Source organism: Rhineura floridana, chromosome 8 (assembly GCF_030035675.1).
Source record: "Rhineura floridana isolate rRhiFlo1 chromosome 8, rRhiFlo1.hap2, whole genome shotgun sequence".
Lineage (NCBI taxonomy): Eukaryota > Metazoa > Chordata > Lepidosauria > Squamata > Rhineuridae > Rhineura > Rhineura floridana.
In genome coordinates, this window is record NC_084487.1 from 80252892 (window position 1) to 80376923 (window position 124032).

General features: G+C 40.8%; 1 protein-coding gene across 1 annotated transcript; it reads left to right on the forward strand.

Annotated features, from left to right (window-relative positions):
• The first annotated feature begins 15477 nt into the window (after window positions 1-15477).
• Window positions 15478-99066, forward strand: SLC38A1 (solute carrier family 38 member 1). The gene is made up of 16 exons (XM_061639883.1): window positions 15478-16253; window positions 37705-37899; window positions 51388-51463; window positions 52512-52627; window positions 64420-64493; window positions 65766-65858; window positions 66952-67033; window positions 72236-72318; window positions 73897-73955; window positions 74053-74181; window positions 75485-75564; window positions 78130-78230; window positions 88936-89054; window positions 90473-90614; window positions 90710-90807; window positions 93023-99066. Exons 2-16 carry the CDS (start codon window positions 37781-37783, stop codon window positions 93098-93100), a joined length of 1449 nt encoding a protein of 482 aa, XP_061495867.1. The 5' UTR covers window positions 15478-16253; window positions 37705-37780; the 3' UTR covers window positions 93101-99066.
• Window positions 99067-124032: the final 24966 nt, after the last annotated feature.

Below are 124032 nucleotides of genomic sequence, written 5' to 3' on the forward strand. Positions count from 1 at the left end.
TAATGGATTATTGGTGGGATTCCGCTGAAAAGGCATTTTCTGCCTAAGGTGTGTTGCCACATAATTGTAAGGACCCCTGAGCACCATTGTTTCAATTATTCATTACTTAAATCTGTATTACTAAGGTCCTGATTCAGCAAGGTTCTCAAGTACATCTGTAAGTCTAACTACATGAATAGTTATATGAACTTCAAGCTAACCCATACACAAAAACATTTCAAAGAAAAATTAGGAGTTTATTAGAAACATCTACAAGTATATATGGTCATTTATTTTAGCAACCTAAAAGCTATCTTTTAAAAATCACTTTATTGATAAAATTTCCGCTTTTATCATTGTTACAGAAACACCCAGTTGAATGAAATATTATACACCTGAGGTGTGGGTATTAGCATTGCTATTTATACATCAGAGTTATGTGAGTAAGAACACTATTTTATCCTGCTCTTTACATGGCTGATTTCCATTTGTTATTTTAGAACATTCATAATTACAGCTTATTTTAATATATATATATATAACTCAGGGAAAATAAAATATCCAATAACTCACAATTTTAACATATTCTAAGAGTCATGTCTGTACCTGTTAAACCTTACATTCACCCTTTATGGAAGGCAATTCTGTTACTATTTGCTTGTCTCAGGCCCAAACTAGATATGATGAGGAGATCTGACTTGGGAACATGATGCAGGTGAAAGTGGGTCAGTCTCAGACCTTTTCATTTATGCCATTTTTTCAATGAACATTTTCCCACAACGTTGCTACTTGCCTATTAGAAAAGGCATATATTGCTTTGAACCAAAGAAGAATCCTGCCTTGTGGGATCCCTGTATTTGCAAATGTTTATAAAGAAAGTGGGGTTCTCTTATCATATCTAGTTTAGACCTTAGTACAAAAAAATTGTTCAATGCTATCCAAGATGATCTATCATCCCTTATCCTTGGTCAAAATGAGTGATAAAAGAGGTTCATAATTTGTACTAAATGAAACATTTCCATAGCCAGTATTACTTTTTATATACCATTGTTTGGTGTCTGGTAATAACAGCATTTTCCAATCCTGCCATATATTGTGTTCTTAGGTTGTGTATTGCTTTGTGATATATTATATGAAAGTGTGGTTTAAAAATATTTAAATAAAAATAAAGAGACCATTATCAAATAATGATGAATACACTTCTTAGCTGAGGGTGCTCATTGCTTGTCTGCCATAGGCTTGTGAAAGTTTTGGCTGGAGTTGATCTTACATTGTGCCTTATGATCTCCTAATGTTGTTTTGTGAGGTTTTGCAAAAGTTGCAGTACTATTGGACATGCCTAGCACATATGGATGCTTGTTCCTGTTTTGAGTGCTCCAATCTCTCCAATCTCCTTCTACCATCAGTTCTTCGTGGAACTATGTTATGATAGTTCCATACATGTCTACTTGGAAGTAAGGCCCCCTGAATTCAATGGGGCTTACTCTCAGGTTAGTCAGTATAGGATTGCAGCCTATAGAAGGATAACACCAGTATTGTCTTTGGTCCTCTTTTATTATTTTAGTCTGAAAACTGTTTTAAATATGTGCTTTTGTTAATATTTAAAATGTAATTCATAAAATAATGTTTATGTACTGTTATACTTTCCCCACTTTTTGAAGCAATGAGACTTTCCAGGGGTGTAGCACTTGCCCAGGTTCAGGAGGGACCACTGGAAACAAATAGCATTTTGGAATATTTGACTTTTACAAATAGACAAGCTGGTCTTAAGTACTCCCCAAAGATAGCCAAATCCACTGCCTAGTCACATCTCCAAAGAGAAGCACTGCTGATATTGTTAACTTACAGAGCCTCCAGAACTCATCATAGCTCACTCTGTGCATTTGCCCCAGTCAGACATTTGCCTGAATATTTGTACATTCAAAGTGGCAATGAGGCAAGGGCACACACATAACCCCCACCCCTAATGTCCCAAGGCATGTGGCCTCCTTTTCAGACCTGTACATGCTGGCACAAAGGTCCATAAACAGTTTCTAAGAAACAGAAATATGCGTAGAAACCCTGTCAAAACAACCCCATGGTGACATGTGACACCATTGTTAAAATATTTACCCTGGCTGCCCATCTGCTGTCAAGTGTGATTCAAAGTCCTCCTATTAATTTACAAAGTTCTGGACAACCTAGGTCTAGGGTACCTTAGGATCTGCCTGAACCCTTATATTCCAACTCAGTTAATAAGATTGTCTGTTGGAGCATTGCTGGTTGTTCCCTGAGTTTGTGTGCCTCATTTAACATTGATAAGAAATGCAGCCTTTAGTGTCATGAGTCCTGTGGGATGCTCTTCCAACAGAGATTCAGCAGGTGTCTTCTATATTAACCCTTAAATGTACGGTATGCTGAAAACCTCTCTATGCCACCAGGCCGTTTCAGACAATTTAGAAAAAAAACTAATAGTTAGCTGATTATATGTCATTGTAGTACTTTAGGGGGTTTTCTCGTGTGTATATATGTATAATTTGAAATTGAAAATCTTCCTCTTTACCCAGACATTTGATGGTTGAAGCGGGCTGTTCCTGGTAACCTGGAGATCACTGGATGAAAGAATGCATTTAATTGTAGTTGCATTTCTAGAATTGTTTTTAACTTAACTGAGTTTTTAGAATGTTTTAACTGTAATTGTGTTTTGGAACATTTTAAACAGTTTTTATAATACTTTTCTTTTTGTTCTTAAATTGTTTTCTTGATGAGCTTGCCGCCGTGGGCTCCTTCGGGAAGAAGGGTGGGATATAAATGCAAATAATAATAATAATAAAATAATATGAAAAATAATAAAATAACAATAACAACAACAACAATATGCTTTGATTTTTTTAATGAAATTGAGGTATACAAGTATTTTTTTTTTAAAGCCCATGTACCTGGGGATGTTGTGGGGGAGAGTTTGCTTGCTGTTCCTGCCCCATCTTCAGATGATGTTCAGATCATAGATGACGTTCAGGAAAGCATCATCTTCCTCCTCACAGATAGTTTGGCCTCTCCCTCTGGCTGGAAAGGGGGGATAAGGATGACTCAATCTTCTCTGACCTTCTCCTAGCCTTCTTGGTCCACCTACCTTTAATTTCCTTAACAAGAGATGTGCCTAGCAATCTTACCAAAGACTATTAAGGACGTATCCAGCACTACTTCTGTCTCCATTAACCCTCTCCTGTTCAAACCCCAGTCTTACAACATTACTCATGTTAGTTTGGAATATGGCAGCCTTATGAAATGTAATCAGAAAAACGGTTTGTTCGTACAGATTTTTATTTCTCCATATGAGTCAGATCTGAACCTTAGGAATAGCACAACTGGAGACAGCTCATAAAGAATTCCATTCTTGGCGGTCATTTTCTCATTTTAGAACTCTTATCAACAGACACCACTAGAAGCCATTTTATTGTTAACAAAGAGATTCTGAAAATAGCAGATGGTGTCTTCAGAGAAATGCCCAAATAATTTACAGCACAATCTGATGCATTTCTACTCCATAGTAAGTATCATTGAGTTCAACTGGACTTACTCTCAAGTAAGTGATCATATGATTGCAGTTTGGGATTTTATGATAGTCTTTTCTGACAATGAAATATTACATTACTTTTAAAAAAGGATGATCCTAGACATTACAAGCAGAAAATCAACATACCCACTATGAGGTCCATTTGTATCTCTCCCTTAAAAACAAATCACCATAAGCCTTTTTCATAATATATTGCAAATTTATAAAAATAACTCCACAAGTAAACCTTTCTCAAAATATTTTACTGTTCTGTACTCTATATTGTTTTATACTCTTTATCTGATTATACCGCATAAACCAGGTATTTAAAAATTTAGATGAAAAAGCAGAGGGTAAAATATAGAGATTATATACAATTTCATATTTTTTTAATTAGCATTTTCACTACCAAACACATTAGTTCTATTGCTTTAAGTTTTTCTTTCTTCCTGAGGAACAAGATAAGAGAAAGAATATGCATGGAAAATATTGGGAGAGTGTATATCTGAACATAAAACCACATTGTATGAATATGTGTGTTGGTGATAAACCAAAGATAATGATGATTTAAATTTGCATCCTGCCTCTACTCCCAGAAGGAACCCAGGGTAATGAACATACCCTAAAAACTTCTTTAAAACAACAAAACATCTTTAAAAATCTTTAAAAATAAATCTTTAAAATGTCTGTTCTTTTTAAAAAAAACACCCTAAAAACAATTCCAACAATTCTAATAGAGCTAGTACTGAACACATATATTTCTATTATTGATTGATTGATTGATTGAATTTATATCCTGCTGTTCCTGCCAGCAGGAGCCCAGGGTGGCAAACAAAACACTAAACGCACTCTAAAACATCTTAAAAACAGACTTTAAAATATATTAAAGCATATTTAAAAACATGAAAACAAAACATATTTACAAATATCTTAAAACAATTCCAACACAAATGTAGACTGGGATAAGATCTCTACTTAAAAGGCTTGTTGAAAGAGGAAGGTCTCCAGCAGCTGCCAAAAAGATATCAGAGATGGTGCCTGTCTAATATTTAAGGAGAGGGAATTCCAAAGCGTAGGTGCCACTACACTAAAGGTCCGTTTCCTATGTTGTGCGGAATGGACCTCCAGTTGAGATAGTATCTGCAGGAGGGCCTCACCTGCAGAGTGCAGTGATTGGCTAGGTAAGATGATGATATAAATATAGAAAAGGCAGTTGTGTGAGATTATGTTGAAATCTGAGCTGAAACAGAAAATAATATAACTATTTATTTATTTATTAGATTTATATCCCACCCTTTCTCCCAGTAGGAGCCCAAGTTTAGGAACTAAACTTGTTGAAACTTTAAGCCCCCCAAATTGCAAATATTTTTTTTAAAGGAACAACAAATATTTAACTCTAAGGCTGCTATTCTAACCCCACTAACCTGGCAGTAAGCCTCATTGAATTAAGCAGGATTTACTTTTGAGTAGGCATTGTTAGGTTTGTGCTGTAAATTGTACTATCTGGCTGTTTCCTCTTATAAAAGAGTTATAATACTACAGTTCTGAGCAACTGTACTAAATTTACCCCAATGACCTATACCACCACCAAGCATATGAGGTAATCACACTGTTGCTGAAAATGCTGGAATCAAATAACAATAAAAGCCAGTTCTCTCATAAATCATTAGTAATATACGAATGTAGTTGCTTCACTATGTGCAATGACTAACTATCACATGTGCCTCTTTTAATATCTATATACACTGTAAGCAGATCAAGGACTTATGATATATTTATATCAAGACTTTTCCAGATGATCTTTACTACAGCTGTTCTAAATCTCATCTTCAGAACTTGACATACAACTTTTCTGAAGGCAGAGCACAGGCAGAGATAATTGATAAAGGCTGTTTGACTGAACTCTTAGGATACTTCCCTTACCATTTTTATATCCTCATGGGTCAGTCAAAACAATGAAACTGCCTTGAAATGGTTAAAGTTAAGTATTCCACAAAATTGTTATTTCCACATTAGGTAGGCTGATCAAATCTTAAATTGTTTATCTCATGGACAAACAAAGGTAAACCTCAAAATTGTTTACCTCATAAATGGGCTAGCTAAAGTAAACAAACAGCTAACAGACAGCTAAAATCTCAAATTTATGAGATAATACATCATCATAAATTATACAGCCACAAGAGTAGCTGTATACTATAGCCACCATGGATTTTTCACATTCTGCAATGCTAAATCGAAAACAAGCTCCATGACCTTCTGATGCTTCCCATAAGTTAATTTTAAAACAAAACCTTAAGAAACGTATAGTCCTCAACTCAGAAACTCTTGGTTAACAGCCCTCTAAATTTTCATGCCAATACACACAACAGTCAGAGAGAACTCAGAGTTAAAAGTCTAAAAACAGAGAAAAAAACAGAGCCTTGTTGGACTTTTTTCTGTCAGTGTTCTCATAATTGGTTGAAATTAATTAAAAATTAGCCATGTTCACAGAGTACCTATAATCCTATTACTGACCTTGCCTTATACTCTGACCATCATCTTCTGCAGTAAAATGTCTGGCCGAGTTTTCATTAATTTAAGAAATTTAGCATTGGAGTCAATGATAAACCTGGGCATGCTCAGTAAGAACCAACTGTCAGTGTTCTAAAAGCCAGACTCACAGCTGCTTGGCTCGACTAATCAGGGGGCCACACCCACACCAGACCGTTATTTCACTTAGACAATCATGGCTTACCCCAAAGAATCTTGGGAAGTGTAGTTTGTGAAGGCTGCTGAGAGGAGACTCCTATTCCCCGACAGAGCTCCAGTGGCCAGAGAGGTTTAACAGTCAGCCACTCTGATTGAAGCTCTGTGAGGGGAACAGGGCATCTCCTAGCAACTCTCAGCACCCTTCACTAACTACACTTCCCACGATTCTTTGGGGGAAGCCATAACTGTCTAAAATGGAATAAAATTCTGGTGTGGATGTGGCCAGTGACAGCTTTGGATTAAATTTAGGAGGGAGACTATATGTGCCTGCTGTAGAATAAAAAGGTGGGGGAACCCTGAAAAACAATGATACTGTTCACAGTGTATTCCTTTTGGAAAGAAAAGGTGCTTCCCCTCTGCCCAGTGCCCACCCACCCAATCTCCTCCCTTCCCCCTCCCCTCCTCCCTGCCCCTCCCCCACATCAGTTTCACCTATCCTGAGCATGATTGCAAAGGAGTAAATCCCACTGAACTCAAAAAGCATGCAAATGATCAAACCTGCTCTCCCCTCGTCTTCCCTCTTATCCCCTTCCTCTTGTCCCTTCTTTCCCCTCCCCCATCCCCTTCCAATCCCCTCCTTCCCCCTCCCCTCCCCTCTCCTCTCCCTCTCCCATGTTTTACCTATCTTAATTGCATGGGAGTAAATCCCATTCAACTCAATAGCCATGTAAATGATCAGACCTGCCTTTCCCCTTCTTCCCCTCTCCTCTCCCTTCCTTCTCCGTTCTTCCTCCCCTCCCTTCCTCCTTCTTCCTCCTCACCTGCCCGCTCCAGTCCTCCCCCCCCCACAGTCAGTTTTACCTATCCTAAGCATGATTGCATGGGAGTAAATCCCACTGAACTCAATAAGCATGCAAAATGACCACTGCATTCTCAGCAAACTTACACAGCATCCCATTTCCCTCTTCCTCTTCCTGCCTGCTTCCATCCTCCTCCTCCCTTCCCCATGCCCTGTGGTCACTTTCACCTATCCTAAGCATGATTGCAGGGGGAGTAAATCCATTCTCAGCAAACTTGCACAGGATCCCATTTCTTATCTCCTGGATTAAAAAGTAGAGAAATTCGCTAATAGGCAAAAAAAAACCCTTAGGGTTTAAGAACATACCTATAGCCCAGATATTTCTATCAAACTTTAAAAAGCAGGGGAATTGGGCAGCTACAGTGAATGCACCAGGGGAGCAGGAGACCTTCTCTTGGAGATATTGTCTTATATATTGTCTCAATATCTGAGATTGTCTCAATATCTCAGAGAGGAGGTCAGGTCTCCTGCTCCCCTGGTGCATTCACTATAGCTGCCCAATTTGCCTGCTTTTTAAAGTTTGATAGAAATATCTGTTGGCTATAGGTACATTCTTAAACCACAAGGTTTTTTTTGCCTGTTAGTGAATTATCTTATAAATGGTGTGACATGATAACAGAGAATAGCACAGAGCAAGCCAAGCTGCATATAGGATAGAAATTTAATGACTGATGTTAGGAGTTCTGTTGTCCCTTCATAATCTGAAGTTAGCTAAATTCATACATATGCTTGGGAAGGGTTTAAACTAGCAGCCAAGAATATGCATCTACACTTGCAGAATGCAAGCTTAATTTACTAGTGGTAGGTGGATTGATTTTATATATAATGCACACAATGCAACCTTTAAAAATTATAAATATGAAATACGTTAAGAGGTAGCAAATAATGAAAGTTTATTACAAATGTCTTTCCATTTCAAAGGGCTGAGATTGAAAACAGCCACATGATGGTTATACACTTTCCTCACAGAGATTACCTCCATTGGGTTGGAGTTGAGGGTGAGACCTGTTATAACCAAGTCTATGTATATATCACACTGGCAGTACAGTCCTATAACATCTCAAAAATTAGCACCACTGACTTCATTACAGCCTAGGATTGCAGCAAAAGGCTTAACTGGAAACAAGTCCTGAAAAAAGTCCCACTTATCAGGAAATAAGTCCTACTGAATTCAGCAGGATGTTCTTCTGAGTAGACATGCACAAGATTACACCTTAAAATGTTTTACTTTCTTTTCTTCATGAATGAGTTCTTAAAAGACCCTTTTGGCTAAGCAGAGTAACTAAATAAACAGAATACTGTACAAGTGTTTGTGCTAAAAAAAAGCCTAAATTCTGTAACTGTAAGTATATATATGAAGCAAACTGAGCATACTTCCAAATAGCTGATTATTTGGGAAGTGGCAAGAAGTTATGCAGAACTATTGAGATTCTGCACATTAGCACTGGAACCCCTTCTCCTTTGCTCACCTACTTCTTCAAAATCTATTTACAACCTAACGGACAAGGAACATGTGAGATTGTGAGAACACCTTGCAATCATGGAAGGCACCCCACTTGGCCTGAGAGGTGACCTAACGGGTTTATCATGCTGTCTTCTATGAAGTTGGGCAACTGGTTCTTGTCTGCTCCAAGATGTCAGACATCTGCTGCTTCAGATCCTTTGAAGTGTGGATGCTGGGGATTGGACCTGGGGCTATCTGCGTGCAAGGTGTTTGCTTTACCAGTGAGCTGTGGCCTCCCCACAATGGCTGTTTGGAACTAGTGCCCCTCCTCATTTCCCTATAGCATCATGCACACTGGGCTTCCTTCACATTCTGCTATTTCTTTCAGAAAGCTGCATATATAAACAGTATTAGGAAGTGAAAATTCCTTCCCTTCAGCTTCTGCAGCAAGAGCGGTACCATTTTAAAAAGCCCGCCCCCCAATTTCTTTTGCCCAGGAACACAATTGGAAATTGAAGTATTGTGGGCACCCCAACATACCATGTTCACAGAAGAAAAACCAGCAATAACTCTGAGGAAGTGTAGCATAAGGCTATAACTCTTTGGCACCATGTCATGCACACTTAGAGCTTGCAAGGGGGAACTCTGGTGAGAGGAAACAGGGAATATTATCACAGTTTTTGCAATATTCCCTTTGCTCCTCATGAACAGAGACTGAAGAACAGGGGTGTAGTTATTCAGGGTCCTGGGGGTTCTTAGACCCCTTACTTTTTTGGGAGCAGAGTCCCAATATCTACAGCATCCTTTCCTGCTGTCTGGAGCCAATCAGAGTAAAAGGAGGTAAATCAGCCACTGAGAAGACTCTTCTCAGTAGCTAACACACTTTCATGTTGATTGGCTGCTAAGGAACAGGAAAAGTTGCACATGGGAAGGACTGAGGATTGGGGAGATGACCACAGACAGCAAGCAAACAAGGGAAAAGTGGAAAAGGAGAAAGGGGAGGGGAAAACCGAAGGGGCCTCTCTGCACTGGAGATCTGCATTGATCATTGCAATGCATCACTAAGGGAAAATACTCCAAAGAAAGTGACTGAAAGCACATTTTATTGTATCCTCTTAGAAGGAGGTGTGGCTGTGCAGGGGTATGGCATGGCTATCATGTACTTCTGAATTTGCTGCTACACTACTGGTGAAGAATGAGAACTGGAAGAGCATTCAAGTGACACCACTCTATCTTCCTCCCTGACAAACACCTGTTGTATGTCCAGGTTAAGGGAATGTATCTCCTAACAGCTGGCAATACCACCTTACTCTCACTGTGTCTCCCTCTGCTCACTGCAAGCCACTCTCCCACAAGTACAAGGCTTCTTCTTACACTTTGTCCAATGCAAACCAAGATGGAGGCCCACCCCATGACTCGCAGCAGTGACCAGGATGCTACCAGGATGCCAGATTCAAGGTGCTGGTTTTGACCTATAAAGCCTTACACGGTGTGGGACCGCAGTACCTTGTGGAACGCCTCTCCTGCTATGAACCTACCCGTCCACTTCGTTCAGTATCTAAGGCCCTCCTCCGGGTACCAACTCATCAAGATGCCCAGAGGATTACTACTAGATCTAGGGCCTTTTCTGTGGTGGCCCCCGAATTGTGGAACAGCTTACCAGAGGAAATACGCCTGGCGCCTACGGTATTTTCTTTTAGGCGCCAGGTTAAGACCTGGCTATACTCCCAGGCATTTTAATGTTTTAATGTTTAATGTTAATTGTTCATCTTAATGTTTTAAATTTTCCTGTTATTTGAATCGGATTTTATTGTGACATGGTATTTTAACTCTGTTTTGTACACCGCCCAGAGAGCTACTAGCTATGGGCGGTTTAAAAATGAAATGAAATGAAATAAATAAATAAATAAACTGTTCCTCCATGGGGTTTACAACCTTCTTCTTCCAGGAGGGCTCCTGCATTCTTGGCAAGCTCTGACAGTTATGCTACAGATGGTGGTGTTCCAAGCATGGAGTTGGTGGCGCTCCACCTGCTGCCTCTTGTGCAACTGTCCAAGGCACAGGCCCTCTGGGGTGACTAGTTGGCATTGCTACATTTTAGGATCCACTCCATCCAGATGCTGTTCAACAAAGGTGCTGCATGTTCATTAAAGGCTTTACCTTTATGTGTTATACATTGCGTAGATTGGGATCCCTTTCCCCCACCCTAGTATGATCTGATTTCACTGGCCTCTGAGTTGGACTCTAAGGGGGCCAGCCAGCCAGCCAGCCACTTTGATGCAACTGGGGCTCAGAGACAGTTGCCTGTCCATTGTCTGGGCACTAAGTGTCCTGTATTGTTCAGGGTGCACTAATGTGATGGGTGCTGCCTCCAGTCGAGGATGTGGAAGTAGAAGGAAACGAAATAGCAGACAGGAGACTGATCATCTGGATTGCTAGGGAGAGAGGTGGGTCAAAAGGGCTGGGTTATTAGTCCATGCAATGCTCCTGATTGGCTCAACTGCGTCAGGGTGTGAATAAGGCACCTTCACCTTTTCTAATGTGGGTTGTACCCTGCATTTGAACCTGGGATCTCTTGCACGACACCTGATCTTCTAGACTACGGTTCCTCCTGCTTGCCCATGCAACCTTGGCATATATGACTCTGAGAAGGACAAATGTCCCATGATGGGTCCAACCCCTATCTGCTGCTGGGGCTGATTCGTTAGGGAAGTGCTCTGCACTGTGGCTTCCAGTACAGGAAGCTTCCTCTATTTTGTCTCTGATACGACTTTATTTATATTGGGGGGGGGGGCAGGCACGCAGATGGTAAGTAGGTCCACGTTCCCGTTTTCCCCAGTTGGTGGTGTGCTCTCTGCAGGGCTCCTGTCAAGACAGCTCCATAACTACTGCGTTGTGTAAGCTCTCCTTTCATCTCTTTGTGTACTGTGCACCAAAACAGTGCTTGTGAACAGTGTGTGGCATAAGGGAATTCGAACCCCTGCCCGTAGGGAAGAGATTCAGTAGCAGGGCCATTGCAGCTTCTGCCACTCCATAGCTTAAGGGCACTGTGGTGTCATGGCCTGGGGGCATGTCTCTGTCAGCCCGAGTCCATTGGCTCCGTCTGTGCATGGGTGGTACATAGGTGTCACAATCATAACAGCCCCTGATTGGTGATGTTTTCATAGATGCTGGATGTGTGGTTTTTGTTTTTTGCAACATTTTGTGATTTTAGTGGTGCATTGTCCCCAACCTTTCTGGGTTGAGCAGCTGCAGAATGAGGTGGCCATTGCACTAGCATAGTGGCAATGTATTCCCCCTGGGGCAAAAGAATGGAAGAGCCCTGCTATATTGGACTAACAGCCAGACCTTCTCCACACCATGTACAACTTTACACACCACCTCACCTTGTTTCTAATCTAAAAAGCCCCAAATGTGGCAGCCTTTCTTCATGTAGGGGTTGTTCCAGGTCCACAATCATTGTGGCTGCTTTGCCTGTATTTTTACATTTATAGAACTCCTTTAGGTCAGTAGAGATTCACAAACGTAAACTTATGTTATAATAATAATTATACCAAGGTAGAAACAGTATTATTCTTATGACATTTGACACTCTATTTGCCTTGTGATAAAGAAATGTCAACCTTTTCCTTTTTTAAAAAAGTTGTCAGACCAGATTTATGCTACATTTGTTGTCATGCCCTTAGGAGGCAAACAGTTGCTATTTTTTAGCCTTATCAACAATCTCTATATACACACAATCTTCTTTAATGTAGCAACCTATTAGATATATAACACATTACAAAGAAAATACTTTCCTCATTATGAAAACTAAATTTTACAGATTACTTGCTTACCACAAGATCTGACTTTTTTCAAACATAATTAAATGAATGTATTTGCAGAACATGTGGTATTTACAGCAGAATCCTACAAAAAAGCACATCAGAGCCAAAAATTTAACTGCAAGTTGGCAGAACTTTGGCAACAGCATGTTCATATTTAGACAGTTCAATAAGTGGTCTGATTTTGCAAGTTAATGAATACTTAATGAATACTTAAGGATGGATGCCCATGGCCAACAGATGCATCTCTGCAGCAGCTTTCTTTTTTGACATTTATAACTGTTTATTGAGAAAGGAAGGAAATGGTCAATACATATATTAAAACTAACAATGACTGCTCAAAAATGACTTTGATGGAACTTTCTTTGGGTATCAAAATTGCTTATGTAGGAAACTGGATTTCAGCCTCTTCACATGGCTTCCCAGCCCATCTGTGCAAAGACAGTATCAGGGCCAGCGTAGTCTGCCTGGCCAATGCCATCAAAAGTATGATGCTAGGATCAGAAGAAACTTTCCTCTAAAAATAAGTGATTCAAACAAATTATTAGGCTAATTCAAAATCCTGTTTAAATGTAACAGCCTATTTGCAAACCATGTACAAAATGTACATGGTCAAATTACAAATGCTATACCATAAAAATGGTGTCAAAACATATCTGAATGTGTATTTTGAATATTTTTGTATTTTCTCCTTTTGTAATGCAATTTCTATAAAAATAAATTTTAAAAAATTAAACATAAAAAAGTCCTGCCCTTGTGTGTTGCTGTAGCTGGTCCAGTGATGGAGGAACACCGAGCAGGCCCTTTGATGTTGATCTTAATGTTGAGGCAGCCTCACATGGGCTTTGGCAGCCTCAGAAATGCTTTGATTTGGATTCTTGCATTAAGCAGGGGGTTGGACTTGATGGCCTTATAGGCCCCTTCCAACTCTACTCTTCTATGATTCTATGACACAGTGCTTAAGGCAACCTGTCTCCAGACCATTTAAAGCTTTAAAGATGAGTTCCCATGCTTTTTGAACTGAACAGGATCCAGTAGCCTTTGCTTGGAAGTGGGATCTCTTTGACTGCCCAAGGTGAGCCTGACAGAGATGCAAGGGACTAGTCCAGTCTGAGCTGTGCTGAAATACTTTCCATCCCTCTTTTCTTTTGATGGTGTTGCAGCAGTATTAAGAGCAAGGGGAAAGTGTTGGCCTGAATAAACAAAGCCATCCTGCTCCCATTGCCTTGAACTTGCTCACTTTTATCATCTGTGTTGCCCTGCTCCATCTCTTGGTCATGCATGACCAAGAGATGCCAGGTCTTTTTATATATACCATCCCCATAATTCATGTAGCAGTTTTTAAATGAAAAAGCTGTTTTGCACTCTTTTTATCTTTCCTTATGACTGTATAGTAAGTCACTTTATTCTCATCTAACATGTGAGCAGCTGAAGCTGAGTATAGGCCACCATCTGAGCCCATGGCTACGTAGGGATTCAAATGTGAGAAGCAGGGGCCTCTAATTTTCATTTTTGTTGTTGATCTCATCCCCATGCAATGTCACATTTGTTGTTTTACTTATACGATTTTATTTCTAGCTGATGAAAATGCAAGGCCTGTGGCAGATGTAAGTTATTAAAAATCAAATTGGATTCATGTAAATCTTTCAGCCCCATGGTGGCACTGTACCGTTCTCAGAGTTAACTGTCCTTTAACAGCCCTCCAGCAAAGTTATCTATCAAAGACTGCTTTAAGGATTAATTCAAGCCGCTTCTTTCAAAGCCTCTGCAGTCACCTGCTTCCCTGTCTCAGTCACATGACCCTTTTGATGTCAGATCGTGTGATCCCTCTGGCTCCACACAAAGAATTCTAATTCTTCTTAGGAAAGCCAGTATTCTGTATGTAGGTAGATCAGTGTTTCAGCAGTTGGGATTCTGGGCTCAACGTGCCGGAATGTATATATGCATCACACTTGCAAGTTGTTGGCGTCACAAGGCAATATGCAACCCATAAATAATATGTTTCTGAGGCTAATGCTAAAACAGACATGAATATAACACGACTTCAATAGTCCATAGAGTCAGCACAGACCATAATGAAAGGATGTGATGCAAGGATGAACATTTACTGCAGAGGTTTAGCATTATGAAGGTAAAATCACATAAGATTTCATTATGCTCTGTTTTGTTTATCTGTCACAAAACCATCTAGATGAAACACATTTCACAAATTCCAGAAGCATAGATGAAAGCGATTATCTTCTATTTTTTGTTACCTTCACACATTGAAAATAAGTTGTGGTTTGCCTAGCAGACTGACATATTTTCCGACTGTGAAATGAAATGCATGTCCAATTACATATTACCAGTAGAGACAGCTGTGGTTGCAACCCTTGGCACACTCACTAAAAACCAATGGGCATTCCTTCCATTTAAATATGCTTAAGAACTGACTGTTGGAGAAACCAAGAAAAAAGAGCTTTTATTTAAGATTCTCCTAAACCTCGCTGGCAAACACTAAACACAAACTATTGGGCTTAACTACAATGATCCAGAACTGATCATTTGCCTGAGTATTTAGATTTCACAAATACCTTATAAAACATATGTCATTCATTTTCCTCCAGTGCTCAAATTACAGGTGGGGAGCAGATTGGGTCTGGCCCCATTATCTTTTGAGATGCCTCCCATCTACTGCAGAGGGGCATGACTTAGATTAAATGGAGGGGGGAGTCAGGGGTTGAGGCTTGTGGATTTCACATGCCCCCCCAACTTTTCCTCCATAATTTGAGTAGTGATTGCATTACTGCTTTGCAGTGCCGAAATACAGAGACAATGGCTGCATGTCGACTTATTATTCCAAGCATGCTCAACTAGGATTAACCCAATAAGATCTACAGGATCAGGGAAGGTTAGAGACAATGAACACAATGCGTGGCCAGAATTTTGTTTTTAAGGGTAGCACAAAACAAATCCGCCAGTTTACGGAACTGAACTCGTGAAGTACATTACAGGCTCGTGGAGAGAAAAGATACTTAACACAGTGTCAAAGAAAGCTTTAACAAAAAACGATTTCCTTTCTATCTAGGTTCCTGCAACTAACTGTTCACAAGGCTTTTTGCGGTTTCCCCCTCCCCGAAAAAAACTGTGCTCACCTAGATCAGAAGCACCTACCAGCAACTGTTTAACCAGGCCGAGAGAAAGCTCCTACAGACGACTTGCATCCGCCTGACTTTCTTCGGATTGATTACTTAAGGGGATGCAGGAGATCGGCGGCGGTGGCGGCGGTAGCCGCCGCCTTGTGCTACACACAGAAACGCTTCCCTTGGGCAGATGGTCTCAGGCACAACCGACAGCAACCGCATCATCACCATCCGCGAGGGAGGGAAATAAAGCGGGAGCTCGGGCGAGCAAATACCCTCCAACCTTATTTTTTTAAATCATTAGCCTGTCAGCCGCTCTTCGTCCCCCGACCCACAATTCCTCACTTTGCTAAGAACAGCTTTAAATACAAATAATGAGAATGCGATGTTGAGGTCATTGCATCTTCAGGTTCAACCCGCCCACCCCACATACCGTACATTCACACACAGAGGAGGAGGCGGCGAAAGAGGAGCCGGGAGCCGGGAGCCGCTAGCGTTACGCCACTTGAAGGTCGTCTGGCGTGGCATCTTCCATTCATTCCGTCTAGCGCTTCGCCACGCCGAATCAAAAATACATTTTTGCTTGTTTTTCTTTTTAAGTAACAAAAAAATTATATTCCTCCGAAGTCACACATACAGATTATCCCTTCCTTGCAACCGGCGGATCCCGCAGGGAGAAAGAGAGCGCCAGATCTTCTAACAAAGGACACACAAGCAAAACCTGAAAGGCAGCCGAAACACCTTGGATTCCGTTTCTTTCGCGTGAGGACGGAGAAATAAGAGAGATCGGCCTGATTAACAGGTAGGTAGGCTGGGACGGTAGTAGAAAGAGCCCTCTCCCCTCCTTGCTCCCCTCAGAAGGGCACATGGCCGGGATCGGAGAGCTTCCGAGCCCGCGTGTGCTGGGCATACGGTCGGCCAAGAGGTACGCGTCTTATTGGGGAAAAGGCTCGCGCCTTTCTCCAGCCGCATCGCAGCCCCCATGGAAATGGATAAAACCAACGTCTCGTTGGAAAGAACGCGCGTCGTTCTACCCCAGACGCCGCGTGTAATGCCCCTTCGGTCTGGGCAGCCTTAGCTGGAGTCGGGGAAGCAGCATGGCAAGGGGTCGCTTCTTTTCAGGGTTTGGTGATCCGCAGACAATTCACCCTCCCCCTTCTCTCGAGCTTAGGTATTAGCAGCGGGCACCGATGATAGAAGGCAAATAGACAAGCACGTTTTTTCTCTTTTCTCTCTCCATTATTGAGAGAGGGGGAAAGGCGCGTAGGAAGCGAATGTGTCGTACTTCTTTCCGCCTCTGTTCAGCGTTTAAAAGAAAAGGAGGGAAAAGATTCTAATGACATAGTTACTAGAGACAGATAAATATTTAGACTGGGACCTAAACCACGTTACTGTAGTTTCCTTATCAGAAAAGGAAGGGCTGCTTCCCAAAGAAATTATGGTTAGTCTGCAATTTATAGGCATTGAAATGAGGGAGGAGGGGGAGTGAGCAGAGGCCGAAATTCTTTGTCTTCACTTTACAAAAGGTTCTACCTGCAATGCTTTTTCCCTTCATTCAGCCCCCCTCCCCATTTTTGAAAATTGAATTTGGTTTTTGAGTTCCTAGCAAGCAAATCTGATACTCCTGACAGCCAAAAATAGGGTTGTTGGTGGAAGGAAACTAAGAGACAGGCACCTTTTAATGACATGGGGCATTTTTGGATGGAATATTTTGTTACTGATCTTCAAAGAAACGAAACGGGGCTTTTCATCTTCGGCTCAGGGACATTTACTGTGGGTGTATTTATTATGACCTAGCTGCACTGGCTCTCTTTATCACAAAAAGACTTCTTTCCAACCTTGGTTGCAGCCCACTCAGATCTAAATAATACATGCCCTAAATAAGGGTGTTGCTGCATTAGCAGTAAATTCACTTCTGCATTTTTGAGACCCAGCAGTTTTCTCTACCATCCCCCCTTCAAAGCCCCACTTGTAAATGTTTGTGCCATTCATTGTAAAATGAAGTTTTATTTTAAAAAGAAGATACCATTCACATGTATATACAGAAATTATTAAAATGGTGCTACTCTGCTGCAACCAGTCAGGCTCTCTTGGGTATTCAGGAGGGAAGGGCATAGGTGCTGCCACTGACTTTGGAACTAATCCTTTATTTCTCATGTAACTTCATTGGGAGTTTGGGGTTGTGCCAAGAATGTAGGCCTAGCTCCCACATGCATCTATATAGATCTAACATCTTTTCCAAGTCTTTGCTTGTATCCCAGAGAAGCTTTTTTCCTCCTATTTTTTTATTTTCTTCTTTTGCGGTTAACCTCTTTTCTATTTATCACACACCATCAGACTCTTTCAACAGAAGCCATTTGTTCACAAAAGAGAGTTAGAATGCAACCTGTTGATATTATTTCATGGGGGAGTAAAGGTTGTAAATACAGAAACCTTGGGTGATACCCAACTAAGTGATAGAGTAGGTCCATTTATTTTAATGTCTACTGTTGAGTATAATGTTAGATACCACCTCTTGTAATTATCATCAGTATTATTATTAGCCTAAATCCTACACAGAGTTAAGCTTGCTTATGCCCATTGAAATCAATGGGGTTAAGTATGTCTCACTCTGTGTTGGATTTAGGCCATTAATAATAATTTCTTCTTCCTCCTCTTCTTCCTGTTTAAACATGCCACATATTTAGTTATTTTGCCTCGCATAGCATATGCTCCTTTCAGACACTTTCATCAGGCCTCTTTTTTCCTTGACAATTGTTGCGTCTTTATGGTGGATTTCACCTTTTGTCTGCCTGTTTTATTCTGAAGGCAATGCTAAATGTATTTACCTTTATTAGGATTCATTTCATCTTAGACCATTTTGCCTTTTGATGAAATAGTAGTTCTGGGGTGAAGGAATACTTTGAGCCTATTGACGTTAACATTGCAAAACAAACATGGGCTCACAGAAAATGAAATGTGGCATTGAATCAACTATTCCCAGCTTTTAGAATTGCTATAACTTCTCAAGGCTTTTTCAGCTGCCCAAAGAAATGTTTATTAGAATCAGCGCAACATCTTTTGAAATGAGGGGCTGCTTTGTCACCTACTTCCCTGGAACAGGTGCCTCTTCTGGTGATACCAGGAATATCTGGGCTCCACTCACCAGAATGAGCAGCAGGGCCCCAAATGCAGCAAGTCTGGTTCACCAAATTTTGAAGTGATACATATTACCTTCTAAAAAGCACCTCCACCCCCTGCAAGACAATTAAACCCAGAATCTAAAATTATCTAACTGTTCCACAGCTGGTGTGGTAGTTAAAAGCATGAAATATGAGCCAAAGCATCCCTAGGTTCAGATTGCAGGTCAGCTATGAACTTGCTGAATGGCTTTTTGCAAGCCATTAACCTTCCTCCATTTCAGGTAAGAATATTAATATGGGAACAATAATACATCTTGTATGGTTGTTGTAAGGATTACTACAGTGCTTTGATCACTTAGGAAGTACAGTGCATACATGCAAGGCATTATTCTTAAAACCTTTTGGACTAGTCTTACTCCGCATCTGCACCATACATTGAAAGTGGTATCATACCACTTTAAACAGTCAGGGCTTACCCTCAAAGAACTGTAGTTTGTTAAGGATGCTGAGAGTTCTTAGGAAACTCCTATTCCCTTCACAGAGCTACAATTCCCAGAGTGAATTAACAATTAGTCCTTCTTCCCAGTGAACTCTGGGAATTGTATTTTTGTGAGGGGAATAGGGGTCTCCTAAGAACTTTCAGCACCCTTAATAGACTACAGTTCCCAGGATTCTTTGGAGTAAGCCATGACTGTTTAAAGTGGTATGACACCACTTCAAATGTATAGTGCAGCCTTAGTGTAAACTTAAACATTACCCAGGGAAAAAGGTTTCCTCTTTGTTTCCCTTGTAATGCGAATATGGGCATGATATGAGAGCACTTGCAGGGAGGACCTGATGTATAGCACAGAGAGCTTAATTCTTTTCTTACCCCTGCCCCAGTTCTCTGCAAGAGTTCCTCGGCCTCGGCTTCAAAACCAGAAACGAGTCACATTTGAGGGATGGGGCAACAGCAGCCTAGGAGATCATTTGCAGGGGAGAATGAGAGGGAGAAGGAAGGGTGAAATGTCCCCACTCCCTGCCAATCCTCTCCTGCAAGAACCCTGCCTGCTTTCCCACTATCTTGGTAAACACAGGGCTGGACTCATTCATTTGCTGATATAACATCTCGTTCTGCACTCAAATAATAGTGGTTTGTTCACATCTTAAAGTTCATGGGTGAGGTGAGAATTGCACTGGGGATTTCTCAGCTTCCAAATGAAACTTGCAGCCCTGCATATGTTTAGTCCCAGGGCATAATCTGAAGGAATGAAATACAGGACTTTGCTGAAGCTGAGCATTCTGATCCATGCCTACATGGAAAGCTGACTGGAATCCTGTGCACACTGCCTTGAGATCTATGATAGAAGAAAGGCAAGATATAAATATAATAAAATACTCTGAAGGAAATCATAGTAGGTTCTTTAGGAAAGGTGCTTTGCTGCTAAGCTGCATATGAAGTAGTGAATAGGATGTGGCTGTTACTTGAAATCTACCACGTGAATGCAAAGAACTTGCTTTTCTTAGAACTGTAGGGCAATTTTCATAGACCTTGATGCATCAAATAGTGCTGCTATCTAATCTATTTTTAAAAAATAAAGACTTCTTTGTATGTATCAAGAAGAACATGCCAATCCACAATGTTGCTCTCAGACTCTTCCATTCCATAACATTATTTCTCCCTTTTTCTACTAATTTTTTTGTGATCAGTGATGAGAATGGCAAGGGCATCCTGTTTAATGACATTTTAGTAACCCCCTTCATTTTCTCTCTCTCTTCCCTTTCAAATAGTTGTGTTTAGGCCTAAATAAATGTGAGTTTTAAACTACAAATTGGTCAAGGGAAAGATATTTAAAGGAACAAAGCAATCTGCACTTGACTGTATGCTGCATAAATAGCCCTTTAATCCAATTTTTTAAATGTTGGGAATCAAGAGAATTAAGGAGGCCTCAGGACTAGAGAGATGCATGTGGTCCTAAGTCCTAACACGATGGAAGAATTTTAATGCCCTAAATGTAAATAATGTAATAATATTAATAATGCATTTTAAGTGACTTGAATGAAACACAGCTTGTTTGGGGAGCTGATCTGTACAGTAGCTCTTTTCACGTTGTTGACTCCTGCATTAGGTCTACATTTTTAGTTGATGTGGTGAGGATTTTATATTTGTTGACTGTATGCATTTTAAATGTTTTGATATTCTTGTTGGCTACCACATGAAAAATAGTTGCTGGCTGGTGGGTGGCATGTTCATGTGAGAATCAATAAAATAATGTGAATCTATTTTACAAAAGAGAGAACTGGATCAGAGAAATTGAATGTGAGCTGGCAAACAGCGCACAAGATGTTAAAATAAACATGAATATCTCTAATATTCAGTACACCTTCAACAATCAATAGAGAATTAATTGCCTATTTAATATATCTGGTCTGCCTTTGGGATTCCCCCCCCCCCATTCTTCCCTGTTTCATTTAAAACTTAAGGCTGTAATCTTATACCTAGTTTCCTGGGAGTAAGCCCCACTGAACTCAGTAGGATTACTTCTGAGTAGATAGGGTTGCACTGTTAATTGTGTGTTGATTGGTAATATTACAACAGTTTCTTTTGTGACTGAATCCATTTCTGGTAGTTGTAGCTGCATGCTGGAATTTATTTAGAAAGAGGAATTGTGGAATCACAGTGGTTCCTTAGGGCTATGTAGAATTATCTCTATAGGACTGGGTTTGGGGGCAAGAGACCTACTTGGGACTCCAGACCTAGGGAGCACTGAAGTCAAAGGGCACCTATCATGGGCTGTCTACTCATCTCTCCTCTCAGCATCTGAAACAAATAGTACAAACCATTCATCTTCACTGTTGATCCAAGTGACCACTGTTACATTAAGGTGTATTGGTATGTTTAATTTGTGGGGAAATTTACATCATCAGTGCTCATTCAACAAATGGTGTGTGTGAGAGTAACTGAGATCAGACCCATGCATGCAAATTTATATTCTATAGCAGGCATAAATTGTCCATGCAAGTAATAAAATCACTATAAATGCAAATATATATATAACGTATTCAAAAGCTGACCGAATATGTGCAGGGAGCACTTCAGATGATCCTTGTATGGAGCACAATTTGATCTAGGGCTAGCCTTCACTCTCCATGCCTGTTTGGGTACTCTGAAGACCTTGTCCCACCAGCAGGCAAGAAGACTCCTTGCTTACTGCAAAACCTTCTCATCCTCATACTGGCTTGTCCCCTGAGCTGCAAATTGATGCTGAAGACAAGACAAATGGAGAGGCAAAAGAAACTGTTCTGTTCCGTTCAGTTCACAGGAGCAAGACTTTATGGCTCAGTGTGGAGTTTGACACACACTGCTTTCTAAGCACCCCAAAGGCTACTTCTGTGTGACTAACTTAGAAGTGATTTTCCAAGGGAAGAAAAATTAGCAACAAAATATATATTTGCGTTCAATCTATCCTTCTCCCAAGACAGGACAGAGAAGTTATAAAGAACTATGAGCTTAAATTGATTTACATTTTCTCCCCTTGATGATTCATATGATTTGCCCAAAGCTACTTTCAGTGAGAACAGTCAAGATTAGAATGCAATGGTTCCTGATCTATTTATCAACTTTGTACCATCAAACTGGAGTTTCTAAACATGTGGAAGCTTTGCTTTTTTTACAGCCTAATACAACATCCTGTTCATGTGGCCAAACAAGATATACTGAGCATGTGGAGGGCATGGGGTTGGGAAGAGGAGGCAGAATTGCAGTAGCAGACCTAGACCTTGACTTCTACACATTCAGTATATCTTGTTTGTGAAACGAAAGCTGACACCCTGATATCAGAAATTTTCCTTTTCTGTTTTGCATTCTTTTACAAATAGAATGCATTCTGTTTCTGAATATATGACCAATATTTGATCCATCAGTGGCATAATGATGGAATTACTCAATGGTAACTTGAATAGATTGTGGGGTTCATGCCCAGCTGGAAACAACACCTTCTGACTGGAAGCCCTGATCCCTACTTCTTCAATGGCACTCTGAGCATGTTCTCACTTCATGTGTTCCATGGGTCAGCTCCAGCACTGGAAACCAATTTCAGGGGTTGAACCCTGCAAAAACATAAGCCCTGGAAGTCTGATTTGAAGGACAGCCCTGGGAGAAAACCTTCTGAAGAAGTAACAACTCAGTATAGGGCCTGCCCTGTCTTCTGTTACTCCTTTGTCATTCCTCAGTGGCTGCAACTCTTTCAGTTGTCCACTCTTTTCTCATAGCATCTCAGGTGGCTCTTTTCTTTGTCCGTGGACACAGAAGCCTATAAAGAAATGGAACTGCAGAAAGGACCAGCAGTAGATATATTTCTGAATATTTTTTGCTATTTCCTCCACAATGCTGCTTTACCTACTCAGAGCAGAAGTGTACAAACAGTAGTTGTAAGCTTTTAATTACATCAATGTTAACCATTTGAAGGCTTTTAAAAAAACAAAGGGGGCTATTTAACATTCCTTATAAAGCCTGTCTTCATTAAATTCAAATGTGGCACAAAAAAGTTGCTTTTTAATCTTTTCCTGTTTGTCGTTATTCAAAGTCCTGATGATTTATAGCCTGTTACTAAACTTTATTTTCTAGGAATTGTGTCACCTGTGGCAACTTCCTTCCTTTCTAGCTTTTGACATGCGTTCATTTGAAGGGGCCAGTTTTTAGAATTGCCATCGAAATTAATATTTTATACCCATAATTCCTTTCTCACTATTTTATTATTTATGTCTTTGGTCTCTTCCTGGTCCTCATGTTTTTTTTAAAAAAAGATTATTTAAAATGAGGCTGGGGAGAGAAGGGGGCACAAAAGATATCACATCTCAGTCTTTGCATAAAGGAAGCAGTTTATGTGAAACTCAAGCTTTAGGTCTGAAGGCTTCACTAAGGCTCATAAAGGACTCTCTAGCAGGATCAGCCTATCTATGAACAGAAAACTGAATCTCATTTCAGCCTGTAAGCAAATTGTTGGCTTCTGAGGCTGAAGCTAGCATCCTCCAAAACCTAACTTTAAAATCTACCTCAAGCCAGGTAGAAACAAATCCAGTGGATGGATAATGAAAGTTAAAAAAATATGCAAAGCACCTCTTAACTGATCTCAAATACTTGGCCTACATTTTTAATAGCCTTATATATGAGCTTTTTCTCACTATGTTTTCCACACCCAAACAAAAATAAGATAAAAGTTTAATAAATTGTAGACAATAGAATTTGTTAAAAAGAGAGAAAGACCTCAATGGATGACTGAAGAAACTCTTAAAATGGTTAGAGAGAGAAGGAAAGCAAAAGCAAAAGGAGATAGAAACACAGTCAGAACCCTAAATGCAACTATACAATGACTAGTACGTAGGGACAAAGAAAACTATTACAATAGTTATTGTATAGAAATAGAAAAGGACAACAAAATGGGAAGAACAGGAGCCCTATTCCAAAAGATTAGAGAAATGAAAGGGAAATTTAAACCACAAGTAGGGATGCTGAATAATCAACAGGGGAACACACTGACTGACCAAGATGAAATAAAAGGAAGATGGAAGCAATACACTGAAGAACTCTATAAAAGAGATGCAAGGATGACAGATTCGTTCACAGAGGAACCATATGATGAAGAACCAGAAATTTTAGAATGTGAAGTGAAAGCTGCTCTTAAAATTCTTCGAAGAAACAAATCACCAGGAATAGATGGCATACCAATAGAGTTGCTACAAGCTACTGAGACTGAATTTGTCCAAATTTTGACAAAAATTTGTCAAGAAATATGGAAAACTAAACAATGGTCCACAGACTGGAAGTGTTCAATATACATCCCAATTCCAAAGAAAGGGGATCCCAGAGAATGCAGTAATTATCAAACTATTGCCTTAATATCCCATGCAAGTAAAGTAATGCTCAAGATTCTACAACAAAGGCTCTTACCATATATGGAGTGAGAAATGCCAGACATCCAAGCTCGATTTAGAAAGGGAATAGGCACCAGAGATCATATCGCAAACATACATTGGATAATGGAATGGAGCAAGGAATTTCAGAAGAAAATCACCCTGTGCTTTATAGACTACAGCAAAGTGTTTGACTGTGTAGATCATGAAAAACTATGGAATGCTTTAAAAGAAATGGGGTGCCACAGCATCTGATTGTCCTGATGCGCAACCTATACTCTGGACAAGAAGGACAGAATATGGAGAAACCGATTGGTTCCCCATCGGAAAGGTGTGAGACGGGTATATTTTATCACCCTGTTTGTTTAATCTATACGCAGAACATATCATGCGGAAAGCGGGATTGGACCAAGATGAAGGAAGTGTGAAAACTGGAGAGAGAAACATCAATAATTTAAGATATGCAGACGATACCATACTCTTGGCAGAAACCAGTAATGATTTGAAACGAATGCTGATGAAAGTTAAAGAGGAAAGCACAAAAGCAGGACTACAGCTGAACGTCAAGAATACTAAAGTAATGACAACAGAAGATTTATGTAACTTTAAAGTAGACAATGAGGACATTGAACTTGTGAAGGATTATCAATACCTCGGCACAGTCATTAACCAAAATGGAGACAATAGTCAAGAAATCAGAAGAAGGCTAGGACTGGGTAGGGTAGCTGTGAGAGAACTAGAAAAGGTCCTCAAATGAAAAGATGTATCACTGAACACCAAAGTCAGGATCATTCAGACCATGTTATTCGCGATCTCTATGTATGGATGTGAAAGTTGGACAGTGAAAAAGGTGGATAAGAGAAAAATCAACTCATTTGAAATGTGATGCTGGAGGAGAGCTTTGCGCATACCATGGACTGCAAAAAAGACAAATAATTGGGTGTTAGAACACATTAAACCGGAACTGTCACTAGAAGCTAAAATGATGAAATGGAGGTTATCATACTTTGGACACATCATGAGAAGACATGATTCACTAGAAAAGACAATAATGCTGGGAAAAACAGAAGGGAGTAGAAAAAGAGGAAGGCCAAATAAGAGATAGATTGATTCCATAAAGGAAGCCACAGACCTGAACTTACAAGATCTGAACAGGGTGGTTCATGACAGATGTTCTTGGAGGTCACTGATTCATAGGGTCGCCATAAGTCATAATCGACTTGAAGGCACATAATAACAACAACAACAACTATAAGCTTCATGGCACATTAACTGCCATATAAACTGCTATACAATAATAGTTGTAGTAGTAGTAACAACAACTTTATAACAGTTTTTCACTATCTGTTTTTCATTACATATATGGATAGCTGGGACTGAGAGCAAAGCTGCCTCATCATTTAGAACATAATCTGCTAAGCATAAGATTCTTTATTCCAAGTTTAATATTATTTGTCTACCACACCATTAACTAATGATGTTATTAATATATGCTTATTTATTCTTTGACTGAAGCACTTGTAGCTGTTGAAAAATAACCTAAAAGCTTGCAACATTAAGGCTGTAATCCTCTGCATACTTGGCTGGGACTGAGCCCCACTGAGAACAATGGGACTTCCTTCTGAGTAAATATGCCTAGGATTGAGTTAAACAACCAACTGAAAAGAAATAATACTGTCAGTGACATCATCAAGCAATCTGCATTTACTTCACAGTGATTACACAGATTGTGAGAAGAGCTGCTTTCAAGGGGCAAAAAGAAGGACAATTCATGTCAGAAAATGACATATTGACCTGGTTCATACATAATGCTAAACCAAGGTTTGTTTCGCCTAACTATGGTTTGTTTGAACTAAGTACTGTTGTACTTTGGGAGGACAGCTGCACTCTTTATTTTTATCATTCTCTGAGTGATTTTTTTGGTACAATTGATGCCCTTTGTCTAAATAAAGATCTGAATATGCAAATCCAGCACAGCACATTAACCATGGTTGGTTTTCTGTCAACAAACCACAGTGTGAAGCCATGGTTTGTTGGTTTATGAACCACAACTTACAGAACAATCCAACTTGGGGAAGCTAGTGGAAGGGGTGCTGGCAGAAAGCTCTGTGGAATCCATTTACTGTTCAGGAGCCACTGGACCAGCAGACTGTCAGCTCAGTCAGGCGCTGCGTGCATGCACAGAAAAGGAAAAACCAGCTCTTACAAATATCCCTACCGATGAGTAAGCACTCCCTATTGACTTCCATTATAATTATTTTCTTAGACCAACCTTTTTCTCATGTAACTTTGGCCTGGATGAGGACCAGCAGGAGTGCTCCAAATGGGAATTGGATGTTGTGTAAGCCCCCCTGACCTACTTGCTGGTGGACCCATGGCTGAGCTGGCAGCATCCCTGGTCTGCTGTGGCTCAGCCAAAGCTAGGGGCTTCTGTTGGCAGAGCCTGACAGAGCCGGGGGTTCACCACATCCAACTCCCCTCAGCCTGGCATAAATACGAGTTGGATTGCGCCCTTCTTTAAACTATGGTTTGGCATGATGTCTGAACCCAACAGCTTTGGTTAACCATGGCTTGTTTGGCCACCCTACTCTAGATGCTTACCAAGCTGCAAAGACATGAGGTAAGAACATCTGGAAAACAAGCAAAGTTTTAGAGAAACAGGCCATGGCTTGTTTGCTCATCTGTGAGACAATTCGTGGTTTGTTGAACAGCCCAATGACTTAACATTATATGAAACACAGTCAATTTAGAAGTACCATCTCTTGTTGCTCATGATAATAGTGACTAGTGTGTATGAAAATGCCTGCCCCAGCATCTCATGCACAATATTTTTCTGTGTATACAGTGTGTTTTGCCTGCTATCTCTGGGTGTCTTCAGTATCTATTGGATTCCCTGTTAGTAAAAAGACCTTGTGTGCTTTTTTTCACCAGCTACGTAAATGCATATCTATGAAGATATGCATACTTGCAAACTCACATGAACCTGATTAAGGCTGTAACCATATACATACTTACCTGGAATAATTTACTTCTTAGTAAATAACTACAGGCTTGTGCTGTTAACCTGTTTCTTTGGAGGCATGTCTTGCGTTCACCCACACCCCTCTGGTGTCTTTGCTGTGATTCTGTTGAGTTTCATGCACTCTCTTCTTGCCCTGTCTGCATCCTGATCTGGCTGCTTTGGTGTACATATGTTTGGGTCTGACTGCACATAATTCAGCTTCAAAAAATTGCATTCAGTGGGTAGTAAGCTGTAAGGAAAAATGATGTGCTGCCATAAAAAATCGCATAGTGCTTACTGCCAAGAAAGACCTTCAGTTGGGTGTGTGTATGTGTTACAGGTTATGTTGTTAATTGTCCATATGTTTTTCTATTCAAGTCCCATCCATATCTCTGAGCTATCACATTGCAATGTGGTGGGGACTGTCTGATGCTATAATTTGGACCCCCCTACTGATTCCATGTCCCTGTGCCTTCAGTTAGGTTTGTAAAAAGCTGCTGTTCTGGTTATCTGTGGTGAGTAAGATAGAGAAATCTTTTTGAAAAGGTCATTTTTTCTTTTAGATCAGAAATGAATAAGATATGAGCAGTAAATTAGTATTTTTAAAAAACAGTTTAGTAGAAATTTGCAAGTCTGTTTTTCAGTCTTCCAAGGGTGAGATGAATCAGTTAGATTTCTTCTTCCTTGCTGGCAAGAAAGCCTAGATCTCCTAAGCATTTGAAAATGTTAAATAGCAGGAGAAGAAAGGCAGAAACTCTTAGCCGTGCAGGAGCTCCCAGCAGCCCTGACTTCTAGGAAAAGCAGCCAGTAAAAGACCAACATGATATGGTGGCTCATACCCACCTAACTCCCTAAACTGAGTGAGACCAGGTGGCTTCTCTGGTTTGTGAATCAGCCCAGGAGACAGTTTTCAAGGAATGATGTAATATGTGCACAACCTTCACCTTCCCAAGACACCTCAGTTTGCAACCATTCCTTCATCACATTAGTGTTTAGGTACAGTCTAGAAGCTAAAAAGCATGCTGTGATGTTTTAATGAATTGTAGAAAATGTGCATGTTGCTTTCACTCATTATGTGACTTCTTGAGTACGTTTAATATTTTAATACCTATATGCTCCAGGTCTTACCTCTATAGGAAAGTAGATCTGTGAGTGTATATTTCTGTGATGGTGCCACAAGTCTGGAATTGGCTCCACAGAGAGCCCTGCTACTGAACATTCTTAAGTAGAGTGACTTAAGATGTGAAGGCTTCTGTGGAAACAGGAAGCACAAATGCTTCATAATCAAACACTTCTTATCATCCACAAGTTGGTATGTCTGCTTCAGAGATGTAGATGCCTGATTTGGGAACAGTTCATGAATCTACCTCCCCCACTCAATTTTTGGTGTAACCAAAGAAGTGTAAGTCAATCATGTTTACTGTTTATCACAGAAGTTTTCATTATTTTGCCTGCAATCCTGTCCCCACTTACCTGGGAGTAAACCCCATTGAAAACAATGGGACTTTCTGTGGGTAGACAGTATATAAGGTTGCATTGTTATACAGCCATGAGAGTAGCTGTATCCTACAGCCAGCATGGATTTTTTGCATACCACAATATTAAATTGAAAATACCCCCATGCCATTCTGCTGTTTCCCATAACCTCATTTCAAAACAAAACCTTACAAAATGTATAGTCCTGAACTCAGAAATGCTTGCTTAACAGCTTAAGTTTTTATGGTGATACACAAAACAGTCTGAGAGAATTGAGAGTTCAAAGTGTAAAACGAGGGGGGGAAATCCAGAGCCCTGTTGGACTTTTTACTGTCAATGGTCTCGTAATCTGTTGAAATTAATTAAAAATCAGCTATCTTCACAGAGTACCTGTAGTCCTGTTACTGACCTTGCCCCATACTCTGACCTTCATCTTCTGCAGTTTAAAATTTTTTAAAAATGTCTGTCTGATTTCTAATTAACTTAAGAAATTTAATACTGAAGTCTATTATAGCACTGGGTATGCTCAGTAAGAGCTGTCAGTGTTGTAAAAGCCAGACTCACAGCTGTTTGGCCTGGATATTCAGGTGGTCACACCCATGCAAGAACTTTATTTCACTAGACTGTACCTAAACACTAATGTGATGAAGGAATGGTTGCAAACTGAGGTGTAAGAGACTTGGGAAGGTGAAGGTTGTGCACATATTACATCATTCCTTGAAAACTGTCTCCTGGGCTGATTCACAAACCAGAGAAGCCACCTGGTCTCACTCAGCTTAGGGAGTTAGGTGGGTATGAACCACCATATCATGTTGGTCTTTTTACTGGCTGCTTTTCCTAGAAGGCAGGGCTGCTGGGAGCTCCTGCACGGCTAAGAGTTTCTGCCTTTCTTCTCCTGCTATTTAACACTTGAGTCTCACAGTCATGGCTTTCTCCAAAATGGAAATGGACTGCCTTCAAGTCAATTCCAACTTATGGTGACTCTATAAATAGGGTTTTTATTGTAAGTGGTATTCAGAGGTGGTTTACCATTGCCTTCTTCTGAGGCTGAGAAACAGTGACTGGCCCAGGGTCACCCAGTGAGCTTCATGGCTGTGTGGGGATTCGAACCCTGGTCTCCCAGGTCATAGTCCAACACTCTAACCACTACACCACACTGGCTCTTGGCTTTCCCCAAAGAATCCTGGGAAGTGTAGTTTGTGAAGGGTGCTGAGAGGAGATTCCTATTCCCCTGACAGAGCTCCAGTGGCCAGACTGGTTTAACAGTCAGCCCCTCTTCTGGGGATTGTAGCTTTTGGAGGGGCCTCTCCTAGCAACTCTCAGCACACTTCACAAACCACACTTCCCAGGATTCATTGGGGGAAGCCATGACTGTTTAAAGTGAAATAAAGGTCAAGTGTGGATGTGGCCAGTGACAGTTTTGGTTTAAATTTGGGTGGGAGACTACATGTGCTTGCTGTAAAATAAAAAGGTGTAGGAAACCCTGAAAAACAATGATATTGTTCACAATGTTTTCCTTTTTGAAAGGAAAGGGGCTTTTTCTCTGCAGAGTGCCCATCACTCAATCTCCTCCCTTCCCTCTCCCCTCCACCTTCCTCCCTACCCCTACCCTTCCTCCCCTTCTCTCCCCCTTCCCCCTCCTCTCCCCTCTCTGCCCCTCCCCCAGGTGAGTTTCATCTATCCTAAGCATGTTTGTACAGGAGTAAATTCCATTGAACTCAAAAAGCATGCAAATGATCAAACCTGCCCTCCCCTTCTCCTCCCTCCTGTTCTCTCACTTTTGCCCCTTCCCTCCCCCTTCCATCACCCCTCCCTTCCCATCCCCTTCCAATCCCCTTTCCCCTCCTTCTGTCTCCTGTCCCCTCCCCTTCCTCTTCCTCCATGGTCAGTTTTACCTAAGCATGCAAATAATCAGTTTCACCTAGCATGATTGCAGGGGAGTAATCCCACTGAACTCAATAAGCATGTAAATGATCAGTCCATTTTCATCAAACTTGCACAAGATCCCATTTCTTACCTCCCAGATTAAAAAGCAGAGAAATTCACTAATAGGCAAAAAAAACCCTTGCGGTTTAAGAACGTACCTATAGCCAACAGATATTTCTATCAAACTTTAAGAAGCAGGGGAATTGGGCAGCTATGGTGAATGTCAAAATGCAAACACAATTTGCTTTGAAATTTCACAATCCAATCTACTTCCTCTGTATCTTTGAAGAATTTGGTAATACGTGCCTCTGAGCATATGGTGAGTGGTGGCAACACCTGCAATCAGACCAAATAACAGAAAGAAGACATGGGCTGTGCTGATCTTGTTTTAGCAGGGAGGAAACAACAATATTAAGTCAGATTATATAGTTCAGATAGTCAGTTTAAATATGTTTGATTTACTTTGCAATTTTAATGAAGCATTTTCTTTTGCTTCTGTTTCTGTGAATGTGTGAAATATAGTAACACTTTGCATAATTTACACTAAAATAACTCCAAAAACAATTGTGAAATAATGGCACTGTCTGTTATGCAGAATAGTCTCCAGAAGACATGAGTAGTGTCACAGTTTGCATAAGATAAAACAATGGGAGGTGAAATATATTTTAGCAAATTTCTAGGTGTGCTCTATGTTTTTAATTGACCATGCTCACCCTTCCTTAAATGGGGCGCTTTAAGCATAGTAGGCTGAACACATGCATCTTGGGCAGGCCAAGTTTGTTTTTTCCAACAGCCAGATTGATTGTTTATTTATTTATTTTATTTATTTATTAAACTTGTATACCGCCCCATAGCCGAAGCTCTCTGGGAGGTTTACAATAACTAAAAATAAATACAATTTAAAATAGATCTTTTAAAAAACAATTTAAAACACAATTTAAAAATTTAAAACAATATAGAACACATGCTAAAATTCCTGGGAGAAGAGGAAAGTCTTGACCTAGCACCGAAAAGATAACAGTGTTGGCGCCAGGCACACCTCGTCAGAAAGATCATTCCATAATTTGGGGGCCACCACTGAGAAGGCCCTCTCCCTTGTTGCCATTCTCCGAGCTTCCCTCGGAGTTAGGCACCCGGAGGAGAGCCTTTGATCTTGAATGTAGTGTACGGGTGGGTTCGTATCGGGAGAGGCGTTCCATCAGGTATTGTGGTCCCAAGCCGTGTAAGGCTTTATAGGTCAATACCAGCACCTTGAATCGAGCTTGGAAACATAAAGGCAGCTGGTGCAAGCGGGCCAGAATCGGTTTTTTTATGTTCGGACCGTCTGGTCCCTGTTACCAATCTGGCTGCTGCATTTTGCACAAGCTGCAGTTTCCGAACTTAAGTAGCAACATATTGTAATCAGTCTGATTTTACATTTACGTTTACATTTGAGTTTACATCAAATTTCCTCTATTTGCTCTTTAAAATATACACTCCTCTCCCCCAACCCACCTACCCAATGGTCAGATATTTGTTTGGTGGTTTGTAGCAGAAGAATCCTAACTGGGGTGGAGGGGCACAAAGTGGTGGTTTTTTCATAGCCTCTGTAGCCCCATCTCCTGCCAGCCAGGGTAGAAGATGGGGGCAATTTTCCCACCAATTTTGCTGCACCATCACCAGGTTGGCACAACACAGAGACCCAGATTGGGTCTTGTCTGAGAAACCGACTAGCTTCTAACAGGTCCATCACCAGCCCTGCTCTGCCTCATGCTTATGGGCACAGTGGTTGGCCACTGTGAGAACAGACTAATGGACTAGATGGGACTTTGGCCTGATCTTGCAGGTTCTTCTTGTGTTCATATCACCCCATTTCAGGTTGTTATAATTGCCACCATCAGCAGGGACACCATCTGTAGTAGAGTGTGTTCCACTGTGCTCTCAGGGGTTGCAGTAGCGATCTCTGGGCCATTGGAAACCCATCTCCCTGCCAGTGGAGCATAGCAGAGGGAGGCCGCCACCACATCTTAATCCTCACCAGAGCAAGGATTAAGAGGTAGGATTGTTCTCTCCACCCTTTGACACACCGTTTCTTTACCCTTGAAAAAGTGGTCCGAGAAGAGGAGGCTTCACGACTGGCACATGAATCATCCAAGCTCTGCACAAGCCTGATCTGAGAAAGGGGAAGGGGCTTTGTTGACTGACTGAAGGGCCAGCAGACCAACACTGTAAATCTGGCTTCTGATGGAAACTGGAAGTGTTGGTTTACCCTGAGGTTGATATGGAAAGAAGATTATGTGTGTCTAGGGTTGCCAGGTTCAGGGCCTCAGACTGATGCTGTATCTTTAGGAGAAGAGAAAGTCAGCCAAGTGCAGGTGTTATTGCAACTCTGTAATGGGAAAAACCACAAGGTGGAGTTCTCCCTTCCCCCTGCACATCTTTTAAAGATAAAGAAGACCTCTTGCTTGCCAGGCCCAGCCTCCAAGAGGTCTTCTGTATCTTTAAAAGTCATAGTCCAACACCTTAACCCAGTCTTTCCCAACCAGTGTGCCTCCAGATGTTGTTGGACCACGACTCCCATCAGCCTCAGCCAGCATTGCCAATGGTCAGGAAAGATGGGAATTGTGGTCCAACAACATCTGGAGGCACACTGGTTGGGAAAGGCTGCCTTAACCACTACACCACACTGGCTGAGCCATTCTCTCTTTCAGCCTCAGTACTCCTCCCCTTTCAGTTTGAGGGATTGTTTATAATAATAATGACTTACCTTACAGGTTTGTTGCAAGGATGACAAGAAGATAATGCATGTTGAATATTTGAAAGCACAATCCAAATGTTAAATAACCCTGATGCAGATGTATTTAAGATAATTTCCAGACAGCCTGTTTATTGAGCATTCATTCTGATTTGTTTGTACAAAGTTTTCAGAGAGGTTAGGCAACATTGGCTATTTGCTGAATATTAGTTCCGATTTGTTTGTAGAAAAGTTATCTGAAGTTGCATCAAGCCGTTGTTATTCCACAATTTTCAATGCATTTTCTGATCACTTTCCTTATTGCAAAAAGTCTGATTTTCTGGGGAAGTGGTTTTGTTGCAAAATAGGACCAGACCAACTGTAAATCAACAAGGTTCTTGTGACTTTAACAGCTGTATCTCTATAATCAGCTTACCAGCAAGTCATGGGGGAGGGGGGAGAAGCAGCAATGACTGTAGTTTCTCTAATTTTGTGTTATGCTCCCCATGGCAGCTATTTTGTGATTTGTGCCCACAGAACTCTCTCAAAATTTGAAATATGTCTGCTGGTCCAAAAGGGTTGGTGACCCCTGTGGTAGAACATTGTTTTTTATGCATGTCTGCCTGATCACTGAGACCTTTGGGGGAATCTCTTATAGTGGTCCCCCATGGCTCAGATGCATGGTTTGTTACTACTATCAGCAGTGTATTCATTGTTGTGGGCCCAAGCCTATGGAACTCCATCCCAATTGAGATTAGACAGGCACCCTCCTTGCTGAACTTTAGGCACATGACAAAGACTTTCTTATTCCAGCATTTGTGTTAATGTAGTGTTCAGGTTTCTATTTGGGTTTTACAATTAATTTTTATTCTCTGTATAGTTTACTTTTATGTACACCACTTAGAAATACTAATGATTAAGTGGTATATAAATGCCTTAAGTAAATAAATAATATTGCTTAACAGTGAGAGCAGGATGCAGCAACCTTATTGAAGTAAACCATTTAATGTTGCTGATCAGCTGGTTGTATGTATTCCTTGGAATGGAAATGGACTGCCTCTAAATCAATTCCGACTTATGGCGACGCTATAAATAGGGTTTTCATGGTAAGTGGCATTCAGAGGAGGTTTACCATTGCCTTCCTCTGAGGCTGAGAGGCAGTGATTGGCCCAAAGTCACCCAGTGAGCTTCACACCTGTGTGGGGATTCGAACCCTGGTCTCCCAGGTTGTAGTCCAACACCTTAACCGTTACACCGCACTGGCTCTCATATGTATTCCTTACATGTACAGGAAAAAAAGCTAAACTTTGAATTGGGCATAGAGCGCACCATCCATAATATCTCAAGTTTTCTTCAATAACAACAGCACACTCAAATACTCTTCCATATGGCTGCAAAGATCGATTTCAAGATGTGTTGGCAATGCTTTGGTGAAATCTCCCAAACCAATCATTATGGTTTGGATCAAAAAATAAAAGATTGGAAGGAGACAAGGTAGTAGAACAATTCTGTGAACTCTTGAAACATCAGCAGAAACTTTCTCATTGTGCAGTGCTGCACTGTCATTTGTTTGTGAAAGGGATTTATTAGCCACTTTCCCCAGGCTTAAGGCAGTTAATGTGTATACAAACAGATTTAAAAAATGAGCAGCTGGAGCTGCTTAAATATGGTAACAAAAATAATCTTACAGAATACTTGTTTAAATGAAATTTCCCCTTCCTGTGGAATAACGTGCCATTGGGATGGTAGAAATGGCTACAGCAGGTGGAAGGTTTCAGTCATGTCCCAGCTTTTTCCCCTTGACAGAAATGGGAAAGCCACTGTGAATGGCATCAGCCCCTGACTAGATTTGCATTATTTGGTCATTGTAAAGTAGGCCTTTATGACTCGGACCTGAGTCAAAAACAGTTCTCAGACGGGTATTGTAACCTGCCTGGTACTTGGCAATCCTGCTGTTCTTAACAGTACCGGTGAAACCCCAGTGGACTGTCCTACATGGCTGGTGGTTTGTATTTAACTTGGTGAGTCACAGGGTGTGCAGGCCTGATCTAGAGTATGACAGGAGCCTGGGGACTAGCTCTCATTGATGGGTGACTCCATTCCCTGATCATGTTAAGCTCCCGCCAGCCAGTTTAATGTTTCAAAGTCCCATCAGGAAAAAATAGAAATGTATGCCCTGAATATTTTAATGAACCCACATTAATGTGCTATGAATTTGTGCAATCATCTTTAGGATCACTTGCAGCAATTAGCAGTTACCCTGTGGTAGTGATTTTCCTAATGACAGGATCTTCATGGGTTAGAATCCAGAGTACAAATACCAGTGCTCATAAATCTCTTTTTTTTAAATAATAATCCAGTTTTAGCAATACTAAGCAGAACTTCAGCTGGCTAGTTCAGGAGCTTTACACTGAGGGTGGCTAACCTCAATTTGGGGGCAAGATAGAGCCTCCCAAACACATTTTTCTTCCCCATTCCCCAAGAACACATCAATTTGGGTGGCAGCTGGAAAAAGAAAAATTAAAGTAGATACAGGGCAGTATTCAGAGCTAGTTCTACTCAGAGAAGAACCGTTGAAGTCAATGGACATGGCTAACTTAGGTTCATTAATTTCAGTGGGTCTACTCTGAACAGGACTCAATTGAATCCAACCCACAGTGCTTGAGTGGGCAGAGCCCACCACCTTGATGGGGTTGCATGTCACTCTCTTCCCAGCCATCACATCAATCATTTGATAATTAGAGGAACTCTTAACAAAATTCTTTTCTCTTTCCATCCCCTTGCACATCTCTCTCTCTTTCTCTCAACTGTATTTTATTTCAAGAAACTGTATCAACAAGAACAAAATGTATAAGAATTATACAATAAAATTGAATACATTAATAGTCATGTATTCATAATTTGAAGAAATCAGCACAAATAATAATAAAGAAAAAAACAGTCAGATCACTCCCAACTGAAAACAAAAAGATAAATTGTATTAGATTTTTGTCCATACTGGCCCCACTCTGGGCAAATAATCTGTACAGGAAATGGTGGTCCTACCCTGTCTGCATTAAAAGGGAAGTGGAGTGCATGATGGTGTCACATGCACAACTGCATCAACAGGGACTGTATGCATTGAAGCTGCTTCTGCACTCTATTCTTTCTTACTGAAGTGGGCCAAATAAGAGGAAGTAAAGGAGGCTGGTAAAGGACCATCAAGAATGTGATACTCCGACTTGGAAGACCTGGGTAAAAGCCCCCACTTGGCCATGAAGTTCACTGGGTGACCTTGGGCCAGTCGTCATCTTTCAACCTAACCTACCTCACAGGATTGTGGTGAGGATAAAATGTGGGAGAGGCATGTTGTCTGCCAAAAAGAGTATGGTATAAATGTAATATTTAAATAAGTTGTCAAGAGTACAAACATTAATATAGTTTGCCCCCTTATGCATCATGCAGTAACACCTGATTCAGTATTTCTTATTCTTTTCTCAAAGGTATGAGCTTCGCATTTCAAATGAGGACCTAGATTATACCTTATACAAAACTAAAGACATCAAAATGGGAGGGGGAATCTGCCTTAATCTGTAACCAATGGTTTTAAGCTGCTATTTGTGAGTCTGTCAACAGCTCTGTACAGATTGTGGATATATACATTTACCATTTAGAACAGAGGTTCCCAAACTTTTTTCCCTACAGACTACTTAAAAATTGCTGATAGTCTTGGTGGACCACTTAACAATTTTCACAACTTAACAATTGCCTGCTGCAGTAATTGTAATGCACTGTGCTAGATCCTGTATGGTGTTTTTTTTAATGCTGTATGATTTATTTTTATTGTTTCTTTTTTATATTAGATTTGATTATTACATTTTGCATTCCCTGGAATTCACATTGTAATGCAATAAAACACAATATAAGAAATAAAAGAACATGTCTTTAACTCAATATGGATATTTGATGTGGACGTGCCATGGACGAACTCTTTGGGAATCCACGGTTTAGACTATTCAGATCACAAATCCAAGACAAGGTCCTAGTGCAGGGGTGGAAGGGTTGTCTCCTGGGACATTATTGCTCATTTTCTTATTCTTCATTCCCGATGCCCTCCATTGTGAACTTTTTCTTTTTTTTCCAGGTTGTCAAGTTTACTTTGCAGCTGTTGCTGATCTCCAACAACCAAACAGACTTCAGAATAAGTTCACTAAATCAAGATGCCTTTCAGAACAGGCCTAGAATTAACTGAGATGCAGAATATGACAGTCCCTGAGGATGACAACATCAGCAACGATTCCAATGATTTCACAGAAGTAGAAAATGGCCAAATGAATAGGTGAGTAGTTTTCCACTGCCCCAGTTTTACCATGTGAAAACACTGTTTAAAAACAGTGTTTCTGACTTGAAACACAGCTCATGAATGATTCATTACTGAGTCATATTCCATTTGAGGATATGATTTGAATTTCATACCTAGCCTCTGTGGGTATTGGCAGTAATAACAGAAAAAAGCATAGTGTTCTAATTTATTCAGCCTTTAAATGTCAGTATACTTAATACAAATGTATAGATTACCATGTAACTAAAAAACCTCCCAGCATTTTAAAATGTCTAGTCATGCAAAACACAAAACCAAGACAAATAACATTAGACACTTGGGAAATACTTGGACATCAGCTAAATTTGTACATAATGCTGAACCATGTGTTGGTGTTATGAGGCTGAGCCTCAGAAAAATCTGTGTGCAACTCTATCCATTTTATTCATCTGGCACATCTCTGGCAGGGATGCCGCTCAACAAGATCAGCCTCAGAAGACCTTCTCTCAATCCCACCGGTTAAAACAGCTAGGTTGGTGAGGACCAGAGGGAGGGCCTTTTCAATAGTGGCCTCCACCCTATGGAATTCTCTCCCAAATGATCTCCGCCATGCCCCTTCTATGATGAGCTTCCGCCGGACTTTGAAGACCTGGCTTTTCTGGCAGGCCTTTGGAATGGGTTAAGTTTTACTGCTGGGTTCTTAAATTTTAATTTTTTAATGTTCAGTGTATTTTATCTTGTACGTCGCCCAGAGTGGCTGGTCAACCAGCCAGATGGGCGACTAATAAATATAATATATATATAAAAAAAATGACCAGTTCCATTTTAGATTAAAAGCAGTTTAGTGGTACATCCAGAACCTAAACTGTGATAAATTCATGGTTTGCTGAAACAAGCCAATGTAACAAACTACCAGATTGAAACTAGCTTGTTTCAGCAAACCATGGTTAAGATTAACCACAGTGTGTCCCGGTTTGGATGCCATGACAAGCTGCAGATAATCTAAAACAGAAGCAAACGCTTCCAAACTCCTCTTCACAGCCATGCCAGAGGGGAGAGCACATGAACCTGATGTTTGCCATGGCTTCTCCTTGTGACACTAAGCTATGGATTATAAATCCATAAATGGATTAGCATTACATGTGATATTGGATGTCTCTGGGACTTTGTACAATTCGTGGTAACTAGAATGGTGGGTAAATTGGTTCCAAACTAAAACAGTTCCAAAATGATTCAGATGATCCTTTGTTGTTGGGCCTGATGCATATGTAAAACAGCCAGCTTCTATGTTGTGCAGAATTCTTTACAGTTGGGCCCCACTTTTCGGCATTCTGCTAATACGGTAGTTTTCAATTAGAGTAAGAGTTACCATACGGTGCTTGTACAGCTTTTACAGCATTTTTCGGGCATCGGATGCCATTCTATTGACGGAGTTCTGCTTTTAGGCGGGTTTCGCTTTTAGGGGGAGGTCTGGAACGTAACCCGTCGTATGATGGGGCCCTACTGTATCAAGTTGGTTTACACTGAGATTTTGGTACCTGCAGACAGGCTTATTTATTTAAGATTGCAAATTGCACCAGCACCAATTTTCTGTTGCTAGGCTTAATGCAACATGCATTCTTAAATAAGCCTGTCTGAAAGTTCTGAAATCTCAGTGTAGGCCAGCTTGATGAAGAATGCTATATCAAGGATGACCCATCTGCTTTTGACAGCAAATTGCACTAACTCCTGTTCTAAAGCAGTATCACTTAGAGCCCATCTACATGTTCACGAAAACCATGTGATAAAGCACTCCTGAGACTGTCTCTCTTCAGAACACAGGTGAGAGGAATGCTCAAATCACAGAGCTAGATTTGACTTTTAAGGCCCTTCACAGCTTAGGACCAAGTTACATGCCTACCTGTTCATTAAGATCTTCAGTGGAGGACTCCCCATCATCATTTTAGGTTGGTGGGTAGTTGCCATAGAGAGGGCCATCTCAGTTGTGGAATGCCAAAATAAAGGTTTGCCTGGCTCCTATTTATTGTCTTTTCAGTGCCAGGCAAAGACTCTTCTAATTTCCCCACGCTTTGTAGATGCAGTTTTAATTCTTCTGCCTGTTTGATGCTGCTTTTTTAATTCTGTGGCTTTTAACTTTTTTTTTTAACATACATGTTAATTGTTCTGTTCTTTTTTGTAAACCACCCTGGAAATAAGATTGAAGGGTGTAATAAAAATACTTGTTTATAAATAAAAGTAGTAATATTTTGAACACCCTACCACGGCAAAATAAAATTTAAAAAACATCTCAGCTGATAGAAAACTAGCACATCGGAAAGAAAGCTTATAATCTAAGCTTCTCCTAGGTGTGCTAGTTTTCTTTGTGTAGGGTATGTGCGTGTACACATACAAAGAAACAGAGGTGATAACATTCTGCATGTATTTATCCACCTGCACTTTGAATTGATACAATCCCAGGAGGTCTGGAGCTATGTACTGCATTTGAGGTAAGCAAACAAAAAGCTAAATAGGTCAAATCTTTCTTAGGTTGATACTGAGTCAGATTAAAAGCTCTGTTTTCAATAGATACACATACATTTTCTCTGTGTCTTGGGGTTTACTGTTAAACATAGTATGAATGAATAGTCTTTATTGCTCATAGCCATCGGCCACCACAAAAAGAAGCAGCAGCAGCAAATACAAATACTAATTATAAAAGATAAAACAGCAAGGGTTAACACAAAATATGAAAATGTAAAATATGAAACCGGTTAGGCAATATGTACATATTAAAACTACATACATGACATAATTACATATTTAAATTCATATTCCTGGCTAAGACTCCATTGCCGTCAGTTCCATAGATTAAGTTTAAAATTTTTAGACACTTCAGGAAACTGGATTAGGATTAGGGAAGCTCCTAGTCAGCCGTAAATTGTTTATAATGTCTTGCTCTGATTTTTCCAGCGGCCAGAGCAAAGTTTGCCACTTGTGATGTTAACAAAATATCACTACCGGCAAGAAGAACACATATTTGCTCCGGGGGGGGGGTCAATTTGATAGGGAGTGAACAGTGGAAGCGAGGAATTTGAACCAGGCACATTGTAAAGGGAACATCTTAAAAGGTAATGAACAATGTCCTCGACTTCGCCGGATTTACAAATGCAAAGTCTAAGATAAGTTGGGACTTTTGAGTATCTCCCGTCAAGCAAAGCCGTGAGCATAGATTGAAAGCGTAACACCGTAAAGGATTTTCTCAGTAGCAGGGCGGTTAAAAAGGTAAAATATTGCTCCGTGGCGAAAGTTGTTTTAAACAAAGGGTACCAGAAAGAAAACGACAATTGGCTTAAGGCATTAAGGTCCCATCTTTTAGCATACAGAAAGATTCTTTCCTTAAGTATCTGTTTCGCACGCATAGAAGGGTGGGAAGGTAAAATTTCTATATTTATCCCATATACGAACAAATTAAGTTTGGCCCGATTTAACCAGCAGCTATGAGATGGGTTCTGAAGCTGTTCTAGGAGGCATTTCTTGGGAAGGTGTGAATCGTTCATACATGCGAGTTTAAGCCAGTAAACGGCTAAGGCCACATGTACGGAAGATTCAACAGAGTAGAGGCCTGTCTCCGTCCTCAAAAAGGAGACAGGGGTACCCCGTGGAATGGCCAAGATAGATCTAATGAAGGAGTTCTGGCCTTTCTCTAAAGGGGAGATGTTGGCAAGCCCCCAAATCTCAGCACCATACAGGAGCTGGGGAATTATTTTCCTTCAAAACACCTCTACCACAGGAGAAACCAAGCTCCCCCCTTTAAATCTAAAGAAGTGAGTAGCAAATGGATAGAATGTGAGACCTTCAGCTTAACTGAGTCAAAATGAGGTTTCCATACGAGGTTGGTATTAACGCTAAGTCCAAGATATCTAAAGTTACATAGCTGTTTAATGGGCTTATCATTTAGTTTCCAGGCATGAATTTTTCTTTTCTTCCCAAACACTACCACATTTGTTTTAGTATGGTTAATTTGTAAGTGCTCCTTAGAACATAACCTTCCCAAACTTCTTAGTAGTTTCCTCATCCCGATCTGGGTAATTGAGACCAGGGCTAAGTCATCGGCGTATAACAGCACCAAGAGCTTGGCATCTAAAATTGTGGATGGGAAGAAATCTGGGCCAGACTGTTCCTGAACAATGTTGTTTATATAGAAATTGAAAAGAAATGGGGCCAAAAGACAGCCCTGGCGTACCCCTCTATTGGTTGGAATAGCTTCTGAGAGGAGCCCATTGGCACCTAGCCTGACCCTAAGAAAGGTATTTGAATGGAGCATTTGTACTAGATAGAGCAACTGTCTATCTATATTCGTGGAGGATAGCTTTTGCCATAGTCGATCTCTATCGATAAGATTGAATGCAGATGTGAAATCAACGAAAGTGACGAATAGTTCTTTTCTCTTTTGGAGTGAATATTTTTGGATTAGATGTAACAGAATAAAACATTGATCTATGGTAGACTTTCCCTTAACAAAACCTGCCTGTTCCTCCGCAAAAACCGAGTTCTTAGAGGCCCAAGATTCCAATTTACCTAACAAATATTTGGCGTAAATTTTGGCGACAACATCAAGAAGACTAATCGGCCTAAAAATTTTTGGGTCAGCCTTAGAGCCCCTTTTATGGAGCGGTACCACTATGCTGACCCCCCAGCCCTTTGGGACTTTTCCCTGATAGTTGATGAAGGTAAACATTTTGGCGAGGACTGGGGCCCACCAATCAGGGTTAGATTTAAACAATTCTGTCGGGAACATATCCTCTCCAGGGGCTTTTTTTTTTTGGCAGAGAGTTGACCAAAATATTTCTTGTGGCGTAACTGGTTCCCATTCCGGGCAGGAATGAAGTAACAGATATTGTGTATTAAAATAGGTATCTGTCAAAGGGGTGGGCGTTGAATAACTAAAAAGGGTGGAGAAGTGTGAGCACCATTGGGCCGATGTTATTTGGTTATCCATAGAGGAATATTCCCCATTTATACCTTTTGTTACCATCTCCCAAAATTTAATCAAATTATTTTCCAAAGAAGCGAGGCCAAGTTCCAACCACTGTTGGCGGATATACATGGCTTTTTTTAAACGCAATAAATTTTTATATGATCTACGGAGATGTATGTAGATGTTGTAATTTTCTAAAGAGTCTATCTTCCTTAAATTCCTTATAGCTCTTGATAGGTTGCATTTGTATGCAACTCATTGATTGTCAAACCAGCCACATTTCATCTGAAATGTGTCTTCCCATTCCAGCGGATCCTATTGCCACCATGGGGGGCAAGATTCTCAGGGCTAGTTGCCACATTATTGAAATGAAGTAATACATGTTACTATCTAAAGAGGGGAGCTCACATAAGATGATTAAATCCAGAGTCTAAAATCACCTAATCGTCTTTATAGTTAAGAAACCAAAACCAAAAGCAATTTAAACTAGTCTTTCTTGCACCTTCTTGCATTAGAAGGTACTCATGTGCCTCACCTGTATACCATTACACACACCTCTGGAAATCCGCATGTGTGTGTACTGCACACATGACCCTTAAAACACACTTGTAAGAGAGCAATCTTTTGCATGGGTCAATCATGCACTATGCTGGGCATGTGTCTAAGGGGAGCACAGGATCCAGGAATTCACACTCGCAGCAAGAGCACAGTTCAAATGGTGTTTATTGCAACAGGGTGGAGAAAGGAGAATCAAGTACAAACTAACCAGTGACATGTAGCATATAAACATACAATTATTGGTACAATTCCTCCTATATCCTAACGCATTCACATCCTAAAATAAAGATGAAAAATAAACTCTTAAAAGGGAAAAGAGAGCCCTAATTTAACAAAATGAAGAAAAAGGCCTGGAGCACATCTATTTAGGGAGAAAACTCCAGAAGACAGAACAGAGAATAAAGTTATCTATCTAGTGCCTGGAGAGGCTCTTGCAGCTATGTGGTTGTGTGTCTGTAGGGAAACCAGAACCAGAAGTTTTGGCTAGGAATTCCATGCCTTAAGTTCCATGCAGTTTTCAGCTCTTAAGACTCACAAGCCCTGCCATGCAATTGCTTTGAGTTAGGATTGCAGCTTAGGCAACAGAAATCCTTACCCTGAAGCTTCCTGGTCCGGTGTCCTTGTGAAGAAGATGCTGTGTGATATGCCTGGGAAGAATCTTAATAGAGAGAGCCCTTGTGGGCCAGAGCTTGCCTTCTTCCCTGGGAGTTTGGTCTCATAGGAGCACCTGTAAGGGAAAGAGCAAGGGTGGGCCTTTCTCCACTTTTCTAGAAGTAGGGTGGTTTCCTCCGCACTAGTCAATTAAAACTTCCTTTCAGAACTGGGGTTTAGATGACTATCATGACTTAGGCAGGGGGTTTGTATGCTGGTTCCTGGTTTCCTAGCAATGTGAGAGCAGTTTTCTTATGGCAGTTTATAGGAGAGCTGAATCTGGTTCCATACATGTTTTCCAGACTTAATGATTTAAGCCAATCCCCTTTTGTGTATCTTATCTTGTGTACTTATCTTGATTCTGTTCCAGTATGTACTTTAAATAATGAAAAAATGGACTGGTCCTTAGATTCTAAAATGTTCCACCTATTGCAAGAACCTTTTGTACCAGCCACCCCAAATCTAGCTGTGGAATTAGCTCAGGCGGAGCTTCGATCTGGACTGCATTTAGGAGAATCAGAATTGATAAATAAGATCCCATATACTCAAACTGATGATTCTTCAAAGATTCAAAATTCCTCTGTTCTCAATGACGATTTGGGTCCTCCCCAGTTTGCCTTGAATGACTCTTTTTTATCTTTCCACCTGGCTATATTTTCTGATCAACTGAAATCCATAATAGATTTTATTTCTGTTACCAACAACCTCTTAAGAACCCTCACTGAAGAGTTTTTGAAATCACCATCTTCAACTAAACTGGATGTCCCTATTGAGAGCCCTTCATCTAATCTTTCTCCCCCTATTATGGAGAAGAAAGCCTCCCAAACTCAAAGGCAAAAAAAGAAACGATCTAGAAACATAATTCAAATAAAGAAAACCAAGAATATAAAGAACTATAAACATCCCAGGGGGAAGAAGATGAATTTTCATAAACTTTTTAAACTATTAGAGGATGCTCTTTCATCTGAACATACCAGGAAGAGTCCGGGACAACCTTCTACAAATCACACAGCTATAACTTCTCCGACAAAGCATTCCCCCCCTCTGCTACAACCATCTTTGAGAGAGATATCCTCACCCCCTATGAAGACACAGACAACGGAGCAGAATCAAACTCCCAGAAAAAAAGAACCTATATATCGCTGGTCTCTACAACTCCACCAGAATTCAATAGTTCTTTCGCACTTACCATATCCTAGCCTTGGTGTTCAACCGTTTAATCTAAAACTATATTACTTGAAACTGTTTCAATCTTGGCATATCGGTCCAGTTAATTTTAAAGATTTAGTTAAATTTGTTGTTTTATCTAATTCTCCCACTGAATCCACAGTATTGTTTTCATTTGTATCTTGTAAATTGGTCAACCTGTTTTTAGCCAAAAAATTTTGGCTCTGGGAGCGAGGTATTTTTGTACATAGACATTTTTTAAATTTGGCGACTCCTTCCCCTTTGATTATCAAGCAGCCAATAGCTTTATTAAGTTCCTGTGATCAATCACCACCTTTAAGAGAATTATATCGGGAGCATGCTGCTTCTCTACCCCTTTCTAACCCAGATGTTTTGATGAGTCCGAGGGACCCTTTAATTAATTGTAATAATCACAAAGTATCGACGTCTTCTTTCTCTGTTTCTCCACCATTAATTGAGTACCCTAAATGAATAGAGTCAGTTGGTCAGCTTCATATACCCTTAGGGCTACATGTTGATGAACTAGTGAATAAATTCCCTAGTTTCTCAGACATGACTCAACAAGATATCATTGATGATCTGTATAATCTTCTTAAGCTATTGCAAAATAATAGACTGTCACAGAATACAAAAAATTCTAACCTCCACCTAGTAGCTGAAACTACCTGTGGTTCCCCCCAAAAAATCGTTACGATGGATTTGGCACTTTCCACCACCCCTGGGGATCAACTTCATATAGACCCCCCTAGACGCAGATCTTTATTAGAACCTGATGCCGTCTCCTTTTGAGTTTCAGCACAATCAGATCTGTCCCCTTCCTGTTCATACACCTGCCCAGAAAATCGGGGGGGATGTTCACTGAGCATCCTTGATAGAAACCCTATTTTCACGATATCAGGCAGAGGGAACTATAATCAGTCGACACCATATGATCGCCACAAGGAGGACAGAGCATACCGTTATTTAATAACTCCTGCACAATCTTTCCCCAATTAATTTCTTTCCCCAATTAATCTCTTTCCCCAATTAATTTCTTTGGATCTAAGATCCTGCTTCTTCTTTTTTTTTACAATAATTTTTATTCAAATTTTCATAAAACATAGAAAACAAAATCATAAAACATTCAAAGACAAAAAACAAAACAAAACAAAAATGATTAAACAAAAAAAAATAAAATGTTGACTTCCCATTTGTCACATATCAAATCAGTTATAGGTCTACAATATATAACAATCCTGTCTCTTAAATCATATTATAAAATCACTTTCCTCCAGTAGTTATCTTAATTGATCATCAAATCTCATAAACATTACTTTATTCTTTCCACAAAAAGTCAAAGAGAGGTTTCAATTCTTTAAGAAATATATCAATTTTTCTCCAAATAAACATGTCAATTAATCCATCTCGTTAATAATTATAATAATCTTATTGTCATAACCATAGTCCAAATAAACATTTCGATTAATCCATCTCATCAGAATCTGTTAGGTCCAATAATTTCAATAGCCATTATTCCATTATCCCTATTAGTTCCATCTTCCATCTTCAATAGTCCTGTTAAGTCCAGTAATTTCAGTGTCCAATCTTCCATTATCAGTATTCCATAATAATCTTGCTGTTGTAGCCATAGTCATATAATAAGAGTCTGATGGGAATTTCCTCTATCCCAAATATTTTCTTGCCATCCATTCTGAATAAGTTGCTGAAATACTGTTGTAAAGTCATATCTGTGTTCTTCTTTTTTACAAAATGCACTGGCTCATCTCTTAAGAGTTTTTCCATTGTCACATGGCTGCAGTTAATTCCATAGATTTTCTCTATATCAAGCTCCATCACATCATTCCAGTCCAGAAGATTATCCAAGCCATTGATAACTTTATCTCTAATATCTTCATTAATTTCTTCAGAGATAACGTTAAATTCCAAACAGTAGATTTTATTTCTAAAATCCATAAACTCCAGATCTTTTTCCAATTCCACATTTGTTCCAATCTCCAGGGCTTGTATCTTCCCTTTATTTTTTCTTTTCTCATCTCTGATCTCATTCTCCTCTCTCACAGGATCCCCTATTTCTTTAAACTCCTGCGTCATTTTGCTCAGTTCAATTTTCAGCTCCTTACTACCCTGTCGCAGGGTTTGTTTCGTTATCTCAATCTCATCCATTATTTTCTGAAACATAGTTACTTCCAGATTCTCAGCCACTTTCTTGATTGCCATTTTTAAAACCACGAAAACAAAGCAAAACAAAAATAAAGAAAAACCACTTCTTATTTCAGCAACAATTGGGTTAATATTCCAGGCTTGATGACATCACAGTATAAACAGAGCAACCTGCCTTATCTCTCTATGTTCAAGAATGCAAAACAAATTTAGTTCCCAGCATCAAAACAGTTAGTGGCGTCGTGAAGAAGCAGATTCGTCAAAATAAAATAGACCAAAAAGAGAATAGTCCCAGACAATATAATATTCCTTGGAATAGAAATCAGGAATAGAAATCCCTCTTCTGTGTATATCTTTAGAATGCACTTCCAGGACAGCTTTTTGCGACAGAAACAGAGATAAGCTGTTAATTTCGTGGATAACAGAGAAGAGTTATAGCTCACCCAGAAGCTGTCCAAAGCCGATCAATCTGACAAATCTCCTTTTGCTGCAACAATTTAAACCAAGTAAAAAAAATAATAGAAAGAAGGGTGCTTGCCTGTTAGTCCGTTCTCTCTTTAAAGAAAAGATAAACGTATCGCTTAAGCAGTTAGAGCTTGTTCGAAAGTCTGTCTGGCATTGTTGGCTGGACCTTATCTCATAAATTAATGAAATCCAGTCCTCCCAACAAAAACAGGCTTTTGAGGTTGATCTCTACGTTTCTCCCTGCCCGGGAGAAATTTCATCAGTCAAAAAAAAAATGTTCTGACTGATTTATATCTGAATAAGCTTCTTTAGAGGCGGGAGCCCGTCCCAAAAGCAGGCACAAGCGAAGTCACCCTTCCCGGAAGTCAGATCTAAGATCCTGCTTCTTAATGCAAGATCTGTAAATAGGAAATCTGCGATTATCCAAGATCTTATTTTGGATGAACAAGCTGATTTACTATGCATTACTGAAACCTGGTTAGATGAAGCTGGTGGAGTGAACTGTTTAGCCTTTGCCCACCTGGCTTCTTGGCCAGGCTAGGAGCCCCTGGAGGTGGAGTAGCAATTATATAGAGAGAGACTATCTCCCTGACTAGAATACCGTTCCCATCTCTGTCTGGATTTGAAGCCCTTAGTTTAAAATCTGGTAGTCAGGATGGCTTGGTAATCTTATTGATCTATTGCTCTCCATGTTGCTCTATGACCACCTTGCAAGAGCTATCAGATTTAATATTAGAATTAATGCTGGTGTCCCCTAAATTGTTAATATTGGGAGACTTTAACATCCATATTAATTCCTCTTTATATGGAACGGCTCATGACTTTGTGACGACTATGACCACTTTGGGATTATCTCAATTAATTAACGAACCTACACATAGAGCTGGCCATACTCTTGATCTTGTTTTCTATACTGGCTCTGACACAGAGGATTCCGCAATTAGTGATCTATCTATTCGTCCATTACTTTGGACAGATCACTATTTGATTAAATTCAAAATACCACCATTACATACTCCTGTTAAAGAAAAGAAGCCTTTAAAAATGATTCGCCCAAAAAGATTATTAAACCCAACCGTCTTCCTATCTACTATTGAAAAATTATCTGTTCCTCGAAACAGTGACTCTATTGTTGACTTAGTCGATTCTTGGAATGATACAATGTCCAGGACCATAGATGCTATTGCCCCTCTACGTCCACTCACTCATTCTCGTTCTAAAGTTGCCCCATGGTTTTCCAAGGAATTAGCAGATATGAAACGGACTTATAGAGGCTTAGAGCGCCGATGGCTAAAGACTCGGAGCCTTTCTGACCAACTTCAAGCTAGGAATTTTTTGAAGTATTATATGACATCTAGACTAACGTCACAAAAAGCCTTTTTCTCGGCTGCCATCTTGTCTGCTGACAACCGACCTAAAGAACTCTTCCGGGTGGTTAAGAATTTACTTAACCAAGACCAACATAAACCGAATTTTGAATATTCAGCTTCCCGTTGTCAAGAACTAGCCACATATTTTAGTACTAAAATTACCCAGATTCGTTCTAACCTTGACTCTAATAACACTTTAACTGATGTTATGCCCCCGACTAAGGTGACTGTTTGTTCCTCCACTTTAGACTTTTTTCAGCTTGTCCTCCTGCTGATATAGACAATCTCCTGGAAGGGATGAGACCCACCACGTGTTTATTGGATCCATGCCCCTCATGGATTATAAAACAGTCCAGGAAGGGACTTGCAAATCAGATCTGCGAGGTGATTAATGCTTCCCTCCAGCAAGGCCGCCTCCCAGGAAGCCTAAAGGAAGCAATTATCATTCCCTTATTTAAAAAGCCTTCTTTGAACCCTTCTTGCTTGGACAATTTTCGCCTTGTGTCCAACTTACCTTTTTTAAGTAAGATTATTGAGAGAGTTGTGGCCTCTCAGCTCCAGAGTTTTCTGGATCTGACAGATTACTATGACTCATCTCAATCTGGATTTAGGCCGGGTCATGGAACTGAGACCGTATTGGTGGCCTTAGTGGATGATCTTCGGAGGGAATTGGACAGGGGGAGAATGTCTCTGTTAGTCCTTCTTGATCTTTCCGCAGCGTTTGACACGATTGACCATGATATTCTCTTGGGACGCCTCTCTGAGATGGGTTTACGAGGCGCTGTTTTTCAGTGGCTCGCCTCTTTCTTGGAGGGCAGATCACAGAGAGTACTGTTTGGGGACTTTAGCTCTAACCCCTGGCCGTTGTCATGCGGAGTACCACAAGGCTCGGTGCTTTCACCGATGCTGTTTAATATTTACATGAAGCCGCTGGGTGGGATTATCCGGAGTTTTGGAATGCGATTTCACCAATATGCTGATGACACCCAGCTTTACTTTTCCTTCCCTCCGGATATGAGAGATGCCATTCTCCCTTTAAATAAATGTCTAACAGCAGTTAAGATCTGGATGACGCAGAACAAACTGAAACTGAACCCAGATAAAACAGAGGTACTGGTGATTGGGGACCGAACCAAATTGGAAATAGGGAATGTACCGTTATTAGATGGAACTTTACTCCCTTTAAAGACCCAGGTCCGTAGTCTGGGTGTCCTCCTGGATTCGGCTTTGACTTTGGAGGCCCATGTCTTAGCAACGTCCAGAAGCGCCTTGGCCCATCTAAAACTTGTCTGCCAATTGCGCCCTTTTCTGGAGCTTTCTGACCTAACCACGGTTACCCATGCCTTGGTTACGTCTAAGCTGGACTATTGTAATTCGCTTTACACAGGACTTCCCTTCAAAACACTCCGTCAATTAAAATTAGTCCAAAGAGCAGCTGCCAGGATGCTAACAGGAGCGGGTTGGCGAGTCCACACCACTACGCTTCTAAAACAGCTACACTGGCTCCCAATCCCTTATCGAGTCCAGTTTAAGATTTTGATGTTAACGTTTAGAGCGTTATCTGGTTCAGGCCCTATCTATCTATCTAATTGTATTTCGTTTTATGAGCCTACTCGTCCTCTAAGATCTTCATTAGACCCCGGCCTTAATATTCCTCCTTTCTCACAAATTCATCGGATTGGCATTAGGAACAAATTTTTTTCAGTGGTAGCTCCAACCCTTTGGAATTCTCTTCCGCAGGAAATTCGTTTTTCCCCTTCTTTGACTAGTTTTCGCCACCAAGTTAAGACCTTTTTATTTCGGTTAGCGTTTAATTTATAATGTGAGAGATAATTGATTTTATATACTGTATATTGTATAAGGTGCTTATATCATGTTATTGTTTTTGCCGCTTAGAATTCTTTGGAACTGAAGCGGGATATAAACTTCTTAAATAAATAAATAAATAAATAAATACTGGGCTGGTCTGTATCTACAGTATATTACTCATTTATTTATGTCCCACCTGCTCATACCACAGTGTTTGAGGTGGTTAATAAAAACATTTAAGCAGCATGCAACTCAGTAACAGCTAGAGATCATAAATCCGACTAATTTATATTCCTGCTGTGTATGTTGTCATGCTAAAGAAAATCCTGTTCCTTTGTTTCTTTTCAGCAAGTTTATTTCAGACCGTGAGAGCAGAAGAAGCCTAACCAACAGCCACTTGGAAAAGAAGAAATGTGATGAATATGTAGGTTCCCCTCCTTCCTCTACAGCAGAAATAGTGCCCTCCAAAAGCTGTTGGACTACAGCTCCCTTCATCCCTGAGCATTGGCCATGCTGGCTGGGGCTGATGGGAGAAAGAGTCCAGGCATATCCGGAGGGAACCATAGCCCTTGCTATGCAGACATATTAATCTAGTATGTGCCTGTAGGAGTGGTGAGGGACACATAGATGTCCTAAGCAAACAGGAGACATGTCTTTCACATCAGTTTATGGGGCAATTCACCCATATTTTATTTATTCATTACATTTATATTATCCCATTCTTCTAAAGAGCTCGATGCCATGTGCATAATTCTCCCCAACCCCAAATGTTATCTTCATACCAGGTTAAGCTAAAAGCTAGTGAGTAGCCCAAGGTCACCCAGTTAGCTTCATGGCTGAGTCAGACTTTGAACTGAGATCTCCTAGCCCAACACTCTTACCCAGACACTGAACTCTTTGAGTTCCACTGAAGTAAATGAGTATAATAAATATTTTCAAATGTTTAGATAATGTCCAATTGATGTTAAGAAAGAACGAGACTGAAATTCAGCTGAAAAGATGAATGAGACAGAGCCAGTCCATACATCATTATTTCAGCCAGCTGATACGCACAAATAACTAATTGCACTTACGGTTTATTTATGAAGATAGCTTTTCAAGCATTTGGAAGTAGTGTGTGATTGTATGTAGATCTTTTGTGGTCCTCGTGGGTATGAGCTCCATTCCCTTAGTGTGAAATTATGGGTGATACCCAATGTTAGTCAAAGATCCACTGAAATCAGTTGACATTAGTCTATTGATTTTAGTGGGTCTACTCAGTGTATGGCTTCGTTGGATATCACCCTGTGTTTGCCTCTCAGATACTGTCACTGCCTTTCACTTACCCATCATTCTTTGCTTGCCACTGTATTCCAGTGGACAGATAAAGATGATCAGACTCAGCATAAAGGGTCAAGTTGAGAAAGTGTATGCAATATGATGTAAACTATAGGAAGTGTGATTCTTTTTTTTTTTTAATTAAATATTTACAGATTCCAGGCACAACATCATTAGGAATGTCTGTCTTCAATCTCAGCAATGCAATCATGGGCAGTGGAATATTAGGTCTTGCCTTTGCATTGGCCAACACGGGAATCCTGCTCTTTGTGTAAGTCATCTATATGCAAAATGACTTTGGCAAATTTTCACTTTGACATAGACATGATCAAATTAGTGTGAGTGCAAATGTTCATGCTCCTTTCATAAACTGTTTTAATAAATGAAATAGGGTATATATAAATTAAGTGTGAAATTCACATATAACTTGTGACAACTGTTTAAAATTCAGACAGTCAAATGCACTGGTGTCTAGTTTCTTTCTCTCTTTCTAACTTCTATGGCAGTAGGCAGAAAATTGCATAGAATCCCAAGCAATAATCTTCTATAGTACTACTTCATGTATTTCTGATTGTGTATCTTCAGTGGATACACTTTAATTTTGGAGGTTTCATAAGTTTTGCATCAGATGTTGGGTTATTATAAATAATATTAATCATAAATGATTAAAGAAATAATACTTTGACCAGGTTCACACGTATCACTAAACCATTGTTTAACGCACAGATTCCCAAACTGTGGTCTGTAGACTACCAGTGGTCCGCGAGCTTCATTCAGGCATTCCACAACATGTGCACCTTAAATATTCATATTGATTTTTCATTGTATTTTTATTGCTTTTTACATGCTATATTGCATTTTATTATATTACAGTAAATACCATTTTCTTGTATTACAACTTGAATGCAAATTGTAACACAATGAAATACAATATGATAAATAAAAAAGCAATAAAATACATACAGATTCTAGCACAGCACATTACAGTAGCTACAACAGGCAGAAAGTCTTGAAGTGGTCCACCAAGTCCATCAGCAGTTTCCAAGTGGAAAAAAGTTTGGGATCCACTGGTTTAGTGCTATGTGAATGAGCCTCAATTAGGAATATGTTCAAACTAGAATCCTTGGCTTGAATGTAAAGCTAAGCCAAGCTGTTTTGAAGGTGAAAATAAACTCAGTAGCAGTCCTTCTTGGCCTCACAGGGGGAGATAAGGGGGAGCATGTAAACTCAACCCTTCACTTGAGGTCATTCAGGGTCATCCATCTAGTGCTAAACCATCTTAGATATGTGAAACTTCATCTCTCAAAGAGCAAATGCAGTATTAAATGACATTTTTTTCTGATCTGATTTCCTGGTCACCCATCTTTAGAAAATGGTATTTAGGTTATAATATGTTAAAATCACAGAATTATAAACAAGAGCATTTCAGAGAAACAGGCCTATAATACAGGACATCTGATTTTGAACCCATAATATTATGGTCCATAATGTTGATTTGCATCAAGACATAGTAGGTTACAGCAACTTATTTTAATGCTATAAACAACAGAGGCTTCATTCTTCGCATACTTTCTTAGAAGCAAGTCCCATTGGATCCAATGAGTTAGAATCAACCTGTAAATGTTATTTACAGAGGATTCTGCACACATTGAAATTTCTCCATGAAAAACATCAGATCCCTGGGAACAGTGCATTTAGAAAGCTTCTGAACCACAGGTTTCTTAAACTTTCTTAATAAAGGGATTTTATCTTTGTTCAAGAACTGCTGATCAATACCAGACCTTAACCTGTAACTAGGGATGTGCAGCAGAGTTAGACAGCTTCCTGAGCTGAAGTGGGAAGGTTCAGAGGAATTTTGGGCTTCTCTGAGATGAAGTGGGCTCAGTACAAATTGCCCAGAGTTGAAGCGGATTGCCCCCCAGAGCGCCTTGGTAACTTGGACACTAAAAAAAAGCTTCAAACAACTGTCTGCTAAAAGTAAAACTAATGTATTTGAGCTTAATATATAAGGAAAATGCAGGGGGGATAGAGCAAATACAAGGAGAGGGAGAGGGAGAAAGAAGAGCTCTGTTGTGACTTAAGCTTTTCATCAGATCATGCTTGTAATAAAAGGGAATGGTTTTACCCAGACTCCCCAAACCCAGTGCTTTGAGGGAAGAAAGTTGATCCCTTTTAGTTCTCTCTCTCCCTGCCCTCAGATAAACTTTAAAGGTGCTTAGTGCAAAAATCATTGGGCCAATTTGTTGCAATTTAGCTCTCATTTCTCTCTTCTGTCTGCAATTTTCAGACCAATTGCCATAAACACTAGAGGAGATGAAGTTAATTCTTTTTGCACTGCCCAGAGCTGTCCTTTTGGATCAACTACTGCAGGATTCATCCCCTCAGAATAGGCTACTATGCAGATTTCATCCAATTCTGCCAAAGAAATAAAAGAAAGATGTTGCTGTGTTGTTGTTGTTTTAAAAATCAAGCTTTAAAGGTGCCCAGCACAAAAATCCCTGGACCTATTTGCCTGTAATTTAGCAGATTTAATCCACTCTGGAGGAGCTATCATGCCTGTAAATTATGTCCACTTCTGTCAAAAGAAAAAAAAATATAGCCATTTTAAAATTTCCCAATAGTGAATGGAGAAGCAGCCTTATTTTTTTCTGAAGCATTTTTTTCTGGCTCAGTCTTAGGCCCTGAGCCAAACCGAGCAACCTCCAAATCACTTTGGACTGAGGCAGGCTGTTTTTCAAAGTTCCAAATCAGACCCTGAATTGAATTTTTGTGATCAGTGCAGACCCTACCTGTAATTTACACAGCTGTCAGTGTTTACTGCTAGATTGTCATCAATATGTACTGCAGCATTTTTGGTAACCCACCCATAAGTTTGCTTTAGGATATTGGCAGGTTCCAACTGATCATATGGGAATTCCTATCAAAACCAACATATGTTTCAAAATATGTACATCATCAGTTGCCCTATCTTCACAGCAATTGAAGAACCAAATCTGAAAAGTTTTAATTGTGTTTAAGACTGAATTACCTAAGCCCTAAGTAAGACTTCAGGTGTTAAAAACACAGATTATTTCAATCTTCCCAAAGTGCCAAAGAGTGCAAAGGAGCATTGCAGTAACTTCATGGTCTAAAAAAAAACCTTTGTGAGACACAGTTTTTCAGCTTCTCTGAAAAATAATTCTTTTGTAAACAGGATAGATTTTATAGCTTAAAAATGGACTAGTACCCACCCCTGAGATACATAAAAATAGCTTGAACTCCAGGCAGGGGCATTTCACATTTTTAAGAAAATCTGATTTAAAAAGGTAGTTTAGAACATACTATTAATGTGAACACACAGAGAGAAATAGACAATGGCTGAAATCCTATGCATATTTTCTTAGGAATACTCCCTATTAAACTCAGTGGGACTTACTTCTGAGTCAATATACGTAGGATTGCACTGTATGGGCACATTTTAGGGAGATATTTTCCTATGCGAGGCTGACTAAGATGAACAATATCTGTGCAAGATCACAGTGTTCTTGCCCAGCATCCATTCTTTTTCAATGGCAATTAAATTGGAGAACCTTTCCCTGGAGTGTGCCCATTGCCCCTACACTGTTTAAAAGTTTAAATACCGGTACTGTATTTGAGAAATTCAAATATAGCCTTAAAGGTGCTACTCAATACTCAGATTTGTTGTTTTTGCTTGTTAAGTATCAAATAGGAACTTGGTGTTTATTAAGAAGGAACAACAACCTCCTTCCTATTCAAGGATGAATCCTAAAGATTATGTTTGTGTTAAGGGTTTTTCTCACTGTAACAAAAAAAAAATATTGCTGAGGCAAGCTGTGGTTGCACTGTTGTGATATTGCAGTGTATCAAAAGCAGGCTCTTCCAGAGCTACAGCTGATAGAATTAAACATTTAAAGAAACTCTTTAATCTGGTAGTCTCTAGAAACGTCAAAAGTATATTCAAGAATATTCTAAAATATTCAAGATGAGTCACAGATTACCAGATCACATATGAAGCTAAAGAAGGATTTGGGAAGGGATTCTGAGAATAGTCAGACAATAGGATTTCTCTGTGATAACAACACAGTAGCCCCTGGGCCTATTTCAAATAAAAAGCAACCCTTCCTCCCCCAATTCTTGAATGCAGCCAAGGAGTCATCAGAGGTGTTTTCTGCTCTTAACAAATGCTATTTTTGCTTTATGTGTGTGTGTTGACTATTTCTAGCGGTGCCTGAAGCCCCTTTCAGGGGTCAGCCATTGGGAGTGGAGGGGGGTAAGCCAAATCTCTATGCATTCAAAATAGCTGCCAGCAAAGTTCACCCTCACACCTATTGAGGAACAGCTCACCTGGTGGAATGAATAACAACCTCCCAGCAGAGGCATCACTGCCACATATGGTGCAGATAGGGCCTAAGCAGAAGAGGTGCTGTTGGGAGACTAATGATGCAGCAATACCCCACTCCTAACTCTACTGCCTACTAATCTGTCCTTTCTGTCCTTTTTTCTTCTGTCACCACACTGCCTGGAGAAATGGAAGATAGGAAAAGAGTGAGGAGTGAGTTAAGTGGAAGAGAGAGGAGTCCCTCCATTCCCTTAGTCACGTTTTCCTCATCCTTTCTGTCTGAAACTATTTGGATGAGAGGAAAGGGAGAGATTGTGTGAAAAAAGAAGAGCAAACGTGAGAAAAGGAGGGAAGGGTCTCTGTTTGCCTTGTGCTCTCTCTCTCTCTTCAACCCCCAAGCTGTACAAAAACAGATGAAAGGAGAGAGCTCGCACCTCTGGGGTTCTCCTACATTTTCCATGTCAAATATGCAGTAAGCAAAGATCAGCTGAACAACAGGAAATATCAAGTCAGGACGGAAAGTGGGAGGCAGGAAAAATACCCCTGTACTGTGCCATCTCCAGTTTAGGACCTTTGCTGTTGCATGTCAACAGCAGGGCTGGCTTAGGATCCAGCCCCATTTCAGGAGTTTCCGCTTATCACTACCAATGGGATTGCTGCCAACAGTTGCTTCTGCCCACTGTTTGGGCAGGTGCATTGGGGTGCTTCTCACTAGCAGGGCTTCCCTGCTGACATTGTAGTTCCTCTGCTGGCAGTGGCTGGTGGATCTGGGCAGGGGTGGGCAGAGGGACCACTCCGCCCCATCCAAATCCCCTCCAGCATAGTGCACTGGGGGGTTGATTTGCCCTGTGGCACAGCATGAAGAGAAATGTTATCACCTACTGACGTTTATACATCAAGCAGTCGTGAGAGCTGCAGCAACAGCGGCCAATTGAAATGTGGTAACCCTAATGTGTGCTCTAGCACAGTACGGGGGGCTGTCCAGCTTCCAAAGAATTGTTGAAAGGTTGAAATAATACTGTTTTAAAATAATACTAAACGTTCACAAAATGGCTTTGAACCTGATACAGCAGAGCTCTTTTTCTGTTCTCAAGTCACCTCAGAATGTTATAAATGCAACCTTAACCTTCTCCCGCTACACTACCGCCTGTTCTGTTCTGTTCTCATTAATAAGTGTGATGCCATTAAATTCTTTAACACTTCACAAAGTAAAAAGAAACACCTTTGTGTTTCTAGCAGGCAGTGAGAGCCACTTGCTTTGTAAACATTTAATGTCCCTCAGAATTAGGTGAAGAGCAGTTTTCTAACTTCACTGCATTGATGCTGAAAATTCTGGAAGATCAGGGTGTTGTTTGAAGGAAGCTTTCTGCGTTTGACTCAATTAAATGGCAGGATCACTTGGACACTTCTTTTCATTTCCATTTGTGGAATAAATAAACAATAGTCAACTAAGGAGAATGCTCCATATGTATTTACAGATGTATTTTCCACATGATTAGTTGATGCAGATTTTTATTTTTAAAAAACATTGGATTTTGACAAGCATATGTTTGTTAGCCCTGGTTTGATACGTGAAACATGAGAACTATTTGGATGCTGCAGAATTTTTTCAGCTCCACTGCTTATGTTTTGAATTTGCAGAAAGCCAGTGTTGTTCATGTTTTCATACCATTCCATGGGTTGGTCCTGGCAGTAGCCTGTCTGTCTCAACCGCAACCCGTACAGCAAACAATCTGTTCATGCTGTTTTATTGGAAGCTGTGGAAAACACCAAGTTTATGCATAGCAACCTGTAGCAGCTTGGAGGGCAGGGAAAGACAACAGATTAGAAGATTGTAACTGCCCCTTTTTTCTTTGCAAGGCCATCCTTTGGTTACCATTGGGAGTTTAAGACTAGAAACTGCATCACTATTTTTGCAGAAAGTATTGCTTGGGGTGTTTGAATAAACATCTGTGACTAAGCATTGGCTACTGGAGACTTCATCCTATCCAGTTCAAACACTGGCTACAGCCACTGATGGCTTGAACAGAAGCATGCTTAGTAGCAGCTCTTAAGTTATTTAAAGAATTGCTCGGCCATTAGGTAATGTGCTGCAAACTCAGGAAAGACGGTATCACAGCCTGTTTTTTTTCTCTAAGGAAAACTGACTGCTGTTTGGGGACCTGGAACTCACATGTTATGCTAAACCATTCACTGTTCACCATTACATGCGCAAGCTTCAGAGTTCACATGCTTCTGCCTCTCATTTCTTCCTTTGGCACTGCCACAGGGAACAGATTGAAGCTTTTGCTTCAGTTTTCAACTGTCAGTGGTTCGTCATTGTGTCTGAACCCAGACAAGCAATAGGTTAAGTAAGTCAACTTCTAACCATGGTTCACTATTCTGACCTGTTTCTAGACCATAGTTAGTTTTGGTTTGAACAAAATGAATGCCTGCTTGCAGTTATTATTTATTTATATATCACTTCAAGCCATTCTATTTAAGCAGTTCACATAAAACAATACATACACAAAATATAATGAAATACAGGGATAGGTTCAGCTCATAAGCATATAACTGGGAAAACTTCACATGGAGATAAAATACAGTCTAGTCTGAGAAAAATGAAAGTGAACATTTCCAATAACATCCTCACAAGGTGCACCAGAGGTGGGAAAGGGAAAGAAGAGCACAAGAGCCTGAGGTTCACCCAGGCTTGTTTCTGTTATAGTATTATTTATTTATTTATTTATTTATTTATTTATTTATTTATTTATTTATTTATTTATTATATTTCTATACCGCCCAATAGCCGAAGCTCTCTGGGCGGTTCACAGTATAAAAACATCCAGTATACAATTTAAAAACGTATATCAAACACTTAAACAATATATCAAAATAACTAACATAGTTAAACGTTAAGTATAAAAACGTATTAAATCAGTTAAAATATTAAGCTGTTTAAGATATTAATGTTAAAATTTCTAAAATATTAAGATTGTGAGTGATAGATGTAAAAGTAGATATTAAAATGTTAAAATGCCTGGGAGAACAAGAAGGTTTTTACCTGGCGCCGAAAGGATAACAATGTTGGTGCCAGGCGTACCTCATCAGGGAGAGAGTTCCATAATTTGGGGGCCACCACAGAGAAAGCCCGTTTCCTTGTTGTCAGCTTCCGGGCTTCTCTCTGGGTGGGTCCCCGAAGGAGAACCTTTGATGTTGAACATAGTGTACGGGTAGGTTCATATCGGGAGAGGCGCTCCATCAGGTATTGTGGTCCCAAGCCGTGTAAGGCTTTATAAGTCAAAACCAGCACTTTGAATTGAGCCCGGAAGCGTATGGGCAGCCAGTGCAAGCGGTCCAGAATCGGCGTTATATGTTCACATCTCCGAGTTCCTGTTAACAATCTGGCCGCTGCGTTTTGCATGAGCTGCAGCTTCCGAACCGTCTTCAAAGGCAGCCCCACGTAGAGTGCATTGCAGTAGTCCAATTTTGAGGTTACCAGTGCATGGACGACTGAAGCAAGGTTTTCCCTGTCCAGATAGGGATGTAGTTGGGCCACCAACCGAAGTTGATAGAAAGCACTCCGTGCCACCGAGGCTACCTGTGCCTCCAGTGACAGGGATGGTTCTAAAAGAACTCCCAAACTACGAACCTGCTCCTTCAGGGGGAGTGCAACCCCGTCCAGGACAGGTTGAACCTCTCCCATCTGGTCAAGAGAACCACCCACCAACAGCATCTCAGTCTTATCTGGATTGAGCTTCAATTTATTCGCTCTAATCCAGTCCATTACCGCAGCCAGGCATCGGTTCAGCACCTTGACAGCCTCACCTGAGAAAGATGAACAGGAGAAGTAGAGCTGCGTGTCATCAGCATACTGGTGGCAACGCACTCCAAAACTCCTGATGACCGCACCCAGCGGCTTCATGTAGATGTTAAAAAGCATGGGGGATAATACTGACCCCTGTGGGACTCCATATTGGAGGACCCAGGGTGCCGAGCAAAACTCCCCAAGCACTACCTTCTGGAGATGACCCGCCAAATAGGAGCAGAACCACTGCCAAGCAGTACCTCCAACTCCCAGATCAGCGAGTCTCCCCAGAAGGATAACATGGTCGATGGTATCAAAAGCCGCTGAGAGATCAAGGAGAATCAACAGGGTTACACTCCCCCTGTCTTTCTCCCGACAAAGGTCATCATACAGGGCAACCAAGGCCGTCTCCGTGCCAAAACCGGGCCTGAACCCCGATTGAAATGGATCTAGATAATCGGTCTCATCCAAGAGTGCCTGGAGCTGGTCCGCAACCTCTCTTTCTAGGACCGTGCCCAAGAATGGAACATTCGCTACCGGCCTGTAATTGTTAAGAGTTTCTGGGTCCTTTGTGTAGCATTATATCCAAACACATCCATTATCTAGTTACTAATGGAATCGTTGTGCTATGGGAGAGGATGTTTTCTTTCTTAGAGAAATTCCACAGCAATGATGCTTATCCAGAATGGTCTTACACCATCTGACAGATGCGCCAGGGACATTAATCATTTCCTTGCTGAATGGAAAGGACAACAGGCTGAATGAAAATCACTACAAGACCATGTAACTCCTGCCTATGTCTTATATATTTAAAGGGCTAAACATTTTCTTAATAGGACTCTTGTCTGTTTAGAATAATTTATCTGGGTGGCTTACATCAAGCAACTAAATATAGTTGTATTTGTAGCTAACCATCATGCTGTATTCATACCATATTCAGTTAAAGAGCTTCACAATTTATGGAACTAATTTGTTGAGTGAGGATGTTTGGAGAGTCTGGTTTTGAGCATTTGCCATAGCTTTAGCCAATACGCGAGCAATGTCTTATGTACCCAAGCCTTAACAAAAGGAATAACTTTGGCTCATACCATACTACTTGAGAAACACAAAAGAGCTCTTAGAAACTACTGGTGTATAATGTCAATTATGCGGCTTCACATTTCAACTCCGTTCAAAATATAGGTGATGATTTTCCCTATATAGAGGTTGACTAGGACACTAAACAATGTCTCTTGCCATGTTAAAAGTTTAGAATTTTATAAGTCATTTGGAGGGCATAAGTCTGAATGCAGAATTATGTACATTCCAGGAATGAAACTCCAGATATTTAAAGCATTTAGTATCGTGGCCCGACATAGAACATTTGTATCTAGTTGGACTCTTGGTGAGTGCTACGTACAGTTTAGTTTGCTGTAGTTGACATCAACAATGTTCTTTCTAACACAGAATTCCAAACTCTGACAATAGATGTCTTAATAATTCCTGAATGCTTTGGCACTAGCATTCAATAACACCTTAGCGCCAGAAATGGATGGGGGGAGGACTAGAATTTTTAGCTGTTCAACAAAGCTATTTGCATTTTTTTAAGTGCTCCAAAATGGAGATCGCCTAGTATGTCAGGTTTTATTGGACAACCAGAAAGCACCCACCCAAACTCTCGATTCCATTTTACTATATACATTTTTAACCAGTAGGTAGTCTTAATAATTTGATTTACAACAAGACCCTATCTAACATATCAGACATTGCCATTAATTCAACAAAAGCCACATAAACTTCCCATTGGGATAGATTTCCTATACGTTTTGTTGTGAAATGATGCAAAGTGAAAAACTGATCAATCATACTCTTCCCTTTTTTAGAACCCAAATTGTTATTTCATGATAAATCTTATCATTATCAATAATATATTTAATATATATTTTATAAATATATAATATATTTAAAGTATCATTTTGAAGAAGCTGATTTATCCATAATTTTTTGGATTGGCTTTGATGTCTTCATTGTAGATAGAAACTGGGTAGTAACCAAGGAAGTACTTCTGTAGCAGAAGAACTTTTGGCTGTGCAACAGAACTTCCCCCTTCTCTCTGTGTCCCCCCCCCTTGTGTCCCCTAAATCTGTACTGGGGATTCCCCAATCCTTTGGAGCAGGCTTGGGGAAGGTGCACAGGGAGAGGAGAGGGAGGAGCAGTTCCCTTGCACTAGCAGAAATCCTTGCTCTAGTGGACATACTTCATTGGGCATCTTCTGATAAGACTGGATTTCCACTGTTTAGGGAATATGCTACTGTTTGTTATATGGACAGCGAACTTGGTCAAATCAGGAGCCCATGACTGAAAATTAAATGTTAAGATTTCTGGTGGTAGTGTATCCTCTCTTGTAACTTAGCTAGTGAGTTTCCAATTAGTGTAAGGCTATTCTGTTCTGGGGACTATTTTTGGATCAGGAAATCTCATAGTAGGATAAACTAATTCTGGCATTCAGATTTCCCAGTACATTGATATGGAGCTCATGGTTAAGCAAGAATGGATGGATGGATGGCGCTTCCTAATTCATTCCAGGCTTTAGGCACAAAATGTTTCGCTCCCTTGAAGGAATTTGATAGTTGACAACTAGCTATTCTAGCACAACAGTTTGTAAGTTGTGACTCACAAATTCTTTGGGTGTTGCTGCAAGCACAAAGACAGCCATTATCCTGCCACTGCCAATGTCACTAGGCCCTTTCCCACCTGCTTTTTTGTGGGCACTGCAGAGGCATTATAACTCTGTAAATGTTACTTTGACTATGCAGCCAAATTTGCTGGAGACAAATAACCTAAGACTGATGAGATGCACTATAAAATCTTTGTCAGCTAATTAGTTTAATCACTCAGCAGTACTTTAAATCAGCAGTTTAACTGGCTTTATACTATACTTCATAACTTCCCCTTCTCTGATAGTTTACTGGTATAAACAGTAATTTAGCAAGGCAACTACATATCCCCAAAATGCTCGGCTTTATGCTCTTCTGCATAGAGCCTTACAGGAATGGGGATAGTATTTGGATGGGTAAAATAATTTCCTCCCCTTTGACGAATTAAAAAAATTAATTCCAGGCCTTTCTCTTGTTTATGGCAAGAGACTATCACTCCACAAGAGAACAGCCAGTCCCAGTGTTCATAGGAAACAGGAAATATCCTAGCATGAACAATTTCCTGCTAATTTTGATGTCAACAGTTAAATAATTTTGCCCCTTTACTTTAACCAGCCCTCTTCATCTCAGATTCAAAGATGAGAAATTATGGAACTCTTAACGTATTTGTATGGATACAAATTTGATTAGGATTTTTGGCTGTCTTTCTTTTTTTCCTTGTCCTTAAAAGACTTCCTTCTCATTCAAACAGCAGCCACAAAGCTATTTTATTTCTGGTGGGTGAAACAATATGAGCATGCCTCTTTCCACCAATTGCCCCTAGCTGAAGGCACATTAGAATTTCAACAACCCAATTGGGAGGAGCTATTCTCTCAAGATGTCAACACATGTGAGGGACCTTTCTGTGTGCCAGTAACATACACAGAAAAATCAGATCCAAATGTCTCATTTGTGAAACATGGCCCCATCTGGAAACATCTTTTGTAGCATTTTAGGACCTAATGACAAATTTTCTTCAGAGGAATTGCAGGGGAATTATTGCTACAAATCTCCCCCCCCCTCATTTTTTTAAAACAAAGTATTGACTTTGTTACTTGTGAATATTTAAATCTGTGATTTTAAAGTTTTTGTACGAACAAGAAAGCAAAGGCCATTATAATACTGATGCTCCCCCAAAGAAGTCACATATGAATTTTAAAGCAAATGAATATTTCTGTCACTGCTCCAAATTCAATGTAATACAGCACCTGTCTTATTATAATTAGGAGAGATCTTTCTTTCTTCTTTCCTTTTTATAGGATGCTTTTGATTTCAGTGACATTGCTCTCTATTTATTCAATCAACCTCCTGTTACTGTGTGCAAAGGAAACAGGTAATTCATAAGAATGTTGTATTAATTCAATAGTAATGAAGATGATGGGGTGAAGTATATGGATAATAAAATCTTCTAGTTTCCCCCTTCCATCAGTGTTATAATATTGGGGGAGGGGGAGATTGTGACCCTGAATACAATAGATGCATGGATTTAAATCCATTTTCATTCACTAGCCAGACTCTAGCTTGAAAGTACATCAGAGAAAACATTAATTGAGCCTTCTATTCATGAAGTCAGACTGAGATGAAACTATACGAAACAGAGCAGAACCAGTTCTTGATGGATTGGTTTTTCCATCTCAGCCTCCCTGTCCAGTGCATAACCAAAATACACGATGGAGAGTAGAACGATGCAGTGCAGCAGACAGCGATGCACTGCTTCAACGTAAAGGAAGTGCACATAATGTCCGCCTTCCTAATCTAGAAAAGGAGCATTCCCACTTCTGGTGCAGTGTGTCAAAGTGTTCCACATTGGCTGGCCCCAAAGGAGATACATCCTTGGCATGGTTGGAGATCTTTCAGCATACCAAAGGAAGGAAACATCCCATCTCATTGTTGGAGATGGGGGTTCTCTAATTTTCTGTGTAGTATGCCACTGAATAGGAGCTGCTAGAGATCAACAACAGGAGAGGACTGTTGTCTGAATGCCTTTCTTGTGGACTTCCCAGAGGCATCTGGTTGGTCACTGTGAGAAACAGAATGCTGGACTAGATGGACCGTTGGCCTGATCCAGCATGGCTTTCCTTATGTTTCCTTATGATGATACTCTGAGGGGATGTAGAACACTTGTGCTAAGTCTACCTATTTACATGACCTTGAAAAAAGAAAAGTAAATGCTATGATCAGGTATTATAATACTTTGTGTTGCAGTAGTATTAGCACCAGTTCATAGACATGAGCTCCCAATACACAATTTCCTGCTGGTTTAATTATGATCATTCATCAAATCATATTCTTATAAAAGGAGTTTACTGAGGTGTTCAGGTATGAGCATTATAAATGTCAAGGGGGAGCAAGGAGGTACTTAAATTGAAGAGACTTCATTTTGTTTTGAACTCCGCCTTTCTATGTGTAACTGACAATTCCTGACATTTTGGAAATGCATTATAAGCTGACGTGACTTGGCATGATATATGTGTCTTGTCAGTTAAGAGATGAAAACAGAATTATGAATGGGGGATAGATGGGTGTACAAGAACTGTAAATGACTTGCCTTTATTGTTTCGTGTTGTGACTCATTTTCAACACCTCTTCAATTTGGTTTAACCAGGCTGCATGGTTTATGAAAAACTCGGTGAGCAAGTCTTTGGCACCCCAGGAAAGTTTATTGTTTTTGGATCTACATCTCTTCAGAACACTGGAGGTAAATATTGTGCGATAAAGGTGGAGAAAATAAATTTTCATTTAGAACTTTTGGCATTTTCATTCTCCATAGTATCATTATGTCCCAGCTGAAATAAAATTCTTCCAGCATTGTAATACATTTGTGATAGGGAGTCCTTCTCCTAGTGCATCATTTATCTTTGAATTAACCTTCTGCCTTTCACCATATGTCTTCTGCCAACCCTAATAAAGTGACTTCAGTATGCTTCCAAGAACAGGTGCTTTTTGGAACCTTTTCCCACTATGGGTCATATTAACGGGAGTGTGCTGGCCCAGTTATTTGTTTTCCGTAGGACTATCTGTGAGTAATGTTTACATCATAGACTGAAGTCTGGAGGCCACTTCAAATGAGATTCTTTGCACTTGGGTATGGTTCCTGACTCGAGTACCAAATACATATGCTATGTCTCTGTCTGAAATGACACACATGTATTTTGAGCTGCTTGTCTCTTTAAAATACACACAAATGTGAATAGGAAAGGCTCAGGCCCCTCCTCATGCATATATTAAATGGAGGAGCAGATCAAAATACAGGTATGTGCTGTGCATGTGAGAGACAGGTTCTGAAACAACATTTCTGGTCCAGTGGGAATGAGAAGCAGCTCGAGCCTTCCTACCCCCTCTTTGTTTCCAGTGATACCTGAACTGGGAAGCTTAAGTGCTCCCTCTAAGCCAGAATTATGACTCACAGCTTCATACTGTTTTGCAATCCTGTCTTGTTGGGAACATATAAACCATAGTATCCTCATTTGGGCATCATGGGGATACTGTATTCTAACAACCGAGGAAGTCTTCTCTGCAGCTAGGTGTGCAAAAAGAGGAACAGGGAGCCCTGAAACTCATTGCTCATTCCCACTCCCAACTCCAACATGCCATAGTTTATTGGGCCAGCAATATTAATCTCTGAAGCCATCCACAGGATGTATTTTCTTCTTGGGAACCATAGCTAAATATACAAAAAGTCTTGTTTGACTTGGCTGTAAGGATGGTAAAGAGAAAAACCAAGTACATTGCAGAGTGTTGGCATCATGATTGATTATGTTCCCTTTCTAACAAGACCTTATTTTCCCCAGCAATGCTGAGCTATCTCTTCATAGTTAAAAATGAACTACCTGCTGCCATAAAGTTCGTTATGGGAGAAGAAGAAACGTTTTCGTAAGTTTAATTTGTGGTTTTGCTGACTTCACTAATTTGTTAGTCAGTCTAAGGCAGGAGCTTATAAAAACATTCAATGCTAGAAGTTTTGTATGCTGTTATTATACTGCCTTTGTATATTATTTATTTTATTATTTATTTATTTTTAAAACTTATATACCGCCCGACTAGCAATAGCTCTCTGGGCGGTGAACATAGATACAATAAAATACAATATAATACAAAAACATCAGTCTAAAATCAAATTTCACAATCTAAAAACAGCAAAGGCTAAAATCAAATTACAAACATTACAATCATTAACAAAAAATTAAAATGCCTCGGAGTAGAGAAAGGTTTTAACCTGGCGCCGAAAGGATGATAGTGTCGGCGCCAGGCGAACCTCCTCGGGGAGACTATTCCATAGTTCGGGGGCCACCACTGAGAAGGCCCTTGATCTTGTCACTGCCCTCCGGGCCTCCCTATGAGTCAGGACCCAGAGGAGGGCCTTCGTAGCAGACCGTAGTGTACGAGCCAGTTCATAGCGGGAGAGGAGTTCCGACAGATATTGAGGTCCCGCGCCGTGTAAGGCTTTATAGGTTAATACCAACACTTTGAATTTGTCCCGGAAGCGTATTGGAAGCCAGTGCAAGTGGGCCAAAACAGGTGTTATATGGTCAGACCGCTTCGTTCTTGTTAGCAGTCTGGCCGCCGCATTTTGCACCAGCTGTAGCTTCCGAACCGTCTTCAGAGGTAGCCCTACGTAGAGCGCATTACAGTAATCCAAACGTGAGGTTACCAGAGCATGTACTACTGATGTAAGATCCTCCTTACTCAGGTAGGGACGTAGCTGGGCTACCAATCGAAGTTGGTAGAACGCATTCCATGCCACCAAGGCTACATGAGCCTCAAGTGACAGGGAAGAGTCTAGAACGACTCCCAGACTACGAACCTGTTCCTTTAGGGGGAGTGTAACCCCATCCAGGACAGGATATGTATCCACCATCTGATTGGAAAAACCATCCACCAACAGCATCTCAGTCTTATCAGGATTGAGTCTCAGTTTGTTAGTTCTCATCCAGTCCATTGTCGCGTCCAGGCAACGGTTCAGCACATTGACCGCCTCACCTGAGGAAGATGAAAAGGAGAAGTGGAGCTGCGTGTCATCAGCGTACTGGTGACAACGCACTCCAAAACTCCTGATGACCGCACCCAACGACTTCATATAGATGTTAAAAAGCATGGGAGACAAAACTGAACCCTGTGGGACCCCACATTGGAGTACCCACGGTGTCGAGCAATGTTCCCCAAGCACTATCTTCTGGAGACGGCCTGCCAAGTAGGAGCGGAACCACTGCCACGCAGTGCCTCCAACTCCCAACTCCGCAAGCCTCTCCAGAAGGATACCATGGTCGATGGTATCAAAAGCTGCTGAGAGATCAAGGAGAATCAACAGAGTTACACTCCCTCTGTCTCTGTCCCGGCAAAGGTCATCAAACAGGGCGACCAACGCCGTCTCAGTGCCGAAACCGGGCCTGAAACCCGATTGAAATGGATCCAGATAATCAGTTTCATCCAATAGCGCCTGGAGCTGGTCAGCAACCACTCGTTCCAAGATCTTGCCGAGATATGGAACATTTGCCACTGGTCTGTAGCTGCTGAAATCCTCTGGGTCCAGGGAAGGCTTTTTCAGGAGTGGGCTCACTGCTGCCTCCTTCAGACAGCCAGGGACCACTCCCTCTCGCAAGGAGGCATTTATCACTTCCCTGGCCCAGACAACTGTTCCCTCCTTGCCAGTTTTTATTAGCCAAGAGGGGCAACGTCCACGTCCTCGAACTGAACCGACTGAAACTCATCCAACAAAACATGATAAGACTGTGCACCAGACACCTCACTAGGGTTAACTGCTATAAAATGAGAGTCTAGGTCCCGACGAATGCGTAAGATCTTATGCTGGAAGTGCTCAGCAAACTCATTGCAGCGGGCCACCGAAGTATCTACAGTGTCCTGAAGGCCTAGATGGAGTAGCCCACGGACAACTCTAAAAAGCTCCGCTGGGCAGGAGAGAGATGCCTTAATAGTGGCGGCGAAATATTGTTTTTTCGCCGCCCTCACCGCTCCTATATACCGCTTGGTGAAAGCACAAACCAGCGTATAGTTGCATTCATCAGGAGTTCGTCTCCATCTCCGCTCAAGCCGCCTCCTATCTTGCTTCATCGCCCTCAACTCTGGAGTATACCAAGGAGCTGAATGAGCTCTGCAAAGGTGAGGGCGCGCAGGAGCGATCGTGTCGACAGCCCGGGCCATCTCCGCATTCCACAGATTAACCAGAGCTTCAACAGGAGCGCCAGTCCTATCAGCCGGAAAATCCCCCAGAGCCCTTTGAAAACCTTCAGGATTCATTAGTCTCCGGGGGCGGACCAATTTAATAGGTCCCCCACCCTTGCGGAGGGAAAAGGTCGCTGAAAGTCTAAACTTCAGCAAGCAGTGATCTGTCCATGACAAAGGGAGAGATGTAAAACTCCCCACATCCAGATCACTATCCCCATGTCCAGTAACAAAAATAAGGTCGAGTGTATGCCCCGATATATGTGTTGGGCCACTAACATATTGGGACAGCCCCATGGTTGTCATGGAGTCCATGAAGTCCTGAGCCGCCCCAGACAAAGTAGCCTCGGCATGAATGTTGACATCCCCCAGTACTAATAGTCTAGGGGATCTCAACAATACCTCCGAGACCACTTCCGTCAACTCAGTTAAGGAAGCCACTGGGCAGCAAGGTGGGTGGTACACCAGAAGGATTCCTAGTCTGTCCCTCTGGCCCAACACAAGGTGCAAACATTCCAGACCAGTAGTTGTATGGACATGGTGCTTGGTGAGTGAGATGGAACTCTTATAGACCACAGCAACCCCACCTCCCCGACCCTCAGATCTACCATGATGCTGAACCAAATACCCCGGTGGGCAGATCTGGGAGAGACTAACTCCTCCCTGTTCGCCCACCCAGGTCTCGGTTATGCATGCCAGATCGGCTGTCTCATCCATAATCAAATCATGGACGAGGGTTTTTTTATTATGAACCGATCTGGCATTAAAAAGCAGCAGCTGGAGATCTGAGAGTTGGCTGAGAGGACAACCAACAACCCTGCGGGTATGAGAAGGACCAGAACAAGGCACAGCCACAACATGTCTGGGCCGCGTTCCCCTTACCTGGCACGTCCTTCTCATAACACCATACCTCCCTCTGCCCGTCACTACGGCAATTGGGGCCCCCTCATGTCTCCCCGCTAGATGGAAAGATCTCTTCCCCAGGCACATTATAAACTAAATACAAATACAAATATAAATACAAATATAAATATAAATACAAAAAGAAAAATACAAAAAACTCAAATACATAAAATACACACTCTCACAACATGCATTCATATAAGCACCCAGAAAGAAAGCAGCAAGAGCAGCAGCCTCTCCTTCCCTTGGGCGATGGTCTCTTCCTCCTGCAGGCACTGGGTCTCCCAGGCCACCTCAGCCAGCCGGCTTATGTATCCCTCCAAAGAGGGACAGGTGGTAAGAATCAGTCCTGGCTGGCTGGGTACCTGGGGCCTGGTCCTGCCAGGCAGAAGTCCCTCAGGGAAGGGTGGTGGAGGTGGTGGTCCCGCAGCAGCAGCACAGCAGCACAGCAGCACAGCAGCAGCGGCCTCTCCTTCCCTTGGGCGATGGTCTCTTCCTCCTGCAGGCACTGGGTCTCGTAATGTAATTAGATGTTACATCACAACTTATGGGCTTATTAAAGGCAAAGAAAGAAAAAGAAATGAAACAATAGTGACAAATGAGCCTGAAATTATCATTTTTGTGCCAGTTCAGGGTTTTAAAAAACATCCTATAAAAATAAACCAAGTGTTATTATTCGGGTCTTTCAAACTATTTGACCATTTACTCCCAAGACCCAGTTAAACAGAAAAGGACATCAATGAAGCGGCAAACCCACTCCTGGATATATTTTTTCATGCTAGGCCAGTCTTTCCCAACCTGGTGCCCTCCACAAAACATTTGATTAAAAATGACCCTCTTTTGCTTTCTATTCTGCATTATGAACATCTACACATGAGCAAAAATAGGATTAGGGGGACTCAAAAGAGCTTTGTATGATATGTGAAAATGGCCAAACTTCTTCCCACATAGATAAAAGAGGTTCTGGATGTGCCTGAATATTGACAAGTGGATGTTTACATTCAAGGCAACAGCACCAATTCTTGGTAGCTGACTTGGATGACTTGGTCTGTAAAAAAGCAGTGGTCAGGATCTTCTGTGGTACCCCTATCATTTAATAGATTTCTAGGCAAAGTATAGAGCAAAGGTAGCCAACATGGTGCCCTCCAGAAGTTGTTAGGCTACAACTCCCATCAGCCCCTGCCACCCTAGCCAGTATTCAGGGATGATGGACATTTTGTCCAACAACATTTGGTACAAAGAAATGAGTTAATGGGAGAGTTTGGACAATTATCTCTCTGCTTACTAAGCCAAGATATGAATGAGACTCTTGCTTATGCCTGCAGCCCCTTTGCTTCTCTCTTCTTACATGCCGGCAAACAAACCAGGAAGTCTTCCACTAACTTCAGTTCCCATTTCATGCAAACGAGGGAACTATGGTTAATAGCTTTAGAATAAAGATATTAACTTCACACCATAGTTTAATATCTTGCCGTGTTGTGGAACTGTTAAATTTCTGTTCAGACAAGACAGAAGACTATAGTTAATGGAAGATTTCCTGGTTTGTTTGCTCACTGACACAAAGGAAGGAATAACGACTTGTTCATATCTGAGCTTATAATATCATACATGGATTTTTTATTCAGTGTGTGGTCTTGTCCCCACAGCACATGTTGTTCTGTATTAACTGTCTGCCTGGCTGAGCAGTCCTTTCCTATGTTGACAGCCTGGTCCATGTCTAGTGCCAACTGGCATGGCTTTGCTCTCCATCCCTGGCATTGCTCTTACTGCTTGGGCAATGCTTTTCTTAGTAACTCCCACAGAAATGTGACATTTGCAGACTCCTGTGGCTCAGATTCAAGAAAGGGCAATGTCAGATTAGGAACTGTTTACTTATACTATCTAATACCTGCTCTAGGAAACAGTATATGAAAAAAAACTGACTACATAAAAATGTGAAAATTTAGGATGAGAAAGTGATGGTGTCCCTGCACTTTTGAAAATGCCTTACAGAGCCTGGTACGTGGATGGGAGGCTTCTTGTCGTAACGGTGACATTCTGTATAATCCTTCCCTTATGTCTTCTTAAGAATTTAGGTAAGATTCTTTAGATTGAAGTATGGTTTTTTGGCTTAATATTCAAGGTGTTTTCCAATCATGGTGTGTCATATTCTGTTTCAAACATACTCCTTAGCTCCAGAATAAACTATGCACAGGGAACCTTATAATAAAGAAGCATAAGTTGCAGTTTGGTACTGTCTGAATACATTTGGCTGTCTGAACCTGAGACAAAATAATGTCTTCATTTGTTTTTGTTTTTCTATTTTTGAACACTGATTACTGTCAAAAAAAGATTTCTGCCCCCTGAGACAGTGGAAATAGTGTAGGCTAGTCTTTCTCTCTCTCTCCCCCCCTCTCTCTCCCTCTCCCCTTTGAAGTACTGTTAGTTTATTCCCAAATAAGGGAGGTTTCTGTTAAAAATCACTCTTAAGAAAATGTGAGCAATTTTATATATACCACGGACTAGTAAATACCTCAGAACATTAATCAGTTTCAGGCAGTGGTCCCCAAACTTTTTTCCCCCTGTAGACCTTTTGAAAACTGCTGAGGGTCTTGGTGGACTATTTAATCAGTCATTTTTCTGCCTGTCATCCCCAGTTCTCCAAAAACCTTTTTCTTCCCCAAAAGCCAAACCACCACTTTCAAAACGCCCTCTCCTTTTTCATTGCAGATACATGTTATTTATCAGGCTTTCTCCATTCAGTGAAAACTCTCAACTCTCCCTGTTCACTTGAAGACATGATACGAATGTAACAGCAAAGTTGTCTTTTGCAACTGAGAGCCCTTGCAATTTCGCTTGAAGCTTGCTTCTTAATGAGTAATCTCTCTTCTGTCAAAGACTGAATTATTTGAACCAGGATTTTAAATATATATAAGGCTATACTATCAGAGCTGTTAGTGTCAGTCCTGTTTCAACATGAAGAAGAGCAGGTTGCCTGAGGGCAAAATTACATTTTAAAAAATCCAAATGGCATCACCTCATAATAAAAAAATTAATTCATTAACAGCACAATCCTAACCGTGTCTACTCGGAAGTAATCCTCTTGAAATCAATTGGGCTTACTCCCAGATAAGTAGGGTTAGGATTGCAGCCTCAATAATAAACTATTTGCACCTTTCAGTGGCACCCCTACACACACACTCCAAATCTGCCATGTCCCCCTGCTATAGAAATCAACCAGATAAAAACCAACATTAGCTTTGTCCAGTAGTGGTTGGCAGCGAGGTGGTGCTCACATGACCTCCCATCACCTGCACTGCTGCTGCTTACTAGAGGGGGAGGTGAGGTCACCGCAGTACAAACATATCAGCAAAGCCAATCTGATGCTTCCACCAAGCACCACATTGACCTTGCCTCCACCTTGCCCTTTCTCTACCTTCTGGTAAGCAGCAGTGACATGGGTGATAGGAGGTTAGGTGAGCTCCTCTGCCCTGTACACCATTACTGGTTTTGTCTGAAATCCAGTGACTATGAAGTATTTATGAAAAAAGTGGCATATGGATTCGCTACACAATCTTGGAATATGTCCCATATAAAGTGCCAGTGCTGTAAAAGCGAGTCTGTTAGTAATGTGAATGAGTTACTGAATAAGTTTCCCTTTGGGTTTCTCTCAGGGTATCTGGGCTACACCAGTGGATTTTCCCTGACTTGCATGGTATTTTTTCTCATAGTGGTAAGTTTTGCTTGGTATTTCCATCAGACTGGAGTCATGAATTTCCAGTGTCAAGCCATTTCTTTTTACATTTTTCAATTGTGGTCCTTTATCCCAGGTAATCTACAAGAAATTTCAACTTCCTTGTCCTCTGCAAGATAAAAATGCAACAGCACCTCTCTTTCCAAACTCTAGCTTTGTCTCTGAGCCTATGTGTCAACCAAAGTATGTTACCATCAATTCCAAGGTATGTTTTTTTCCATGCTGTTTTGACATTTTGTTCTACTTGTGGGACATCTGAACCAGGCCACGGGGCAAAGCTCTCTCCTCACTAACCACAAGCTGTAGCCAAGAACAAACATTGGCTGCAGCTTGTGGTTAGTGAGGAGAAAGCTTTGCCATGCATTCTGGTTCAGATGTCATGCTAAACCAAACCTTGGCTTAGTGCAGCACGGCAGTAAAAAGGACCAGGGAGGAGCAAAGCTGCTGTGAGCTCTGCATGTCCCAATAAGCCATAAGTGAAGGGGCAGCAGGAAAATAAAAGTGTAGCATGAGGGAATGGTAAGCAGCTTGAATATTTTTGTAGAAAGGCATTGTATTAATGCCTGTACAAAAATTAAATAACAAAAGTCCCTTACCAACAGGCTTACAATCTTAAAGACAGTAACACAAAAGAAAAGTATGGGAAAAGAAGGAAGAAAACAAGCAAATTCAGACATCAGTTGTTAAAAGTTGCATAGTTGTTCTTATAATTGTTTGTTTTACATTTTTAATGTATTTAAATTTAAATTTATTTAATGTATTTGTCCCAGAGTTCTTACTGGGACAAAAAAATTTGATCATATAACACCTGTCCTGGCCCAGCTGCACTGGCTACCAATATGTTTCCGGGCCAGATTCAAAGTGTTGGTTCTTACCTATAAAGCCCTTAACGGCATCGGACCGCAATACCTGGCGGAACGCCTCTCCCGCTATGTACCTACCCGGTCGCTGCGCTCGACGTCGAAGGCCCTTCTCCGTGTCCCAACGCATAGGGAGGCACGGAGAACGATAACTAGAGCTAGGGCCTTCTCAGTGGTGGCCCCCAAACTATGGAACGCCCTCCCTGATGAGATACGCCTGGCGCCTTCTTTGTTATCTTTTCGGCGCCAGGTAAAGACCTACCTCTTCGCCCAGGCATTTTAAAAATTTTAAAATTTGAATTTAAAATTGGAAATTTTTAATTATGTTTTATTGTGTATTGTATTTACATCCACTTGTATTTTAACCTGTTTTATTATGCTGTACACCGCCCTGGGAGCTTATTGCTATAGGGCGGTCTAAAAATGTAATAAAATAAAATAAATAAATAAATAAATAAATTTAATTTTGTCAAGTCTCTATACAATAAAAAAGTCTCAAAGCAACTTGACAAAAGAGTGCAGAAAATTCAAACTCATATATTGAAACTATGAAGATTTTCATAACGGAATTTGGTTAAGTCTCTCTCCTGGCTATCATACGTTTCTCTCCTGACTGTCAGTTTTCTTTCTGTTTTGTTTTTTAAACAGACTGTTTACGCTTTGCCCACCATTGCATTTGCATTTGTGTGCCATCCCTCGGTCCTTCCGATCTACAGCGAACTTAAAGAGTAAGAGAGTATTCATTGTTTTGTTGTTAAAGAGAACCACTTTGTCTGCAGAATGTTAGTACTGAGTTCCACTACTCAGAGGAAAGGAACTTTAATTTGAGGAAAACAGCAGGATGCTCCCATCCTCTAGAAAGGTTTGACTCACCCAGGGTGTAGTTTGAGGGGGCTGCATAACAACTATGGGGCTTTCTTTAGATCTGCACAGCTGTTAGCAGAGACACAAACAGTGTTAACAATCACTTTGTGCAAGATGATGTTAGACTGCAGCCAATAACCAGTGTCTGCCTCACAGGCAGCTAAATCTGCAAAGGCTGGAAGCACTCTCCAGCACTGCTGTTTCCTAATCCTCCTACTTGAAATCCTTAAACTAGAGACATTAGTTATCTCTAAACTAGAAGTGTTAGTGATTAAACCTAGCACCTTATGCAAGCAAAGCACGCTCTGTACCATTGAGCCACTACCTTTCCTTACTAGTTGGTACTCTTGTCATTGACTACTTGAAATGCTGTTGGAGACCCTATAACACCACTCACCCTGCAAGGATCAAGGGGTTTGAATCCCTAAATTAATAGGAGATCCATTTTGTTTTCCCCATACAAACCTTAGAAAACACAGTGCCATTACACCTTCACACTTGCTGGTGCGTGTGTGTGGGGGAAGGGTTGGGATTGCAAGGAAGGGCCAGGGAGGCAGATCAGGAGCATGGCATGTGGAAGTGAAGGTTTAACTTCTCTCCCCTATCACAGTCTTGTTGAAAATCCCTCCCCACCCTCCATTATTTGGCATGGGAGGGGAGCTTCAATTGGCATCAGTGGGATCTTCCTCCTGGTACCAAGTTTAAAGAGCCAATTTTTATTACGACCATGTCATGGGAGGAAAATGTGAAACCTTCTCCTCGCCCCCCAGAGCCCTGATCCCAAATAGGCCTCCCAGTGGCTGCTAGTTACAATGAGGTGGGGAAAAGATGTGCACAGCATTAAACCATGTGTTTAATGGCTCATTTAGTATTATTATTATTATTATTATTATTAATTTATTTAATTTGTATCCCGCCCTTCCTCCCAGCAGGAGCCCAGGGCGGCAAACAAGGCACTAAAAACACTTCAAAACATCATAAAAAAATCCTAAAATACATTAAGACAAAACAGTGCTAAAAACATTTTAAAAACTTTTTTAAAAAGGTTAAAAACATTATTAAAAAACATATTAAGCAATTCTGACACAGACACAGACTGGGATAGCTCTCAACTTAAAAGGCTTGTTGAAAAAGAAAAGTATAGTATATCCTTTTGAGCAAGTGTAGGGAACATTTAGCCCTCCAGAAGTTGCTGAACTGCAACTCCCATCATCCCTGGCCATTGGCCATACTTGCTGGAGCTGATGGGAACTGTAGTTCAGGAGGCCTGAAGGTTCCCCATACCTGCCTTAGGGCTAGATCATTTGTCTGATTCCACTGAGACTGGTATTGCAGACCCTTCTGCGGGTGCCTCCCCCATTGGGGATTAGGTGGGTAGCTACTGAGGAGAAGGCCTTCTCAGTTGTTATGGAATTTTCTCCCCAGAAAGCCCACCTAGCATTTACTTTGTTGTCTTTCAGCATCAGAAGGCTTTTCCTAGGTTTTTTTTTTTAAATGATGCATCTGTAATAATATATTGTTGCCAGTTTTAGCCATTATTTCTATAGCTTTCTGCTGCTTATTGTATGACTTGTTTTGTGGATGTAAGCTGACTTGAGAATATTTATATCAAAGGGCAGCATTTAAAAAATAAATGCATACATTTCTGCATTGGAAATGTTAGGATGGACTGGGCTTTACATGGAGGCAGCCAGAAGTTGCACTCTTTCAGGCACTCATCACAAGAAACCCTGAGGGTCCATTTGCATACTCTGCAGATCATACTAACATTTCCCACATGACTGGGGGTGCGTGAATAGCCAAGGAGGCTGCTCACATATAGGGGAAGCCATCTATGAAATCCTTTCATCATTGCCATCTGGAGCAGATATAATAATAATAATAATAAATTTTATTTTTGAGTCGCCTATCTGTCCGGGTTAACGGACACTCTAGGCGACATACAACAATATAAAACATAATATACATAATATACATATCAAAACAACAATCATAATCAATTTAAAACCAGCCTTCAATTAAAACATTATAAAACTAATCCACCCCAATCTTGTAGGCCCGCCTGAATAGCCAGGTCTTTAAGGCTTGGCGAAAACTTATCAGGGAGGGCGCATGTCGGAGATCAAGAGGAAGGGAATTCCAGAGGGTGGGGGCCATGATCGAGAATGCTCTCTCTCTGGTCCGCACCAGCCTGGCTGTTTTAACTGGTGGGACCGAGAGAAGGTCTTGTGAGGCTGATCTTGTCAGGCGGCATAATTGATAGACAGTGACATGGACAATTGTTTCCTCCAAGCCCTTCGCCTTCATAACTGCTCCTTGGGATCTCAGCAGTCTTCAGTCTTACATGTGAATTCAGTTGTGCCGAGCATGTGGTGTGTATTCAATTATTAATTAACTTTGTCCTCCCCCCCTTTTCTCTTTTTTTGCAGTCGTTCACAGAAAAGAATGCAGATGGTTTCAAAAATCTCTTTCTTTGCCATGTTTGTCATGTACTTCTTGACCGCTATTTTTGGCTATTTGACATTTTATGGTAAGTAACAGTGGGGTGGTTTTTTTTGCTACTTACCTCTTTTGCCTTAAAAAGAGGTTTTAAAAAAGAAACTAAAAAGTGTGTTTGTCTTTAAAATTAATTTGTTACTCTCTGCTTTTTGTAAAATGGGTGAGGTGCTTCTTCCTTACTTCCTCACCATACATAGACAGTAATATCCAAATCAGGAGATTCTCCAGTTATTTGAAAATGGCATTTTTCTTACCCTGGATGTTACACTTGCATTTTCAAATGCTGGGGGGGGGGGGAGAATACAAACTGGAGCACTGCTCCCAGCCTCCTCACTCTTAGCAGGAGAGGAGATGACATCTGCACAGGCCCACAGAGAGAAATGGCTCACCAGATGGGGCGGAGTTGTTATGCTAGTGTCCCACCAGATGGGTCACTGTTGCTAACCGAGAGAGGTGAGGCAGTGGGGAGGTTGGTGCAGTGCAAACACATCATCAGTGACTTTTGGTATGTTTGCACCATGCTGACCTCCCCACTGCCATACTCCTCTCCCTCCTGGTAAGCAACAGTGACCCACCTACCGGGAAGCTAGGCCCACCTGGCAAGCTGTTTCTGCCTCCAGACAATTACATGAAAGAGAGAGAGAGAAAGAGACTACCCTTGGAAAGCCTACTCTTCACACATTTTACCTTTGGGCTATTTCCTTCCTGGAAAGCAAACCACAGCGGGCAAAGGCTAGATTGCTAGCACAAATCCATGCCTCTGCAGTAACACTGACAAAGCAATCCAAAAGGCGGAGTAAAGAGAGAGCTGAAGGTGGATGAGCGACATTTTCCAGGGCCTTTCCAGACTTGGAGAAGTGGGGGAAGTGCTCTTCCATTTGGTTTTCCTGTTCCCGTTTTTCTCCAAAAATTAATTTCAAATGGGAGAGAGAAAAAACTATGCTAGCTCCAGAGCTGTTGTAGTTTATTCCCTGTTCTAGGGGCAGATCAGGGGAATGGGAGGGCTGCGGATCCTGTAGATCAACAGCATCACACAGAACACATCCAATAGGCCCAATACACTTCCTCTTCACCATCTCTGATGTCAGAGAGAAACCAGCTGCAGAGCTTTCCTCAGCCTCACAGAGAAGGCATCCAGTGTTGGACCTCTCTCACCTCCCAAGGAGACAGAGATCCACAAGATTCTGTGGGCCCCAGGGGTGTTCTTCTAGGAGTCACAGGACTGAAGCTTTAAGTCTTTCCCACATCCTCGTTTATCTCTTGTGTTTTTCAAGGTTCAGATCATAATCTGAGCATTTGAACAGAAAGTGGAGTGACTGAGTGGGTAGGAGAGAAAGTGGAGTGATCTGGAAAACTAGAGGGAGGAAAATGGAGCAACTTGGGTAGGGATGTGGGGGGAGGGAGAAAGTGGGGTGTCAAACGAGAGGGAGGGAGATAATGGAGTGCCAGGGAGAGAGAAGGCACGTACACACAGCATACACAAATCAGATCTAGTAAAATGGATCCTCTTGAAACTGCATAATTTTTTCATGGGTCCTTCTCCCCTCTTCCCAAACCACCATAAATTCAGACCATACCTGCTGCCCTTGACTGAACTATAAGAACCACAGATCTGGTACATTCCAGTCTGCATTTGTGTTGGAGTTGTTTTTAAGATTTTTTAAAAGATGCTTTGATTTTAAGATATTTAATAGATGTTTTTAGTGTTTTATTGCTTGTTTGCCATCTTGGTCTCCTTTGGGGGGGGGAGGGCAGGAGATAAAGGTAATAATAAATAAATCCCAGCAATGCCATAGTGCAAAACCATGAACATGAGGCATGGATCTGTATAGTTTTGGGCCCCCCCTCAAAACCACCATCAACACAGACATGCCCTGTGATTTGGTAGTTGTGTTGTCATCCTATGTAAAATCAGGATGATCCACAAGTTTCTGGGCCATGGATCAATGTTTTTCTGGCAAACACTGAATCTGTGTGTTTTTATTCTTTATTTTCATTTATTTATTAGATTTATATCCCGCCCTTTCTCCCAGTAGGACCCCAGTTGTGCAATTGCCAATGTAAGCTTTTATTTCGCGGTAGCTTTTTTGGAACCCTGTATAAACTCATGAAAATCCAAGAGGATCTGTTTTAATGCTATTGGTTCCAATTTTTACTCAGGCCCCATGGAAAAAGTGATGCTTTATGGTCTCAAGAAGGTGAAGAACTGTGCTGGATGTCTTTCATAGCATATTTTGTTACTAAGGAGTGAGGCAGCTCACCTGTTTGTCATGGGGAGGGGAGTAGTGACCCGGGAGAGGTGAGAGAGAAGCAAGCAGAGGAGGGGGTGGCCATAGCACTCTCAACATTCCAAATGTGCCTCCAGACCCAAAAAGGTTGGTGATCTCTGGACTTCAGATTAATCTCATAATTTGAATGCAGTTATATTTATGATTTAAATGACAGTTTCAAATGTCATATCATCCCGAATTATAATAATTTCATAGATTTATTTTTAAATTCCATTATTTTTGCATTGTTTACTAGCAATCTAAGTGTGGACTGACTGGGGCAAATGTTCTGTGTGTCCCATCCCCCTCCCCCACATTCAGGCCCAAACAGATTGGCAGTCCACACCTACACAGGAATTTAGCTCCACTTGCAACTAAACTCCACAAATTTTTTTTTTCAATAATTTTTATTCAGATTTTCATAAAACATACAAGACGAAATCATAAAACATTCGAAGACAAAAAACAAAATCAAAAATAGTTAAACAAAAAGAAAAAAAGAGAAAAAAAAAACAAAAATAAAAAATAAAGAGTAAAATATTGACTTCCCATTTGTCAAAGATCAAATCAGTTATAAGTCTATAATATATAACAATCCTGTCTCTTAAGTCATATTATAAAATCACTTTCCTCCAGTAGTTATCTTACTTAATCATCAAATCTCATAAACATTACTTTATTCTTTCCACAAAAAGTCAAAGAGAGGTTTCAATTCTTTAAGAAATATATCTATCAATTTTTTTTCCAGATAAGCATATCGATTAATCCATCTCATTACTAATTATGATAATCTTATTGTCATAACCATAGTCAAAATAAACATTTCAATTAATCCATCACATCAGAATCTGTTAGGTTCAATAATTTCAGTAGCCATTGTTCTATTATCCCTATTAGTTCCATTTTCCATCTTCCATCTTCAGTAGTCTTGTTAAGTCCAATAATTTCAGTATCCAATCTTCCATTATCAGTATTCCATAATAATCTTGCTGTCAAAGCCATAGTCATATAGTAAGAGTCTGATGGGAATTACCTCTATCCCAAATATTTTCTTGCCATCCATTCTGAATAGGTTGCTGAAATACTGCTGTAAAATCATACACTGGGTCATCTCTTGAAAGTTTTTCCATTGTCACATGGCTGCAGTTAATTCCATAGATTTTCTCTATATTGGGCTCCATCACATCATTCCAGTCCAGAAGATTATCCATGCCATTGATAACTTTATCTCTAGAATCTTCATTAATTTCTTCAGAGATAACATTAAGTTCCGGGACTTCCGGGAAGTGGTGCTGGCTGGTGATTGTCTCTGAGGGAGCTCTGCCTCAGAGGAAGCTTTTTTCAGGTTAAAAGTCAGCCAAGAGGAATCTTGGACTGGCTTAGATGTTCTCCAAGGTACAGGAGAACCGATCAGATCTTCCACAAGACTTCGTTGAGCTGTCGGCGGCTGGAATTGATCAGGAAATTCCTGAGATAAGAAGGCAAGCCGATCGGCTGAAGACGGAGTCAGGATTTTCACGCAAGCTGGACTGGAATGAAGCGAAGCGTTTTTTCTTTTTTTAAAAAAAAAAACGTTCTTAACCAGCGAGCCCACTTCTGCCTAAACCTTATCATTTGGCTTAAATTACTGCAATAAAAGGGATTTGTTTATGAATCAGCAATTGAGAAACCTGGGTGAGTCATACTTTTTCTCTTTTAAATATAATTAAGGAAGAAAGAAAATATAAACAACTTATTTACTTTTCTACGACAAAAAGCTGGCTTGAATTTGGACTTTTAAAGTTTAAAAACGGATGAGAGGTAATTATTATATTTTGGACTATTTTTCTCTTTGGACTATTTCTTGTTGGATGAATCCGCTGCTCGTATATGCTACTAATTGTTTAGTCTTGGCAACCAGAATTGTTTTGCATTCTTGGATGCAGATAAGGACTGTGTTGTGCTGGCTGGATTCCAATTACAGGCCTGGAATATTAACTCTTCTTTTTGGTGGAGGGAAAAAAAGAAGAAATAGACTGCCCTTAGGTTCTGAAACAGTGATTAATTTTAGAAATTAAAGGCCTCTTTTTGAAAATGACAACTAAAAAAACAACTAAGGCCCAGGGGCGAAGAGGTTCTATTGATACACAGGAAGAGGATATACCCCCAGAAATGTTTCAAAAAATAATGGAAGGGATTAATGCTATAAAACAGGAAATTAAACAGGAAATGAAAATTGAATTGACAGATATAAAAGACTATATTAAAACACAAGTGGATGAGATTAAAGGGACAATTGGGCAAATAAAGGAGGATGCAAAAAATACTAAAGAAAAGGTACAAACCTTGGAGAATAGAACAGATATACTAAATCTGGAACTAGAAAAAAATTTGGACTATTTAGCTATGACTGAAATGAGAAATAAAGAGCATTGTTTGAGATTCCGTGCAATCCCTGAGGAAACAGGTGAAGACATTAGAGACAAAATTGTTAATGCTTTAGTAAAATTTCTGGACTTGAATGAAGATAGGATGGAATTTGAAATAGACAAAGTTTATAGAATTAACTCCAGATATGCAACAATGAAAAAAATTCCAAGAGATGTGCTTGTTCACTTCGTAAAGAAAACGACCAGAGATATGGTTTTACAGCAACACTTTAAATATACCTTTAAAATTGATGGTAAGGAAATACTGGTGATGAAGGAAATTCCTATTAGACTTTTACGTAAGAGAAAAGAATATGCTTTCCTTACAGAAAAACTTAAGCAATGCAAAATTCAATTTAGGTGGGACGTTCCAGAAGGAGTGATTTTTACATTCAGACAACAGAAATATAGATTGAATACTGTTCAAAAAGCAAGGGACTTCTTGAGAAAAGCTTCAAAAGATATGGAAGAAGATAAACTCAAAGATATGGATACAGTTCCTGGGAAACAAAGTCAACAAGGATACGCAGAGGAGGGGAAGGAAGATGATGGATCAAAAGGAGCATCAGGCAAATTTTAAAATACACGCTTAACGATGGATTACAAATACCTAACTTGGAATATAAATGGAGCCAACACGGCGCAGAAGAGAAAGAAAGTGTTTCATTATTTGAAAAAATTAAAATTGGATATAATTTGTCTACAAGAAACTCATATTCAGAAGAAAGATTCTAAATATTTGATTTGTAAAAATTTGGGTGAAGAATTTATTTCAGCTGGACCAAAAAAAAAAAATGGAGTTGTTCTCTATATTAACCCACAATTGCTTCCTAAATTGGTATTATTGGACGATAGTGGTAGATTTGTGGGGGTTGAAATTACTTTACAAGGTACAAACATTTTGATAGTGGGTATTTATGCCCCCAATGAAGATAAAACAAGGTTTTATACAGGACTTATGGAAAAATTGTCAGAGTTTTCATATGAGCATTGGTGTGTCATGGGTGACTGGAATGGGGTAATCTCACCAAAAATTGATAGGCTTTCTGAAAAAAATATCAAAGAGACACAAGGTAAATTACCGAAGATTTGTTTTGAACTCATGGAACATCTAGAATTGGTGGATACCTGGAGATATATAAATGATAATGCAAAGGAATTTACTTATTTTTCAGAAAGACATAAAACATTTTCGAGGATTGATATGATTTGGATGTCAAAAATTTTAGCGAAGGATATTTTTAAAATGGATATATTACCAAAAACTTTTTCGGACCATAATCCTGTGATATTAACTTTAAAAAAAAAAAATCTTGGATTTAGATGGAGACTAAATGAATCTTTATTACAGAATGATAAAGTAGTACAAGAATGTAAGAAGAAATTAAAGGAGTTCTTTGAATATAATTTACATAAAGGAACAAGTGAAAATATTGTTTGGGATACAAGTAAGGCATTTATGAGGGGATACTTTATTAAATGTAATTCTGAATTAAAAAAAAAGAAACAACAGAAAATGCAATTAATTTTGGAAGAAATAAAACAAAAAGAGGAAGAATTGAAAAAGAATCCAGCTAAAGTTTCTATTGTAAATCAAATTAAAATGTTACAGAAGCAAGTATCAATGTTGACAGTTAGAGAAATTGAAAGGAAATTAAATTTTGCTAAACAAAGGACTTTTGAATTTGCAAATAAACCTGGGAAATGGTTAGCATATAAATTAAGAAAAGAACGTCAAAAAAATATTATTTTAAAGATACAAGAAGGAGATGAGACGCTGACAGACAATGTAAAAATTAAAAAGAGTTTTCATCAATATTACTCAACATTGTATAAGTGTCAAGAAATTCCATCTGAAAAAATAGAAGAGTATTTATTTAAACAGAATTTGCCTAAAATTACAGATTTTCAGAGACAAGTTATTAATGGCCCTATTACGTCAAGAGAGATATCTGAAGCTATAAATAAAATTAAATTAGGAAAGGCACCAGGACCAGATGGGCTATCTGCAATGTATTATAAATGTTTGGAGGAAGAACTCCTGCTACCTTTACAGTCTACAATGAATTCTATTTTGCAAGAGGGAAAGATACCGGATAGTTGGAAAAATGCTAATATAACATTAATACCTAAAGAGGACCAAGATTTAACTAAAACAAAAAATTATCGGCCAATATCTCTACTGAACAATGATTATAAAATTTTTACAATGATTTTGGCTGAAAGATTGAAAATAATATTGCAACAATTTATTCAGGAAGATCAATCAGGGTTTTTACCTAAAAGACAATTACGTGACAACGTCAGGAATGTTTTGAATGTGTTGGAATATTTAGAACAACGAAATGATAAACAAGCAGCTCTGATTTTTTTAGATGCTGAAAAAGCATTTGATAATTTGAATTGGAAATTTATGTTCCAGGTTTTGGAGCAAATGGACTTTGGAGACAACTTTATAAAATGGATTAGATCGATTTATACATCACAGAAGGCCCAGATAATTGTTAATGGAGACTTAACGGACTCATGTGAAATACAAAAGGGTACAAGACAGGGATGTCCATTATCTCCCCTTTTATTTATTTTGGTTTTAGAAGTGTTGCTTAGAGATATAAGGCAAGATAAAAGGATTTCGGGATTAAAAATAAAAAAAGAAGAATATAAATTGAGAGCATTTGCTGATGATTTGATAATTGTACTAGAAAACCCTTTGGAAGGAATTCATATACTGATGGACAAATTAAAAGAATTTGGACCTTTAGCAGGATTTAAGATCAACAATCAAAAAACAAAGATGTTGGTGAAAAATTTAACTTTAAGGGAACAGAAAGAGTTAATGGACAAGACAGATTTTACAATAGAAAAAAAGTTGAAATATCTAGGCATCATCATGACAAATAAAAACTCAAAGTTGTTTCACAATAATTACGAAAAATTATGGTCAGAGATTAAGAAAGACTTGCTAAGATGGGATAAACTACAACTGTCATTAATGGGTAGAATATCTGTGATAAAAATGAATGTATTACCGAGAATGATGTTTTTGTTTCAAACAATACCTGTAATATCCTCTGATTTACCTTTTAAACAATGGCAAAAAGATATTTCTAAATTTGTATGGCAAGGAAAAAAACCAAGAGTTAAATTTAAATTACTTCAAGACGCTAAAGAAAGAGGAGGACTGGGATTACCAAATTTGAGACTTTATTTTGCTGCCTGCTGTTTAGTCTGGATAAAGGAATGGATCTTATTGAGGAATAAAAGACTATTGGATTTGGAGGGCCACAATCTGAAGTGGGGATGGCATGGATATCTATGGTATGACAAAGTAAAAGTAAATGTAGACTTTAATAATCATTTTATAAGACGTCCTCTGTTGAAAATATGGAATAGATACAAACCAAGGTTTTATTCGAAAATACCATTATGTGTCTCAAGTCAAGAAGCTTTTTATAGAAGAGAAATGTCTGGAAAAGAGAAATGGTTAACTTATCAAGAACTATTAGAAAATGTACATGGAGAATACATAATGAAAGAGAGAGAACAATTGATAAAGGAAGGATATAGTTTTCATTGGTTTGCCTATTTACAATTGTTAGAAAGATATAAAATGGACAAGAAAATGTATGGGTTTGAAATAAATAAATCTGATTTTGAAATAGGTTTGTGTACAAATGATGAAAACATAATTGCAAAAATGTATAAACTTTTATTGAAAATGGATATGGAGGAAGAACAAGTAAAAGAGTGCATGGTAAAGTGGGCAAAAAATTTTGGTCATAACATACAAATGGATCAATGGGAAAATATGTGGAAAAAAGGCTTGAAATTTACATTATGTTATAATCTTAAAGAAAATTTTTATAAAATGATGTACCGTTGGTACATGACTCCAGAAAAGCTGTCAAAAATGTATAGTAATGTCTCTAATGTTTGTTGGAAATGTAAACAACAAGAAGGATCTTTTTATCATATGTGGTGGTCATGTAAAAAGGCGAAATTATTTTGGGCACAGATAGGTAGGAAGATGCAAAAAATTCTAAAGATAAATATTCGGTCAAAACCAGAATTTTTCTTATTGGGTTTTATGGATAAACAAATAGAAAAGAAATATGGAAGAATAATATTATATATGATTACGGCAGCAAGATTATTATATGCACAAAAGTGGAAAATGGAATCAACACCAACAATGGAAGAATGGTTATTGAAATTAATGGACTTAGTAGAAATGGATAAATTGACATGTTTACTTAGAGAAAAATCGACAGATACATTTCTTAAGGAATGGAAACCTCTCTTAGACTTTTTGTTGAAAGATCAAAATAAAATGATGATACTGGGATTTGACGATTAATTAAGACAGCCTATGGAGAAAAGGGACTCTGTATGTATACATTAAGGGACAGGTTTGATGTATATTATATACTTATAGCTGATCTGCGACAAATCGGAAGTCAACTATTTTATTTTCATTTTTTTGTTGATGTATTGTTATGTCTTTTTGACTTTGTTTTGTTTGTCTTTGGAAAAATTTGAATAAAAATTATTAAAAAAAAAAAAGAGATAACATTAAGTTCCAAACAATAGATTTTATTTCTAAAGTCCATAGACTCCAAATCTTGTTCCTGTTCCACGTTTGTTCCAATCTCCGGGATCTCCTCTCTCACAGGGACCCCTGTTCCAGTCTCCAGGGTCTCCTCTCTCACAGGGACCCCTGTTCCAGTCTCCAGGGTCTCCTCTCTCACAAGGACCCCTATGTCTTTAATCTCCTGTGTCTCCAAACAATAGATTTTGTTTCTAAAGTCCATAGACTCCAAATCTTTTTCCTGTTCCACGTTTGTTCCAATCTCCGGGGTCTCCTCTCTCACAGGGACCCCTTCCAGGGTCACCTCTCTCACAGGGACCCCTATATCTTTAATCTCCTGCTTCATTTTACTCAATTCAATTTTCAGCTCCTTACAACCCTGTCGCAGGTTTTGTTTCGTTATCTCAATCTCATCCATTATTTTCTGAAACATAGTTATTTCCAGATTCTCAGCCACTTTCTTAATTGCCATTTTAAAAGAAAAATATAGGAAAACCACTTCTTATTTCAGCAACAATTGGGTTAATACTCCAAACTTGGTGACATCACAGTATAAACAGAGCAGACAGCCTTATCTCTCCATGCTTAAGTAAACAAAATGTAGTTCCCAGGATCGAAACAATTAATGGCGGTCGTCAGGAAACAGATTCGTCAAAATAAAATAGACCAAAAAGAGAGTAGTCTCAGACAATATAATATTCTTCAAAATAAAAATCTGGAATAGAAATCCCTCTTCTGTGTATATCTTTAGAATGCAAATCCAGGACAGCTTTTTGCAACAAAAACAGAGATAAGCTATTAATTAGTGAGTAGCAGAGAGAAGTTATGGCTCCCCAGTGAGATGTCAAAAACCGATCAATCTGGCAAATCTCTTTTAAACAGCAACAATTTAAGTCAAGTAAAAGAAAAATATAGAAAGAAGGGTGCTTGCCTGTTAGTGCGTTCTCTCTTAGAAGATAAGATGAACGTTCGCTTTATCAGATAGAGCTTGTTGTTGAAAATCCGTCCCACCTTCGTCGGCTGGACCTCGTCCCATAAATTAATGAGATCTGGTCGTCCCAACAAAAATAGGCTTTGAGGTTAATCTCTTCGTTTCTCCCTACCCGGGAGAAGTTTAATCAGTCAAAAAAAAAAAAATCTGACTGATATATCTGAATAAGCTTCTTTTGAGGCAGGAGCCCGTCTCAAAAGCAGGCACAGGCTAAGTCACCCTTCCCGGAAGTCTAAACTCCACAAATTTAATGGTACTTCGTCCCAGGCAAGTGTCCCTCATGTTTCAGCCTGAATTTGATCTTCAAGGTTCACTGGAGCAGAGGTTAAAATGTTGTTTTCAATTCATCCTGCTTCATCACCAGCCCTATTGCCCGCAGATGAATCATTTGTTGTTTGAGATGGCTCTTGCTAAGTGACAGCTTCTATGAATTAATTTGTCTAATTGCTGGAACAGTTCTCTCTTTGTCTTCCTTACAGAAACTGTGCAGTCAGATCTGCTTCACAAGTATCAGAGTAAAGATGACATCCTCGTCTTAACAGTTCGTGTTGCTGTCATCGCGGCAGTCATTCTCACAGTCCCAGTGTTGTTTTTCACTGTAAGTCAGAATCTCCTGTTCATTTGGCAATATATTACCATTTCCTAGGCACAGCAATCACAGCCCTTTGTATTCATTTAGATGTCAGCCTGTTGAAGGTGGACTACAGTTTAAACTCAACTCCCCCTTCCAAACAAAAGTACAAGTAAACAATAGCAGTGCTTGAGATATTTTTGTTCAAACTCAAGCCTGACAAAATAACAGTAAGATGAACTCCAGCAGCAGCTGACAATTTCCACCTTCATCAAGCAACATTTATGGGGTTCAGATTTTTTCAGTCCATGAATTTCATCTGGTACATAATTGATCCCCATTACACCTGCTCGCAACTGGCATTGTTCCTTTCCCCAACCACACTTCAGAGAGTGGATACGCTCAGGAGGCATAGAACCCTCAAGGCTGTGTGGAAATTCTCCCTGCCTGTCATATATTGTCCTTTCTCCTAGAGGGACTACTCCTTGTGCTTTCTCTTGATGCTAAAGTGCTGGAACAGGAACATGGGAACCTCTTGTGGAGAAGCATTCTAGAATCATCACTTGGGCCTAGAGAGCAGATGTAGTAAACATGGTGCCCTCCAGATGTGATTGGACTCAACTCTTGTCAGCTCCAGCTAGCATAGGCAAAGGTCCGGGATCATGGTGGTCCAATGATATCAAGAGGGTACACTTTGGCTGCCCAAACTCTTTGTGGAGAGTTGGTGGTTATTAATGGTGTAGTGCAAAGGTCAAGTTGGGAATAGAAGCGTACTGTACGGAATCTCCAGATGAAATGCAGGACGGTTCCTGTGAATTCCTGGCTCTAGTGGCCATCATTCCATGCCACATTGTGAGCTCCAATAGTAATCAGAAGGCAGAAATATGACATATTTTGGTGCAGGAAAACTGCCAAGAAAATCCCCTTTCTTGTCATGAGTCTGATTTTCTAAGCTGTTAGAGAAAGGATGAAATTCACCCTGGCAGAAGAGTAATTAATTTTGACACTAGAACAAATAATGTTAACTTTAAAAGCCTGCAGCTGAAATGAAATAGCATCTGCTGGAAATGCAGATAATGCTCTCTCTCTCTCTCTCTCTCTCTCTCTCTCTCTCACACACACACACACACACACACACACACACACACACACACACACACACACACACACACACACACACAGCCTGCAGCTGAAATGAAATAGCATCTGCTGGAGATGCAGATAATGCTCTCTCTCTCTCTCTCTCTCTCTCTCTCTCTCTCTCTCTCTCTCACACACACACACACACACACACCGCCCCCACACCACCCACCCCAATTACCATGTCTAAGTCCTCTGGAGTGACTTTTGAATCAAACAAATCTAAGTGCACATACAAAAGCAAATTAGGAAGAATTCCATATGCAAACTATATCTGAAAGAGTTCTCTTTTTTTCCCTCTACAGGTGCGCTCTTCTATATTTGAGCTTGCCAGAAAAACTAAATTTCACTTATGCCGTCATGTTGTGGTTACTTTGATCCTTTTGGCGATCATTAACTTGTTAGTTATTTTCATACCTTACATGGAGGATATTTTTGGAGTTGTAGGTACAGTATTCAAATTATATTTGATTAAATGTTTTTTCTTGCAGCTGGCTTAAACTCATCTGGTGTAACTAAATTCATGTCTCTGATTGCCACAGGGGTAACTTCTGCCAATATGCTGATTTTTATTCTCCCATCATCACTTTATTTAAAAATCACCCACCAAGATGGATCAAAGCTGATTCAGAGGATTTGGGTAAGTTTCATCAGATCAGAGGTTCTTGAGCTTTGTCATAGTAACCCTCCCTAAACCAAACCTAAAACTGTAGGCCTCCCAAAGTATAAAACCTTTATTTTAAGGTTTTCACCTCTTTCAAAGAGCCCCAGTCATGCTCCAGTACAAAATGGAAGTTCCCTCATTCATTTCAGCAGAAGGAGAGGACAGATCCATGATTAGAAAATAATGCACATTGGCATCTCAAAGTCTCCTGCACTGGTCAGGGTGTTTGTACTACTGATGACCTAGTCAAAGAGAACCAGTTCAGATGTAACAGTATCATACTAAGAAACCATGGGCCAAAGTCTTGCTGTTCTTACTAGGTGGTGGAGAGGGTTAATTGTTTGTGATTACATTTATATCCCACTTTTCTCCCAAGGAGCACGAGTATACAAATATGGTTTTCCCCCTACCAATTTTATTCTCACAGCAACCCTGTAAGATAGGTTAGGCTGAAAGACGGGTTGAAGAGCCCTTTACCTGAATTGTGCCTATGGAAGGAATAAATCAGCAGGTGGATATTCCAAATCACACAGTTAACATTGTGCAGTGCAGGAGGCTCTGTCCCTGCTATCATGTCCCCATCAGCCTCATCCCCTATTATATATGCACTGGGAGGGAAGGAGCCCACTCTGTGTGTGAGAACCTTAGACATGCAGATGTTTCAATCACAGTGGGAATCTATGAGCATAGAGCAGACATTATTCTATTTATTCTATTATTCTATTTACTGAGTTATTCTTATCCCATCCTTCATCAAACACACAATCCCAGGGTGGAGTAGCTTCTCCCGAACACATGGAAGGCAGGGGACTCGAGCTTGATAATTTAAACCCAATTTGGATGGCTTTAAAAGAGGATTAGGCAAATTCATGAAGGACAAGACTATCAGTGGCTACTTGCCATGATGGTTATATTCTACTCCACTGTTGAATACCAGTTGCTGATAATCACAGGTGGGGAGAACTCAGGTTCTGCTTGTGGGCTTCTGAGGCATCTCATTGGCCACTCACAGTGCTGAACTACATGCTCCCTTGACCTGATCCAGTAGGGCTGTTCTTATGACAAGGAGCTGGAGCTCAGCAGGGAGATGTAAAACCAGGAAGGTCCAAAGGGGACTGAGGCTTATATCCTCACTTCCAGCTACTGCTCTTCCTGGTCATCTGCTGTTTGCAGCTGAATCTTCCTCCTCCCAGGTATATCCTTCGTCCCAAGAAGAAACCAGGCAAAAGAGCCTCTTGGTAGCCAGATGGTGTTACTGTGTTAACTCTGGGCATTCCATTAGATCTGCTGCCTAAGGACTGAAAGGGGAAAATCAATGATCAAGATAGGGCTTGGGGTATGGTCAGAGGGCCAAAACAAGACATCCTTGAGACAAAATTCAGGCTGCCTTGGGGCTATAGCAGGTTCTTCTAGATCCTCAGCTGAAGTGGGGTTCTCTGCAGGGTCCCATTTCTCTTCCTCTGAGGAGGTCTGCTCTGGGTCGGGTGGGATCCTGACTGGTTCATTCAAGACATGGCTTGTGTTCAACATCAGTTCCCTCAAATGTAGGTGCTCAAATGTAGTATGAAATGCAACTCCATGAAAATCTGGCAAAATTAGCATCATCATCATCTTTATTGCTACGGTCGTAGACCAGAACATCCATGTATAAAGCCATGAACAATTACAACAAAAGTACAAAGACACAACCATAATAAATAAAACAGTAGAAAACTATGGAACAATAAAACAGTTACATGGAGTAGCGGGAACAATCATAATAAAACAGTAAAAACTATGTAACAATAAAACAATTATAAAACTATGGAGTAGTGGGAACATCTGAAGGGATAGATACCCTCCGAGCTGATTGGGCCGCAAAAATATATTTAGCTACTAGCAAGGTAGTATCCCTGCTAGCCGCTGACAGAAGATAAAAGAGTAAGCGGTCAAGCGGTTTATAAGGAAATTTATTTATAATAGGAGTTATAAATTTAGAACGAATATCATCATATAGAGAACACTCAAAGACAACGTGGAATAAGGTTTCTATGACGTTAATTGCAAAATTGGCAATTCAGTGCACAGTCAGTTTGTCTTTACCTTTACCATTAAGATCTTTCTGCTTAGCTTTGAAGCCCATTCTCATTTGGTAACCTCTTCACGAAAATAAGTTCTGCTAGCTGAAATACTTTTCTCATTTTGGTTCCAGGCCTCTCTCTTTTTGGCATTAGGGATATTGTTTTCCTTGGTGAGCATTCCTCTCGTCATCTATGACTGGGTGCATTAAGGAGACACTGATGAAGGCCACTGAAGTTAATGGGACATTAAGAAGAATACATTTCCATTTTGCTACTCAACAAAATCACCATTATCCCATTTTGTCAAAATGTCCATCCATGCTTTGTGAGTTTCCTTCGCCAAATCAAAATAATGAAATACCAGTAGGATGCAATGTCCTGCAGGAGACATTTTATTTTATTTTATTTTTCATGTTATTTTCCATGTTCCCGCAAGCTACTCCATCAGTATTAAGTTTATGATGGTGGTCAGTACAATTTTTACATACTGATAGGTTTGTCCATTGGTCATAGGCAATCTGTATGTGGTAACTGACACTAAATAACTGAAGTTATATACTTGCAAATATATCAGTTTGTTTTCAACTATCGGTTAACCATCCGTGATTAAACTTAGCACTCATTCCCTTGAGATAACTTTGCCTCTACCTGGTTGTGCTGGTACAGCAGTGTGGTTAATGGATAAATAACCTAGCATTAGGTTACAGATGAAATCTATAGGGTCTTTGGTATCAATGAACAAAGCCTGTATACAATTTAGTCTTAGTAGGTTACCTCTACTGGGAGTTGTCTTTGTACATTCAGGTTTGTTAGTATTCATGGTAGTTTCAAACATGCATGTTTTGTTTGAAGAAATGGTTAGTGTCCAAATAGATGTCCCCTGGGGATGTAAATACATTGATAGGGTAGGTGGCTGGCAATTACAGAATTGTTGGTTTCAGTCTGGAGCTGCAGAGATGATGACTTCTTAATGAGCAGTTGGTGTAGCAAACTGCTGGACGGATATACTAGAAAAGAAGAAAAGATTTGCCTAGACTTTGACCCAGCAGTTTAAAAGTGGGATCCCACCCTGTTATGAAACAGAATGAGCACAGACAAAGCAGGAGCTTGTCTCAGCTAAATAGGTGAGGTGGCAGTTATTTGAAAACATCTTTTACATCTGTCACAAATGGCTTTTTCAGAATTTCATTGCCTTTTCAGAATTTATGAGAATTTTACAGAATTGGTGAGAAGTTCTGACATGTGTATTTCCCAGTTTGAGTTTGTGTGTGGGGGGGGTGTATGTTATAGAGCAGTGGACTACAGCATTCAGGGTGCACAGGGCTCTAAAGCTCACCAGTCCATACTTCTGTCTGCACCTGACAGCAGATGTAGGGAGAGAAGACCTTGGAGGACAAGTGAAGGGAAAGCTCTCAGCCTGATGAGGGAGAAAGGAGTTTTGTGAGAGACGACTGCTAAGACAGAGTAGATATAGGCCACCAGTTGCCAACTGAGAAGTTAACACAGTGTGCATATGACGATGTAGTAAGCCAGTTGATTGTTGAGAATTTTACCACACATCAAGTGAAGATGTGCAGTAAATTGAATATCTGCATCTACCCACTGTCAGCATCCATTCTGATGACTGGCTTTATGGGAGCTCTTATGGGAGTCCAATCAGCAGCCTTCAGCATTTTCAGACTCAGACCCACCTTTAATCCAAACATGCATTTGGTTACCAATTTCTTCTATTTTTTTACCATATATTTGTATGGTGGTAGTGCTGCTGTTGAAACTACCTTAAATCTGGTTGTGATCCAGTGATGAGTCCCGACTCGCCAGTTGAACACCAGAGGACTCTATGATTCTACATTATTCATGTAATGTGCTCTACCCTTGAAGACAGACAAGAAATTTCAACCTGAACAGAATGCTACGGTCAAGCTACTGAAAGCACTGTTATGCCACTTTTACCAGAACTACAATTCCCAGAGTTCCCTTGAAAGAGGGACTAATTGTTAAACTACTCAGGGAATTGTAGCTCTGTGAAGGGAATAGGGAGTCTCCTAACAATTCTCAGCACCCTTAACAAACTACAGTTCCCAGGATTCTTTGGGGGAAGGTATGACTGTTTAATGTGGCATAATAGTGCTTTTAATGTCTAGTGCAGATGTGGCCAGGCACTAGGCAGAATGGTCATGTTACGGTGATTTTAAAATAGCTACATTGATTAATCAAGTTCAAGGTGCTGTTTTAGACATATAAATCCCTGCTCTGGGTTTCATCCATTCTGATAAATGCGGTTATCTTCAACTAGGAGCAGGACTTTTTCTGAGGTAGCCCCAAACTCTTGAGGACTACTCCGCTTCTCCCTCTACTCTTTCTCTTTCTTCGGAGCCTGGTGAGGACATATGATAAGCTTTTGGGAGATAGGTACTTTAAGGATGAGTCTTTTGTTGGTTGGTCTAAGCTAAATTCTGATTTATTATGTATTAGGCTGGGGTGGCTTGGATAGGTTTTAAGTATTTTTAAAAGGGGTTAACAGTTTATATTGATTTTAATCTATTTATGAACTATTCCAAAAACTTTTTAAAGTTGAAAAATTGCACATAAATACTGTAAATAAATAATAACTATGGAGAGAGTAGAATAGGACCAGTTCCCCCTACCAAGAACTAGTTAAGACACATGGGACTCTAAAGCAGGTTGTGAGAATCTCTCTGTCCTTTCCAGGAACAAATGGAGATAAGTCAAATTGATCTCTAAAACCAGACCACACTGCAATTCTATGGCCTTTGGTCACATCCACGCTATAGAAACTTTAGTTTGTTGAGGGTGCTGAGAGTTGTAGTTCTGTGACAGGTAAACTATAGTTCCCAGGATTCTTTGGGGGAAGCCATGTGATTTAAATGTATGGCGTGGATGTGACCAATTGTTTTGGGGGTTCTCCATTATTTCCAATAGACCTGCTTTGAAGTATTAGTCTAGAATCATTGTGTTGATTCCAGACTTTCAGCATAAACCTAGATGTGTCTACTCAGACATAATTCCCATTGAGCTCAGTAGGGCTTACTCCCAAGTAACAGGATGCAGGATTGCAGCCTTAGTCATGCATAGAGTAACCGTATTGAAATCAATGAGACTGAAGTTAGTAACGATCAGCTTAAATTGATTTCAGTTTCCAAGCAGGGATGAGTCTGGATGGAAATCACTTGACTGCTTGGTTTTATTTACTGTGTTTGTGTATAATTCTGCTTAACTATGCCTCTTTGAAATCCCTTTTCTTGGCCCTTTTGCAGAGCCCCCAGATTTGTTTTATAAAAGGAAGTTTAAACTCTTTATAGGTTTAAAAGCCCCAAGGTATTTCCTCAAGCAGCTGCACCAGGTTTTCCTCTTGCATTGAGATAGTTTCTCGTGGATGTAGGTTTTCAGGCACTGCAATGAAAGAAACCAGGTTCCAGGGTGATTGTAATGTGAGATAGATAAATCTCAGTGCCAAATCCTACTCAGAGTAGACCCACTGAAATTATTGACCGTAGTTCTAATCTGAGTAGGAGTAACATTGAATGCCACCCCCAATATGTATATACACAGACACATCACAAGAACAGAGTACTAAAACAACAAAAAATGAGAGGATGCCAGCAAGGATGAGTACTAATCAAGCAGTGAAAGAGACTTCCCAAGTAGTCTTCACAAGTACCATCTCAGTGTCATGCAGGAAAACACAATTTGAAAACTGTCTCAAGCAAATCTATGTAACATGGCAAAGAAATAGGAGACACTTTGTTCTCCAGCAAGTGTCCACGCAGCAGAGACTTGTTCTGGAACAAACAAAGAGAAAGTTGTAACTGACTGCAATCTGAAGGGTCATGGGATTATCTTTCTGCATATGCAGAGCTGAGGCCTGTACACAACCTGACAAGCTGCTGCCAAAACTCAAGAGACTAGCCTCCAATACAGTGGAAGGATCTGTGGCCACTGAAAAAAGTGGAAGCAAGCACACTCTTGTGTATGCGCAGAGCATGTCTACATGCTGTCTCGATGGTAGCCTGAATTATTTCAGTGCCTGTTATCAACTATAGAAGCATGTTTTCCCCCCCTTTTTTAAATTATTATTCTCCTTGCACTGTTCTGTAATGAGAATTTCAGGATCATTATTATCCACCCTTGGGATCAACCAGTGTGTGTTTTATCCAGTTCAGCCTCTGGAATAATTATCCTACTGATATTCAGCCACCTGTACATTTTTTAACCAAAAGTCAAATGATACACTGTACATATTTAATCAGTACTATTTCATAACTGCTTTTATAAATATTTTGCCTCTTTGGGGAAAGTGTAGGACTTTAGAATGTCATATTATTTATCATGTCTGCAAAGTGCTTTACAAATAATATTTTGTTTCTGTTCAAAACCACATTGTGAAAGTAGATCAGTAATACTCTCATTTTACAGATGCAGAACTGAGGCCGAGAGAGAGAATGAATTGTTCATGGCTGAGCAAGGATTTGATCTTAGGTCTCCAGTTGAAGTCCAGCATTTTGTCCATTAGATTGTTGTTAAGAATGGTACAAAAATGAATTTCTGCTGGATTTGAACTGACAAGTGAAACTGTGTGCCAGATTTTGTTTTTGTCTTAAAACCAAACAAAAAAATCCTAATGTAAAACGGGCTGGTGATTCCTAGAAACTATCTTGAGATTCACCATAATATTGTGTAGATAAATTACCAAATGGATAAGCAATGGACAGTAATAAGCACACAAGGTGTTGCGGGGGGGGTAAGTCTCAGGGTCATGAGATGAAATTGACAGAAGTGTTCTCAATGTTAAATGATAGTTGGTTCCCCTTAGTTTGGGAATCACTAATTTTTGCAGTGGCATTTTACACTACAGGCAAAGCCATACCATCCAGTTCATGAATTCATTGCCCAAGGTTTCTTTATTATTATTAACAATAACTGTAATTAAAGCTATAGCAAAATTTCAAAGACAAGAAGTCACAATTCTAGCTTTTTGGCTTCCTTCACCAGCCTCAATTTACTCCTTTCCTGCCCTTCCTTTACAGCTTTTGATATTGACCAGGAGCTATGTTTTTAACTTGGGGTTGTATGCAAAGCAGCACTAAATCTTGGTCCCATCAGCACAAGGATTTCCATTTGCAGAGCAGGACTTTCTTCTCCTAGCCCCAAATCTGTTCTAGGAGTTCCTGCAACCTGCCAAAACAGATTTTGGGAGGAGGAGGGAAGTGCCATTTTGCAAGTAGAAATCCTTGTGCTAATGGGACAAGTTGGATACTGCCCTTAGATGGTTTGAAAAGGGGATTAGGAAAATTCAACAGCTGCTAGCCATAATAACTAAATAGAAAGTCCATGTTCTGAGACGGACCATTGAAGGGCAAACAGCAAGAGAGGGCTGCTGCTTTCATTACTTGCATTTGGGGGGTGGGGTTGTGTCCTGGATGCATTTAATTGCCCATTGTGGGAAACAGGATGCTTGACTAGATGGACTTTGGGCCTGATTTAGCAGGGTGTAAGAACTTACTATAAGGGCCTTGTCCAACCTTAGCTTATAGCACAGGACAGGTGCAATTACTGTAGAAGATCCCAATTATCTCACCACTCCACCCCGGGTAATGGAATTACAGGAATATCACATTTTCCCATCACAATACTTGGGGTGGGTGGGGAGGAAGATAAGGGGAGGGGAAAAGCAATGGATAGCAAAACTACTCCCAGTTGCATTCCATATGATATTGCACTATTGCTTGAAAACCAAATACAATCCAGATGAAACTAAGACATGCATATTATGTATGTCTTTCCTTGGTCCCAGTTCCACAAACTTCTTTCTGATACACTTTGGACAATGCCACAACAGAATGAATTTGCTTAGATGACTTTTTAAAAGCCTCTCAGATCTCCTCTGTCCAGGGATCTTCCTTTGTTCAGAAATGAGCATTCCTAAGAGTGCTTGGAATAAGGAAAGTGTTTCCTTTTGTTTTAGTTTCTTAAACTGAATATGTTCATTGTTTCTCAGTGTAAGGCCTTCTATTATCAAATATGAAGATAACACTGAGTGATGTTGTTAAACACAGGGCTGGTGGGACCTTGATACTCACATGCTGTATATATCCCCAAGTCTGATTTTTTTTTACACAACAACAACAAAAAGAATCTATGCAGTTGTGTTGTATTTTAGGAAAAGTTTCATTTGTGTATGAATATATATATATATATATATATATATATTGTAAATAAATAGGATGCTTCTATTTTTGCAGTTGTGTACTCTATAAAATGGAAGTGCTGAGGTAGTCTGTTCATATGGGTTATTAAAAAAGTGTTTGTAGCTAAACTTGAATAGTAGCATCAAAGCCTTAGCTTTTGACTTTGCTGAATTTACCCTCTCCCACTTTCACCCTGTCCACTTCCAAGTGTAATAAAGTTGCCTAAAGCAATTCTTAGGCTTATATAATTGTGTTGTTTACTGTAGCACATTTCTAAGAGCACAACCCAATTGAACTGCCAGACTTTGCTCCTATCTGCTATATATTTCTCTATGCTAACTGGAAGTGAAACGGAATCTTTTTTTCAGTGCCCTTTAATGTTCTAGGAATCTATGCTGTGATCCAGAGCCTCATCTGCGCTCAGATGTGCCCATAAACAATGAAGCTACCTTACATCAAGTCAAACCTTTGGTCAGAGCTTGGAAAAGTTACTTTTTTGAACTACAACTCCCATCAACCAATCTAGTGGCCATGCTGGCTGGGGCTGATGGGAGTTGTAGTTCAAAAAAGTAACTTTTCCAAGCTCTGCCTTTGGTCCATGTAACCCAGGTCTGCCTACTCTAAACTGGCAGCCATTCTCCAATGTCTAAGGCAGAGATCTTCCTCTGCTACTTGAGATCCTTTCATTGGAGATGCCTGGGACTGAACCTGAAACAATGTTCATCAATGAGCTTGTAGTCTCTCCCCCCCCCACATTGGAACATCTCCAGTCCCCACTAGATAGTTTAGTATATATTGGGGACAGGGTGCCGACTCAACACATGGTGGAACTCCAAATGGATGCCTGAGTGTGATTCATTAAGTACTGCTATCGACCAGACTCCTACTTCAACGGGGCTGTGCAAGTGCTGCTGAAATGAATGGAGGATAAGTTCCACCTACTCCTTTATTCATGTTGGATTGTCCTTTATGCAATGCAACCAGCAAGCTAGGCCCTTTTGAAAGGATTTTTGAATTCTGAAGATTCTAAAGATGTTCTATGAAGCGGGAGAATGAAGGCAGCTCCAGTACCAAGCAGGCTTTATTATTATTATTATTATTATTCTAAAAATGTCAACACTGATTATTAATCTTCTGGGACTGTTTTCAGTATGCTACTTTGAAGATAATGAAAAATGAGCCACAGTAAATAAATGAGTGGTATTTCTTTCTTGTTGCTTATGTCAGCATTCAATGAGAAGTTGTTTATCTGCTTCCACAGATTGGGTGAAATAGCTATTCTTCAATTATGGGAGTTATGTATTCCCTTCTCATCCATGTCAAGGAATACTCCTTAACTCACCATAAAAAAGCATAGACCTATGTTTGTGTATGTGTGTGTGCACGTGCCAGGGCCTTCTGGAGCTCTGAATCACAGCCTATAACAAAAGTGGTATCATTAGTGTCAAAAATAGTTTTGTCTAGAACAGCCCAAGGAAATTATGCACCATGTTAAAAAGAAGCACTGAAAGGGCATTTTGCTACCAGCATCGATTGATTGATTGGTCTGTTTGTTGGGAGATAATCCAGGCCTTACGTAGACCTGGACTGTGAAAAACTTGTTATGTACTGTCAGCACAGAGAGGAATCTTACCCACTGAATCAGTCCTTTGTTAAAAAAAAGTCACAAATATCTTGTGTAACGTATTTTTAAAACTGGAACACCTTGTTATTCAGTATTTTAATGTTGTCCTACTGGTTTCTAATAAATCCTTACACATTCCCTAGGCTTATTTTGTGACTGTGAAGCAGGGTAGGGCCTGAAGGAACACTTATTTTTAAAAAGCACAAATTTCAGTGGCGTGAAAAAATCAAAGCTCTTGCTTTTTAAATTACTGTATTATTTATTCTCTTTGGTGCTGCAGATACCTAAACAAAACTGGTTTAAAAAGTAAAAAAATATTATCCCTTTAAGAATTGAATGTACATTGCTTATATTAAATCAGATCTCTAAAGTCCTAAACTATGTTTAAGTTAAGTGATGTCCACTTGTGTTATTAAAAATAACTATTTGTAACATTATTTCACTCTGACTTGTGTGTCATTGTTCTCTGTGCTGTTCTTGTTTAATGATATATACAATGCTGTGTGTAAATAAAAACAACATAATTCTGAAAATCTCTGTGATCAATATAGTTTTTAAGCATGAAAGGGATGGTCTAAATTAAACTTAATGCTCCCATGTTCACCAACGCAGGAGTGAGGACCCACCAAGTAGCTCCACCCCTTAGTCCTTGTGTGAAAAGCTCAACCATCTGTAGCAATGGAGCCTTCACGCGTACAGCTGTACACATGAAGGCTTCATCACAACCCAGAAGAATAGGGAGCAGGGTTACTTGACACATTCTGTATTCTGCTCTCATGTTGACCAAGACATGAGTATTAATGCCCAAACAGGACTTAAGTTGGCTAAACACGAAGCAGCAATAATGAACATCAGGGTTCAATCACATCTTGGACCCAGAGGATGGAAAGATTAATGGCATGCGCAGGGGGAGTGGAATCAGGTCACAAATCCTTCAGGTTTCTTCAAGGGAGGAACTGAGCAAAGCAAACGGGGGGAGGGGGAGATGGGAGCCATCCCACGGTCTCCCAGCACCACCTTTCTATGTAAAAGAGGAAGCATCCGCCTGCCAGTGATACAGCGGCCTGGAAATGGGAGCCAGATCAGCCAATCCCCACTAATACCAACATTAAAAGTGGGAGTGAAGAGTGGAGCATATTGTCAGGAAGGGAGCTGACCTTTTCATTGGCAACTGCCCTTCAGGAGGGCCTGTCTTGCATTTTAAGATTTGGGGTAAGCGACAGTTGGTGAAACAGTTAACTTTTTAAATTCACTATCCTCTTGGGCTAATCTAGGGTAGAGCACTGGAGTGCCCCAGTTATTGTTCCTGCCCTGCATGCAGGGCCAGCTCCAGGTTTCTGGGGACCGTTGGGCACAGTGGCCCCTTGTCCCCAGGGCACCCAAGTGTTGCCTCGTGGTGGCTGCCACCACCTTAACACCTTCTGCACCCCTTTCCCTACCATAATTCTCCATCTTGTACTTCTTTTCTCCCTCGTGCCCCCCATACCCCTCATTTTCCTGCTTACAACCTCTCCCTTTCTCCTTACACCCTCACACCCCAAACACCTGCTCTTTCTCTCATACACACACCAGCCACACCTGCTCCCTACCCCCCTTTTTCCTTCATCCAAGCCATACCCCCATTTTTCTTACTCATTCACCAGCCTCTCCCACCCCATATCCATCCCTTTCTTCTCATGTTCCATGCCCCCATTTTTGTTTCTATCTCTCCAATCCCTCCTACCCCCTCCATTTTTCCTCACCCCAATCCCTCCTCTGCCATGCCATTTTTCTTTTTTCGTCACTAGCCCCTCCTGCCTCATACCCACACTTTCTCTCTCCAACCCCTCCTACTACCCCAACCCTCCTGCTCCTTGTTCCCCCGAACGCCTCTCTCTTTTGCCTCACCTCCATGCCCTTCCCCCTTCTGTCCCCCCCTCACAGACCCCTCTAGGACTCTCCTTCACTGCACACCCCTAACGGATGGGGGCTGCCGCCACCGCTCTGAGGGAGGCTTTCATTGCACACCAACGGAGGAGGCACCATTGCTTCTTGTACAACTCGAGTGTGTGAGTCATACGAGGTGAAGAGGGTGAGCGCTCACTGTGTGAGGCGGCAGCAGCAAGCAACAGTTGCGCCTCTTCTCAGGTGTTCAAGCAACAGCCTCCCTGCTTCCCACCCATCCTTTCTCGCCTCGCCTGCTGGCAACTCCTGCAGAAGAAGGAGGTGGCGGTGCTGCTGCAGCCGCTTTCTGGCATGAGCGAGCAGATGCCCATACCTTTTGCCTTGCATCACTCACTCACTCAAGCTGTGCCAGGCGATAATGGCAGGCCCCTGCAGCAACTAAGATGGCCTGTGGGAAGAGGTGACCAGGTCCAGTGCTGGTGGTGGTGAGGGGCCTGTGAGCTCATGTGCCCTTGGCCAGTGTCCAGCCTGGCCACCTGCCAGTGCCGGGCCTGCCTGCATGCTCACAGTTGGCTGGAAAAGAAAATGTCTGTCCGCTGTGTCCCGAGGGAGATGGAAATGTGTGCCACACAGTTCTGTCAAGTTTCACCTACATCTTGGACCAGCTACGAAACAGATAGTGACAACAAAAAAGGGTCATTTTGTAAACCAGAACGGAATATATGATGGTGGGTCAATAATGCTCACTTAACAGCCTTTAGGGCAGTGACCAGGAGCTTTTTATACCAGGTGGCCTGAACCACTGTTTTAACTCTGATTTATGGCTACCCTTCTGGGAACTGAGGTGTGCTGTTCTGCAAATTCAATCTTTAATTTTAGCAGGCCTGGCATCGTATTAGGGCAGCTACAAGGGTCCAGACTGCCCAGCAGGTCCTATCTGTCTGCCTGACTCTCCTCCCTCATCCAGTGGCACTGCCACCAGTCCACCCTCCCCAGCCTTGCCAGTTGGCAACACCCCCAGTCAACATCCCCCTGCCCGCTGCACAAAAAATCTACCTGAAACTGAAGATATAACTATTAAAACATACAATACTCAAGTTGGAAGGGGCCTGTAAGGCCATCAAGTCCAACCGTCTGCTCAATGCAGGAAACCAACTTAAAGCATACCTCACGGGTGGCTGTCCAGCTGCCTCTTGAATTCCTACAGTGTTGGAGAGTCCACTGCCTCCCTAGACAACTGGTTCCATTGTTGTACAGCTCTGACAGTTAGGAAGCTTTTCCTGATAACTTCCTGTAACGAGCCCATTATTCCATGTCCTGCACTCTGGGATGATAGAGAAGAGATCCCAGCCTTCCTCTTGTGTGGCAGCCTTTCAAGTACTTGAACAGTGCTGACATATATGCCCTCAGTCTTTTCTCAAGGCTAAATATGCCCAGTCCTTTCAGTCTCTCCTCATAGGGCTTTGGTTCCAGTCCCCTGATGCTCCTCCTCTGAACCTGTTGCAGTTTGTCTGCATCGTTCTTATAGTTCAGTGTCCAGAATTGGATGCAGTACTCAAGATGAGGCCTAACCAGTGCTGAATAGAGGGGACTAGTACTACACGCAATTTGGAAACTATATTTCTGTTAGTGCAGCCTAAAAGAGCATTTGCCTTTTTTATATCCACATCATACTTTTGGCTCATATTCAACTTGTGATCAAGAACAATTCCAAGATCCTTTTAGCATGTAATATTGTTGAGCCAAGTATCCCCCATCTTATAACTCTGCACTTGGTTTCTTTTTCCTAGGTGCAGAACTTTGCACTTATCCCAATTAAATTTCATTCTGTTGTTTTCAGCCCGATGCTCCAGCCTATCAAGGTCCGTTTGAATTTTGTTTCTGTCTTCCATGGTATTACCTATCCCTCCCAATTTTGTATCATCTGCAAATTTGATAAGCATCCCCTGCACCTCCTCATCCAAGTCGTTAATAAAAAAGTTGAAGAGCACTGGGCCCAGGACCAAGTCCTGTGGTATCCCATTCATTACCTTCCCTGCCAGTTTGAGAAGGTAACATTGAAAAGCACTCTTTGAGTACGATTCTGGAGCCAACTGTGGATCCACCTGATAGTTGTTCCATCCACCCCACATTTTGCTAGCTTGCTAATCAGAATATCATGAGGCACTTTGTCAAAAGCTTTGCCGAAGTCGAGAGATATTATGTCTACAGCATTCCCACAGTCTGGGAGACCCAGTGCCTGCAGGAAGAAGGGGACCACCATTGCCCAGGGAAGAAGGAGAGCCGTTTGCTGCTGCTGCTGCTCGGCTACCACCACCACCCTCTCCCTGTTGGACTTCTGCTCTGCAGGTGTCACACCTTGAAGGACCAGGCCCCCAGGTACTCAGCCAGCTGTTGCTGATATCATCCACCTGTCCCTGGAGGGGATACATAAGCTGGATGGCTGAGGTGGTTCCTGCTTTGCAGATTGCCTGGCTTTTTGCGGGTCTTAAGTCATGTGCCTGGGAGAGAGGACTCAGAGCCAAGGGGGGAGACTTGAGGGGGTCCAATTAGTGTAGTGACGGGTAGAGGGAGATATGACGTTGTGAGGAGGGCTTGCCAGGTAAGGGGAATGTGGCCCAGGCAGTTAACAACTGTGCCTTGTTCCGGCCCTCTCCAAACCTGCAGGTTTGTTTGTTGCCCTATCAGCCAGTTCTCAGGCCTCTGGATGCTGCTCCTAAATGCCAGATTGGTGCATAATAAGATCTCCCTCATTCATGATTTAATAATGGATGAGGCAGCCAACCTGGCATGTATAACCGAGACCTGGGTGGGTGAGCAGGGAGGAGTCAGTCTCTCCTAGCTATGTCCGCCAGGGTACCTGGTTCAGCATTAGGGTAGACCTGAGGGTCGGGGAGGTTGCTGTGGTCCATAGGAGCTCCATCTTCCTCTGCAAGCACCCTGTCCATGTGACTACTGGTCTGGAGTGTTTGCACCTCATGTTGGGTCAGCGGGACAGACTGGGGATTCTGTTGGTGTACCGCCCATCCCACTGCCCAACAGACTCCCTAGCTGAGCTGACGGAGGTGGTCTCGGGTGTACTGTTGAGATCCCCCAGACTGTTGGTTCTGGGGGATGTCAACATCCATGCCGAGGCCACCTTATCCGGGGTGGCTCAGGATTTCATGGTCTCCATGACAACCATGGGACTGTCCCAATATGCCATTGGCCCAACACATGTAGCAGGGCATACTCTAGACTTGGTTTTTGCAACTGGACATGGAGATGGTGATCTGAATGTGGGGGGCCTTACATCAGTCCCTCTGTCATGGACAGATCACTGCTTGCTGAAGTTTAGAGTTACAGTGGCTTTTCCCCTCTACAAGGGTGGGGGACCTATTAAGTTGGTCCGCCTCCAGAAAATAATGGATCCGGATGGTTTCCAAAGGGCTCTGGGGAGTTTTCCGGCTGATAGGGCTGGCGCTCCTGTCGAAACCCTGGTTGAACTGTGGAATACAGAAATGGCCTGAGTGGTTGATATGATTGCTCCTGAGCGCCCTCTCCTGTGTCCTGAAATAATTCTGATCTGAATGATGGTTTTAGGGTAAACATATGGACAAACAGGCACCTCTATGGACCAGTCTTTTCAAACGTATAATTTCATCACTGAAGCTGCAATCTTAACTCCACATACTTGGGAGTAAGTTTCACTGAAGTGGCTAGGATTGTGCCATAAGACAGACATCTTTGCACCGATGCTTGTTTGAGTGTGCAGTTCATCGGTCACATAGATTTTCAAACTAGCCGTAAAGAATTGGGTTATTCCACCCCTTCACAAAAGCTTTTATCTCACCAACATTTATGAACTCTTATCAAGTTTTCACAGTATATAAAGTCTCTCAAAGCTTAGCAGTTTAATCAAGGCTTTCCAAAGTAGAAGGTTGAAATGTATGACATCCTCTTTGACTAATCCCCCCTCAACTTTTTTTGGTTTACTTTTGTTTGGGCGGAGTACTAATTACCTCTATTCTAATTAGTACAATGTGGATGGCTGAGGTTAGCCGAGAAGAGCCAGTGAAGCAATGTTCTGTTTTTCATGGTCTTCTGGTCTCATTGAAGCCTTTTTTTTTTTATGGACCTTAACACAGATACCGAGTCCATATGATATTAACATTTGTCGTCATATTCACCCCACCCCACCCCACCCCCAAATGTAACAAAAAGCAACCTTCCAATGCCAATCTTTAATTACACTTTGGAAGCCACAAGACAGTATGCCTCCTCTAAGCCTATAAATACATTTTTCTTCTTGGTTGCTTTTTTATTTTACCTTTATAATAAAATACTATTGTATACTGCTTTCTGGGCATAGCCCACACTGCACAGTTCACAACATCATAAAAGAGTACATTATAAAAAACAATAAAAGCATCTTACATAGTATCTTGGGCCTCACAAGGCTGGGGATTTATCCTGGTAAAATATCAAAATATTTATTTATTTGAAGTTAACCAAGTTCAAGGGTCTGCAAAGCAATCATGACTGCAGAATCTACTGTGCTATGTCTGATTTTTTAAAAAATGTTTCCATGGAAACAAATCTCTCTTCCTGATGGTTAGCTAGACAGAACCATGCTTTATGCTACCAAAGTCTGCAGCTGGCAAAGTTTGCTAGCACATTGCTATTATATAGATTAGCCTTCCCCAAGCTGGTGCCTTTCAGATGTTTTGGACTAGAACTCCCAACAACCGCAGCCAGCAGGGCCAATGGTGAGGGATGATGGGAGCTGTGGCCAAGATATTTGGAGGGCATCTGGTTGGGGAAGCTTGATATAGATATATATATTATTCTGTAGACATCACAGAGACCTTATTGACTACCTCCTTTGAGAGCACAGCCTAAGGCATCGTGGAATAGTCCTTATTTCAGTTCGTCCTTTAGTAGCCCAGCAGTTTCCTCATGTGTGACTAATGCTACTTAAATAGCAAGAGGACATTTAATAATCATATCTGAATGTCGGTGTTATATTTATTTCCCCATGGTTTGTTAGTTTTTTCCTGATAGTTGTAGTTTCTAAAAAAAAGCAGCTGCAATAGCCTTTTAGTTGTAGTAGTATTAGTCAACATACTTGAGTACAGTTTGTTCTCTTCCTAGAGACAAATTCTGTTGTGTGTATTGATATCATTTGAGTAACTCTACAGACGTCATTAGATACGTCAATCTATATCCTTTAATTTTCATGAATAAATGGCAACATAAATCCCAGGTAGGAAATGGCCACTTCTCTGGAAGAACAAGCTGCCCCTTTGCCAAAAACAGGGAAGGAGTATGTCAAATGTTTCTAATGCTTGCTCTCCAAAGTTCTTTAACTGCATTCTGGCTACATGATGTAACATATAGATGTGTTAAACAGACATTTGTTTCACCCTATTCAAGAACTGAGCCAAGAAATCCAGAGATGCTAAATATCACAGAATATGCTATCTCATCAGCACTGGTTTTGTCAGTGTGGACAAGAGATGTAAAATTTCCAGAAATGTTGAAGCCATGGGGAGAAAAGGTTTTTTAAATATTTTTTTCCAGGAAAAAATGGAAATTTTCAGAAAAAATAAAAAAACCCACAATATTAGCACTTTTTACAGATTGAACGTCACTTTGTTTCTTCAGGAACATCAAATGTAATTATGTACAAGTTGGTTTGGCATAAAATTATAACATTTGGTATATTAAAAGTACATTTTATTCAAACAATTATTACAAATTGAATTTACTTTTTTGAATTTTTACTTTTTTTGTAACAAATGGATCTACAAGATCCTGAACTGTAAGGAACACCTGAACTGTAAGGAACCTCTTCTGTTTTGCCAGTTTATGAGGAGCAAGCAAAAAACAATTTAAAAAAATGGAAGAAACCATCAACATTAACAACAAAGAAAATTAAGAACATAAGAAGAGCCTGCTGGATCAGGCCAGTGGCCCATCTAGTCCAGCATCCTGTTCTCACAGTGGCCAACCAGGTGCCTGGGGGAAGCCCGCAAGCAGGACCTGAGTGCAAGAACACTCTCCCCTCCTGAGGCTTCCGGCAACTGGTTTTCAGAAGCATGCTGCCTCTGACTAGGGTGGCAGAGCACAGCCATCACGGCTAGTAGCCATTGATAGCCCTGTCCTCCATGAATTTGTCTAATCTTCTTTTAAAGCCATCCAAGCTGGTGGCCATTAATGAAGCCTCACTCACCGTGTAACTGATGAGTGGGGCCTAGTTGCAGTCGGAGGCAAAGCTGCTGCCTCCATCTTCTGTAAGGGCAAAGTCGCGCGTCGCGTCTATTACGCACGCGCAATGTGCAGCATGAGGGGGCGGGGCTTAAGGGCCTATTTAAGCCCAGCCGCCCTTTCCTACCCCCTCTTTGCTCGTGCGACGCCCACCCCGCCCTCCCTCTTTCATGGTGTGCCTAGGGGTCGCTTCGGGGCTGAGTAGGAATTTTTATCCTGCCCACCCTAGCTGGCGGGCAGGTTTTTTGCCTGCTCCACACTATGGGAGCGGGAGGGGATCGGGTTAGGGGGCGTTGCGATCAATAGGTGGTTTTGGCTAATTTGGCTAATTTGCATTGGAGGTTAATGCCCTACCGGGCAGATTATTTTAGCACTAGTGCGGGAAGATGCGGGAAGGAAAATAGGTAAGGACAGCTAGGTGGCCCCCTTAGGCACCTTTGGAGGTGATTGGAGGTTTCGGAGGCCTGTCTGTCAGAGCTTTCCGGCTTGAGGGCAGGATATAGGCTGCCTCTGGGGCCAACTTATCTCATCTACCCAAGGGTTATCCGGCCCCGGGTGGGGATGACGTAGGAAGGCCCCCCTACTCACCTACTAGGTGTGGCCTGGGTAAAGGTAAGCACATGGGCTTGCCCTTCCTCCATCAGGGGCTGGTCGCCCGAGAGCTGTGTGGCAAGATACTTGCTTATAGACAGTTCCTGCACCTAGGTTTTCCTTCTGCAGGTCACTTTAAATTGGGTTTTTGTTTAATGTAATTTAATAAAGTGGCCCTTGTTCAACCCAAGCTGACGTCTCTGTGTTTTATTTCGCCCCTCGACTGCAACTGCATCTTGTGGGAGCAAATTCCATAGTTTAACTATGCGCTGAGTAAAGAAGTACTTCCTTTTGTCTGTCCTGAATCTTCCAACATTCAGCTTCTTTGAATGTCCCCGAGTTCTTGTATTATGAGAGAGGGAGAAGAACTTTTCTCTATCCACTTTCTCAATGCCATGCATAATTTTATACACTTCTATCATGTCTCCTCTGACCCGCCTTTTCTCTAAACTAAAAAGCCCCAAATCCTGCAACCTTTCCTCGTAAGGGAGTCGCTCCATCCCCTTGATCATTCTGGTTGCCCTCCTCTGAACCTTTTCCAACTCTATAATATCCTTTTTCAGATGAGGCGACCAGAACTGTACACAATATTCCAAATACGGCCGCACCATAGATTTATACAATGGCATTATGATATCGGCTGTTTTATTTTCAATACCTTTCCTAATTATCGCTAGCATGGAATTTGCCTTTTTCACAGCTGCCGCACACTGGGTCGACATTTTCATCGTGCTGTCCACTACAACCCCAAGGTCTCTCTCCTGGTCGGTCACCGCCAGTTCAGACCCCATGAGTGTATATGTGAAATTAAGATTTTTTGCTCCAATATGCATAATTTTACACTTGTTTATATTGAATTGCATTTGCCATTTTTCCGCCCATTCACTCAGTTTGGAGAGGTCTTTTTGAAGCTCTTCGCAATCCCTTTTTGTTTTAACAACCCTGAACAATTTAGTGTCGTCAGCAAACTTGGCCACTTCACTGCTCACTCCTAGTTCTAGGTCATTAATGAACAAGTTGAAAAGTACAGGTCCCAATACCAATCCTTGAGGGACTCCACTTTCTACAGCCCTCCATTGGGAGAACTGTCCATTTATTCCTACTCTCTGCTTTCTGCTTCTTAACCAATCCCTTATCCACAAGAGGACCTCTCCTCTTATTCCATGACTGCTAAGCTTCCTCAGAAGTCTTTGGTGAGGTACCTTGTCAAACGCTTTTTGAAAGTCTAAGTACACTATGTCCACTGGATCACCTCTATCTATATGCTTGTTGACACTCTCAAAGAATTCTAGTAGGTTACTGAGACAGGACCTTCCCTTGCAGAAGCCATGCTGGCTCTGCTTCAGCAAGGCTTGTTCTTCTATGTGCTTAGTTAATCTGGCTTTAATAATACTTTCTACCAGTTTCCCAAGGACAGAGGTTAAGCTAACTGGCCTGTAATTTCCGGGATCCTCTCTGGATCCCTTTTTGAAGATTGGCGTTACATTTGCCACTTTCCAGTCCTCAGGCACAGAGGAGGACCCAAGGGACAAGTTACATATTTTAGTTAGCAGATCAGCAATTTCACATTTGAGTTCTTTGAGAACTCTTGGGTGGATGCCATCCGGGCCTGGTGATTTGTCAGTATTTGTATAGTATTTACCACTATTTGTATCAGTTCCTCAGAATCCCTTCCTGCAAATGTTAGTTCAGGTTCAGGGATCTGCCCTATATCTTCCACTGTGAAGACAGATGCAAAGAATTCATTTAGCTTCTCTGCAATCTCCTTATCGTTCTTTAGTACGCCTTTGACTCCCTTATCATCCAAGGGTCCAATCGCCTCCCTAGATGGTCTCCTGCTTTGAATGTATTTATAGAATTTTTTGTTGTTGGTTTTTATGTTCTTAGCAATGTGCTCCTCAAATTCTTTTTTAGCATCCCTTATTGTCTTCTTGCATTTCTTTTGCCAGAGTTTGTGTTCTTTTTTATTTTCTTCATTCGGACAAGACTTCCATTTTCTGAAGGAAGACTTTTTGCCTCTAAGAGCTTCCTTGACTTTGCTCGTTAACCATGCTGGCATCTTCTTGGCTCTGGCGGTACCTTTTCTGATCTGCGGTATGCACTCCAGTTGAGCTTCTAATATAGTGTTTTTAAACAACTTCCAAGCATTTTCGAGTGATGTGACCCTCTGGACTTTGTTTTTCAGCTTTCTTTTTACCACTCCCCTCATTTTTGTGAAGTTTCCTCTTTTGAAGTCAAAAGTGACCGTGTTGGATTTTCTTGGCAATTGGCCATTTACATGTATGTTTAATTTAATAGCACTATGGTCACTGCTGCCAATCGGTTCAACAACACTTACATCTCGCACCAGGTCCCGGTCCCTACAGAGGATTAAGTCCAGGGTTGCCGTCCCTCTGGTCAGTTCCATGACCAACTGGTCTAGGGAATTATTTATGTCTCTGCTAGTCCTCCACAGTGTCAAGCAGAAATAAAGCATTAATTTCGATAAAAAGAACTGGGGGAAAAAAAGGGGGGGAAATTAAATGAAACATTTTATTCATCATGCTAAAATAAAACATTCCATAATCCATTTTTTTCTTCATTTTTTCAATTTTTCCAATTTTGGTGGGGGGGAAACAAAAAAGGCTTTGGAAAAAAAATGTTTTTTTCTGAATTTTTCCGGTTTTTTCCTAGGCCTTCACGTCTCTAGTGTAGAGGAAGGGTGCAGAAACATATATGTCTTAATTTATATAACGAAAGCATTTCTTGAAATGGCCATTTTGTGATTTTAGGTTGTTTTTAATTGTTTTCAGTGCTGTATTTTAAAATTGTTATAAACTGCCCCAGCAGCTGGTATAGCACAGTGGGGAGGACAGCCTGGCTGGGAGTCCAGAGGCTGTGGGTTCAAATCCCCGCTCGTGCCTCCTGGGTGTCAAAGGCCAGCTAAAGATCCCCCCACAGTGAGTGGCTCAGGGGTTACGTGCCCTGCCACCTGTGCAGCCATGGGCAAGCTGCATAGCCCCAAGGAGCCCAGTTGACCCCAGCTGGCAGTTGCGGACAAGCTGTGGCAAGCTGAGCAGGTCCTCGCCAGCTGTGGAGGACTAGCTTCAGAGGGAGGCAATGGTAAACCTCCTCTGAATACCGTTTACCATGAAAACCCTTAGCCATAAGTCGGGATCGACTTGAAGGCAGTCAATTTCCATTTCCATAACCTGTCCTGGGACCTTTGGGTGAAGGGCAGGTAATAAATGCTTAATAACAACAACAACAACAACAACGTAAGAAGTTGTTTCTGTCTCTTCTTCTGTTTTCAACATTAATTGTTAGTGACTCTTACATCTTTTTACATAGTGGTAAAGTATGACCTGGGAGACCAGGGTTCGAATCCCCACATGGCCATGAAACTCACTGGGTGACCTTGGGCCAGTCACTGCCTCTCAGCCTCATGAAAACCCTATTCATAGGGTTGCCATAAGTCAGAATCGACTTGAAGGTAGTACACACACACACAAAGTAGCTGCCAGAACTCCCCCATTCCCACCCATACCTATCACAGTTACATCCCATTAATGGGCAGCCAGGCTGGGCACTGGCTGAGGGCCACTGCAGCTGACAGGTGCCCCTGGGGTGGGGGTGGGTGGGTGTAGCTTCCTCTACATGATCCACGGTAGCATCAGGTTGTGGAACATGCACCCCACAACCCGATGCTGGTGCAGATTGCGGAGCAGGAAGCAACTCTCCTTTTTATATTCCATTGCTTGTAGGCAATTGTTTGGATCCAAACTAACTGCTTCTCCAGTCAATCTGTTTATTGAGCATTCATCTTGATTTGCCTTCACAAAGTGTTCCCAGAGCTTATATTGTATCTGGTCTTTATTGAACATTCATTCAGATTTGTTTGCAGGGAGGTTATAGAACAATAAGCATCCATCCTTATTTGCTTGCAGCGTAATTTACACATCTTCCCATTAATGATTTGTTCATTCTACACTTTTCAATCTATTTCCCTGTTATTTTCCTAACTGCAAAAAGTCAGTTTCTTTTTTAAAGTGGATTTGTTGCATTAAGGCGACAGAGTGCTACTCAGTATGTGCTACAATGCCTCCCACAAAATACTGGCAGTCTGGAGGTGCTTAAGTTAATTTCCCTTAGGTCCCATTAAAATCAATATGAAAAATTAGTCATAAGTCTCAAATGATTTAAATAGGAACTAAGTGCAAGTAACTTAAGGCCTCTCTAGACTGGTGTTTCATTGCCAGTGTATTCTGCAACATGTTCTCGACACAATAGTGCATTAGCGGTGGATTTATTCTCCTTTATTAGTTGTTCTTCAGTGCTTTTCCAATGCTACCATATTATTGCTGTCCGGAGAGGCTGTAGTGCAGCAAAAGTAGGACAAAACACAACAAAATCCAACTTTGTGGTATGAAAAGTTCCAGGATTTCAGCAGGAAGTTACAGAAAATGCACTGGTTGGAAATGAAGCAGTATGACTGTACCAAAACTTTGCAGACACAAATAGTATTGAAAGTGGAATGGCATATGACCCCAATAGCAGGGGTAGATTAAGACATGCTGAGGCCCTAAGCTATGTCAAGATTAAGAGACTCCATATCATCAAAAATATGTGTATTATGTTATCAAAAAGGTCAATGAAAATAGAAATGTTTTATATTTTGCATATATACTGGTACACAGGCTATATACTGGCGTACTAACAATCTAACTAAAACTTTTATCTTCAGTCTGCACTTGGCCTGCATCAGACGTCACCTGCCACTGCTGCACTACTGTTTGACAGGTTATGGACCCTTGGAATAATGACATTTTGATATAGAATTATTTCTGCACAGATTAATAAACACAATATAACACATAATTGTGTAGCCATTAAGTATATTTTTGTCATACCAGAATGATGTCTCTTTTAGAGTCTGCTTTCCCTTTATTTTTTTAAATAAACCAAATTTATTATTTCTAAATAGCCAATTATGTAAAACTATTTTTAATTTAGAGGTTCCTCATAATCTAAGTCCCTCAGCTGTAGTTTACTTAGCTTGTGTGTAAAGCCAGTACACACCAGTGCAATAGCATCATGAGCTCAAATCATCATGAATGCTCATAAAACAAAATAGGCATCTGAACGGGCCCTGAAGTTGTAATCCTATAGACACACATCTGGGAGTAAATCCCAGTGAACTAACTGAGCCTTACTCCTGAGCAGATATGTACAGGAGCAGTGCTTTTTATGTGATGGAACTCACCACAAAACCAGAGCTTGGAAAAGTTACTTTTTTAAACTACAACTCCCATCAGCCCCAGCCAGCATGGCCACTGGATTGGACTGATGGGAGTTGTAGTTCAAAAAAGTAACTTTTCCAAGCTCTGCACAAAACTCACCTTTTTTGGGGGGGGGTTAGCCATGGTAGCCATTTTGTGCTGGCACTCACAGCACTTTTCTCAAGGTATGAGTACGGGCACCTCATTTTTTATCCCCCTCCCCAAAAGCAATTTATAGGAGTGCACTTTGAATATGGATCCAAACCATCAGGAGGAGTTTTATTCCTTCGGCTCCTGATAAGCTTCCAGCAGTCTTGCAACAAGGCAGGGCTGCTCCCATTTAAATTAATAAACAGTATCATCAAGAAACACATGAAGCGATCGTTGTTGAACTTTGATCACAGTGAGCACTATCAGTTGGCATTTTTCTGCCACTGACACAACAGGATCAAGTTCTTGATACAGGAAGATAATCCAAACTCTTCCCATCTGATGCAATAGTATCCAGAAATATTGACATAAGAGGGAGACATTATTTACTGTATTACAACATCATCCTCGGTTGGTGTTTTTAAAAAGAAAACTAGCCAAGTATTGTTTCTGGGAGAACTCAGCCAAACAAAGGTTATCTTGAGAAAACTTAAATAATCAGCTACTGGTAGGTGAGTTCACTTACATCCATGAGAGTTAATCAGAAGATAGTGTCCAAACTCACATAGAGAACCAGTGTACCAATCTTTGGAAAGGCTGACAAGTGAGCAAGTGCAACACAGCGTCTTCAGTTAATTTCCTGGGTTGGGTGGATCCTTCTGAACTTGCCCTTGCATGACTGATCTGAGTGCCACTTCCTGTGGCAATCTTTACCTTGTTTTACAAGGAATATGAAAAGAGCCCTGCAAGAAGAGATGTAGCAACATGACACTGCTATAATTGGACTATTTGTAGAGCTGGTGTAGCATACTAGCTATACTTTGTCTGTAAGTAATGAGGTCCCTAGTTCTCCCCTTCAGCATAAACACATTAAGCTGCCGTAGGGAAAAACTACACTAGGGTTAAACATGTCCTTGCATCTAAGGTGGGGGGTTTCCAGTGTATGCTTAACCCTTTAGGTAGAATTTCCCCTGCCTACATGGTCATTTTGTGGTTGCTTGAAAGGAGCTGTATGAATCTATCCTCTGTTATTGTCCTCTCCCCAAAAACATTGCTTCAATGGAAAAAATGAAGTCATGCTAGAGATCACTTTATTTGCTTCCCTTTTTCAGATTTATTTTCAGCTACTATGCATGCCTTTTCATTCAGAAGATAGTCACATGACCCTGTGTGAAATACTTTAACAGGCTTTATATTTGCAACAAGACGCACACAAGCACACCTGAAAGGAAGCAGCTAAAGTTAGCAGGAGATGGTAGAACGTAAAGAAATGGTCCTGATATAACACACAGATGTTTAATGTATAATTAAACAGTAATTGATTCAGAAAGGCACAAAGAATCTCTTTGTGGTTGCGGTGAGTTTAGATAATAAGCCTATTAATATTAGCCAGGTGCCTTCCTTGTACTGTTTTCAATGCCTCCTTGAAAACTTTTTGTTTAGGCAAACCTATCCAGACATGTACTTGGATGTATAATTTTATTAAGCATATTTGTTTCTAAAACTGTTGATTTGATTATGTAGCATAAGGATATAATTTTTTTCCTTACAAGACCATAGTTAAAATGTGGAGGTACTTCGCAACCTTTTTAAAAAATGAAACAGAAAACAAACCTTGACTTCTTCCTTTAACTGTCAAGCACTGATTATTACGTCCAGTGTCTAATCATAACCTGTGTAAATATAGCCTTGTTTGACATAGCTCTAACATTTGAGATTAGGGCTGCATAGACACAAGATTTTATTCTAGAATAAATGGAGATTGAGGTTTTGTTTTTCCTACCTAGTCCATGCACAATCTAGACCTATTGCATAGTTTGTTTTGCCCTCTCCTTGCCATCTTGGTATATACCCACCCACAATGTCATTGGGCAGGTCCAGATAATGGTGTGCACACACACACACCATTGCCAGGACCATCTACATCTGTTTTCAAGTGGACACACTGTGGGGTAATGGTGAATCAATCTGCAATGAGCTGTTGTTTTTGAATTGAAAACAGTTTGTCAAGAAGCACTTGGCAGGGACAAAAATATGCAATTGGTCTAACTTGTGTGTGGTTTAGGTAGAAAAAACAAGAACTCAGTCTCCATTGATTCTAGAATAAAATGTCCTGTGTATGCAGCCTAGGAGGGTGATTACAATGATGCTGATCTTGGCAGTCAGAATTAATGGGGTATCTTCAATACATTTGAGCCCTACTGGTCTATACAGTTACTAGACAAGGCTAATTGTGTGCAAAGCATGGACAGCTTTTCCAATGTACATGCCCCTGACTATGGCAAACTTTAGGGATATGGGCACAAGCCACGCAAAGTCAAGCACTTTTAAATTCCCACTGATTGAATTTGGAGACTTACACACGTTTATGCATTTCCCACACAAATCAATGAGATTTAAAGGTGCTTAGCTTTCATTATGGTTTGCCCTTTGTTTTTTAATGCAGAATTTGGCTAAGGAGTTTCATTAACTGGTTTGCAGTTATTACAACCCATTCTTAAACATTTATGACAGCTTATCTAATTGCAAACCAGAGTAATAACCCTGTATCATGGGAGTAACTTTCATGTTTTGTGATATTGTTTTGGTACATGAACTGGTTCATCCCATCCCAAACGTACTCTAGGATTTATCATAAGGCTATCACTCACAAAGTTGCCCACTTGCTAAATTTTAAAAACATTTGTAATTTGCCCTGGACAGATTTTCTAAGATGAAAAACCACCTAGCCATACAAGCTATCTTATTAACAGTGTATTGTACTGCCATCTTGTGACAGCATTGTTACAACAGAGCTTCAAAATCCTGGAGCATGAAACATGGTATCAGAAAATTTAACTTAACAAGGGCCACAAGGAAATAAGCATGCTTATCTGGCAAAGGTCTGAATCCATCCACAGCAAAATGGCTGCTTGATCTCAGCGGAGCCAGAAAATGTCCCAGTGTGTAGCACACATTAGCATTTTGTTTGTATTTTCATTATCCCCAGTAGTGCAGTGGCAAATTCAGAAGTGCAAGGTCCCTTCATCATAGTCACAGCCACGCCCCTCTCTGTTTTTTTGCTGCTAGGTTGAGAATATTTTTGTTAATGCCTTCTACAACAGATGTCCCTAGGAGCTAATAAGCACAAAAGAGGAAAGTGGTAGCTACTGAAAAGCGTCTTCTAAGTGGCTGACTTACCTCCTTTCACTCTGATTGGAACCAATCAGCAGGAAACGATAAGGTAGCATGTTAAAGGACTCTTCTCAGTAGATAACACACTCCCCTTTCATGCTGATTGGCTCATAGGATGCTGGAGACATTGGGACCCTGTTCCCAAAAAAGTAAGGGATCTAAGACCCTGGACAACTACATCACTGATTCTCCCATCTTTGTCTAGGACTGGTATATTAGGCTGTGAGATTTTCAGATCATGTTGAGATGAAGCTAACACACCTTTGAATAAACAGAATGATTTTATCATTAGGAAATTGAATGTTGTGACACAGACCCTTCCTCTTCCCTTTTGCATGTTTTGTAGCTCCCTCTTTTTCTCACACTTAATTCCAAAGGATGTTTTAGCAGTTAGCACTGTGAATTCTTTTCTTTTAATATAATAGCACCATTTTCTCCTCCTTTCATTCCCTGCTCCTTTTGAAATGTACTCTGTTATGCCATAGAGATTTCCTATTGTTCTGCTACCTTGCATATAAGGATGAAAAGAGCTTATCTTCCTGGCACTTTTTTGTATTGCTTAAAAAGACTCTATCTCCCATGAGCATCACCTATTGCCCTGTCTCACAGGCTTATAATCACCTCTAGTAATATATACTTTTAAGTATATATTAGAATGTAGTGGGAAATTAGAAACTGGGGAAAGATATGAAAAAAGTGAAACAAGCAATGCTAATTGTTAATATCATTTTACTGGAGTGAAGTTATCTACTGAAGGTAATCAAGTGTTAACTACTGGTCATTTACACTGTGTGCATATTTTGTAATAGAAAAACAATAGTGTAATCTTTTCAATTTGTTTTGTATTTATTAATTGCCTAATACAAATTGTTCTCTAAGCAACACACAAACTAATTCAGAAAATTAAAACAATCAACAAAAACAATAATTCCGCACTTTTCAAAGCATTTTCCATCACTTTCCAAACGGCAAAGGGGGCCTCCAAACTCTCAGTATTTTGCGGAAGGAATTCAAATGAATACTGGGAAATTTGGTCTGCACAATTAAAGTGAATTAAAGAGCTTTTTACCCTAGCACAAAAACATATACTTAAAAAAAAGTATTTTTGCAGTTTGGCAAGTGACAGAGAGTGTGGGATGAACTAATTATTAATGGGAATATGTATAAATAATCCTGCAAGCAAATCAGGACGAATGCTCAAACTGTCATATAACTGCCCAGTAAACAATCTTCACTGTTTCCTTCAAAAACCAAAATGCCCTACCATCAACTGCTCCATGGGAAGGATTCCAGGGAAAAGAGAGGGAGGCAGATGAAGGCTACCTCACACCCTGCCCCAACTGAACTGTCTTCTCACCACCTACAACCACTGAGTGATCTGCCATCCTTGGGAAGGATCCTGAGGTGTTTTTGATATGTTAACATTTTTACTGTATTTTAAAATATGTCATTGGGTATTACTTGTAAGCCACCTTGTTAGGATTAGGTGAGATAGAAGTTGTAATAAATAAATAAGAACAAATGCTCAATAAGCACCAGACATAGTCTAACCACTGTGTGAGCTTTGTGCAACCAAATCAGGATGAATGCTCAATAAACAGGTGGATGAGCTGTGCTGGGGTGACAGAGTGCTTTACTTTAACTGCACAAACTTAAAGTTGCTCCTCCACTGGGTGGTTCCTGGACCATTGACCCAGGAGAGATGTGCTCTCTCTGTAGGCTTTCTGTTAAAGGAGTGGTAAGGAAGCTGGGAGGAAACTCTCCTTCCTCCCCTTGGTGCGTTGTGCTCTAAAAAAGTGTTCATGAGCAGCATAAAAGAAGTCTTAAGCCCTGCCTGGAGGGATGTCTATAGACTGGCAGGCGCAGGATTCTTGGTGCTTATAACACAGGAGCTCATGGAGCAGAGCCATTAGGCACTGTAGTGTGTATTGTCTGTGCTGTGATGCAGGGAGGTGTCCTGTGGCCATGTCCCTGACAACTTGACGTCATTGGCTCCATTGTCCTGATGTGCAACCTATACTCTGCACAAGAGGCTACTGTAAGGACAGAATATGGAGAAACGAATTGGTTCCCCATCGGAAAGGGTGTGAGACAGGGTGTATTTTATCACCTTATTTGTTTAATCTATATGCAGAACATATCATACAGAAAACAGGATTGGACCAAGGTGGTGTGAAAATTGGAGGGAGAAATATCAATACTTTAAGATATACAGATGATACCATACTACTAGCAGAAACCAGTAATGATTTGAAACGAATGCTGATGAAAGTTAAAGAGGAAAGCACAAAAGCAAGACTACAGCTGAATGTCAAGAAGACTAAATTTATGACAACAGAAGATTTATGTAACTTTAAAGTTGATAACGAGGACATTGAATTTGTCAAGGATTATATACTTTGGCACAGTCATTAACCAAAATGGAGACAATAGTCTGTTGTCATTACGTTACTTTTGTGATCTGAGGGTGGTCTCACAATTGCCCCATTGATGTGCCTTCCCATAGGCCAAATCCAGATTTTATGAAGTATGTTTGGAAATCATGGTACAAGGAACTCTTGAGGCACAGGTTCCCCACAAACATTTCAGGATTTGATTTCAACAACATCCCAAGTGGAAACTTGCTTTATGTTTTAAACAAAATATTTTTCTAAATTATTTTGCTGGCTGTTATGTGCCTTCAAGTCGATTACAATTTACGGCAACCTTATGAATCAGCAACCTCCAACAGCATCTATCGTGAACCACCCTGTTCAGATCTTATAAGTTCAGGTCTGTGGCTTCCTTTATGGAATCAATCCATCTCTTCTTTGGCCCTCCTCTTTTTCTACTCCCTTCTGTTTTTTCCAGCATTATTGTCTTTTCTAGTGAATCTTCTCTTCACACCTCCTTCATCTTGGTCCAATCCCGCTTTCCGTATATGTTCTGCATATAGATTAAACAAATACGGTGATAAATTACACCCCTGTCTCACACACTTTCCATTTGGGAACTAGTAGGTTTCTCCATATTCTGTCCTTACAGTAGCCTCTTGTCCAGAGTATAGGTTGTGCATCAGGACAATCAGATGCTGTGGCACCCCCATTTCTTTTAAAGCATTACATAGTTTTTCATGATCTACACAATCAAAGGCTTTGCTGTAATCCATAAAGCACAGGGTGATATTGTTCTGAAATTCCTTGGTCTGTTCCATTATCCAACTATGTTTGCAATATGATCTCTGGTGCCTATTCCCTTTCTAAATCCAGCTTGGACGTCTGGCATTTCTCGTTCCATATGTGGTAAGAGTCTTTGTTGTAGAATCATGAGTATTACTTTACTTGCATGGGATATTAAGGCAATAGTTCAATAATTACTGCATTCCTTGGGATCCCCTTTCTTTGGAATTGGGATGTATATTGTACACTTCCAGTCTGTGGCCATTGTTTAGTTTTCCATATTGGCTGACAATTGTTTGTCAAAATTTGGACAAATTCAGTCTCAATAGCTTGTAGTAACTCTACTGGTATGCCATCTGTTCCTGGTGATTTGTTTCTTCCAAGTATTTTAAGAGTAGCTTTCACCTCACATTCTAAAATTTCTGATTCATCATAACGTTCCTCCATGAATGAATCTGTCATCCTGGCATCTCTTTTATAAAGTTCTTCAGTGTATTGCTTCCATTTTCCTTTTCTTTCATCTTGGTCAGTCAGTTTATTCCCATTGACTATTCAACATCCCTACCCTTGTTTTAAATTTCCCTTTAATTTCTCTAATCTTTCGGAATAGGGCTCTTGTTCTATCTTTTTTGTTGTCCTCTTCTATTTACAACTGATAATAATACTTTATTGTATAGTCCACAGACCATCACAAAGAAAAAGAAAAAGACCATACACATGGCAAACAATCATACCACATGATAACAACGAATACTGATGACAACGCACTCCAAAGCTCCGGATGACCGCGCCCAACAGCTTCATATAGATGTTAAAAAGCATGGGAGACAGAACCGACCCCTGCAGAACCCCACATTCGAGAGCCCATGGAGTCGAGCAATGTTCCCCAAGCACTACCTTCTGGAGACGACCCGCCAAGTAGGAGCGGAACCACAGCCAAGCAGTACCTCCAACTCCCAACTCCCAACTCCGCGAGCCTCCCCAGAAGGATACCATGGTCGATGGTATCAAAAGCCGCTGAGAGATCAGGAGAATCAACAGAGTCACACTCCCTCTGTCTCTCTCCCGACATAGGTCATCATACAGGGCGACCAAGGCCATCTCAGTGCCAAAACCAGGCCTAAAACACGATTGAAATGGATCTAGATAATCGGTTTCATCTAATAGCGCCTGGAGCGGGCCGGCAACCACACGTTCCAAGATCTTGCCCAGGAACGGAACATTTGCTACTGGTCTGTAGCTGTTGAAACTTTCTGGGTCCAAGGAAGGTTTTTTCAGGAGTGGTCTCACTGCTGCCTCCTTCAGACAGTCAGGGACCACTCCCTCTCGTAAAGAGGCATTTATCACTTCCTTGGTCCAGTCAATTGTTCCTTCCCTGCTAGTTTTTATTAGCCAAGAGGGGCACGGAACAAGTATCAAAGTGGTTGCACGCACCAGTCCAAGCACCTTGTCCACGTCCTCGAGCTGAACCAACAGCAGCATCTCAGTCTTGTCAGGATTGAGCCTCAGTTTGTTAGCTCTCATCCAGTCCATTGTCGCAGCCAGGCAACGGCACATCGACAGCCTCACCTGAGGAGGATGAAAAGGAGAGGTAGAGCTGCGTGTCATCAGCGTACTGATGACAACGCACTCCAAAACTCCTGATGACCGCACCCAACGGCTTCATGTAGATGTTAAAAAATGTTAATGTTTCCATAGTATCGTGGGGGCCAGAGTGTAAGAGCCCTCGCACGACTTTAAAAAGCTCCGCTGGGCGGCTTAAAGATGATCTAATAGAGGCAGCAAAATAGAGCTTCTTTGCTGTCCTTACCGCTTTTGTATACAACTTATTGGTGGCACTTACCAAGGCATGATTGTATCCACTGGGAGTTTTCCTCCATCTGCACTCCAGCCTCCTCCTCTCATGTTTCATCGCTCTCAGCTCCGGGGTATACCACGGAGCTGTATGAGCTCTACAGCGAAGGGGGCGCGCGGGAGCGATCGTGTCAATAGCCCGGGTCATTTCTGTATTCCACAGTGCGACCAGGGCCTCGACAGGAGCACCAGTCCTATCAGCCGGAAAATCTCCCAGAGCCCTCTGAAAACCTACAGGATCCATCCGGCTCCGGGAGCGGATCAACTTAATAGATCCTCCACCTTTGCAGAGGGAAAGAGCCGCTGTAAGTCTAAATCTCAGCAAGCGGTGATCTGTCCATGACAATGGGGTAGATGAAAAACACCCCACCGTCAGATCACCATCCCCATGTCCAGTGGCGAAGATCAAATCGAGAGTATGTCCCGACACATGTGTTGGGCCAGTAGAAAATTGAGACAGCCCCATTGTTGTCATGGAGGCAATGAAGTCCTGAGCTGCGCCAGATAAGACAGCCTCGGCATGGACGTTGAAATCCCCCAGTACCAAAAGTCTAGGGGACCTCAAAAGGACCTCCGAGACTATCTCTGTCAGCTCAGCTAAGGAAGCTGTTGGGCAGCAAGGTGGACGGTACACCAACAGTATTCCTAGTCTGTCTCCCTGGCCCAACACAAGGTGGAGACATTCCAAACCAGTCGCCGTCTGGACAGGGTGCTTGGTGAGAGGAAAAGAACTCCTATAGACCACAGCGACCCCCCCTCCCCGGCCCTCAGATCTACCACAGTGCTGAACCAAATACCCGGGTGGGCAAAGCTGGGAAAGAGCAAGTCCTCCCTGATCAGCCACCCAGGTCTCGGTTATACATGCCAGGTCGGAAGGGGGTCCAAATCGGGGGCCCATATAGCAACATCGGAATTACTTTAGATCTAATAATGTTCCCTCGGTAAGACGCTCCCTGTCTCTCTCCCTTTGCCTGGACTTTATACAGCTTC

Bases quoted from the DNA above. Each gene is read 5' to 3' on its own strand.
- SLC38A1 (XM_061639883.1), top strand. From the start codon at position 37,781: ATGCCTTTCAGAACAGGCCTAGAATTAACTGAGATGCAGAATATGACA. The intron at 72,319-73,896 runs GTAAGATTCTTT...GGTTTCTCTCAG, and splicing joins ATGTCTTCTTAAGAATTTAG to GGTATCTGGGCTACACCAGT. The intron at 90,808-93,022 runs GTAAGTTTCATC...TTTTGGTTCCAG, and splicing joins AGCTGATTCAGAGGATTTGG to GCCTCTCTCTTTTTGGCATT.